This window comes from Zootermopsis nevadensis, unplaced genomic scaffold (genome assembly GCF_977971745.1).
Source record: "Zootermopsis nevadensis isolate Lab colony 2312 unplaced genomic scaffold, Znev_1.0 Znev_ptg000043l, whole genome shotgun sequence".
Taxonomy (NCBI): Eukaryota; Metazoa; Arthropoda; class Insecta; order Blattodea; family Termopsidae; genus Zootermopsis; species Zootermopsis nevadensis.
Genome location: NW_028259175.1, coordinates 27,416 through 153,118, shown reverse-complemented (window position 1 = coordinate 153,118; position 125,703 = coordinate 27,416). Strand labels below are relative to the sequence as shown.

General features: G+C 38.7%; 4 protein-coding genes, 1 long non-coding RNA gene and 1 pseudogene across 28 annotated transcripts; 1 reads left to right on the top strand and 5 right to left on the bottom strand.

Annotated features, from left to right (window-relative positions):
• Window positions 1–5,703: 5,703 nt before the first annotated feature.
• Window positions 5,704–24,096, bottom strand: LOC147871710 (uncharacterized). Of its 4 annotated transcripts, none has more exons than XM_087360357.1 (4): window positions 23,717–24,096; window positions 21,289–21,394; window positions 19,816–19,886; window positions 5,704–18,246 (listed from the first exon to the last, which is right to left on the bottom strand). In XM_087360357.1, the coding sequence occupies exons 2-4, from the start codon at window positions 21,390–21,392 to the stop codon at window positions 18,134–18,136; spliced, it is 288 nt and encodes a 95-aa protein (XP_087216483.1). In that variant the 5' UTR covers window positions 21,393–21,394; window positions 23,717–24,096; the 3' UTR covers window positions 5,704–18,133. The 4 variants fall into 4 exon arrangements, 2 of the variants coding, with proteins under 2 accessions (XP_087216483.1, XP_087216482.1); XM_087360356.1 differs by lacking the exon at window positions 23,717–24,096 and adding an exon at window positions 22,113–23,710; XR_015538387.1 differs by lacking the exons at window positions 5,704–18,246; window positions 23,717–24,096 and having other exon boundaries at window positions 19,037–19,886; window positions 20,433–21,391.
• On the bottom strand, window positions 21,585–21,697 carry LOC147871711 (U5 spliceosomal RNA; annotated as a pseudogene).
• A 4,169-nt stretch (window positions 24,097–28,265) lies between the features above and the next one.
• LOC147871709 (calcineurin-binding protein cabin-1-like) lies at window positions 28,266–37,698 on the bottom strand. The gene is made up of 10 exons (XM_087360334.1): window positions 37,687–37,698; window positions 37,083–37,262; window positions 35,530–35,667; window positions 33,567–33,756; window positions 32,868–33,013; window positions 32,278–32,391; window positions 31,784–31,948; window positions 30,211–30,309; window positions 29,538–29,644; window positions 28,266–28,762 (listed from the first exon to the last, which is right to left on the bottom strand). The coding sequence occupies exons 1-10, from the start codon at window positions 37,696–37,698 to the stop codon at window positions 28,714–28,716; spliced, it is 1,200 nt and encodes a 399-aa protein (XP_087216460.1). The 3' UTR covers window positions 28,266–28,713.
• A 3,561-nt stretch (window positions 37,699–41,259) lies between these two features.
• LOC147871708 (fatty acid synthase-like) lies at window positions 41,260–56,115 on the bottom strand. Of its 12 annotated transcripts, none has more exons than XM_087360341.1 (10): window positions 55,930–56,098; window positions 55,078–55,782; window positions 54,664–54,780; window positions 52,084–52,312; window positions 49,183–49,429; window positions 48,977–49,088; window positions 47,328–47,621; window positions 45,350–45,646; window positions 44,438–44,628; window positions 41,260–41,691 (listed from the first exon to the last, which is right to left on the bottom strand). In XM_087360341.1, the coding sequence occupies exons 7-10, from the start codon at window positions 47,340–47,342 to the stop codon at window positions 41,622–41,624; spliced, it is 573 nt and encodes a 190-aa protein (XP_087216467.1). In that variant the 5' UTR covers window positions 47,343–47,621; window positions 48,977–49,088; window positions 49,183–49,429; window positions 52,084–52,312; window positions 54,664–54,780; window positions 55,078–55,782; window positions 55,930–56,098; the 3' UTR covers window positions 41,260–41,621. The 12 variants fall into 12 exon arrangements, with proteins under 12 accessions (XP_087216467.1, XP_087216463.1, XP_087216464.1 ...); XM_087360337.1 differs by having other exon boundaries at window positions 48,977–49,429; window positions 55,078–55,202; window positions 55,341–55,782; XM_087360338.1 differs by having other exon boundaries at window positions 48,977–49,429; window positions 55,078–55,202; window positions 55,557–55,782.
• A 328-nt stretch (window positions 56,116–56,443) lies between these two features.
• Window positions 56,444–64,735, top strand: LOC147871707 (uncharacterized). The gene is made up of 2 exons (XR_015538389.1): window positions 56,444–56,688; window positions 64,410–64,735. It is a non-coding gene; the product is annotated as an uncharacterized LOC147871707 (long non-coding RNA).
• On the bottom strand, window positions 62,783–85,142 carry LOC147871706 (uncharacterized). 10 transcript variants are annotated; one of them, XR_015538384.1, is made up of 9 exons: window positions 81,758–85,123; window positions 77,793–77,953; window positions 74,431–74,572; window positions 73,249–73,309; window positions 71,133–71,278; window positions 69,700–69,885; window positions 65,394–65,457; window positions 64,338–64,764; window positions 62,783–63,394 (listed from the first exon to the last, which is right to left on the bottom strand). XR_015538384.1 is itself a non-coding variant. In XM_087360349.1 (8 exons), the coding sequence occupies exons 6-8, from the start codon at window positions 69,882–69,884 to the stop codon at window positions 64,666–64,668; spliced, it is 348 nt and encodes a 115-aa protein (XP_087216475.1). In that variant the 5' UTR covers window position 69,885; window positions 71,133–71,278; window positions 73,249–73,309; window positions 74,431–74,572; window positions 77,793–77,953; window positions 81,758–85,123; the 3' UTR covers window positions 63,506–64,665. The 10 variants fall into 10 exon arrangements, 6 of the variants coding, with proteins under 6 accessions (XP_087216475.1, XP_087216480.1, XP_087216476.1 ...); XR_015538383.1 differs by lacking the exon at window positions 62,783–63,394 and adding an exon at window positions 63,506–63,860; XR_015538386.1 differs by lacking the exon at window positions 62,783–63,394 and having other exon boundaries at window positions 63,506–64,764; window positions 65,560–69,885; window positions 81,758–85,142.
• Window positions 85,143–125,703: the final 40,561 nt, after the last annotated feature.

The following is a 125,703-nucleotide window of genomic DNA, read 5'->3' as shown; positions in this document are numbered from 1 at the left end:
CTAAGCATCCACAAACTAAATGACCTCTGGCAAATACTTTTTACCTTGAATCTTGTTTATCTCTAAAGTATTGACATAATTCTTAACAACACCCTTCTGCTCTTCATTACTTGCACTGCTTACATTTTCTGTATGATTAGTTTTATTTTCTCCAGCTGCAACTTCTCCTGATCCCAAAAATTTATCCCACTTCTGTAATCGCTGCTGGACTTCAACATCTGTTTCAGCAATCCTAAAATAAACAATAAGTGGACAATGACGCAGATACTGTAATAATTGAGACATATTATTTCAATGGTCCAACAGGCATCTGAATACTGTCCATAATAAATATTTTGGCTCTTATGTATTACTAGAGTGAAGTTCTGTTATATCACTGCTGAATGCGTTAACTTTTAACTCCACATTCTTGGAACTACACACATTTAAATGTAATCCAAGTCTCATTTAGACTCATTTTATTTATTTCTGTCAAGATCTCCCTATTACAATTTTCACAACTGCTGTGTAATTCTATTTTACTGTTCATGTTTTGTAATGGATCACACTTTCTGAATTTGTGGTTCATGTACTCATATTATCCTATTCTTTATTACATGCCAGTAACCATATTCTATTCCCACGCTCAATTTCTCCTTCCTACAGTCAAGAATGCTGAAGAACCATGTGTCGCCTCTTCAGTCAATTGCCTCTATGTAATATCACACAGTCAAAACCCAATGTTCACTTCACGCTCCTTCTGGCCTTAAAATGTTACTTTAGTATTCACTTGTTACTGTCCACTTGAGGATGCAATTTAGCATACTTGTGTGGATAGCAGTATAGCTCCTACTCATTACTGACCTCAGCACTGACCTGGTCACCATCACCCCCTGGCTGCACTTTATGTCCCCCTTTTCAGAGAAAGAAATACCAGTACCCACTGGATATGAGACTGGGTGAATACAAGAGCTGAACTGAAAACATATGCTAAATGGACCCTGCTGAGGATCGAACCCATTATTCAGTCGATAGTCAGACAGTACTTTCAATAGGCTACCCCAGCTCACTAATTCAGCATGTTCTCAGAATCCTATTATAAAGCAAAATAGAAAATACTAAAAATGCTTGTGTACTGTTACTAGTCTATAAAATTAAATGCAAATGTTGACAAATCCTCTTTAAAGGAGGTTCAAAATCACCATAAATCAGACATAATTAAACAAAAAATTAACTTAATTAACTAAATTAAATTCTGCAATGCAGAAAAAATGTACCCACACATCATGTAAATGTCAGACTGTAGAGCTAGGGAAGAAGAAGAAGTCAGACATTAAAAGGAAAACAAAACTAATGTAAATAATACACATATTACATTCATCTTTGTTCCAAACTGTTGGCAAGCTTCTCTGCAAAATCCACTGCAGTTTTTATATTCTGTGAACCAAGCTTGTTATTCAAATCGTCCTTTTCCTTCTGATATTCATATGATTTCTGAATCACGGTCACCACAATGAGATATAACACGTAATGAATGTAACTCAATTCCTGATCACCAGAACGCCTACATTATTTTTCTGTGTCAAGCAACTTTTTGGCTGAATTACAAAGCCTACAAAATGAAGAGTTAAAATCATTTCACATACTAATCCTTCTATTTCTAACGTTAAAACCCATAATGTATATAACATAAAATTACTGACATCATTGCTTTTTTCCCTTTGATAAATTCATCAAATTTTTTATATCTTAATTGCGTCATGCTTGTGTTCTTCAATACAATAATTTATTCACCGTCTTTACACAAGCTTAAAAATTGTTAAAATCACTTAAAATTATAACATTTCTTCATTTGATACTGTTATACTGTTATAATTTTAAGTGATTTTAACAATTTTTAAGCTTGTGTAAAGACGGTGAATAAATTATTGTAAATTCATCAAAGTTGTGCAAAACTTCCAAATCTGAAATTGTTTTGCCAATGTATAAAGGTTGCAGCTTTGTTTTTGAAATGTTCAATTTTTTATAATTAAGGAACTATTTATTCTTTTGAGTTTCTCTTTTGTAAGTTTGCAAACACAATTGGCACCAAACTTGTTACGGTAACATGTATAAATTACATCAGAATTGTCTAAAAAAACATTAAATTGTTAGTATTATATAACGAAGTCACTCGTGCACACCACTCAACTATCCATTTAACACGGAAATAGCCTTTTCTTCGACTTCTCACATCCGACATCTTGAATAACTCTCTCTTCCACTTAGTTACCAACATCCTTACATGAAATATTACTAATCTGCAATTCCACTTCTGCCAACTATCAGTTATTAGTGTCACGGTTGGTTGCTACATTAGCTCAGCTGATTAAAAGACCTGCTATTTCTTACACACACACACACACACACACAATTTTGAATAATCCACAATATAAACTGAAATTTATGAGAACTGCAGTTTGAATACTACTTAGGCCACAAACGAAATTACATTTTATTACTAATCCAGTTATCAAATTTAAAGCAGAATCAACGAACTATGGAAAGGACATGCAAAAAGAATGGACAAAATGGAAAAATAATTGGAGATGGTATCATTAGTTAAACTATGTAGGAAATAAAGGAATGTTTACTTAACGAGTGATTAATTAGATGAGAATGAGTTGTCACAATTTTATTTGTTATTTCGTCGCATGCTGATGATTTTTTTAAGGAATTATATTTCCATTTAACTTCAGATTCAGTTGTTGGAATCATTTTTAAACCAAGGAATTCATTGGAAATAAATGTTAAAAATGAAATCACATCTTCTTTTCCTAATTCATGTTAACTTATCTTTCTGCTATTGTTAGAAAGAAACTACTGAAGGCATCAGCATCTTTTCTGGACCCTTATAACATTTTATTGTTTATAAAAAGAGGGCATCTGTTCAGTTAAATGTATTTGTTGTTTCCTACTTTACCAAGTTACATGCTGTTTTTATTTTATGATTATATCTTGCTCGAAGTTTACTATAAAACTTTTCCCCCTTTTTGTAACTTTATTAAGGATTTTACAATGGTTATTATTGGATCATTAGTGTTCCTGTTGTAGATATAAAAGCCTCATTTTACATTTGTAAGATATTTCTATTATGTAATCCAGTTCATTATCTTGTGCGTACTTTAATATTTAACCAGAAAACTGGCTACAAATACTGCAGAAAAGTATACGTAGATCAGTGAGATTTCAGGTTCTCATGGTGGTAACATGAAATGGCCATCTCTAGGTTGTTGTACCATTCTACCAGACTACACAGTGCAATAACCCAGAATACAGCCCTCTTTACAACAAAATGAATTAAACTTATTCTTGCTATAACTGTCTTTTTTGAACAGTTTTCCAAGTTTAGTTTTTTAGTAGAATTTGAAACTGAATGGCTGTCATTATTTTTACAGTTCTCTGTTCCAAATGTACTATAGTAGTTGATGAATTTATTAAGGTAAATGTAGATGAGCTTAGTTTTATATTATCCACAAAAATATTGTCACCTTGAATTCTTGACAATTATTCAATCAAGAAATTTACAATGGACTGCCTATTTCTTCATCATCAATTTTAATGTTTATATGTATTCCAAATGGTCTTCCAGGGAGGATTTCAAAACAGAATGTATTCATTTACTGTTTCCACCATGCATACTCAAAGTGAATATAAAGTATGTTGTATCATTATTACTGCTGATTCCAAATGAAAGAATTACATTTCAGCATATTTAATCATTTAATTTTTGCCTCATATAATAAATGAGAAACCATCACACTAAATCTGAGATTACTTGACAAGACAGTGTGTGAATATTCAATTACTTCCACCAAACATTTTGTTAGATGACAGGTACATACAGTTTGGATCTTGATCATTGCAATGATAAAAAACAAAAAAACTGTTTTGACTTCACTCAGTCCCTCCAAGTACTCTTGAATTACAACTTCCTCCCCTCCAGCCCTCACATGATTTGGGAATTAGCCGAAACAAGAGGGGCAGAAACTTTCTGCTGCTTAGGAACACTCATGCATACACACATAGAAAAACTATATATAAACATTTTGTATATGCAGGCCTATAATGTTAAATCACATTACTGTGCGAAGGTATGCTGTTCCATCATTCAAACCATACACAATTTAACAAAACAACAAAAACATTACTGTGGTTGTAATAACTTTAGTTTTATAAAATTAAAATGACATGAAATCAAAACTGTTTGAAAGCTTGTAAAATAAACTCAGCTGTATGGAGAAATACTGCAATTATCTGTTTTTAAGTGAAAGGTGTTGATGGCAAGAATACAATCTACCTTACTGGAAAGGGGCAAATTCTCCCAAACCAAGGACTCAAATCTAGAAGGAATTTCCTTGCCAGAACCTCGCCACTCCAGGGGAACTAGAAAGATGAAAGAACCAAGCTATGGAAAATAAGAAGTGAAATAGACTGGCCCACCTGGAAAACTTTGAACAGACTCCGTACCTATACTGGCAGATGTGCGGCAAACCTAATGAGGTGGGGTTATCCTTGTGTGAGGGACCAGTGTTCCTGTGGTCACCTCCTGGCTTCCTCCATCTTAGATTCTCCCTGCACAAGCGAAGATTTGGCTACATGTACAGACACTGCCATTCTTCATGCCTGATATTGGATTCAAATATAGTTTTGTATATGTTGTAAATTTACTTTCATATTTATTCTACATTAAATTTTATCCCACCTCCTCTTTTTATCTCAATGGTATTAATATTATTCTATTTAATGATTTCTACTTTGAACGGTGTATTCGGATACAAAATAAATAAATAAAACTGGAAATTGAATCTGTGAGTACAGGGAACATCCAATCATTTTTAAGTAATTACTATCACAAACACAGTATAGCATCCACACTGAGGAACAGAGGGTAAAAAGACATTAGAATAGCTAAATCCAATCTTTCCTAACAGTTTCCATAATACATGTAATTTTCTGTATCTCTAAAAGTGTTTGAGAATATTATCTATGTCAGGCACTGCCTAAACTGATCAAATAATTTAATCCCTGAAGTCATATTCTCTATGAAATAGTAATGTATCTTCTCACTCTAACAACAATATGTCAGTGTGTAGGTCTGGTGGTGTAACTTGTTCATAGGTGCACGCACAGCCAACTTTATGCTCTGAGGGGAAAGACCTCCGAGCACCACTTGCATAAAAATTAATCTAATCGACATGACGACGAGGTAAGGCATCATGGCTTCCTTCTGTCCATAGCCTGTCCTAATTCAGAGCTCAAATAGCTCTCTCTACTCATTCGCTGGACCACACCAGACCAATATACGACAGCTTCGGATGATTAAAATTGTATGACTGCACTGTAAGTCTTACCTCCAGGACCTGTGGTGGCCAGGAAGTTTTAACTTTCTTACCATTAGCATGTTTTATGTTCTTATGAACATCATTCTGACTTCCTGTTTCAAAGAAATCTTTGTTTGAATGATTCAGATCAATGTACTATACCTCTTCTGACATTATGGTACTAGAACAAAGAAATGATTTATTTCAAGTGCTCTGATCAACCAACAAAATTATCAAACCTGTGAATCTATGAGAGTCCTTAAAGAGCCTCTAAAGCTTGAAATGTTGAATAAAAAATATGGGAAACCTAATATACCTTAGGAGCTTTGACAGTAAGGATCAGAGAAAGTGTACAAGCCCATACATAGGAACTGGTTTATTGTACAATACAAACTTCTATAACCACTTACAATTTATGGCTACTGATCGTTTCCTTCTGTAGACTGAATGTGCTGATTGACTCCCATTAATGTTTTCCCAAAATTAACACAAAACAGATCTATCATGTATTTTACAACTTTCGAGGAGTAGCAATTCAAACATGAAGAGCAACAACCTAATTGTCAGCCAATCAGGTATAAGACAAACTGAAATGGGGTTCTTTAGCACAAATTTTGGTGTTAGGATTCTGCTGCAAGTGCAGTTCCCACATCACCTCACACAAAGGAAAGAATTGAGTAAACCTTAGCCAAACGTGACAACAGTTTGGTCAGGGTGTGAGAATGCTGAGCATGTAAGCACTGCCTGGGGTGTGGCTTCTACATCCTGTTCTGAAATAAATGTGACTCCTTGGGGCAAAAAACAAATGCCTAACATGTGACTAACAGGAATGTGTCTTCCCCCTAATTCCTAATTTTTCAACCAAATGAAACTATACAATATCTGGATAGCATTTACCATACAAAATCATGATACATCTTAGTACTACAAAGTCAGACAGTCTGATTTTTGTATCACACTCTTTTTCACACAACCAAGATACAACACTGTGTTGTAAGTTGATACATCACAGTCTTTTCTATTTATCTCTTGTTGGCTTACGGGTTTTCACACCACGCCAGAGGCCATGTAACATCTTCTTGGCTTACGGGGATTTACACCACGCCAGAGGCCATGCACACTCATTCAGAAGCATTCTCTTGGGTTTCAGTAGCGAAATAGTAAACCAATGGAATAATTTCAGATTTAGATAAAGTTACAATGTTAATACATCTCCAAAACTCTAATTATGGCCAACATTCTGCTTGCCCTGACAGCTCCTGGTCAACATTCTCACTAATGTGAACACACTTTTCCTTTGTCATAAACAACTTCCTACATTAGCACACTTTTTTAAATGGCATTGATTTAAATGTGTGGCTAAGTGACAAATGAAATTAGTATAAGCAGAGTGATCAAAAAGTCAAGCAACCTGTTCCTGACATATGGTCTAAAAATAAAAATAAAATTACATTGAAATCAGAAAACAAAAACACTTATATTGTGTGTCAGAAATGTCCACTGTGCTCAGCAATTCACGCATTCATTCTTTAAAACATGTCTGAAAAAGCCAGTGAGGTGCAACTTTGCTATAGAATCGGTTCATGAGACAACATTCTCGATTTGTTTGGCACAGGAGAATCAGAAAATGTATCATTCTGGAGAGTTAAGTTCAAGCGAGATGCCATATGGTGTTTGATGACAAACACTCGTTACACTTATGAAAAAGATATCTTTGCACCTACACAACAGACCAGCTTACATGATGTGACCTCAGTGGGTTTTCTTGCGTGAATTTTTGATCACGTGGCATAAGAAGTAAAAAACTGAACTGAACATAAAATTACACATGAATTACTCTTTACATCTCACTCTCAGTTTCTGCTGAAACACAAAGTTCAAACACACCAGGTAATAGTTTCGTCACCAAAGAAACACTCAATCTTAGTGTGACTTAAAGAGTCTCCTTTGTTCCAAACAGTTTTGTTCTGCAAGGCTGAGGCAAGAAATATGAATGACCCACAAAAAGCTGGTTCTGTTCCATCTTGGCTTACAGCAGTTCCTGCTTCTTCATCTCAGGTGAGTGCTTGGCTCGTCGAAGCTGACTTCCGCTGATGCCGTTACCTCTCCATCTAGTCTGCTTAAACACTGATTCCCTTTACACTTATACACTCAATTGTAACACAGTTCGGTAACTGGTACAGTACACATTAAAACGAAGGCCAATCAGCAATGGAAACTTTTATCCAGAACTTGATGGTTTAAGGCTTTCAGTTTCATTTGTAAATCCTCAACACCGACATCTTTAAATTGAAATTCACTAAAATTCATAAAGCTTTCACCAAATTAATTAGTGATAATGAACTGCTTAGTGTATAAAATTCCTCTTTTGAAAGTGACCGATGCCTGATACTGACTGTAGGGTAAATTTGTGATAATTTTGCCCTCACTAGATGGCAAAGTACTCATTGTGATAACAGTTGTGCAGTGAGTTTGTCAAGGCAAATACATTAATTTCTACAGTCAATATTCTGCCAGTGTTCTGGTAGACTATGTGGGATTTGAGGTTTTCAGGGCAGTGAGTCTGAAGATTGCTGCCTTCTGGGTTGTCTGGTAGATGTCCACCAACGTTTCAGAGGTCCATGCTGCCTTCATCATCAGGGCAATGAATGAGCCATGTGAGAGGAAAGCGCTAGATTTATAGGAACAGGACATTAAAAGGAATAGCTAAATCCTAACCAGTGTCAGAATCAGGCAGGGGGTGGCAACCAATAGGAGGGCTTGGGCAAGTTGTAGAGTGCGCGAGAGATGGAGAGAGAGGTCCGAAGGACAACCCTTTTGAGGGCCTCAAGGAGTCCATCTTGTGGTACACACGGGAGTTGGGTGGTCAAGATGCGGAGGGAAGCAGGAGAGTGGAAGGGAGTACTGGCCGGGGACGGATTTCGCCGGAAAAGGGCAGAGTATTGGTGGGTGGGATAAGCAATGCTCTCTGGGATGCTTCCAGAGCCTTAGGAGGGAGTGAATGAGGGGCTTCCATCACCGGCTCAGGCAAAGTTCATCCTCCCTGTTGAAGTTGTTGGGATGCAATTCAATTTTGACGGCCTCCCTGACCAGCCAATCCATGTATCCAGATCTTGAAGACAGGATACAGATGTCCTGGAGTTGGATGCAGTGGCATGGACTGTCTCTTTTTCTGTGTCAGTTGAAGGTGTTTTGTACACACGACAGAAGCCTTAGATTTAAAAGCAGTTTTCTTAGCTTCCACAAGATTATGATCCGTTGTTTTTTGGACTATGGCATATAAAGACCCATACACTGCTCATAGTATGTAGGAAGCAGTATGACTGATGAAAAATGAAGGCTGGCCACCTTACAAAAGAAAGTCATATGATACACCATGTTGCACTCTAAAAGACTACTTACAAAAAGCATCCGGACGATCCTGCAAGTTTGAACCTGGAAAAGACTGAAAAACCATTTCTAATCTTTCGAAAGTATGAAGTGGAAGCATAAGGCTGTCGGACTAACCATCAATCAAGTCAGATGGGCAGCCTACAATGTTATTGAAGCTGAAGGGATAAACTATCCATTTATTTATGAAAGTCAATGGCTGGTTGGTATTGGTGGTTGAAGAGTTGAATAAAACCCCAGTCAACACTGAACATGTGCTGCCTGTGAGTAAAAAACAGTGCGAACTGTCTGCAAACAATCCATCTGCAGAAATATTTTCTCGAACCAGGCCCACACCAGCAACAATCAATCTCACCCCCCCACCCCCCCAAGGTTCATGTGGTGGATTGTATTTGGACAACAATAAGAAGAAGAATGCTGTCAAATGGATTCAGTGATAGTGGTGGATCAATTTCACTTCATGTGTGATGGGTGCGAGGACTCAGGAGACTGAATAATTACGGCACGTCCACAAATGTGGTGGCAAAGTCGATTTTGAAATTGCGCTAAACTAAACGACAATACGGGGTTACAGGCCAATCTCTTTTTGTACACCAGGCCACGTTTCTTCACAAGTTTTGCATTCACTACCAAGACTCCTCAAGAATGCAATTGAAACTTGTACCAAAGAATTTACGTAATGACACAGACGTACACAAACATCACCAGGTTTCTTGATTTTAAATTTTAAAACTTGTTTTAATTTTATTAATTAAAACAACTAAATTCTGCTATCAGTATAAATAAGTTGATGTAAAATTATCACTCTTTATCTGACTCTAAAGCCAAAAGAATATTAATAAATTTGAGGAGATTGTCGATAAGTATTATCATAAAAAGTAACCTGAACTTATATTTAAGGTTCTTCCAGCAGTGAGTCCAATGATGGCTGTCTTCTGAGTTGCAGCACCGTGTAGTCTGGTAGAAGTTTCCTAGTGTTTCAGAGGTCCTTGCTGCCTCCATCACCACGGTGACGAGTTACATGGTGCTAAACTCAGAAGACAGCCATCTTATAACTTGAAATTACCCAATGATTCCTCAGGCCTCCGTAACAGGCCATAGTGCAGCGAATAAGACTTTCAACTGCAACTAACTTTTCAGAATGCCTGTACTTGAAACTGTTGCTATAGCAGTCTGTACTCTCAAGACACTTCCTCAGCAACTCTTTGCAAGTTTCTTTATTCCTCTGAAACAGAAAACATCCAGAAATGTTGGCTGGTGACCGCTGCGCCCCCAGACCTTCACGATCGCAAAGTTCCATGGCTACTCAACTTCTTCTCAGAAACAGCGCTGCTGGGAGGCTGAAACAAGAACAAAACCTGCGGGACACGAGGCTTATGCCTCACCGCTGCATTTGCTTATGTTAGTGTGATCTAAGAAAATTTAATGTCTGTTTGTGGTAACTACAAAATAAGGAACCAGTGCGATTAACAATATCGACAAAGTAGGAATCAGTCCTATGGTTTTGGTGAGTTGCACGCGAACGTGCATCAACAGCCTCTGAAGAATGCACTAAACGCATTAAACCGAACCCTCAACGACGAACCTCGCAATGAACACATGCCTGCAAGGGGAGTGTCAGCGATAGGCAAAGGGACAATTCATTAAACGCAGTTCAAGGAAATACATCAAAGTCAATCAAGACAGGCGAAGATACCTTAACAGCCTCGGCCGGCTTTACCCCACGGAAAAAACCCCGGTACCCATTGTAGACATTACTGCAAGGGGAGAGTCAGAGATAGAAAATACATCAAAGTCAATCAAGACACGCGAACATGCATTAACAGCCTCGGCCGGCTTTACCCCCGGGAAAGGAACCCGGTACCCATTGTAGACATTCCTGCAAGGGGAGAGTCAGAGATAGGAAATACATCAAAGTCAATCAAGACACGCGAACATGCATTAACAGCCTCAGCCGGCTTTACCCCCGGGAAAGGACCCCGGTACCCATTGTAGACATTCCTGCAAGGGGACAGTCAGAGATAGGAAATACATCAAAGTCAATCAAGACACGCGAACATGCATTAACAGCCTCGGCCGGCTTTACCCCTGGGAAAGGAACCCGGTACCCTATGTAGACATTCCTGCAAGGGGAGAGTCAGAGACAGGAAATACATCAAAGTCAATCAAGACACGCGAACATGCATTAACAGCCTCGGCCGGCTTTACCCCCGGGAAAGGACCCCGGTACCCATTGTAGACATTCCTGCAAGGGGAGAGTCAGAGATAGGAAATACATCAAAGTCAATCAAGACACGCGAACATGCATTAACAGCGTCGGCAGGCTTTACCCCTGGGAAAGGAACCCGGTACTCATTGTAGACATTCCTGCAAGGGGAGAGTCAGAGACAGGAAATACATCAAAGTCAATCAAGACACGCGAACATGCATTAACAGCCTCGGCCGGCTTTACCCCCGGGAAAGGACCCCGGTACCCATTGTAGACATTCCTGCAAGGGGAGAGTCAGAGATAGGAAATACATCAGAGTCAATCAAGACACGCGAACATGCATTAACAGCCTCGGCCATCTCCATCTTACGAAGGAGGACTTGCTGACCAAGTCCCATACACCTACACCTGTGTTGTAATAAAACAACAAGAGGCAGAATATTTGAAGCTTCAAGAAACAATTAACACATTCCTGCAAGGGGAGTGTCAGAGATAGGAAATACCTCAAAGTCAATCAAGACACGCGAACATGCATTAACAGCCTCGGCCATCTCCATCTTACGAAGGAGGACTTGCTGACCAAGTCCCATACACCTACACCTGTGTTGTAATAAAACAACAAGAGGCAGAATATTTGAAGCTTCAAGAAACAATTAACACATTCCTCCAAGGGGGGAGTCAGAGACAGGAAATACATCAAAGTGAATCAAGACACGCGAACATGCATTAACAGCCTCGGCCATCTCCATCTTACGAAGGAGGACTTGCTGACCAAGTCCCATACACCTACACCTGTGTTGTAATAAAACAACAAGAGGCAGAATATTTGAAGCTTCAAGAAACAATTAACACATTCCTCCAAGGGGGGAGTCAGAGACAGGAAATACATCAAAGTGAATCAAGACACGCGAACATGCATTAACAGCCTCGGCCGGCTTTACCCCCGGGAAAGGAACCCGGTACCCATTGTAGACATTCCTGCAAGGGGAGAGTCAGAGATAGGAAATACATCAAAGTCAATCAACACACGCGAACATGCATTAACAGCCTCGGCAGGCTTTACCCCCGGGAAAGGAACCCGGTACCCATTGTAGACATTCCTGCAAGGGGAGAGTCAGAGATAGGAAATACATCAAAGTCAATCAAGACACGCGAACATGCATTAACAGCCTCGGCAGGCTTTACCACCGGGAAAGGAACCCGGTACCCATTGTAGACATTCCTGCAAGGGGAGAGTCAGAGATAGGAAATACACCAAAGTCAATCAAGACACGCGAACATGCATTAAGAGCCTCGGCCGGCTTTACCACCGGGAAAGGAACCCGGTACCCATTGTAGACATTCCTGCCAGGGGAGAGTCAGAGATAGGAAATACATCAAAGTCAATCAAGACACGCGAACATGCATTAAGAGCCTCGGCCGGCTTTATCCCCGGGAAAGGAACCCGGTACCCATTGCAGACATTCCTGCAAGGGGAGAGTCAGAGACAGGAAATACATCAAAGTCAATCAAGACACGCGAACATGCATTAAGAGCCTCGGTCGGCTTTATCCCCGGGAAAGGAACCCGGTACCCATTGCAGACATTCCTGCAAGGGGAGAGTCAGAGACAGGAAATACATCAAAGTCAATCAAGACACGCGAACATGCATTAAGAGCCTCTGAAAAACGCACTGCACGCGCATAGAGGAATATTACAGCCACAATTAATTTCACCAGTACAATTATCTGAACCTGATTAACCAATAAACAACTTGTCAATAATAACTTTCAGTTTTGGCTTCTTGTTCTGAAGATCCATACCTCACGCACCTGCAGTTGTAGTCCGATTTTCGCGATTGTTCTGTCTTCGTACCATCCGAGTCGACCTTCTCTCGTTTTTTCTGCGACAGTCTTCGTTTGCGAGGCGGTCAGCTTGTCTTTGACCGGGGTTCGATCCCCGACTGGGGCAGAGGATTTTTCCTGTAGGCTCTGCGTCCAGACCTGCTCTGGGGCCCACCCAGCCTCTTATTCAATGGGTACCGGGTTCCTTTCTCGGGGGCAAAGCCGGCCGGGGGTGATGCTGACCACTCACCCCCATCTAGTGCCGAGGTCAAGGAAGGGAGGAGCTAGACCTCCTCTCACCCCAAGCGCCTACCTTTCGCATAGCGGGACAAACTTAACTTTACTTTACTTGTGCTGAAAGAAATATTCTCTATAAATCATTGAGTAGTAATGATGAACACAACTTTGGACATCTTGGAGATACAATTACCTGAACCTTATTAACGAATAAACAACTTGTGAAAAAGCAATCTAGCTGATACATCTTTTGCTTCTTGAGATGACCGTCCATACCCCACAGCTGTGAACATACAGCATCACCTAACGGTATTCCTAACCACACATTCACACACATAGCACTCATCGTATACCCAGTGGGTGCTAAGCCTCATCTAACCTGTTTCCTGATGGTTCAAGTGCTCGTCCTCATCCTGTTTTCTCACAACAAAGTATTGCTTGAACTTGCGTTCGAGGGCGAGTTTTCCTTCAATAGTTGGTGGCGGCCAACCTTGAGAGTAATCAAGCGATGTTCGCAAATCATGTGCACCCTTTCCCCAATAGGACAAACGGGTCGACTGCTAAGGTCACATTCACTCGACCTGAGGAGGAATTTGTACTGACAGACAAAAGGAGACAATATTATACCCGTCATTGCAACCTCGAGTGAGTAAGCAAGATCTTCCATTCAGTTGCAGACTGTGAAGTAAGACTTTCCTTCAATTCAACGATTCTGGAATACCAGAACTGAATTGCAAGACATTGAGGACGTTTGGGTGTATGTAGCACCTCCATACGCCGAACGCATCACAGTTACTTGTCCAGAGCCCGATCCTGCAGACGTAACCACTAACGGGTTAGGCAAAGTTACATTCCTGAAACCTTGTTCAGGGTACGGACATCAAGTTTTAATTCAGGCACATTCCATCCGAGAAGTAAATCGCACTAATAAAGACGTAATACTTGGAATATGTCTCTTGTGTGAGGAAACTGGATAACATTAAGCTAGATACACCGATCAAAACTATTATAACACATTCCGTGCCCCAGGCTTGTCGGTTCTACATCTAAGTGTGCCGCCACTGGCCTGCCTGGTGTTGCTCTTTCGTGAAAATTGGAACGTCTGCTGCTACCATGGCAACAGGCACAATTGGCACGTGCTGATGCAGTCCACCACGACTTCTTCCCCGGTACAATCGAGTCTTAAGCCATACACGGCTCAACAGTGCGATGACTAAGCTACGTCTTCAGCGCCGTCAGAACCTCAAATGTCACCAATAAATCTGATTTCTTTATTCACTGTCTACATGGAATTGTACACAAGAGTGACCCCAAAACGCACATTTCAACGGAGCCTCGCTACCCGGTCCGCGACTTAAATACAGCGTCACAGGCTTTTTATATTCCAATACGTTTTAATTAGGAATTTATTTGGCGAGTTCGAGGGAGTGTGTTGTTTCCACGCAAATATGAAGAATATTATGCTCCAGGAATAAATGCTTTTATAGAAAGTGGGAACCTAGAATGACTATTCATCGACACGTAACGTATGAGAAGCTGAAATATTAGTAACAATTGACACCACTTTCCGATTCAGGGGCAAAGACCATTGGTCGTTGCGCAACCGAGAAACACACCGGACGTTGTAACATTTCTCAACAAAGTGCTTCAGCGCCATCGAACCCAGGACCTAGTTTCGACAACCGAAGCCACCGCTCCAATCAAGAGACAGGACACGCTCAGCAACCAAAGGCGTACAGAGGCACCACAGCCTCGGTCGACTGGTCACTCCCAACGATAAAATGAAATCAAGAGAGAGACAATGAATGCAATTCTTATGGTCCTTCAATTGAACTCACATCTGCATTCATGGATGATACAACGCGCAGACAAGTTTCGTGGGCTCACTTCTTCATAAGTCTATACGCCCACTTTGAAGAAACAATAATACATAAATAAACTCATCGCCATGCAAACTTTTGCCTGTGACGCGGACTAGATCATGCTCGCTCGTGATAATCTTGAATTTCGTAATTTTGCTTTTGTGTCGGCTTCGGGTTGTAATGGCGACTGAGAACATTACTCATGCGCCACAAGTGGTCCAGGTGATTTTTGCCAGAGAAATTACTTCATATCGAAGAATGTGCCTGAAACTCTGGTAGAGGTGGGAGAGTCGTATTTATGCAGAAGGTTAGTTCATTTCTTCTAAAAGCCAAGAAATTCTGTGGAAGCATAAATAAAGCAAACATTCACGTAAATAACTCCAAAGGCATTTCCGTTACAAGCGAGAATGAGGCATGCAGGCATTCGACTGCGTATGTGCCCTTAAAAAACATACACGGAGAGAAATTTTAGCAAATCAAAATGACTCCGGTCTGAATGTCGGCAGAAACTCGTCTAGAAAACCGGATTTTCCTTCGGGCTATTTCCCGTTGTAAGCTGAAAGAGCATTTCCTATCAACTCGATAATTAAAGAACTTATTATGGTCAGATCTAATTATTATTCCAAGGTAAATATCCCACGCAGGGAGCTACAGTGTCCCTAAGTGACGCATAAATCATGAAACGCAAGTGCAGATCTTGATCACAGCGATTAAAATATTTGCACTTTCACATTACAGCACAAATGGCTCAAGTGGTTAAGAGGGGACCCACCCCGCCTTCTACTGCGTTTTGGCAGTAGTAGACTTAGCCGCCTTTCTCCACGTAAGTGACACGTAGTCTTAGGGTTCTGGGTTCATTGCCGGATTTACCCCCGGGAAAGGACCCCGGTACCAATTGTAGACATTCCTGCAAGGGGAGTGTCAGAGATAGGAAATACATCAAAGTCAATCAAGACACGCGAACATGCATTAAGAGCCTCGGCCGGCTTTACCTCTGAGAAAGGACCCCGGTAGCCATTGTAGACATTCCTGCAAGGGGAGAGTCAGAGATAGGAAATACATCAAAGTCAATCAAGACACGCGAACATGCATTAAGAGCCTCGGCAGGCTTTACCCCCGGGAAAGGAACCCGGCACACATAGGTTTATGTGTGACTGTTTCTCACGTGTGAATACGAAACTTTACAGGTAGTAATGTTGATTAAAGGGATGTAACGTAACTCTTCATTGTGGGAAAGGATACATGTAAAACCGAAATGTGCTAATTGTTTCCTGTTATCTGTAGTTAGCAAAATTAGTACTTCAAAAATTATGTACCTGAATAAATTGTATAAACATGTGTCTTTTTTTGAAAATAATAAAAAAAAGACTGGTTTGTGGGGAATCTACAAAATTTGTTTTTCCTTTCTTTAAAACTTGACTTTAAACACTTTTACCACTTAACCCACCACCCGTTTATTCGTATCTTAAAATTTTTTATAATTCTGGAATAACGGATAGATCCCTGCTTTATCGACGTAGCTGTACAAAGTTCAGTAATTGTCCAGTATGACAGTTGTAGTTCATGATATTTCCAGTAGATAGTGGTTTATATGTTGCCAGTAGATGTCGCACGCGAACGTCTTGGTTATGATTACAGGTAAATGAAAGACTTGTGTGTAAGAGTACACTCGTATGATAGATTCTAGGCAATGATAAGTGATATAATCTGAAGGAACGAATATTGATTTTGATATGACGATATCTGAATTAACATTTATAATCTCCTCTGAGATTACTAGATCGTATTTGACAGCTTTTATGCGTGTTTTCGAAGTTCACGAGCTATAGCAGAACATTTTGTGGGTATTTTTATACGACGGCGTGTTGTTTGCTGTCAGCCGTGGTTAAGCTTAATTAATGTGCTTCGTGTGAATCAGTCTGTGTTGTGGATTACGGATTGCAAGCAGAAAGGTGGCCAGTTGTCAACTGATGTTTCGGTGTGATGCACACATGTGTGAAGTAAGTGGTTTACATTTTAAGTCTGTATACGTCATTGACATGTGTTTGCAGTAAGCAGGACGGCTTGGTGGCACTAGGACTGAAACTCATTGAATGCTTTCGTGGGACTAATGAATTATAAATCGAATGGACTAGTGTTGACCCTGTAAGGTATAACTGGATGAAAATGTTACCGTGTAATAGCAATTACAGGAAACAAGCTCTGACCAGTAAATTGACGGTAAGTCGTATTTGTGAATGAAGATGGCTTCATCACTTCTGTATTTTAAAGGTGCAAATTCGTACTTTTCAAAATGTTACCAAAGAGCTCCCTTCTTTCCATGAAATGAATGAGTGGGATGTGGAGTGTCAGAGATAGGAAATACATCAAAGTCAATCAAGACACGCGAACATGCATTAAGAGCCTCGGCCGGCTTTACCTCTGAGAAAGGACCCCGGTAGCCATTGTAGACATTCCTGCAAGGGGAGAGTCAGAGATAGGAAATACATCAAAGTCAATCAAGACACGCTAACATGCATTAAGAGCCTCGGCAGGCTTTACCCCCGGGAAAGGAACCCGGCACACATTGCAGACATTCCTGCAAGGGGAGAGTCAGAGATAGGAAATACATCAAAGTCAATCAAGACACGCAAACATGCATTAACAGCCTCGGCAGGCTTTACCCCCGGGAAAGGAACCCGGTACCCATTGTAGACATTCCTGCAAGGGGAGAGTCAGAGATAGGAAATACATCAAAGTCAATCAAGACACGCGAACATGCATTAAGAGCCTCGGCCGGCTTTACCCCCGGGAAAGGAACCCGGTATCCATTGTAGACATTCCTGCAAGGGGAGAGTCAGAGATAGGAAATATATCAAAGTCAATCAAGACACGCGAACATGCATTCAGAGCCTCGGCCGGCTTTACCCCCTGGTAAGGAACCCGGTACCCATTGTAGACATTCGTGCAAGGGGAGAGTCAGAGATAGGAAATACATCAAAGTCAATCAAGACACGCGAACATGCATTAACAGCCTCGGCAGGCTTTACCCCCGGGAAAGGAACCCGGTACCCATTGTAGACATTCCTGCAAGGGGAGAGTCAGAGATAGGAAATACATCAAAGTCAATCAAGACACGGGGACATGCATTAACAGCCTCTGCTTCTTGAGATGACTGTCCATTCCCTATTGCTGCTAACAAGCAGCTATTCAAAAATTAAAGTAGGTGCTAGACGCTTCGCTTTCATACTTTTAGAGGTTCCCTGCGCTGAAAGAAATATTCTCTGTACATCAGAGAGACGTAATGATGTTCACTTTCTCTTCGGAAGCGACTAACAGTTTGTCCACAATAATTTTGGCCGCTGCTTCTTTAGCTTTCTCCGATGACCCTCCATACCCCACACCTGCAAACAAGCAGCTTGTATAAAGGAAAATCATGCAGTTTTCATCTAGGATTTAAGATGAGCAATGGCATTTGTAATAGGCTGTAATATTCCTCTATGCGCGTGCAGTGCATTCTTCAGACTGGACAGTCATCTCAAGAAGCAAAGCGTCTAGCAGCCACTTTAATTTTTGACTAGCTGCTTGTTTGCAGCAATGGGGAATGGATCAACGACTGAGGAAGACAAGCGTGGCCAGTGGACATTAAGCTAAATAAATTCACATAATCCTCAAACATTCAGTGTGGTATTCAAAAAGTGCGACCTTATTATGCTGAGCGCATTATTACAAGCAATCGTCTAATGAATTGTATGATTTTAATAGACAGACGAAAGAATTAATGTTTTTGCCACTGATGATAACCTCATGAGGTCGAAACACATTTGGCACAAAATGCTTTTCAGAACGTAAACTGTTCTGTTTGTATGCATCATTTTATATAATTTAGATAAATATAAGTTTCTAAATTTATGCTCCTGAACAGCCCTTTCAGGTTGCATCTCAGCCGCAGCATCCGATAAATGACGTCTGAATATCTGCTTTGTTGGCGCAGTCACATTTCAACAACCGCAAACCTAATCACGTCCAGTCGATGTGATTAAAAGATGAATTTAATAACTTTCATGATAAGACTTAAAAGGCAGTAGACCTAAAATTGCTCAGCACAGAAAGAGACTGTTTTCAAACTCACCAATTCAATAAATCATTTCCAGCATTTGTGTCACAAATATTCAAATCAAAATTTCGGAGAAATAACTGCACTGAAATGTCTTCAGCATAACACAGACTATATTTTTGAATTTATATCTCAATGTTCTTTGTTTTATATTTTCATTATGCACCTGTTCCACAGACCAACTCAATTCAATTCAATTCCATTCACTCACTCACTCAAGTGAGGCGTGGCATGACATAAGAAGCCGGGAGACTTTTATTCCAGTTATGGCACCTGTGGTATCTGGTGCTGAAGACCAGAACTAAATCCTGAGACATGAATTCATTTGATTCTGCTACATAAATGGCACTAAACCAGAGTCATCACAGCAAAGACAGTAAAATAGTGGAAGCATGTGTGCGCATGAAACAAAATGGCTCTTTCCATTATCTTACACTACTTTTCTTATGCAATAGTTGGCCACCCTGATTCCAGAGTTAATATACACCCTATACATTTTTAAAACCAACAGTAACACCCACGCATCAAGGTCACAGGCACAGGTGATGCAACTACGGCAAACAGACCGGTGGACAAAACAGCCAAGTGCTCAATATAATGCACCAACATCCAGTGAGGTGTTACACAAATATGATTTTGTAAAGAACACGCCTTTTATGCTCAGTTAAAAACCATAATCTTTTTGACACTGATGACCTCTAGAGGTCAAAACCCATTTCGCATTAGCGTCCTTCAAAGTGGAGACAGTTTTGTTTGTATGCAAGGTTTTAAGATTACCTTTCAACCACACGACATGGCTGGCAACCTAAGAAGAATCTTACTTGCAAGGAAAGCTCCAGGTCATACTGGCACTTACTTGTTACACTCCAGCTGCTACGACTACTTCTGCGCTCACCTTGAAGGCCCCAGGCTGCAACTGTTCCAGTCCTGAAAACAAAAATGTACAAAGTCCTTTGAAGACTAGTTGACTGGATTCCTGACATCACCATCACATTTTCTTCCTATTCCAGACACCAAATTCACCCTGAGCAACTTCTGTGGTAACCACTTTCATCTCTTAATTATTGTTATACACATTTTGGTTAATGTGTTTTTTCAGAAATACAATTATGTGAAAACTGAGCTCCAGAAAATGTTACTAGGAAGTGGAAAATGGCTGAGTGTTAATTGAAAGCACATTATCTTGGACCAACTAAACTCCCACATACAGTATGCACACGCACATAAAGAGGGGGCGAGTGACATGGGGTTTCTTAAGAACACAGGTCAAGTTTATGGTTGAATTTGGGTTGTGATATCATGTGGGCCCGCAAAGTGATGCTGCACTGCTCTTCAGACAAGCACAAACACAGGTGACACACAATTTGCCACTCAGCAGACTCTGAAGAATTAAGTAAGCCTCTAGTACAGTGTTCCTAGAATGACAAAAAACATTCACATCCAAAATATCCAGTTTCCTGAATGCATACATACACAAACAATAACAGTAGAGATTCTTGGGCAATGACATTCCAGGCTTTTTACAAAAATAAAGTATGTTACAAACATATTTCCAACTCAGTCCTCAGTTATGAAGATGGCGATATGCGTTCAACCCACGAACAAAGGACAAGTAGCGGCTTTGTCATTACGCGTGAATCGAGTGAAGTTATTTACTTCTCAGAATGGCACGTGTAAAATACCCACAATATTAATGGATAAACGTACTCAATTTCCCTTGCCCAAGTCACATACATTCGAATATGCAGTCAATTTCTAGCGTTCTTCTTCCAATCACCGCCCGCACAACATTCGCAAACAACTCAACACAACACAACCTCAAATTGCAAAAAACGAATATGAACGTACGTTGCAGCGTCTTAAAGGATAACCGAATGACAACAGGAAAACCATAACGATCCACACTGCAATGAATATTCTGATTTAATACCTGGGTCCAAGAGTTACGAAGGGAACTGACCCTCAAAACACAACGAAACTAAAACAAGGCGGGGTCCTGCGCAAGCGCAAGACATCGTCACTTGCCACCAGTCACAAGTTTCGTGCAAGCAAGCCGCTCTCTCTCTCTCTCTCTAACCGAATTGCTCATGACTGAGCATCCTGACCCCACATGCGTTGCTTCAATAGGCCGTGTTCAATACACTCTCAATAAAGTATCACCACGGTACATAACACAGGAAAGCCGATTTCACTGCACTACACATCACTAGAAAATTATCAGGTCAAGACTTCCGATACACCTGGTGGTTTACTTTCATAATTTTACAGGTTCCCTGTGCTGAAAGAAATATTCTCTGTACATCAGAGAGAAGTAATGATGAACACTTACCCTTTAGACGGGCCGCTGGCACACGCAGCTGGATCTTCCTGCAAGCCAGACAGCTGATCCTGAACAACATGCTTTACTCTCTTTCTTGATGGACCAGGTTCCATTGCTGTGAACATACAGCATGTATAAAGAAAATACAAGCAGTTTTCATCTAGGATTTGACATGGGCAATGGAATTTGTAATAGTGAATTGATAAGGACACGGTAGTGTTTGAGAATAATATTACGTTAGATCCCAAAACTGCACAGAAGTCTTCTTTTTTCTGACATTCTCAATACAACAAAGTTAAAAAAATAAATCAGTAATCTAAATGTAGGAATGAAACTGTATGAACCATATGTTCCCCTCAACAGAAATCTTCAGTAAAAGGCAAAAGATTTATGCGAATATCAAGGGAAACCTGAGTTTTTAAATAAGCTAAATAATGTAGAATAAAAAATTAGATAAAACCCCAAGCATTTGGGAAATGTGTGATTATTGACGTTGAAAGAAATAAGAGTATAATGAAATAACAGTATGTAACGACGCCATGCTGCAGAATTCCGCCCCAAAACATGTAATGACACACACCCTACCACTTACAATCTGGTACCTTGAAACAGTGGGGTGCTTCCTCAAGTATAAACTTTAACCTTTTGCAGCTGAAACTCGTGCAAATAATATTTAAAAATCAACTTTCTTTTTCTAACAAAAAACAGCCTAATCAACTGGTGAATGCTCTTTAGCAAAATTATCAATGCTGATCAGCCTGCAAACTAGTATACCAATTCATCAATGAAGATGAACATGACAAAAATTTAAACCAATGGCAATGGTATATCACCTACGATAGATGTGACAGACATTAAGAGTGTCCCAAGTTACATCTGTCATTTCCATACGGTTATCTCTGCACGAATATCATAAAATGTAAATGTTGTGCATTGAGGGAATTTCTATAAAAGCCCATATTATATTGGACCAAATTGTATCCTTGTATTTAAATACGTGCTCAAAAGCTGTCATTACAATAAAAAAGTCATTCAAATTCTGAATGAAAGTTCTGTAACAAGTGAATAATATGGGCATGTGAATTCTTGCAAAGCAGAAGCAATCTCCTGACCAGCACATCAACATCCAGTCACAATCCCTGCAAGATTTCAACACTGGTATAGTGAAGATAGTTTCAACAAATGTTCTCAAACAAAATGAACAACAGCAAGACCAGCAACGAACATTCACATAAAAGACACACTGCACCTTAAATTCATGGGCAAGGTCTGTGTTGGAAAAGCTGGCAAACAAATCAAAAGAAAACACAAGATACACACACAGATTTCAAACTCGACGTAACATTTGGGTTGTGGGGCTTCCATAAAAATAAATCTGTAACAGGCACAGTATCTTCACTCTCAGTCTGAAGCCATTTTTCAGTTCACTGTCAATCTTTTCAAAACTTCTCATAGCACGCACCATGACATGAACTTTTGATTTCCTCATTTCTTACTAACTCTGGAGAAAGTTTCCCCATAATCAAACCAGTGTTACTGGACTCCCAGAAAACTATGCCCAAAATACGCCATCAGTAGGTCAGCCTGGTATATGGTGTTCTTTCAAGGATGGAATCACTCAATCCCTATCACATACTTTTATTATAAATTCTGTTGCCCATTTTCTGTTCTCAAATTTCCTAAGTACACGAAGCCTTTGTTTTACTGTCAGTAGAATTTTATTATGATTTTCATCCACCTTCTTTAGAACCCCCACCCCCACCCCACAAGTAAGTTGAAGGCCTATTTCACCTGTGCTTATTTAAAAAATTAGTAATGCATGAATATTCCAAACACTCATAATCAGGAGCTTACTGAACAAGTAAGAACCCATAAATTTCTCTTTCATGACATTATGCAATCATAATGTACAAAGTCAACAGATTTCTAGTACTTTCCTTTTGCAACCATGACAGGCCCAATATAGACAAGTTGGTGGGGAGTGGAAATATTCTACTTGAGTGTGCGCTTTGGAATGCAGACAAATCACATATTGGATTAACTGACAATTCATCCTTAAATAGGAATGATCATACCAGACACGGATTACAACTTAATTCAGAAGGCAAGTAGAAGCTTGTGCAACTCACTGCTAATTAGATTAGGTGCAAACTGGATACCTGTAATCACTGATGTAAGATCTAACCCTTCTTTTAGGCTTAAGCCCAAATCTGTCACCAAATACCTGAAAGATGTCTACATCAATGCTAATAAACCAGTTCTAAATTCAGAATACAATCAAGATAACAATTCTGTGGTGCACCATCATAACATAAGAGGACTTTCAAACAAAACTGATCAACTATCAGTGTCCATTAATAATAAACACACACCCTAATCTGTGTTTAACCCAACACCAGAGGTAAAACTTGAAAATGTTACTTTTGGAAGTACTTACTCTAGATGAAATATGGTAAAAGAAGGTGCAAGTATTATTGCCAAAAAGAACCTAAAATTTAATTAGATAAATGTATTGTGTCACTAAAATAACAAGAAATAGACGCTGCATTGTGCAATTGGAATCTAAACATTCCAACATATATGTCCTAGCTATATATAGAGCCCCCACTGGCAATGCTGACTTTCCTAAACAAGTTACAAAGCATTATAAATTATCTTTTTAAACCTACAGCACAACATCGTCAACTGTGGTCCCATTATCATCAATACAAATTATCTTATTGAAAGTCACCATAAAAATGTGTAAAATGATCGACTAGCATCTTCCAATGTCATAGCAATAGTTAATTTCCCCATAAGAATCCAAAATTACTCCATCTGATCACGATGTATGACTTCTAGTTATATTAATAATAAAAAAGTCGATCTCCAGTTATCATAAGTACAGAATATCAATCAGACTCAGAAATGAAGACACTATTAAAGAATGTATAACACATCGAATGAAAATTGGCACTCAGTATTAAACAGCCTTGATGTAGATTCAAAATTCAACACATTCCTAAATAATCTCTTAAAAATGTATAAGCAAGTTTCACCACCAAAACAGTGATAAAATATCTGAAAAGAATGACTGGATCACAAAGATAAAAAAAGATTACCTAATTTGTCAATAGTGGAACAACCAAGTAATGAAAATTCACTGCACGAAATATTACAAGATACTTACTTTCTCGAGGTCTAAATCAGATTAAATGTGACAACCAGACTAAACAGCCTCGAGCAAAAAAACAAAATAAAAGCAGTCTGGAAAACATGAAAGAAATAAATCAGGGAAACATTCTACAGAAATATTGACCTCATTAATAAAGATAAATGATAATGTAATAAAAAATATTAAGCTCTTAGCAAATTATTTCAATATTTCTTAACAAATACAGAAAAGATTAATAATCACGCTACAAAACAGAAGCAGAAGTCACAACAAAATATCTTAGTCAAACAATCCCAAACACACGAAGTAGAATGATGGCGCCATCGTCGTCGCGACCAGAGATGACATTATCAGAAACGCAGAGAGAAAACCTACTCTTGTCAGCACTCCATTTCCACATCTACGAGCACACTTACAACGTATACCATTATTCGCGAGACTGTATTCAAACGTTCAACAGTCGACATACAAAGTACATCTCCACGATGCATTACCTTGATTTTCGCTTCTACGTTCTTTGGTCACCATACTCGAATACGTCACAAGATTTCGTAAAAGCATTCATAGCACGGACACATCATCAACAACACGAAGCTAAGAGTGCACGTGGTTTACGATAGCAATGAAAGCGACGTCGTTCGTTTAATCGGCCAGAATAAATTGTCAGTGACCTTGAAAGTGGTCGAAAATCAGGTTAAAGTTCTGATACTGTTACTATATAGTACGCGGGTTTACGGAACAATGAAACAACAATAACAAATCAAAATTTATTCACGACGGAATTAGGGGGAGGCTAAATTCCGAAAATGCCTGCTACTGCTCAGTTCAAAATATTTTGTCTTCACGACTGATTTCTAAGAACCTGAAGATTATAATATACGAAACAATAATTCTGCCAGTTGTCTTGCATCGGTTCAAAACGTGGTCTCTCACTCTAAGGGAGGATATTTGGGCCTAGGAGAGCAGACGATGGGGTCTGGAGAAAACTGCATAATGAACTTCAAAATTTATATTCCTCCCCCAATATTGTCAGGGTGATTAAGTCGAGAAGAATGAGATGGGCGGGGCATGTAGCGCACATGGATGAGACAAGAGGTGTGCACCGGGTACTGGTTGGGATACCCGAAGGGAAGAGACCGCTGGGTAGACCTAGACGTAGATGGGAGGATAATGTCAGGCGGGATCTATGGGAGACAGAAGTTGAAGGAGCCTGGATTTTGTTGGCCCAGGACAGGGCTTTGGTTAATTCGGTGATGAACCTTCGGGTTCGGTAAGCCATATAGTCAATTAGTTGGCTTCATAAGATATCATTTGCAAATAATATGTCGTGTAATTTGAAAGATGCAGTGTTGACAACCTTCTCTGACCCTTCAAAGTCCGGGCGTGCTGACCTCAGCGGGCCATTTGCAGCTGTGCATGTAATTGAAGACGAAACAATAAACTTGTCTTCAGTGGACAAGATAAAGACTTCCTGTCGCCCATATCAAAACAGTTGGTGATGGAAATCTTGAAAATGTATAAAAAGGTTTGCAATAACTACAAAATGCTTACCAAACCCCTTTCATCTTCTTATAGCTAATTACGTCTGTGTTACATTTGGTTAGTATCAGCCCTATAATTAGATGCGCGTACATAGGTATTCAACAATTAGTGAGATGCCAAGGTAACCCGCTCTAAAAAATGTCGAGCAAATGTGTGGAAACAAGCGCCGAAGTTGAGGCTTGAGTCATTAAATTGGTAATATTTGTCTCCTTGGCAACCTTAGATTTGTGCTGATGAGGAAATATCTTGATCACGTCCTGCTTGCAAAATGGCGAATTAAACACGTCCATGACGCAAAACCTTCTCTGAATACTTTGATATTCAGCTAGTCAAGAAATTTGTTTTTACAAAGGCTCATTTCCACGCTCACAGAAGATTAGGAGAGAAATGCATCTGCCAGAACATCATGCAGAAGTGATGGAATGATGACTGTAGGTGCTAAGGAGCTAGTTACTATGAGAAACTGGCAGAGTGCTGAGGCCACCAACCTGGTCACAAATACTTAGACACTCTGTACTGTGGACGTGGGGATTCCCCACTAAGTAAAGGAGAGCGCACCAAAATGCCTTACCTTGAGGAAACATCTCTCCATGACACACCAGCAGCAATCTCTATGAAACAACTTTAACAAGCAGAAACAGAACAGAATAAAGAATGCAACTTACCACAGAGGCCATTCCACAAAACAATACCTTTATATCTGACATTACGTCAATAAACAGTTTTACGATATGCGTTTTAGTGCACGCTGATTACTGAATTGACAGCGTGTCTACACAACAATTTCGGATTGTGGTCACAATGTTTATTAAGATCCCGGGACCCCTTCAACATGATAATCATATGCTGATTGACTACCCAATATCAAGATCAATAAGGTACCTTCTACCTCCAAGATTCATACGGAAAGGAATCTTCACTCACAGATGGCTCGAACACAAACATCCTGCAAAAGAGCTACACCACTTAAATTCCTCTCCCTTCCATTTCAGCATGTGCTTCTAAACCTGGTGAAAAAACTGTGTTTCTACTCTAGCTCAGACATCCCATGCTTCCTGGTAAATAACTCATATGAATAATCGTAAAGCATTTGCAATGGGTCCATGCGAAAGTTATCTGCTTCAAACATGTACACGACTTAGCAGTCTTGTCTCTTACATTCAAGCACTTAAAGAGACAATAGTGAAGATTAAAAATTAAGGTTTAAGCATGTAGTGGTCCTCAATAAACCATTCAACTTAAAAAAAATTTGTGCTGATGCAGTGTCAACCTCAATATATGTCAATAAATGTTTACCAGTCTGATAGCTTTTCTGATAAAGATTCATATGCAAAGGAATCTTTACTAACAGACAGCTCGAACACTCTAATATTTTAACAAACATCTTGCAAAAGAGCTATACCACAAGAAATACAACAACCAAGTTACAAAGGGCATTGTAATGATAAACAGTGCCACATATTCTTGGACAGACTTAACTCTATCACATGACAAGCACATCTAATACATCATATTGCTAGTGTACTTACACAATGCACGTCAAATTGAGACAGATACATCTGTAGAAGACAGGAGTGCCCTTCATGATCTCAGCCAATTTTCTGTTGAGATATGAAGTGAGCCTGCCAAGTGTACTGAACATAATCCACTGATTTCCTGGCAAGCAGTAGGCTGGTCAGGTGGCAGACAGCTTTCCCCCGAGTAAAATCCCAAGGATCAATTAATCTTCTTCTCCTCAGCTATTCCCATATTCTGTTTATTCCTGTGTCCCACTGCCTCAATTCCTACACTTGACCACCAATAAGAACACACGTAACTGTTGTTGTCAGTAACTTGCAAACGTTGTATTAAGAAGTAAAATATTACAACCTTTTGCGCTGCAGTGGCGTAACGCCGTCACGTCAATTGCCAGCTGACACTGGGTTACAAATTGTTAAAGAAGTTGCAATGAGGCATTCTTAAATATGTGCTCACAGTTGTTACTATATATAGTGCTTTATATTTAATAATAATCTAACCAGAGGCAAATCCAGACGTGCTTTCTTTGTAAATGGGACCTCTTCGAAAATATCCAAAGACACGGGCGGTCGTTTCTTCGTCACTCTCGGCTTTCCTAAAGCAAGTAAATACGGAATACGAAAGAAAATTATAAACCTGTTGAAACAACAGAGACATTTTAAGAGAATACTTACAAATATGGAACTAAAGAAAATTCTCAGTTTATTACAAACAACTTCCTAGTTCCACAAACATTTAAAAAGCCCCCACATAGTATTACAACAAAAATAAAAAAATTTGAAAATCATGTTTATTTCAGATAAAGACATGTTAAAATTAGCAGCTACAATCAATAAACACAAGCAAATTTCCACAAATGAATCACTCTTTCGCTCACTCACTTTCTGTTGGAATCTATAATTTAAAAGACTTGACAACAGTTTCGGGTACTCTAACAAAACTAATTCACAAGGCTGTCATACAACACACCTGCTGCAAGTTACTTTAATAAGCAATACGGTAGCTTATGACACAGAAACACGCTTACCCTTCTATTTCTCTCAAATTAGAAGCCATGAATGGTCCTGCGGCAGCATCCTTGAGCATTTTTTCAAACAGCGTCTTCAAATTGTCATCGAGCTTTCTGCCTTCATTCTGCTCCAAATATTTAAGTATGCAAGCGTGGATCCTATAGTAGACTTCTAAGGCTTCAACTGCCAAGTTCTGTGGATTACTGTAGCTTATCCTACGGGCATAACTAGCCTGCGTCTGATGAAGGTGTTCGCAAGCCTGCAATAAACGTCGCGTCTATATTCAACAGGCATACTCTTGTTCAGTTCATAGTTTGTTAATAAACCATTTTCTTATCAAGGGTTCTGGGCCTTTGTGCATATCAAGTGGTAGCACAGAGCGTGGTTTTGTGATTCTATCTAACTCAAGGTCTTCTGTTATTGCACTCACATTTTTTTCTTTTGTACTGATTATTGTGAATTGTTGTTAATCTGTCAGCTGTTTATCATCTTTACAATGGATCGTGCACTTCCGAATTTGGACTACCTCAGGAAGGATGAGCTGGAATATGAGATCAACATACGGAAGGTCACCGGCCTCCAAGAATATTTAGGTGATTAGCAGGCAGCGAGATTCACGCGTCCGCCTCGGACTCCATCAAACCTCTGGTGAGTTGTTAACCTTGTGCAATAAATTTAATCAGATCCAGGAAATAGAAACTTACATTTGGGCTGACAACATTTTTCCTAATCAGTACACCAGGATTATGATGCGCCTATGCCAGCTGACCTACGGGACTCGTGACCTTGCCGACAGGAAAGTTTCAGACCAGTCCAATCCTGCCTCCCTAGACAAATTGCCTGAGGGCATTTCCCACTTCGCGTCGTCTGTGGAGGAGTTTCAAAGCCATCTCTGCCAGCCCTCCCAGGATCCCACTCACAAACCCCATTCTCTTGATCATTTTACCTCTGACTCTAACCGGGCTCTTATTTCACAACACCAAGAATAATTATAATCCATTTATAAAAACACCAAGGAAGCCTACTGCTCTTACCTTTGCAAAATGGCTAAGGAAAACTCTTGGATTGTGGTCTCTCTTCTCTGCCACTTTACCCAGCGCTCATCTTGTATTCCACAATCCTCTCCTGCAGCATACCATATCTGTCAACATACACCAGTCCTGATATTTTAGCCACAAAAATTATAGCTGAAGTATAATCTATCATAGGACATATGACCGTCTAACAAAACAGCACGCCATTTCCGATGGACATGCGATTTCTCCTATTAAAGACAGGGCGAAGCATACCTAGTCTTTGAGCTGCCTTTCTGTATTTTGATGACAAATCAAAGGGAATTATCAAATGGGTAAACACGTGGAGAGATAAGAAATAGATACAAAATTTTAGTCAGAAAACTTGAAAGGAACAGACCACATGGAAGACAAAGGCTTGGATAAGGGATAATATTAAAATAGATTTTTAATAGTTCCTTAGGAATGGACTGGTCAGGGGCCAGTCGTACATACTTGGTCATCACGATAATGAACCTTCCGATCGCACGCAAGATGGGGAATTTCTTCATTACCCGAGAGACTACGAGCTTCTTACGATAAACTCTGCTCCATGGAGTTAGTCATATGAGATAAATGGCCTACATCTGCAATTTTAAAAATAAAAACACTCAGAACAGCGAAACAACAAACAAAGATTCACTTGACCGCTGACCTTGCTGGCAGTGGTGAAACACTTCTCTGCCGTGTCCAACATCTTCTCCTTTCGATTCTCCAATATCTCAAACATCTCCAGGCTGAGGCTGTCTGTTTCCTGCAGACACACAGTGTTCAATGGTTTACAAAAATTACAATGCAATAATGAGAATGTTTTGTTAATTAAATGGCTTCCCTGATGATGTGAAATTGTAGGTGCAGATAATGGCTATGTCTTCTGTTCTGTCTGTCAAAGATGACGCAGTGTTTCATCTCTGTGGAGAGTTTTGTTACAGCCAATCTCCAGTCTGGAGTCTCTAATGTGTTCCCAACTCCTGGTGGAGATATGAAGACCCAATTGGTCAAGTAAACCTTACTGCATTAGCAGAGGATCTTGTGCACGCCAATCTTTGAGTCTGGAGTCGTCTGCTTCGGTTCCACAGAGGACAGACAACTCCAAAATCAAGAACTGGGCATGTACAACAGGATCAGTCACACCTGCACCATCAGGGAAACCACTGAAATAAGAGAGCACCTTCAAAACTTCAACTGTAAAGATGTGTACAGACCGAGTAAAGACTCTTATCACCTTTCTAACCAGACCTACCACTCAGACACCTTCATCAAGCAACTGCTAAGCCTCACCAGCAGTGACTGACTCAGCAGAACTAACGCACTTTCAACCACTGGGTCACTAAAACTCTTCCACCTACTTTCCTACTCACATGGTTCCTAAAATGTTTCTCATTGACTCTTCTCCTACTTCACTCTGAATTGCCTTTCTGTACTGTGTTCTGCTACAGCAAATGCGTCTGGGCCAAGTCTGAATGGTAAATAAAACATCGATGGAAATCATTCCAACAAGATGGCTATAGCACATCACAGATAAACCAGAGAGAGAGAGAGAAGCAAAAGACTGGCATGGTCACAATATCTCATACGCATTCCTCCTCTGGAGATATCAGCAAGTTTCTCACCACAAATAACATCAAGACAATGCAGTGGCTGAACAAGAAGAGTATTAACATACTGGGACAACTGAAAGATGATCTGGGAGGTGCAAGGACTGACTTTGAAGAGCTCACCAACATACTCCAAGAAACCACAGCAGGGTTAGGTTAGGTTCACAAGAATGTTGAATAACATTCAGAAAGGCCATCTTGCTTCTGAAGAAAAAACTATGCATGTCAGAAGGTCAGAAAAATATCATATAAGTGCGTCACTCTAACTTGTTTTTGCAAGTTTTGAATCAGTGAGCTTAATGGTGACGACATGAGTTTATACTTTACTCTGCATAAGTAACCTAACCTTCAAAGGTCAATGGTTGTCACAAATGTAGGCCCCAGTGAATCTGTAAATGTGTGTGTGTGTGTGTGTGTGTCAATAAACACCATTCCCTGATGGTGGAGATTATAAATCGTACCTCTGCTTCAAACTGATAGACCAATCACCTGAGAATATTCTATTGTGTACATCCTCCGTCATCAGCATCAAACAGTGGACAGCATTTTCAGTTACTTGTTATACGACTCTTGCTCTCAGTGAAGCTCAAAAGCGAGTTTACAGCTACAAGAAACGCTCTTTTATCTTACCTGTTTAAGCAGGCGGGAACAGAAGGAATGCACCATATAGACAAAGGAGCCGTACTCGATCCACATCAATGAATGATTCGCCTCAATATCCAGAGCACGCTGAAAGCAACGCTGAGCAGCAGACGCTTGACGCAAAAAGTCCATCTCGCTCTTCAATGGTTCACACTGCGACATAAAATTGTGTTGAACCTTACCTATTTACAAAATACTGATTGCTACTAGCAAAATTATACACATAGGAGTCTGCTCCCAGTGGCGGATCCGCTTTTCCCATGTGGCACTCCACTGGTCTCAGGACTCTGCCCCATGCAGTTGGCAAGTCAGAGTACACTCCAATGGCATAAGTCCATACCAAATTTCATCAAAATCCATCCAGTGGGTCTCAAGTTCAATCACGCAGACAGATATGACCAGCCACACACATGCATTCACTTCATGCACATCCTGCAAAAGTGATTACATTAAGTGGAACGCACTGTAAATATTTTACTTACAGAATTAAGTTTAGTTTCCAGTTGACTCCCACGAGCAAGCGCCATTCCTGCCCAGGAGTCGATGCGTACAGGATTGACACAAACATCCAGCAGGTAGTGCCTAATTGCCTTCCCCTGCAACAGACACTCCGCACTTTAACCTTGTGTTCACTGTTTCCACACTGCACGGCAATAATCGGTGTCAAAATCATTCAGATAACACTAAGGACTCTTCCACAAACACTTATGTATGTCCATTAATAATTCTGGAGAGGAACTTCAAAGGTTCGTGTTCGAGTCGAACATTTCATGTGCATGGCACAATTTTAAAATTTCAGTACAGAAAAGTAAGATATGGGTTTTACAGGAATTACCCCACACGACCTGAAGCAGTTACTGACAGGACTAAATTACTAGCTTCATACTTACAAGGACACTGAAGACAAAATCAAGGAAGAAATGCTAACAAAGTTTTGTAATGAAATGTCTGTCTTGGTGTTACAGTACAGAAGTGAAGCGAGGGCATTAAGGAAGGTAGAATATTCAAAAAGAGAATCCAAAGAAATTAAGATTAAAGGAAGCACAATTCACATATCTTATCAACTACTTACCCATTCATTAACTTTGAAATAATAGTCAGCCAAGAGGTAGAAGATCGCTGACATGGAGCGAGGCAACTGACTACGAGCATCTCCCAACACGGGAAAAGACGGGCTCGTCCCATCGATATATGCCATCACTTTTTCCACCAGATGTGCTGAAAGCAACACAAATTCATATCAGTTCTGTACGTGCTCGCAGTAGCCGATATAGATGGGGCAGAAGCAGGTACGTCAACATTGTGGAGCCCCTTGCGTGTGGTCGCTGTTACGACTAACAGCTGTTACCGGTACCGAAGTGTCAGAATGGAATACCATGCACGGTGGGCTAGCCAGCTCTTGGCAGATGTGGGCACAGAATTCTGCAGATGCTGCGATATTGTATGGCGAACAGACGGCATCCCGATCAGAGACACTTTGAGTGTCGCCGCGGGGTCGGGACCATTTGTGAAATATTTAAACACACAGCAGGGGGCTGCGCACGCTGATCGTTCTCAGATGGTGAAGACGGCCGGAGGCAAACTGGAGTTCCGTTTACAGTTTGCCTTACAATCCTTCGTATATGGCCTTACAGTACGACCCAACATGAAGATATTCCTTCTGCATTTCACGAAGTCAACCACGTCATTAAAGTGGCTATCACAGACAGCAGATATTGTCCTACAAAATTGCTTTTCTTTTTAAAAATCAGAGTAATAGTAAATATATCACCTGGATTATAATGAGGAGGTATCAGAGAGGCAATCCTTTTCAGCAGACATTCAACATCAGCGGTGATGCTAGTGACACGGTAGGAATCAAATTCTGGCAGTTCATCAGGCAGGTAGAACTGATATAACTGCATGCCCCGCACCCAAGTCAAGGGGACTTGAGGGACTCTGTGGTCCTGAAGGTAGCGCGCCTGTTGGGAGAAGAATGCCTTAGGACCTCAGGTTTGAAAAAAACATTTATGATGAAGTTAAGTATGATACAGCTTGTATTTTTGATTCCCTAAACGTCTGTGATAATAATGGATTCTTTATAAGAACGTTACTTCCGACAGTCATGTTTCACATTTACTGCGAATGCTGTTGTTGTTGTTGTTTCCCCCCCCCCTTACTTCTGTCTTTCGTTTGCTGGTCTAGTCTTTGAGAGTACAAACTTTTTCATGATTCAAACACAGTTCATACATTTCAAACTTTCTAATATCTGTCGTATCCTAATTACGTTAGGTTAGTAGGTACCTTTCCCTGGTGACTTGTAACCGTCCCTTTCCGTCCACCACACGTCACACTGCTTGTTTAGTATACTCGTAGTCGTAGCCTGGTTTGCTCATATGATTACAGCTTCTTGACGTGGGATATGTAAAGATACAGAAAGGGATTGTTGATGATGGTGAGAGGTTGTCGGTGAGCACGAGTTTCCGACTCCCTGGGAATATACGGGAATTAGAAGGTGGAGCAGGTTTCTACACAAATGGACAACAAAGTCTTTCTGTGTTGCACTGATCGACGACACTTTATTTTTCCTTAATACGCGCAGGAACATATATATCTTTTAAGCACTATTCACGGAGGCAGCTGGATGGCTCGGCTGTTCCTTTGTTCTGTCGTACGTTTGTTAAGAAAAACACCCCCGCTCAACCGAAGGACCAAAACTTTAGAGAGCGCCCCGCAACCACGATCGCGCTTAAATACCCCTGCATTACGTAATTTGTCATTGAATTTGGCTTAAAAGCTGCGACCTGATTCGTTCCCCCACAACGGCGGGAACGCGCCTTAAGCTGAGCTCAAAGTCAATTGGTCCATCGCAATGATGCGATGGTCGTAATGCAGTCATCACCCCGCATCTGGAAGGGATGCACACTATTGGTTGGTTGGTGATCATTTCCTGTTAAGAGATTTTGGGCTCTATGAGATAATATTATAGCCATGGATATGTTGTTAAGGGCGTCCTACTATGTGCATGTACACAGTGTAGCACAGTTGTTACAACTTAGATATAAAATCATGTTTAAGACTGTACTACATTAAATCATACTACAATCTTAGTTAAGCAAAGATACATAGTGATTTTTTTGTTAAAAAAACATTAAATTTAAATTTTCATACAGTGATTTGTAAAAGAATAAAGAGAATGTGTTTTTAAGTATGACTTTAAATTTTTTTGCCATTCTTGATGGGAAATTTCCTAGTATTTGTAATCAACTATAATTCATCTTCAGAATTAACAAATTTAAACCTACACGCCCTTTTTTTTTGCTATCCAACTGGATCAGAATACGTGAAAGTGGGTGGTTCTTATGAACACAATAACCAACCTTAAGGTTCCTTATATACAGGGTAAATTCTTGGCCACATTAGCAGTTTTCAAATTCTTAAGATAGCTTATATGCTATGAAGTTAGTTAATTCGACAACCTAACTTTCATTTACTCTCTGATATACTTCTTGTTCATGAAGTTGAACAATCACCAAAGCAAAGATAACAATAGGTGCATACTGCTCCAAACAAAGTACACCAGTGTGTGAAGGGCACGGCACTGTGTAACGAATAGAGAACAACTATTTTAAGCATTTTTATATCAGTAGCTTCAAGTACAGTAAAGAGTAAATCATTATCAATTGTTTTAGAGTACTTAACAAATGCATAAGCTATAATGAATCCATGTGAAATCAGTAAAATTTTTACAATACCAATAGTGTTGTTCTTCTAAAGATTAAATGTTCCAATCTCAAGGAACCGTCCTCGATGGGCAAGACAGCGTACAGAGGCCAGCAGCATTTCCTCAGTGAGGGAGTTGAAAACAAGGTCCACACCTCTACCATTTGTCTCTGACATGATGAGATGCTCAAAAGAGGTTTCTCGAGAGCTGCCAATATTGCGGTCCGTCAACTGGGAAAGAAGATTATATGCACACATGTTTGACAATTTGTATGCATTAAAAGCAAGAGAACTACCTTCAAATTACAAAACATTCTCAAAACGGAGCATAAGATGACTTTACACATCCATTGTGAAAACACTCTAGGAATCTTACCTTCAAGGCCAAGTCCTTTCAATACCTGTTATGGTTGCATGTCTTAAAAGCATATTATTTTACTTTTCATTTTCTGTCACTGTAGTCTAACCAGTGTTATAAATAGGGAAACCTGGAGGAAGAAAAATTTCCATTTCTGAATTTACATTCTGGACAGTAACGAATATTATGTATTCTATAAGGAACATACATCCATTTATAACTTGCAGGTCTAGAGAAAAAGTTCTGCACTTTCTTTAACAGTGATGTAACAGATTCTCCTTGCTGAACAGTCTCAACATCATACCAATGCAAATCCCTATAACATATGTGGTAAGTTAAAAACATTCCAGAATATTTCAAACAGTGTACTGTGCCTGGGTCAAAGGCACGGATCCTGTACTATCTCAATGCATGAATGAGAATATTAATTATGGTAAAAACAGAATTTATGATTCTAGCCACAGAACCAGTACTCAGTTCCTTGGTCCTAGACATTCTTGATCATCTCTCATATGTACAAAGAAAAACAGTATTTTGCCCAACACAGAGAAAACCAAAATGTCCCACAATCTTCTCATGTTGAGGCCCAAATTTCCCCCCATACTAAACACCAAAAATTCAGATTAGATATTTGGAACTTATGACAGCTGCTGCCACGTCATGCATCACTGAGAACCCCCAGAGTCCATCCAGGCCAAAAACAAAAATTTACAACCAAGAAACCAGACAAAAATTATGAATGTTCCTGGTGGAGGTATGGGAACATAATCTAACAGGACAAGCTGACAGCTGCCCCACAATCAGAAAGAATAAAATAAAGAATATAAATAGGAAAATAGCACACACGTTCAGTCCTCCAGCAGATGGCTGAGACAGTAACGCTGTCATGTGAGAAATTCCATAACAGAGCACATACTTCATTATTTGAAAGGGAACTCATTTGTTGCATTGTGACTAGAAATGTTTTGGCACTGACAGGCTTTCGTAGAAGGTGATTATGTGTATGCCCAACTGTTTGGTCATGATGTTGCCACAAGCAGGCAATGCAGAAAGCTGAGCGGGGATGGGGAGCAGTATTTGAGTTCTGTGACAGTATGTTTCACATCGAAACTTCGATTTTTAATGAAATTCACACATAACACTCAGAATCTGTAAAATAATTCAATTTATCATGGCGGAAAATCTCCCCTATGTGTGCATGAGATAGGAAATAGGCTGTTGAAATACCTGTGGAAACTGTTTCTTCATGAATGCCCGTTTCTCCTGCGTGCCAACAGTAGTGAACACTGTACAACCTGCGTGCAGACAGATGTTGATGGCTGCCTGGCCTACACCCCCGCTCTCTAAGTGGACCAGCACAGACTCACCCTTTCTCATGTGACCGATCATCTCAAGTGCATAGTAAGCCTGTTCACAATAAAGCAAAGCAATAAGTTTTTCTTTTTATGTTAAATTCTCTTTAGGTATAAAGGTGGCTCTGTTCTGGGTTGTTGCACTGTGTAGTTTGGTAGAGGTCTGCTGGTGTTTCGGAGGTGCATGTTTCCTGATGGTGGTGGCACCAGCCACCTCTGAAAGATCACAACTTTTATGAGCCTATACAGTAAAAGAACTCAGAAGATGAAGATTGCTGTCTTTTGGGTTGTTGCTCCCTGTAGTCTGATAGATTTCCACCAACATTTCAGAGGTCATACTGCCTGTCATCAGGGCAATAAATGTTAATCGCCCTTTTGACGGAGACAGTATGACTTCTGAACCGTTGGCGGAAATCTACCAGAGTACATAGCGTAACAACCCTGAAGATAGCCACCTCCATACTCACTGCCATTTATACCTGAAATCTCATTTTCTTTAGGGGACTGGCCCTTGCCCAAGTACCATGTCATAAAGATAAATACAAGGTGTGAATGTTAAGATTCACAGTTTCTTGATCTCAAGATCACTAGTAGACCTGGGGGCATGATGAATCTCTTTTAAACTTACATGGGCTGGAAAACTTTACAAAAAAAAAACATCTGTTTTTTCAAACTTGTTAAATAGTTATACATACATCATACAGCTTTAATATGTTCCATTGATCCATAAGTTAGTGAGATGACAGTAGACATAATAAACCATGGATATTAAAAAAACACAATTCACAATTTATACATTGTTAAATAATTATCAATTATTTGCACTGACTGGAAATTCTTTTTAGATAACAAAATACATAATAATTCTGTTAATAACAATTGGAAAGTGTGTGTTGATTCAGACATTAAACTGAATTTTGAGTGGATTCCATCTGACTTCACCATATCCAGTTATACATATTAATATATGAAAGTATTCAATATTATGTATTCGAAACCAAAGAACTTCAATTTATGTCAATAACTTGATCTATTATTTAGTTTAGATTTATTTCGGTGCAAATAAACCCTTGGTATTTTATTTTGTCGTCTGTTACAAGAAAGACATTCAAAAGTAAGCATGTTGCTTTGACAACAAAATAGTAATGCAGAAGCTAGTAGAAGCAATTTCCACCAAAAATACAGCAGTTACATATGGCACGGGAGAAACAAATTTCTGCGAATAAAGAAATGAAACAATAACTGTTCCACCTATCATTATTCAAACAACTTTTTTAATTTGTTATAAATGAAACCACAGAAAGATAATGTGGATAGTTTTCTTTTGTCTAGATCTCGAATATATTATTTAAGCTACCTGAACATATTCACGCTGTAAGACACGAGGCCACGTGTTAGGAATAAGGTAACAAAGATGGAATTGACAAAATATGTAGTATATGCAGGAACTAATAAAAAATACATACAGACGTTTAGTTGGAAATAATAGTCACAACAGATATGCAGGCACAGAACTGACTATAACATTACAACAGAAATCAGAGACATAAATTTCAAATGGAGAGCCCAGAGGTGTCCTGTAACTCGTTGCCCATTCTGGTCATGTCCAGAGAACTCTAGCCCTTCAACACAAAAATTCTTTAGTAACAAATTCCAAGTTTTCCTGAAATACAAAAAAATTTGATGTAATATATAAAACAAACTATTACATTATGTGACATGGAGACATATATACGTGTGTGTGTGTGTGTGTGTGTGTCCCTCAGAATTTCATGTTGATTGTGCAATTTCTCACAAGGGCACAGGACGTTCTTTAATAGTGAATGGAGAAACCAGCATATAGACACAGAGGACAGCGTAGATTTTGAAAGCTGACAAGAGAATTGATGAGCAGTAGACTATTATTTAACTACATAATAATTACTATTGGTTGGTTGGTGATCATTTCCTGTTAAGAGATTTTGGGCTCTATGAGATAATATTATAGCCATGGATATGTTGTTAAGGTCGTCCTACTATGTGCATGTACACAGTGAGGCACAGTTGTTACAACTTAGATATAAAATCATGTTTAAGACTGTACTACATTAAATCATACTACAATCTTAGTTACGCAAAGATACATAGTGATTTTTTTTTGTTAAAAAACATTAAATTTAAATTTTCATACATTGATTTGTAAAAGAATAAAGAAAATGTGTTTTTAAGTATGACTTTAGATTTTTTCGCCATTCTTGATGGGAAATTTCCTAGTATTTGTAATCAACTATAATTCATCTTCAGAATTAACAAATTTAAACCTACATGCCCTTTTTTTTTTTTTTTTTTTTTTTGCTATCCAACTGGATCAGAATACGTGAAAGTGGGTGGTTCTTATGAACACAATAACCAACCTTAAGGTTCCTTATATACAGGGTAAATTCTTGGCCACATTAGCAGTTTTCAAATTCTTAAGATAGCTTATACGCTATGAAGTTAGTTAATTCGACAACCTAACTTTCATTTACTCTCTGATATACTTCTTGTTCATGAAGTTGAACAATCAAGCAAGCTCACTTGGCATTAAATTTTAAGTACATTTATTCTGGTCCCTCATCACTATAATGGAACTTTAAAGTAATCACATTACTGTGTACAAGAGTTGATCAGCACCTGTCAGGGTCCAGATTTCCCTCCAGCCACCTGAAGCTGGAGAAATCTCCTCGGGTCATTATGCTGACATAGGCATGTGGCACAGTAACAGTGGCACAGCTGTCTAGTGGCAGGTGTCGGTATGACCCCCACTTTCCATCACTGTATACATTCATAACAAGATCTTTAATGGGCGTGCTGATGTATCCAGAATAAAATAACACCTGAAAATATATACAAAATGTTTCAGAGATCTCATACTGAAATATACCTTCTGCTTGTTCACTTATATATTTAAGTTTCCTTGGCTTACGAGTTCACAATACCTCAGATTGGAAGAAACACATTGAGTATATTATTATTCCCAAATTAAGCTCTGCGTGCCTTGCCATGAGAACAGTCATACCACCCATGACAATAGATACTTTAAAGCTAGTTTACTTTGCTTATTTCCACTCTGTGGTGTCTTATGGATTAATCTTTTGGGGGAATTCAACAGACAGTAATAAAGTTTTTTACATGCAAAAGAAAATAATTAGAATAATGGCCGGTGTCAAAAGCAGGATATCCTGTAGAAAATTATTTCGTAAATTTAATATACTTCCACTTGCAAGTGAATTCATACTCTGCTTGCTATAATTTGTGGTGGAAAAATTGGATAATCTTAAAAGAAATACAGATGTACATAATTTAAATACAAGACGTAAACATGACCTATGTGTGCCAAATGCTAACTTTACTAAATATCAGAAAGGGGTGTACTATACAGGTATCAAGTTGTTTAATAATCTTCCACCAACAATTAAAAATCTAAATTATGATATAAAGGTATTCAAGCCTGCATTGAAAGGTTACCTCTTCACTCACTCTTACTATTCTGTAGACGCTTTCATCTCTGCTGAAAATCCGTAAGCTTTATGTATATCTATAATCTATATGTAAAGTCACTTTTGTATTTTTATTTAAAATTCTCAGTATATGTACATTGATATGTGAAACACGTACTTGTTATTGTGTCGAAAATACAGAAGTTTATGTATATTGAATGAAGTCCTGAGGTTTATGTATATTGCAGAAAATGACTTGTTCTCCATCCTTTGATTGAGTCCTAAGAAGGATCTATGGAATGTAAATAAACTCTACGCTCTAACATACCTGAATACTGCACTTTCCTATCCAAGTCACAAACACTCCAGGTGCCTCATTCTGTCTGGTTCTTCACATCTCCAACTCCAAATAAGCTGCTTCCCCATCACGCACACAACTGATCTTCTGAAACACTGACATTCAGATAACTTTGTCTGCCATCTCTTGGTAATATTACTCCACACACTACAGATACAGTTCACGAGAAAGTTGCCACTAAGCACATCCCCTGATCTCAAACTCCTCTTTCAGACAGACAAGGCACTCACACTGAATCTATAACCGTACACCTCCTCCGAAAGCAAGGAGATCACACGAGGGCCTGAGGTCTTCCTTGTGGCATTGTGAGGCATGCTACTAACTCGTGATACTTGGTCACTAGGAATCTAAAGTGTGCGACCGTGGTGTGGTGGCCACATAACCAACATTACAACCTGTAACCCTAGCTGATTACTTCTACCTTGTCCACTGCGATAGGCTCTTACACAAACTTAAATAAACAGCTACTGAATTTCCACAAGCAAGTCACTAAAACTGAGGCTGCCAACACGTGTCTGTGGATCATCCCAACCGCATCGCCTGATGAATTGTGTCCATCATGCACAATGATCATGTCAGCTCCCGGTGCAAAGTCTTGCTACCTCTGTAGTAATGATGGACTCGTAAATGCGTAACGTCTATAGTATCCCATATGCTTGCAGGCACGCCTACCTGAAACAAAACCATGTACCGAAATAAACATCCGCATTGAGAGACCAGTATTAATTCTTACTACGAAGGCACTCTACACCACATTAATGATCAACTGGCCAACTAAACCGACCTTCCATGCAACCAAAATATTTCTCACTTTACGTCCTTCACACAAAGATGACACACATCAATTCTAATAAAATCAAATTAACTTCCACGCCATGGCAATATATATATATATATATATATATATAAATATATGACAGTGAATCTGCACTAGACTCGTAATGCAGCCCACGATCACGCCGACCTCAGAATTCGCCATTCTCCTCATACGCAGGGACGGCAACGTCGAAAAAAACAGCGAACACATCCCGCCACCGCTGAACTAGCGATATTCGATGATCGTTATATGCCCACCCTGACGAACTCCTCTGCCATCTAACGACAAAAGGGCTGAAGTAGATGTCCTACCTAGCACACTCCACTGCACTGCCGAACGAAATGCTGCCTGAAATACCACTCCACAAATTGTAAAATCATAAGCAGAAACGGGGTTGCTGGAAAGTACTTCCGTAACCGCCATTAGTTACATCTTAGCCCTTAAAAATGACAGGAACTACAAACAAATGAAGGCGAAACACGCCTACCGTCACCTATAAGAAACCAACTACCAAACATAATCATAACCTAAAATCATTTATGAAACCAACCACACGGAACAACACCTAGGATCGTAAAATACAGCTCAATCAACTTAGCACGAAGCACTATGAAACAAATAACACACATTTCGTAACTAGATCGCCTACATTCTGGCACACATTGCCTCTCGGTCACCCGAATTGTTACTGAACCCAGCGACGTTTCACACCCTGCTTAGATCAAAACCAGACACAAATCTTTAATACCTACACGACTATCTATAACACAAGACACCGAGTGAAAGCGTCCACTGCTAACCGTAGTCTCGGACACGAACTTCCACTCGTCAGACTTCATGTTGGCATGTAGACACTCAACACCTCACGCGGATTCAGCAGCGACATCTTCCCTGTTTATTCAATTCTTGGAAATTTGCAGAAACTAATAAGATGAAACGCGGGCTGCGTCAATTAATCAGGCCAACCAACATCACATATAGAAAACCAACTACCAAACATTTCCATAACCTAAAAATCTTCCATCATTTATGAAAACAGGTAGGATTTCGTAAAATACTGCACAATGAACTTAGCGCGAAGCATTCTTAAACGATTATTCTATATGTCGCCACGGGATTGTACTGCACGACTCTCTTTAGCACACCGACTGACTAAGCCCACTGGTAACCGTACTTACGAACACGAACTTCCCTTCGTCAGACTTCATTATGGCACTTGCAGCACTCAACACCTAATACGGATATTCCCTGCTCGATAATTTCTCACAACTAAATTTGCAGGAGGGCGTAGACCTTCTGCTTGTTCACTTATATATTTAAATTATATCCTTTTATTGAGACATGAATAATGCAGTCATTCGAACTGATGAATCTAATATGAATTATTCTAAGGCTCCTTATTATCATCATAATGTTACTCAATAAGTTTAATAAACATTAATGTTCATTGTCTTCACACAAAAGGCACATGTATTTAATTCAACCTTTTGAAACTCCATGAAACAGAGTCTTTCTTCCAAGCTGATGGTCACTCAGCTAGTAAAGTAAGTCCCGCCTTTCAAGGAAACCAAAGGTTTGTTGCCAACTGGTCCTTATTGTGAGCCACAAGAATACAGTTCACAGCTTCCTATCCTATTCCAATAAGATGAACTTTAATATTATCATTTCAACTAAGCTTCCATCTCCCATGTGGTCTGACTGATTAAATTTTTTTATCTGGATAAGTTTAAATGAATAACAATGAAGTGCCTGTTTCCATTTGTGATCCTTACAATTACTGATTCAGGATGCTAATCTACAGGTCATCCTCTCAACCACAATGCTGTAAAAGCTGGACCACATAGTATGTAACCACTAAACTCACTTCCAAACAAACATTTATTTTGACCTATCTAAAGAATTAAACAAAATTAAACTAACCAATTATAACTTTAAATTCATTACATAATTTCAGTGCCAATTCACAAAGTCTCTTGTTTTAATTTCATGCCAGAAAATCAGCTATCACTCCCAGAAAAGCAAGTAAGCTCTTATGCAACTGGGGAACGACAAAAATCAGCACATATTAAAAATTCTCTCTTTTTGATTCAGACAAAACTAAGTTACATTCATCTACAGAAAAGTTATGAATGGAAAATCCACACTTTAGGTTCTACAGCAAGAACAGAGTCATAGCTCTATACCCTTAACATGACAAACAATCAAACATGCAATATTTGAAAATGAATAAGAAAAGAGTGAACCAACTCAAATCAGCTAATCTTCAAGACAAAAATGTACATTATAACATTTTATCTAAACATGAACAATTATGCAAATTTAAGACAGGTTTTATTTCAACAAAAATTCTGATTGTGGACTTTATTGTAATAGTGAAACTGGCATATGTTCCAAGAATTTATAAATAAGTAAGAACAATAAATTAAATAAATCACCATCTCAGATGGAAATTTTATTTTAAAACATAAAATAATATTTATAAGTCAAAGAGATTAAATATTACACAAATGTTCAAATCTTAGAAATCAGGTGAAAACTTGTTAACATGTGGTACTTTCTTCACTGGCAGTAAAAAGGTTCAAGTAGGAGTCTCTAACCTTACAAAGTTGGTCTCTGGCTCCTTGCGGATACAGTTCATGAGACCCAAAATGCCATTGAGTGGTGTATCCTGAGCTACAAGGATAATGCGATGCTTAGTGTTGCTTTGGATGACAGTCTGCATTTGTGGCAGCCAATCATAGTTCTGGGCTGCAATGTAGATCACAACTGGATTTTCCACCATCAATCCCTGAAACAGATTCCACATACACTTTCTACCAAATATTATAACAAAAAAATCATTTCGTTTACCCAAAGTTTCTTGATGAGCTGATGATCATACTGCCACCTCTGGCTTAACTGGGATTACTTTTTATTAATCATTTTGCTCTTGTCAACCCGAGGCGGTAGATTTCCTCTTATATTATGAAATGGAATTACATAACTTGTAAAATTTACTGTAAAGACATTATCCTTATTTATACAAACTGAAAATCTCAGAATGCCTTTTCAGTAATTTCACTCACATCCATACTTATGTCTTTTATTGGAGTTTTACTTTTAATCAGTTATTATATTTTACACTATGCTGTACTGACTAAGAAGCTATATCACAAATGGATGATGTTACTTTTAGCAAACATGGAAACAATAATCTAAAGAAAGAAATATTTCATTATTAACATTATTAAAGCACATCTGTACTGTCAAGAAAGTATTATTATGGTGAGCACATGCTTGAGAATGAGATGAGTGGGGCATGTAGCATGCATGAGATAGATGATAAACATTCAAATCTTAGGCATGAAAACCTGAAGGTAGGAGGCCACTCTGAAGATTGATACATAGATGGAAGGATAATATTAAAAGAGATAAAAACAGAGTGGATGGATGGGGATTGGATTCATGCGGCTCAGTAAAAGGAAATGTCATAGGCTTTTGTGATCAACATTATAAACGTTCTGCCTTACCTTCCTGAGCAAAAGTAACTTTTCATCCTTTAGGGTTTTCTCAAACACAATTTCAAGCCTAAAGCCATAGATGAACAGACTGTTTGTTTCAGGTTTCTCACGAGTCAGGATGCACGCCCCATCAGCCAGAGCACTTAAAGCAGTCTGCAGAAATTCTCTATACAGCAGGATGTTTGAAGCAATAACCAGGGTACAGTTGCGCTCATTTTCTAATTTGTGTTCCTCAACCATTATCCCTGTCTCGTTTAAGTTTCTGTGTGACAGGTTACAACCATTCGACAGGACTGTTATATTTGCCTGCAATATACAACAACCAAAAAACATGTTCAATTATTGTCGTTCTCTTTGCCTTTTTGTGTTTTTTTAAACATAAGCTTAAACAATATTAGTAAAACATTTCAACAAGAGCCTAGAAGCATCTTAATGCTATTCACAAATCTTTAACCTTCATTAGCCATGCATTATGGCTCAAGTGTGGAACAGTTTGCCAAGGGCCACAGTAACATACTACAAAAACTATTAACCAGCAGACAGCCCCATAGTACACAGGCTTAAATCCCATATTCTCACACAATAAAAGTTAATTTGGTTACATGCACATTTTGCTTTCAGTTATAAAAATTTGGTGCTTTTGGCAGTGAACATGAATATCTTCTGCTTACTCTTTTCCAAATTGGTTACTCTAACACTCAAGTTATTTTCTTGGCACAAATTCTGTGCCTTCCCATGACTCCATCAAGTGCAAACATTACTTCTTGAAGCTTAAGCTAATTAGACATATTAATAATGAACAACGATGGAAACACAGACTATGAACTAGTAGAGATTATAAGTAGGAGAGCTGGTGTAAAACCATAACAAACTCGGTTTGGTTTCAATATTAAGAAACCCAGAAGAAGAAAACACAGAGGTATGCAGAATTATATATAGCTCAGAAGATAAATCTCATAATCTCATGAAGTGGCCCAGAAACTAGGTCATATGGAGAGTCAGACAGCCAAATGATAACAGAAACTAGCTGACACCATCAAACTGCAGAACAGTCCTCTTGATGACACAAAAGCACAGTCAAGAAGGCATGAGCCAGGAGGGAAAACTTGCTGATGGATAGATCAGGCCAAAAGGGAAGGAGCCATAAGCTATGGAATGCCACATACTAATGTTCCAACCAGCCAGGATATGGACTGGTCTGGTAACCACCATAGGAATCCTTGGATCTGTAAGTAAATGAGCCAGCCATGTTATTGGGAAATCAAGAGCTGTTAGGTACAGGAACATCTAAGGAGTGAACAGACTTTAAGATGGACGGAGAATGCATCATTAATGATATATATCATATATAGTGAACTGGATGTATTCTTTGATCTACCTAACTAACCTTACCTGTACATACAAAGAGACTGTGGAAAGGGTTAGATACCAGGAGTAAAAACATTCAGAAAGGGGTTCTGCTCCCAATGGAAAACAGGGATAGTGGCAGTATACCACCAAGACAGAGCATAGCAGCAGGCAGTAGGGTTCAAATCCTGCTTGCCCACCTCACGCCTCAAAGTGGTGCCAGTGTTAAGATAGAGGATTAGTCATGTATTCTAATAGGCCATGGTACTGCACAGGGTGGTCAGTGGTAGTACAGAGGCCACCCAAGTGAACCTATATTGCTATATCTAAGAAGAAGAATTGTTGTGTTTCACAGACAGATGTGGAAATTCTGGTACGAGAACGATACTGCAGCTGTGAGGATGATGTGGTAGGAGTTCAGCATGCAAAGTTACTAGTAAAGAAGACAAGAGAGATAATTACAGAAATGGTACAGACAACATAAAAATGTCAGGAGGTGAGACAATAGAAAGGAAAAGCTGAAATCCCACTTTGTTTCCTCCTATCAAGACATGGACCAATCAACCTCAAGTGAAATAAAAATAATAAATAATGCTGACTATAAATTAAGTAACTCTGTGTCACACATTGTTACACTTGCTTTTATAAGTGGCATGTCCGCAATGATGAGATTCACAGCTGGTGACAGAAGTGTGGTGCCTTGACTGTGCAGCTCCACCACCTTCACATGGGTGACACTCGTGTTCTCCAGAGCTATGTGTGTGCAAACCCTCAGTGCAGTGTGCAGGTTCTACATTAGGTGTGAACACGTATTTCTCGAGCACAGGCTTGGTCGGGCACTTGTATTGAGTTATGGCATTAGTTTGGAGTCCTCGTACTTCCACGCCTGCTGACTGGATGATATCCAACTCCTTATACACATGTACTGACAGCACTGTCACAAGAAACAGTAAAAATATTTACTTAAACTCTCTAGTACAAGTGAATTGGTATGTAATAGGCACAGAAATTAATGAAGAGAAGGGAGTGTGGATGATACAAACAATTTTAGAGGAACTGCATTGCTTTCAATTACAGGGAAAATGTATTCTAGTATTTTGGGTAAATGAATAAAAATATGGCTGGAGATATATTATCAAAGTTACAGAATGGCTTTAGAAAAGTAGCCAGACCAATAGATAACACTCAACAGTTGTAGATTATTCATATAACCCACCTTTGTAGTTTGAAAATGTACTTTCACCGATTTTAATTTGTCTGAAAGCATATCTGATTGTAATTAAACATTGTAAATATGTGCTAATGGTTTTTTGATATGATTATACATCAATCAACTACATAGTCTGGTACACCATCAACACCTTCTGAACATTTGCCCTTACGCTTTTTGTTACCTTTTTCAACTTTAAACTCAGTTACTTGGAATACAACCATGGTTTTATTACAACTGTGGTAACATGCAACTTGAGAATTTAACAAAATTTTGGTTCAAAAATTTATGGCTATTTCTGTGAAGTAGGAATTGAATATAATGAATTCTTCTTGGGCTACCAGCCATGTCAGGTGGTTAAATGGAGAAAAAACTAGCATTTTTAAAACCGTCTTCATCCTCGTCCTCAACAACCTGACACGTCTGGTAGCCCAAGAAGAATTCATTACACTTAGTCACCATGAATGCTTCAGATAATATACAAATAGAATAATTCTGCTGTCTTCTGTGGATTTCTTATGTTTCCTGTCCCACATTTCATTTTGATTTTTTGATCATCTTGTCCTATAGCGAATAAGAACTGCAATGCTCTGAGATGATGAGAATGTAAACATTTATTATAATTCTCAAGTATGTGATAATAAAAATAATATAAAATGGTCTGCACTATTAAAGCCTGAGTTAGATAGCACTGGCGTGAAGTATATTTGAATTCGAAAACGCAAGGAATGAGACAAGCGTAATGAAAGTCGTAAAGACAGAAACAATGATACAGAAGTGCAAAATATTTTTAACAGTGTGAATTGGAAGAGTACAATTCACTTTTACGAACTAACGAAAACTGAGTACAGACGGAATTATACTATTATATGCGACTAAACCTTAGGAAAAGCTGTACACGCTTACATTAATGTATATGGAGATCAAAGGGTCTGAAAGGTAAAACATGAAAAAAGGAGAATGCCCTATGTGTGGCATGAAAATGTTCTGAAACCAAGTTGTAGAACGAAGTTTATATTAGGAATGAAAGAGGACGTTTTGGTAATGAGATACACACACACACAGAGAAATGCACATACCTGTCAGTTGATTGTCCACTGCCCATCAGGATGATAAGTGCTCTGATGATGAAGGCAGCAAGAACCTCTATAATGTTGGTAAATTTCTTCCAGACTACGTGGTGCTACAACCCTGAAGACAGCCACGTACAAGGCAATGTTTTTGAAAGGAACAGAAATATTGTGGAGGTGTGCATGCAGTTCTCCACTCCATGCTAAGAACTCACAAGCAATCTCGTCCCATCAGTACACACATGCACGCGTACAGATGAAGTCTCGTTCAAACTGAAACGGACCAACTCGCCAACATCATGGCTCTTGGTGTTCAGTTCACGGACATCAGCTTCGTCTATTGTGATCTTCTGGATATAGGTTGGAACGAGGAGACGTCGCGATTCTTCCTCAAGTATTTTCATCTGCAGTTGTCCAGGAATGCTACCCAGTCGTCTTTCCACGAAATCTTTCCCGTTTGACCTAAGGGAGAACAAGAAATCATCTACATTAGACAGTACCGTATATTAGGGAGACTTCTACTCATCTCATACCACGAGGCCCACTGGAGTTTGGATAAGGGCATATTCTAATTTGCAGTCTATAAGAGTTTCATGATGTAAAGCCATTAAATTCTCTGTAAATGTGGCAAAGTTCAAACCAGTATGGAGAATTGAGAGCTGATTAAATGTTTGCTCTAGTTCAATTTAGAACTTCAAATGGTCAAAGACTCATTTTTCCTGTCATTAACTCATCACCTTCAACTGACTTAGAAATTTTACAATTCTTCCTTGTTGTTAAAGAAACTCCTTTAGCATGTCTGTGATTGGCAGCTTATAAGTCATTACTCGCAGTTAACATTACTGATTGGCCCTCGATAACGTCATACTACATTTAACGGAATTATATGTCATTTACGAGAGTCAAAAAACAAGCTACGTGTGGCAGTCATCACACGATGACAGCCGGAAGATGTTCGTTGTCCCAACACCACTCACTCCTAGCCAGTAAGCATTGTTACTCAACATTCCAAGTAATATTCCAAATTCATAAGCTTTACTTCTATACTAAATCAAAAAGTGAAATAAGACAGAAATTCAGTGTTTAATTACGTCTCAGAAATGTGGCGTCGTCTCACTGGTCAGTTTCAGTCAATACCCGGTAAAACGAGAGTTCTAACTACGTTCATGTGTCTCAGTCTTCATTATTTTAAATACTGCAAATAAATTGGAACATAGGAAAACCTCCATACAGTACTTATGGGCCATGCGCTAACCAAATTGGTTAATAATTATTAACCAATCTGAAGGTGAATTATAATTAGTGTTACCCAAAGTGAAGTCAAATTTCGGAAGCGTATTACCCACAATAATTAACTAATGTGCCACTGTTAAATTTAAAAATGGGGTCATTAAAATACCTGATGATTAAATGATCTTTAAAATATAATCTGTCCATTATTTATTAAAAAAAGTAAATTAAGAGTGCAAAACTTTCTCTCTCACTCTAAGGGAAAAATTAAGATTGAGGATATCTTCGAACAAAGAATTAAGAATATATTTGGATCTAAGAAAAATACATGATGAGCTTCATAATTTGTACACTTTATTAAATATTATTAGACTGATTAAATAAAGGATGATGAGGTAGAATAGACACGTACATACATGGTCATTAAACCTGAAGAGAATTCTGTGTGGGTTACATTAGTAATGGAGGGAGGTTTATATTAAAATGAACCTTTTTAAAATAGGGCTCAACTAATTCAGGACAGAACACGACAACAAATATTCATATTCCACAAAAGCGAGGAATTTCTTTACCAGTTTAGCAGCTATCAACTTTCAAGACCTAGAATCATGACTTGGCCATCATTACATCCTATTTGCACATTCATCTGATTTTATAAGAAAGAATTTACACATTTTTGGGTTGAACTTTGATAAATGTATACAAGATGAAGTCATGCTGAAACTAGTCTGTAGTTAAGAGGTGATATCAAAATACAAGCAAAGAAGGAAGAGAACACGTGACTTACGATAAGTGATGTGCATAAACAGATGCCTTTGTAATCCAGGGAGAGAAGAGAAAGAAGAAAAAGTATTGGTTTCATCTGACATATGAATGAGTGACAAAATATTTGAACATGCCAAAGACGAAACTTTAGTCAGCAAATTAAACATAAAATCAACTGAAAATAGGTGAGATTTGAGCTTTGCATAGTGATGAGAATTAAGAGGGACATCTTTTGGGATATATCACGATGTAATCCGGTAGACACTAACCATACATTTCAGAGGATCCGACTGATTACGTCGAAAGGGTAAGAACCACCTTCAAAGTTGAAAATTTGTTTATAGATCATCAAAAAATGAAACAAAGAAAATTTGCTCCATCCATCTTTATAGCTCTAAATGACAGAAATGTTTCAAGTCTCATAATGTCATGATAAAACTCTCTGAGTTCTAAGTACAACCCAGAAATTAAACGTCACAGCCACTGATGGAAATCTACCGAAATACTGGAGAAGTGAAAGTTGTGCATGTCAAGATATTTTTTTTCTGCTTCCAAAGAAATGTTCGTTGAGAATTTGTTCCTTAGTAACACACTGCGAACCAAACATTTTATCTGAATGTTTATTGACACATGAGATATGCAGTTCATAGGACGAGGCCACGTACTTGTCTAATTAACTGGACTACACATGTACACCAAAGACAATGAGGTTTATACCAATTTTGAAACCATTGAGCTATATCAACCCTGACTTAAAATCTGACTTCTTTCTACATGCAAAACACAAGAACTGTAAGAAAGGATATTGTTTTATGTGGGCTGAAAACATTAAATGGAATACATGAAATATAAAGAAAAAACTCATATGATTTCAGAAGCTGCATAACTAGCAAATGTGGAATGTAGATTCAGATGAAAACAACATTGAACGATGTAATAAATATCTGAGACCCATAATATTTTTTTGTAAAATTAAAACAAAATTGTACATTATATATCCATTACATAGGGTCACAACAGTTAGCTCATTTGCAAAAACAATGTCTACTAATAAACACCATCACATATTACAGCCTATAAGGTACATTAAAACTACTCCTTTAGATTGTAGCGCTACCTACCATGGTTGTCAGCCCCGAAAGAGTCCTTGGTAGTCACAGCCACGTAGTCGTAACTCTTTATATATGTCCTGTGATGAAAGTTCAAGCAACTCATCATTAATGTGTGGGATCGAGGGCTCCAGCAACACCGTTTCATAGGACATGTTTGCAGGTACTCGCACCAAACCACTTGCCGTTACCTCAAACCTCCCACTTGCTTGCTAAACCATGACCGTAAACTGAATGCTTCCTATAACAAAACAACTGAATATTAATGTTATGGGCTGTAGGTTAACCCTTTAAAGATAAAGAGAGTACCGAAGTGTACTAATTTTAAATGTCCACAAGCAGTTACCTTGATGAAATTAAGTGTCTAGTGTTTTGTTTCTTTGTTTTCCTTATTAAATATAGTCAGCACTGCAAACAAAAGCATTATTAAGATTTTAAAACACATTATTTATTAGCATAAATCCAACATTTCCAGCAGTGGCGTGCAGTGTTATTTTCAGTAAGGGAAGCAGAGCTTTCTTCTGATTGGCAAGTTGACAGTCAATTCGAGACTTGTCAAACATCACAATTTGCACTGTTGAAACAATGGGGGTTTGAGAGTTCTCATGTCGTTTCAGTGCTTTATGAATGTCGTTGGTATCACCGAATCCAGTCTTGTTCCATTTGTTTTCCATTCAGAAACAATAGGCACGACCAACAAAACAATTTTCCTATGTTACGGCAACCGGATGGCCACTCTGTTTTCAAATACTGTTCCAAATAAAATTTCTTCACACACGATTTGGTCTGTCAAAGTTCTGGCAACTTGCATGCCTGTCGTCCTCTTTCGATGATTATTTTCTTTTCAGAAAAGCCCCCACTATTAAACCCCCATTTTAAAAGGTGTTCGACTGCAGTCACATGAAGGTTCTCTACCAACATAACACTTTAGCTATGCATGTAGTCTAATCACTCCTCTGCCACTTGTACCACGAGATTGGAAATACTTCCCTTGCACGCAGATCGTTTACTTTCTGGAGTTTAACGCGCTTCAAAATACGATTGCAGGAGAGGGACATATCGTTGAAAGGATAGGAAACATAAGCACGTACCACTTAAGACACACATATAGACTACGAATGATAAACTGTGTCATTATTCTGTAGTCCTGTGGAACTAAACATCCTCAAATACAACAGGTACATTGGTGTGAATTTTCCCAGACATCAGACTAACTGATTCCCACACTAGTTCCTGTGCAAGATATAACGAGAATGATAAACAAGTTTTAACCTATCTTTGGAAGAACTGTATACATGAGCGTACGATGAACAGGTCTCATATCATGTATAATCTATGAACAAATCAATAATTTTTCAACAGAAATCAGCATCGGAGGTGAACACACAAGTTTTCTAGGTAATAACTTTTGTTTGAAAAGGTACAACATAACCTCTATTATCTACAGAGCCTAAAACTGAATTTAATATGGTTTCTGAAACTGAGCTGTCACGATTATTGCGTGACAAAATACAGATCTTATTAAGATTTATAACATTTACTTGTCGCACTTTTGATAACATATATAATTATATATAACAGAGAATAATTTATGCCTTACTGAAAAATATATTTCTCTCACTGATCAATGCTGCCAACAATATATCGTATCTGTATATCAAACAGATTAACATGAAGATAATGTAAAATTGTAGAAGTATCCGAAGCTTAACTACAATAAATCCTTCTTGGGCTACCGGCTGTGTAAGGTGGCTCAATAAGGAAAAGAACCTTTTTTAAGAATGTGCATTTTTTCAGTGGCTAACCATTAAATTCTAAATTTAAAAATTCAAACTGCTCCAGAACTATTACTTTTAAGACAACGACCCTGATTACAAGAGAACAGAAGCATGACACAATTACATTTCTCATCGCGTAAAAGTAAAAACCAAGTTTAGTTTTCTAAAAAGTCGTACCTAAAGATCAGAAAATATTCGACAATATAAGCTGATACTGGATTAATGTTTGTGAAATTACCATCCTTACGTAACTACAGTGATGAAAGCTATCAAATAAAAACAATCATCGGCAAGCACGCTACAGAGGACCAGTTTGTTACGCAGCTGCCCTGAAGATGAGAGCAGAGATGGCTCTCAAAACGTTGGCAGAGGATATGGTTCATTCACCATTCAGCCACCTGATGTGGCTCGTAGCCCTAAGAATCTTTCATTATATTTCTACACAAAATTGTAAATGAACACTGATTACTAGAATAATGTGATAAGAACATTTTACATAATAAAAAACCTGCATTTATATTAGATTCAAAAGTAAGTCAGATCAGCCAAACTCCTCTTTCTTACTGTGCAAGTACAAAAATCATTTCAAAACACGTTTATTATTTCTATTCGTTTTCTACGTTGAGTATCCCTTCTGGTCATATTTGTAATTTTGGTTCCGAGCCCTCTATTAAAACAACATGGATCAACTTCTGTTATACAGTGAATTTAAAAGACAAATAAGGAGCAAATTTAATCTAACCATGAGGTTGCAAGAGGGAATTTAAATTATCTTATCTCAAAGGTTAATAAAATTAATTACATTACAACTCACAAGGTAGCCAGTGGCAGGAAAGAGATTTATTCCATTAATGATATATCCAGATAAATATTTCGCTGATCCATCCTCTAAGCTGATAATCACAGATCGTTCGCCAGATTTGGCACTCGGCTGTAACAGAATCACAGTACGGACATGCATAAAGAGCAGCGGAAGAACATATCTCAGTAGAGTGGAAATAATGATTAGATGTGACTGGAAGTACACATATCTGGAACAACGAGCAAATAGAAGACACAGATTCCACAGCCACAACCACAACCCTTTGGATATTGCAGCATCATTTTTGCAGCTGACCATAAGATACAGAAGTTTACGTTTATTGTATGAAAGGACTTGTTCTCCATCCTTTGGTTTAGTCGTAATAAGGATCTATGGAATGTAAATAAACTCTACTCTCTAACATACCTGAATACTGCACTTCCTTATCCAAGTCACAAACGCTCCAGGTGCTTCGTTCTGTCTGGTTCTTCACATCTCCAACTCCAAATAAGCTGCTTCCCCATCACGCACACAACTGATCTTCTGAAACACTGATATTCAGACAAATTGGTCTGCCGTGTCTTCGTAGATACCAGTCCACACACACTACAGCTACAGTTCACATGAAAGTTGCTACTCAGCACATCCCCTGATCTCAAACTCCTCTTTCAGACAGACAAGGCACTCACACTGAATCTATAACCGTACACCTCCTCCGAAAGCAAGGAGATCACACGAGGGCCTGAGGTCTTCCTTGTGGCATTGTGAGGCATGCTACGAACACCCCATATTTGGTCACTAGGAATCAAAAGTGTGCAACTGTGTTGCGGTGGCCACATAACCAACATTACAACCTGTAACCCTAGCTGCTTACTTCTAGCTTCTTCACTGTGATAAGCTCTTACACAAATTTAAATCAACAGCTACTGAATTTCCACATGCAAGTCACAAAAAAAGAGGCTGCCAACACGTGTCTGTGGATCATCCCAACCGCATCGCCTGATGAATTGTGTCCATCATGCACAATGATCATGTCAGCTCCCGGTGCAAAGTCTTGCTACCTCTGTAGTAATGATGGACTCGTAAATGCGTAACGTCTATAGTATCCCATATGCTTGCATTCACGCCTGCCTGAAACAAAACCATGTACAGAAATAAACATCAGCATTGAGAGACCAGTATTAATTCTTACTACGAAGGCACTCTACACCACATTAATAACCTACTGGCAACTAATCCGGCCTTTCGTGCAACCAAAATATTTCCTACTTTACGTACTTCACACAGGAGAAAGATGACAAACATCAGTTCAAATAAAATTACAAGCCCTGGCAATATAAGAGTAAAGCTGCACTCGACCGGGCATGCATCCTACCATCACGCCGTCCGAAGTAAACAATACCAGCAGAGGAACTGCGCCATCTTCTCGCACGCAGGGACGCCAACGTCTGAAAAACAGCTAAAGAAATGAGGTTCTGACGGCGGGAAGTACGAAGATGACGGTCTTCGGGGGATTTATAGCTGTGTTGGTAAATTTCTAGCAGACTACAAGGCGCTGCAACTCAGAACAAAGCCATCTCCAATTCGCTTCAGAAGTTGTCACTGCCAATTATTTGGAAGTAAATATTTAAATTCTACTATTAAGAAGGCATGTTTATGTTGCATTATAAATAGCTATTTTTAACCCTTTAAAGCCTAATGGTAAGTATAAATACCCTAAGCTTCAACAATTAATTTCCCTGCATGTCTCGGCACCGAAGATAAATGCATTCTACTCTCGCATTTCCCTCGTCCTCAACCATCCACACAGGGTCGCCAGTCTATTTTCATTTGCTATTTTGGGCAAACTGTATCAAACAAACACACAATAAAGACACAAAATTTATCTAATTATCCGTCGGCAGGTTTCATTTCGACATGGGTTCGTATTCTTTGATTAGTTAAGCAATGAAGGCCACCACTAAAAGTATTATAGTTCTAAACACTTAAGCACTGGAGGTGGAGACAGATGAGATATTACTTTCTTCTGGCTATTACGTGAGTATATACAATTTCATATAATAATTCACGGCACTCATTGGAACCACGGTTCCGGAGAATTTGACTTAAATACGTCTATACGGAAAGGAAGTTTATATATTGACTTTATTCTAAATATTTCCTTTATAGATCCTTTACAATTGAGATAAGTTTGATTAAGACATTGATTATTTAACTTGAATTAGTTACGTTTAAGATGGATCTGTGGTAGATGAATGGCGGTTGCTTCTAACCTTTCGTCCCCCCTTCCTCAACGGCGGTCTTGGCTTCGTTTCCATAGAAACGGGAAGATGCTGTCATCACTCTGGTTACATTCTGAGACACACGACAGGTGCAGGGATGCCATAAAAAGATACATAGATTTTTAACTCCAATACTTCATGAATTTCAAGGAATTTTTGATGGAGATAGAAATTTTGTATACAGACGTAAACATGTCCACGAATTTCGTGGCATCAGGGTGAAAATTAACATAGGTTGTATCTGTTGACCTAATGATGGAAATTTTGCTTAGACAGTTATAATTAAATGTAATGATTATTAATATTATACGCCACTATCACCGTAATTATAAAATGAAAGGAAGGGATGGTATGAGGACTATAATCACATCAATGATCCTGATGGAGAAAGATGACACCTGAAATGTCGCCGTAAAAGTTTTAGGTCGTACATTCTACTTGATGTTAGGATAATGAACGACGCCATTTCACTTAAAGCCAAGCTAATAATTCCCTAGAAGAGTTTTCAACTACACGCTTCTAGAAAAGCGAAATCTAGAAAGACCAAAGACAGCTCGTGTAAACAAGAAACAGATCTAATGGACCTAAACACATTAGAAAGAAAGTTGGTGTCACAAATTCTTCCCAGGTCGAGAATTCAGGTTCTCACGGCAGCGAGTACGAAGAAGACTGTCTTCTGAGAAGTTTCGGGGGTCATACTGCCTCCATCTTCAGGGCACACACAACGCAACATCGCAGAAGACAGAAATCTTCATTCTCGCCGCTGAGAAAACTTCAAATTTCGCCCTGAAGATGGAGGCAGTATGACCACCGAAACGTTAGTAGAGATCTACCTGACTACAGAGCTCAACATCCCAAAAGACAGAAATATTCATACTCACCGCTTTGAAAACTTCAAATATCGCCCTGAAGATGGAGGCAGTATGACCACCGAAACGTTAGTAGAGATCTACCTGACTACAGAGCTCAACATCCCAAAAGACAGAAATATTCATACTCACCGCTTTGAAAACTTCAAATATCGCCCTGAAGATGGAGGCAGTATGACCACCGAAACGTTAGTAGAGATCTACCTGACTACAGAGCTCAACATCCCAGAAGACAGAAATATTCATACTCACCGCTGAGAAAACTTCAAATATCGCCCTGAAGACGGAGGCAGTAAGACCCCCGAAACGTTAGTAAAGATCTACCTGACTACACAGCTCAACATCCCAGAATGTAGGAACCTTCTTACTCGCAAATGAAAGAAACTCAAAACTCGTCCTGATGATGGAGGCAGTATGACCTCCGAACTTTACTTTTATACCCTTTAAATGGAATGGTAAGTATACGTACCACCTACTCCAACAATCAGTAACACTTTGTGTGGTTCTCGCCGTAATCAGCGGTCAATTCCTTAAACAGCGTTAACCAGTTGATCTCTGTAATGGTGAAGAGTTGTGTTTTCTTCGCGGTCGGACTGGATTCTTAAATATCATTCAAGGATTCATTCGTTAACAGCATTCTGACATTCCTTTCAATCCATGAACGTACTTCAAATTCGCTACTTTTATAGAATTCAAGTATTCAAGACTATCATCATTTCCCTTCAACTGTTTACTGAGCCTGAGTTCAGTGTTTTTCATGGAACAGGGCGCCATACCCTAAGCCAGATCAGTCCACTCCACACCATGTACGTTTAACGATGTCAGAATTGCGTGGAGTTCTACTCTCACGCCTTTATGGAGTGCGCTTTAGGCTGAGAGCTAAGTTTTTAATATTATCATTAATCAGTGCGTGGCTTGCGTTACGCAGTGGTGTTAAGACATCGCGAAGAATGACGTATTCTCCTTCAGAACCCTCGAGCGTCTGCTCTGGCTAAAATTTGTTTCCTTCTCTCTGGGCTTGAGGAGATATGAAACTATGACAACTGAGAAATGTAAAGGGGAGAATAAAATTAAAATTAACCCTGAAGAAGTAGGATGTAAGCATGTGGCCCCATGGAGAGATCTCATGAACCTCTAAATTCCATAAAAGACTGGGAATTTCTTGACCTGGTCTCAAGGACTCCACTTGTCTCATTCAAAGAACATATGAACCCTGACATCTTACAGGAACATAAATTAGATTTATTGAAATCCATGGAATAATGTAGTTTACAGTATAGCTCCTACTACAGTGTACAAATGAAAGGGACATCAAAGTAATAGATACAAAATAAATGTTCCCCAGTGAATTTCAAACCTCTCTGGCAAATAGAAGTCTCTTCGGGAAATCAAAGATCAATACCTCAAATCACTGTTTTGATTAAAGGTACAGTAAATATAGCCTCCAGCTCATTTTATGATTTGAAACATTTTATATATTTTATATCCTCACTTAAATAATAACAGAGTTGGGATCAAAAGTAATTCATTAAGAACAATAATAAAGACGAATTTGCCAGACTTTAAATAGCAAAGCGTGATAACTCGCCTAGTCAAAAGCAGCAACATTTAAATAAATATTATAAAACCCACGTGATAACTGGCAGCAAAGGTCTTTAAGAATTGTTTTCCAATCCATATGAAATGGTTCTTTAACCATGCTCAAATTCGCACGAGTTACTTATCAGCAGTGGGTAAAACAATTTCGAGATGATGGAACCACCACCCTAGCAAAGAAAACAAATTCTGCGAACACAACAACTCTCTGAAAGCGACAACAGATGAGCAGAAACGTCAGATACTCGGCCGCCATCTTTCGCGTCGGTCTACTTGATCGTTGATTACATGTAGCAAAAAAAATTGTAGGCAGTCACTGCAATATGTCGTTGCCATGGCCGTGTCCAGTTAGGTTATGTATGGCCAGGTCATTATAATTATCTTTATTTCTCTTTATTATTCGTATGTTCACTCAATTTTTTTGGATTAGCTGCTTTGTGATTCATATTTTCATTCTGTGTCTGTGTGTGTTGTAATTTCAAAGTCTTAAGATAGTATAATTGCGTCATATTGTGAATCAAATATTAAATTAATTATTCGGTTTTGTCCGTCTAATCATTTTACAAATAAGATAATTAAATTATCATTTTATGTCCCACATCAAATAATCGATTTACATTTGGAACATTTTTACAACGTGTTTCGGTTTCATCGAACCATCTTCTGGTGTAAAATTATATCGACAAACTTAAAACTCAATTACAATTTCGATATAATTTTACACCTGAAGATGGTTCGGTGAAACTGAAACATGTTGTAAAAATGTTCCAAATGTAAATCGATTATTCGATGTGGAACATAAAATGATATTTTAATTATCTTATTTACAACATGTTTCGGTTTCATCGAACCATCTTCAGGTGTAAAATTATATCGACAAACTTAAAACTCAATTACAATTTCGATATAATTTTACACCTGAAGATGGTTCGATGAAACCGAAACATGTTGTAAAAATGTTCCAAATGTAAATCGATTATTCGATGTGGAACATAAGATGATATTTTAATTATCTTATTTGTAAATTTTAAATATAATTGTGATTAGACGGACAAAACCGAATAATTAATTCAAAGTCTTAAATTTAGACAGCTATGTTTCAAACAGTTGTGTGGTTAGTGCACATTCCCAGTTTCACTGTAAATTTATTCAAGATCAAACATTTGATGTCTTCTTCAGTGTTTCAACTTCTTGTGCGTAATGTGTAGATCTATTTGTAGCTTATCATTTCTCTAGGTCAATACTTTGTTTTGTATTATGTGGAATTTATATAATAGTACGAATTTTACTTTATAATATATATTGTATTATTATTTTTATTATGACTTTTTCCACATCTATCGTCATCTGACTGTCTTATGGATCCATGAAATGTAAATAAATTATTATTATTATAGGAATTACTGTGCTTAATCTAAGTCCCTATAACTTGCATGTCACTTTGATGATGTTCACATGGCTTAAGTACACTTCTGCCATTAGAATAATTTCATACAAATAGAATAGCATTAAGGTACGCCACAATATAGTCAATAAAAATATACTCTGCCACATTTATTGATTGTGCGTTACGGAACGGACATAATTAATTTAAACTGTGTCCAGTCTGAATTAATTAGTATCTTATACAAAGTGTTCAAACGTAGAGCTTGGATGAAAATGTAATGATTTAAAGAAAAAGGTCCATATATGGGGATTAAATGTAAGATGCTGGTATATGAGGCTGTGTACCTTGGCATTAGTGCAGTTGAGCAATGGAAGGTTAATGAGTTTCATAAAGGTGCACAACATGATAACAGTTTATGTTCTGGAAATTAAGTGAAGAATTATCATGAGATACCATTTTGTCCTGAAAATAATTAGTATAAATTTTCAGGCATGCAGTGTTCTAATTCTGAAGTCCTGAAATTATGATATCAGAAGTCTGCAAGTTTCAGTCTGGAATCTGCCAGTGTAAAGACTCTCTCCTGTTTTGTGTGTTTGGTGCACAAGAAATGTGCTATCTAACAGAATTATGTTTAATTCATAATTTTACAGCAAGAAATTGATATTATCAAAGTAGAAAATAGAGTGAAGAAGATCCCATTGGTATCAACACTGACGAGGTTTACATACCATCGACATTTTCTGTAAAGAATTTTGAACCGGAAGTAAGCATTGCTGTTAGCTTTCATTTGCATGAAATGGTTACAATGAAACAACTTTTCTTCAGCTTAATAATGTTGCAGTTTTGTGCTCTGAACTGGATCACAGGTTCGAAGTGAATAGTCTATTGATTATCTTCACCTACTAAGTGATAACAATCGGACATAGTCGTAAAGAATGTCTGTTCCATTTCATGTAATGGGAGGGAATAGCATTGACTGATACATGTGTGGTGGTTCTACAGAACTGCACAGATTCACCGAAAGATGTACCTGGTTCAGATAGTGAGACGTGTTACGATGGAAATCAGGTCGTCGGTATAAACACAGAGGATGTCACAGATATAGAAGTTGAGGAACACTCTGTGCCAGTAACACAGGTTATCTTATTTTCACTGCCGAGAACATTTTTTACAAGTACACAAAGTCACTTTTGTAGGATCTGAGTTTTTCACAGCGGTGACTCTGATGATGACTGTCTTCTGGGTTGTAGCAACGTGTAGTCTGGTAGAAGTTTACCAGCGTTTCAGAGTTCCTTGCTGCCTCCGTCGTCAGGGCGATGAGTTGGTAACCTGTCAGATTACACGGTGCTACAACCCAGAAGACGGCCATCTTCAAACACACTATTGAGTTTTTCATCTGTTGTTCTATCTGTCCATCCAGAGGAAATGACCCACTTCTGGTGAATGGATTTTGAAGAGTGCTTTCCAAAATGTGTTCAGTGGATTATGTTTTGTTGCACATTGCTTATAGAGTACTAGTTTTAATCAGTCCTTAATTTAGGAAAGTAATTAAATATTGAGTAGATTATGAAATGTTTTAAACAGTGTTATAACCACAGGAACATTGTGTTTCTTCATCCCCTCCATTAACCCTTTGAAACCAAAGCTCATCTGAATAATTTTGAAGAATTCATTCCGTATCACTAAGAAAGCACAACTCTTCAACATTACAAAGATAGCTGGTTATGTTAGGTTATGTTAGGTTGGTTAGGTTAGGTTAGGGTAAGGAAATAATTGCTGTTTGTTAAAGTAGGTGGCGCATGTAGTTACAACTGGGCTTTAAATTGTTAAGCATTGTTTTGATAGTACATCCTGCCACTGAACATAGTTTTCAGGACAGTAGAATGATCGACACCCATTTCTTCAATACCTGTTGGAAATCTTGGGTCTGCAGAAGACTAACATCTGTAAGTATAATAATGACAACCGGAAGATGGGAACAGAACCAATATTCAAAACACTGTTTATATCAAATATAATTCAGACAACACACAATGTCCAGATTGTATCATCAGTCTGCTACTGTCATCATTGCTTAGAGAATCATCAGTTGTCCTGTTATAGACCCAGAACAGTAATGATAACTCTATCCTGCTGTGTAGGAACAGAGTGTAACAAAGTTATGAAGGAAATGAAGTTCGATCTGCTAACATTCATAGATTCTGAAAATGGTTCTGCAGTAAGTGACACTGATATTAGGGTAAGCTGAGTTACCAGACTGCACTTACAGTGAATCTTGCCTAGGATGATGAACCGTGTGGTTTAGTCTTTCCACTGGAATGAGGACTGTCTGTCTGTATGCGGTAGCCCTCTAGTGGCCTTTCCATCAACTTTGAGTTACAACTGACCAGATGGTCAATCCTTTACTGTTCTGTAATTTCCTCTTCTCATGTTCCTTTTATCTTCTCTCTTTCGATGGCTTGACATTCCTTTGCCTGGTCCTGGTGGACCATCTTACAGGATGGGGTTGTTAATAGTTGTGTTGTCTGTGCCTGTGAACTTTAACGGTGCGTGGGCTAAATACTCGATGATGATCTCTTGAGGTTGAGGCACGTTTGGGATTAGTGTCCCTTCAAGTGTAAACAGTTTTGTTTGTATGTATTATTTTATATTTCAATACAATACAAGGTTTTAAGACTGTGAAATGCTGGTAAACTTCTACCAGATTACACAGCAAAACATCTGAAAAGGCAGTTATGTTTATTTAAGCTGATTTTGTGAAAATATATTAACAAGAGTAGCAACACTATATGCTGTTAGTCAAAATCCATCAAGACAACTGCATAACCTCACTTCCTGATACTTAAGTTCCCACACACAAATTAATTTAACTTCTTGTGTGCCAGTTTTTCTAACAAAATCTGACTGGGTCAAGAGAACTTCAGTTTGGACATTACGGCATGGAATGAGAATCTGGGAAGATGTGGCATAAGTGACATTTGCAAGTCTTCCATGCACTGGAGACACGATGCCCCTGAACCTTGTTCCTACCAGGCTGTCATTCAGGAGTCCAACCGATGCATATTGAACTCAGACCTGACAAACTAAATGCATTAGCACATTTACAATATCTCGATAATTTTATAACCTAGCATTCATGTTATGTAAATTCTTCATGTACCACACAGAATTAACAGTTTAAACTAATATGGAGGCCCATAATTCTTGCAATATTTATAAAACACACCTTCCACTAAATTCTGGTCATGTGATGGGGTTTGGTAAGTAAAGTAAAGTTTGTCCCACTATACGCCATGTAGGCGCTTGGGTGGAGAGACGGTATAGCTCCTCTCTTCCTTGACCTCGGCACTAGATGGGGGGTGTGGTCAGCATCACGCTCCGGTCGGCTTTACCTCCGGGAAAGGACCCCCGGTACCCATCGTAGAGGAGGCTGGGTGGGCCCCAGAGGCTAGAGGAAAAATCCTCTGCCCCCGTCGGGGATCGAACCCCGGTCGTCCAGCCCGTAGCTAGTCACTATACTGACTGAGCTATCCAAAAAAACATAATTATCACCTTGGTTTCAGACTCATTCTTTCTCCTCTTCATGTTATGTTCATCCAGAAATTTTTCTCATTTCTTTAACAGAGTCCTTTGAGTGAACATCAACCTTTACACAGTGGAGAGAGTCCATATGCATGTAATGTGTGCAAAAAATCATTTCGTCAAAATGGTGGTCTCAGGACACATCAAGTCACGCACAGTGGAGAGAGTCCATATGCATGTAATGTGTGCAGTAAATCATTTCACTCAGAGGGGTCATATGAAGAGACATCAAAGTATATATCATTGAGACTGTTCTTATGTGTGATGAATGATCAGTGCATACGTAGTACATAGTATCCTAAATCCTATGACATGTAAGATATTTTCCTGCCCTGAGATTCTGAATAAATGTCAACTCGTGCAGAGAATATGTTCCGATACTGGAGTAACGTCTTACCTGTTCACACAAAACAGAAGATATATTTGAAAAAAAAAAGATTGGCAAAAATAAACAGCTTTAAGGGTTTCAGTGAAAGTTCTGTAAGTTCTTTAGAACTATGAAACTAATATATTCGTCTCAGCTTATTTGGCCTGCTCTTCCAATCCTCTTTGCCTACTAAATATGATGCAACACTAATTCATTCAGAACATAACAGAAAAATCTTAATAACAGACTCCATGCAGCAGAGTTCTTGAGTCATCAAGGAATTCCCAGTCTTTCATTGAACCCTAAGTTTCACAGCTTGAGACACTCGAATCAAATACACACACTTTAGAAATCTCGAAAAAAGACTTTTAAAACAAATGCTAGGTCGGAGAAAACATAACATTAATCTATTTTAAGGGATATATTTTGTTTCATTTACGATTCATTAAGGTTACAAGAACAAGAAATAAAATTCTAGCTGGAATATTGCATGGAAGCGAGCACGAGGAAAATTTCCACTTAAAGCCGTTGTGCACAGTTAATCTACGAAAAATTTTTATAAACAAGGTTATACGAGAAATTCAGATTACACATCACGATATAAACTTAAATATTGCTCACAAATCAAACTGTGCGAAACACGAAGTATTTAAACATACCATAATCTTCTTTCCTTTATACTCCAACATAATACACGATCGCCCAACCTCCTGACCGGCTCCCCTGAAAAAGAAGTGAGGTTAGGATCGAATATTTCCGAAAAACCAATATTATTCTAACCTATAGCTAGTGTAAGATAACAGCATTAACATACAAAGGACATACTTGGGACTCGGGCTTTCTTTTAGTCGACATATTTCGCCTTACGTTTCAAACCAACAACGTAGAACACACAATTTACAAACTCAATTGCTCAATGCAAAATGGGCATAGAGTACAGAGTATAGAAGTTCGTAAACAATCACAAGGTACTGTAACCTGTACGAAAGACTTTCTAATGGAACGTCTGAAGAAAATCTACTCCCTCCCAAACCTGCTCCACGGTCCAGGTATTTCTTCATTCAATTGTATGCTTTTCTCGACTGTTACGAAATGTATATGTTAATCTCTGTGTACAGAAAACCACGCGTCAGTTTCTTATATTATGAGAAGAACACCAGATTCATAAGGAACCACTAAAGTAGACTCATGATGTAATTTATGTTCTTGACAACCAAATACGGTGCTTATGCGATTACAATCGCGGTGCCCGAATTTATAACTTGTGTTGGGCAAGGCCGTGGTTTAGGCAACACGGAGTTTTCCTCCGTGGCATCCCAACAATTACTCCATTCACACACAGAAGAAGGCAATGGCAAACCACTTCTGGATCATCTGCCAAGAACGTATATGAACAGGTCCCAGTCCGAGAAAAGGAAGGAAGGATCCTGTTCATATGGACCTGTCGTCAGACAGAACACTAAATAATAATAAGATGAGGTGGTCTAGCGGTTAGAACTCTGGCCTTGTAATCCTGGGGTCTCGGGTTCGAATTTATAACTTGTGTTGGGCAAGGCCGTGGTTTAGGCAACACGGAGTTTTCCTCCGTGGCATCCCAACAATTACTCCATTCACACACAGAAGAAGGCAATGGCAAACCACTTCTGGATCATCTGCCAAGAACGTATATGAACAGGTCCCAGTCCGAGAAGAGAAAAGGATGGAAGGATCCTGTTCATATGGACCTGTCGTCAGACAGAACACTACAAATAAAATACAGACGGATTAAAACAAATAATTAATATAATATTCACAATATGACGCAATTACACTATCTTATCAGACGTACGCCGCTTTCGCACTACGAAAACTCTTTTATAGAAGCTTAGCAGCAAAGAGACGTGAAAACTAAGCGAAAGGATTCATAATTCATATGACAGCCTAACAGAGGATGCGTGATATTAAAATATGACGAGAATCGAACTCGAGCCGGAGAGAACGAAAATACGTCCCCGTGACAAAATCTAAAAATGTGAAAATCGGCGCTTCTTGTGTCTACGTGCTCTTTCGGTCGACTCTCAAGAGTCCATGTGCGTTGTTTGATCTTAGTTTACGAAAAAGATCAAGATGGCTGCCTCCATCATCAAGGCGATGAGATTCAAGGTCAACATAATTTAACCTCGCCCTGGATATCTATATTAACGTCTATACTTGAGCTTAACACACGCGGTTCAATTTGTTTGTACGAATGATTTATCATTTATTGGTTTCATTGACATAGAAATGTTAATTTTCACCGGAATTAATTTCATCCTGACTAGAGTAATTTTGTTGCTACTCTGTGCTGTGTAATCTGAGCACTTACGTGAATTAAGAATAAGCAACGAATCCGATTAGTTTAATTTCATGTTAATATTTTTGCTGTTTCTAAATGATTACAATAAACTTTCAGCCCTTCTCAACTCTTTAAATCCCAGTGGTAAATGTATATACCATCTGCTTTAATAATAACTATCTTAATTTTGTATTTATGGATATCATATGATTCTCACTTTAACCCTTTGAAGCCGAAGATCGTCTGAATATTATTTACGAATCCAGTCCGTACCGCGAAGAAAACACTACACCTCACCATTACGAAAATCAGCTGGTTAACCCTTTGAAGCCGAAGATCGTCTGAATATTATTTATGGATTCAGACCGTACCGCGAAGAAAACACTTCACCTCACCATTACGAAAATCAGCTGGTTAACCCTTTGAAGCCGAAGATCGTCTGAATATTATTTACGAATCCAGACCGTACCGCGAAGAAAACACTTCACTTAACCATTAGAAGTCGAATCAGGCGGTACCACATAAGATTTAACAAAAGAACATCCCGGTCAAAGCCTTAAACATAAAAATAAACTTTGTGGGATTTGAGGTTCTGACGGAGTTGGGTTGTCAAGCCTCTGGGGCTTGTTGGTAGATACCAATGTTTCGGAGGATCTGTTGCTTCTATCCGCAGGTCTGAAGAACTGTGAGCCCAAGCCCACATGGTGTCCAAACTCTTCTGTTATTTACCTGTACTCCGATCTTAATCTGTATGTGACAGGATTTAATCTTGTACGATGGACAGATACATCTTTCAGCTCTGTGTATGTGGACGATACTTTTTGGCTTCATCCACACACGTGCTTAATTCTCTAGCTAAGATTACAGATGCTTACAAATAAGAGAAATTCAGACCTCGGTTTATTTTATTTAATTATTTTATTTTTTATATTCGACTTTAATGACTTTGACTGCAAGATAAACCAGTTACGCGGGAGCAGCGTGTTCGAGATTCAATAATACGTGAGGATGATGTTCATGCCCTGATCCGGGTAGAGAATCTGCCGTGTCAGATGGTTCTTGAACACAGGAATTATTATTTTCTGCTCGATGGAAACCCCGAACAGTTTGAAGCCCAAAATTTGTCGAAATAATATTCAAGAACGCAGTCTGTACCAGGAATGAAAGACAACACTTCACAGTTAAAAAGAGATCGGTAGTTAATGACAGTTTGTTACGAGAATCGAAGCAGTTTGAATTGCTAGTCCTCCTAAGAGAGGGGGCCTATATATTTAAAGTTTTAAAATACATGATAGATCTGTTTTGTGTGAATTTTGGGGAAAATATTAATGGGAGTCTATCAGAACATTCAGTCTACAGAAGGAAACGATCAGTAGCCATAAACTGTAAGTGATTGTAGAAGTTTGTATTGTTCAATAAACCAGTTTCTATGTATGGGCTTGTACACTTTTCTCTGATCCTTACTGTCAAAGCTCCTAAGGTATATTAGGTTTCCCATATTTTTCATTCAACATTTCAAGCTTTCGAGGCTCTTTAAGGTTTGATAATTGTGTTGGTTAATCAGAGCACTTGAAATACATTGTTTCTGTGTTCTAGTACCATAATGTCAGAAGAGATATTGTACATTGATCTGAATCATTCAAACAGAGATTCCTTTGAAACACAGGGAGTCAGAATGATGTTCATAAGAACATAAAACATGCTGATGATAGGAAACTTAAAACTGTTTGTCCACTTGGGTGCGAGCAGTGGTTGTCAGCTGACGTGCCACTGAGAGAAATGGACTCGTCTCCGGGAGAGCTGCGCCTAGATGCTACGTGCGTCGAGGGAGCGGGTCCCGGCTGGGAACCGGGGCCCTTGGCTAAAGGTTTCAGCGCGGTGGGGTGATCTTTAGTGGGGAGCGGTGTCGAGGAATCCAAACTTCTAACTCCCCAGCGCCTGGCCCAGAAGAGGAATGCCTTCTCGACACCAGGACATGATCAATCTGATTGACCACATCCATACTTGGTACCTTCCAAACAAAGGACAAGTTTCTGAAGTGTCCTTCGAGCCTTATCTTGCACATTCTGTCTCCTAAAGGCTCGAAACCTAAATAGCTTCGTTTTTATCCACCCTGCCACGTCCATCCCATACTTCAGCACCTCCGTCATCATGTGGCCACGGTCAGTGTCGCGGTTCGCTTCCGAGTCCGTGAACGTTTGCCAGGGTCCATTACCAAAATGATCCATCCGAGGCTCTTTTGAGAGTATCCTAACAGTACTCGTTTTCCGGGGTGGGGTTGTTATAACCCCAAGCCCCAACCTGGAGGACCAGGGTATCGCTCTTAGTCTGGCGCATCGCCTTAGACCTGTCCGGCTTGGGTGACCCTACCATGAGCCGAAGCTCCGGCCGGCATAGCCCTTTCACACGTGAGCTGAAGTGACTGCTAGAGATAGAAATCCCAGCGAAACGCATTGGACCCTTTCAGACGAGAGCCGCGGTGAACCTGTGCGAGCGGCTCATCAGCCACTATGCAGCTCTCCCCGCTAGAAGCGGCTTATGGCGGGGAGAGTCTTGCCTGCTTCGACATGGAACCCTTTCACACACGCAAAGAAACTTGAATTTGTAGGAAAAAGAGGTGGTTAGAGCAAAAATTTTAATATCAAACGTACCTACGGAACAAGTCAGCGATTTTAAATACTAAATTAGTCCGTTCCTTAGCTATCTTCAATGCTTTCTTGTAAACGTGACTATTTCTATGTTCCTGCAATCCACACTGAACAATATCTGTATGTTGGTACTCGTGTAAATCTAAGCCGCTGTTCAAAGTCTTGTAGCACCGATGTGAGATGTTCATCCTGGAAAGATAACATCTTTTTATCTATTAAATTTGTTACCAGCTACCAAATATGACACTGTCTCATCCAGTTCTATTGATTTGTAACTTAAAATACAAATGAAAAGGGAAAAATACAAGAGCTGAGAGGGTTTACAATGATCCGAGCTGTGCAATAAACAAATCATACTGTCGTCTACATAGGGATTTTAATTCTGTTATTATAATCATCGCTTTTCCAATTTCCATTAAGGAGTGTTGACAACTTAATATATTTCACTAAAATAATTAACACTTTAAAATAAGCACGGTACGCTTCCGTGATAAGAGAAATAATCTAAAATACTTCATCCAAGTATAAAAAGTAATCAAGTATATCAAACTGCTTACATGAATATGAAATATATCTTAGTGCGAAACAATTTATATTTCACAGAATTTATTACAAACTTTTCTCGACTTACTGCGAGCAGGCAACAATTTTTTTAATAGTGGCCAGGCTCATCACTGCGTAATATCAGTCGGACTACATTTTTTCAGTCCCAAACTTTAGGGACAAACATAAGCTAACCTTAGATACCCACAAATGCTCAGGTAGAATAGAAGAAATTTAATGAACAAATCAAAATTATTGTTCTCTGGCCAGAATACATTCTGTAATTAATTAGTCTTTATGGAAATATTATCTAAAAATTATACCGCTTCGACTGATTTAATTGAATGAGTTATGAAAATAATTATCGATAGTAAAAAGAAAATTTGGAGAAAAAGCATGACAGTCCATGTTTAAATAAGCAACTTTTATTTTTGTATTATTATCATTCTTATGTCCCACTACACGCCATGTAGGCACTTGGCCTTAACCTCGACACTAGATAGGGGCAGGCAGCCCTCGGAGGAGGAAAAACCCTTTGTCCATGTTGGGGATCAAGTCTATAATCACTCAGCTACCCCAGATCCCCTTTCTATCAATGAAGATTATTAATTATAAACAAGTCTGTAGCGTATCGTCCCAGCGAATTATGTTCATTCTGTGTGTGAAAGTGATGGGTAGGAATAAACAAATGTGTCTGTAGTCTTAAGTAAATGCCTGGAATTATAGGGTAGCATGCAGAATTTAAATCCAGTTATATTTTTTTTTCCTTAAAATCCATCTGCTACATGTGGAGCTGAATCCTACCTTCAATGTGTCTATTCCTCATATTCACGGCGATTCAAATTCAGTAGATTTAAGAATACGCATGTAAAATTGCCTGTGTAATTACAAACCTTCGTTTTCTTCATCTGACAGCTCACGTTTTACGTAGTATAAAAGTAAGTCACGGATCCCATACTCATTCCGCTTGGACACTGCAAGCGATTTCTTAATAAACTCACTCGTCATATTTATTTCGTGACCAAAGAGTTCCCAGCACCTGCGACAAGTATAAATTTATAAAATGAACAAACACGATTAAATCCACGTTTACGGATCACTAATTTGTGTCTGTAAGCGTATACTGTATTCAAATCAACCAAAATTCAAATTGATTTAATTATTATAATGCAATTTAAATTTTAGTTAATAAATAAACTACAATACTGTAACAAGACGCAGCAGCAATTATTCATATATATATATATTTTAACTCTTAATGACAAGACATGCAGTAGAATCTTATGATCTGTCACACCTGATATACTTAAATATAAAACAGCTTTAAATCACTGGGAGAAAAAGTTCAAAATTCAGTCCTGCAAGCAAAGTCTGAAAATTACATGTTAATGACAATAAACAAAGAATAATGACTTAACCTCAATTTTGATATTCACGTCCTCGACAAAGAGAGCAAAGTCCTGATGGTAGCATTTCATTTCATCTGGAAAGTTCTCTATAACAAAGTCCAATTGCACCTGCTATGCCATTCTCTTGAGAAATACTAATTTTATTTAAATTTCTGGAACATGAAAATTTGAAATTGTTCCCATACGTGGGCACCTCTAGTGACAGGATACATATTCAAATGTCTGCACAAATATTACATATCCGTTCCTTCATTTCAGTAAATTCTGATGACAACTGTGAAATTGTAGACACATTTCTTGGAATACCCCCCAAAAGAATATAATTAATATAATAAGCCTGGAGTAACAAAGGAACTGACCCAATGGCACATGGCAGAAGGGGTAGAGATCTGACTTGTTGAAACCTTTCAAATTTCATTCTGTATCATCTTCAAACAACTACCAGAAATAACACATCATATTTTCTTGTGGGGTAACGTTCTGTAACTTCGATATAATTGTCGATGGTGAAACAAATGAAATATATCGTAACAAATGTATACTTTCACTGGTCTTATTAAAAGAGAAATGGTTTTCAGATCACGTCATACAGTATTTATAAGGAACATATTCAAAATGTAAACAAACTGATATTAAAGTGATAATTAGATATGTGCACAGGTCCAATTTGTTTTAACTCAAACCCAAATACTTAAGTAAGATGACAAACTTAAAATTCGTCAGTCAAAATAAGAATCAAGCTTGTTTCGTATAACAGGTTGTAACCGTCCCACTCCCGTCTGCTGTTGGAGTTGCCCGGCTCGGTTGCAGTCTTGTCGATCCTTGTCGTATGTGATGTAATTCGGGATTTCTGCTCATGTAGGCATGGAACTTTTCTCAGGGAATATTACATGGAGGGGTATAAGCTGAAGGTTTCGGTAATGGCTTCGAGACTGAAGTGCATAGTTTTTTGCAAGCACAATTTATTTCTTTTACGATTCACATCCACTGGCCGAATCGAGCTACAAAACAATTTAGGATGTTGCTTCCTCTGAATTCCAGAAAAGAGTGTCCTCACAAGAAAAATTTCCTGTCCTTTAGTCATAGGACTTCCCCCTTAACTTTCACAAAAAATGATGTATTTGGGCAGTAATGATGCCCTAGCTCACGTGGACCATTAAAAAAACCCTTTAGCCGGCGGGTGCCCCCTGCAAGAATTTTGGGGGTCACACGGTGCGATAATTCTTTCCTTTACAGTCGTAACAAGTGAAACTCGTAAATCTTTATTACTTGTTTCCAATTTATTTTTATTTGCGCCTCACCGGGACTCGAACCCAGAACGCGCGGTCACAAGGTGTAACACGCACGTTACTTTGTGATTATAAAACATATAAGCAAGTGTGACAATTATGATGCTGAAGAGCTCTGTTGACATATAAGATATACAATTTGTAGAAGTAAGGAGAACCTAAGATACTCAGGATAATAATGCAGTTGTTAATACGCAAACAATTTTTTGTTGTTGCGAAGTGTTTGGAAAGAAAATCACCCATCTACAATATTTATTTTTTCATAATTACAAAACCAAAACTAATGCAACGTGCATTTGTTTTGAACTCACCTTCAATCAAGTGCATTTTTTCCCTCTTCTGTGGCCCTTCCCTCAGCAAGGATCACTTCCTCTGAAAACACAGACCACAATCTTGCATTTTGGAAAACAAAATTGAATTTTCAAAGCGGAAATTAAGATGAGATTGACCGACATGACAGTAAATTTCTCTTCTATGCCACCATAAATGAGAAACATTTTGATTTACTTTCTCATTTATAGTAAATCTTTCAACTGATTTTTCCTAGCCCTGGTATTAGATCTGAAGATAACAAATTTGCCTCCTGTATGTACGTTAAATGAATTATTTGAAATAAGAGCAGTAAGAGGTGCAGAGGTAAAATAGTTTTACTGGTTATTAATATCTGTTACATGACGTGTATCTATGAAATTGTTTTCTTATTGTCATTCAGATTGTTCCATCAGTGGAAGTCAATTTAGAAATCCTTCAGGCATTTCTGTTGCTCAAAGAAACGAACAGAGCGGAACAACAGGGGAATCCCTAAATTGGGTAGGAGAAATAACAGACCTGCATATTTTATTGTTTTATTTTGATGTCAGAATGATAAATGAGAGGCAAAATGACACAAGATTATGTTATAGACAGTACAGGAGCATTTTCACAGTCAGTGTAAATGAAAAATATGTAAGATGTGGTTTTATCCTGCTCTTTGATTCCATTCCATTAAAAGCGTGACAAATTTTAAATATTTGGGAGCAACAATAATAAATCGGAATGATACTCATGAGGAAATCAGGAGGCGATCATATTCTGGAAATGCTCGACAATTTTCAGTTCGAAATATTTCGACTTCCCGTCTGATTTCTGAGAGACTAAAGATCAATATGTACAAAACAATAATTTTGCCCGTTGTCTCTCTCTCTGAGGGAGGAACATAGATTGCAGGTGTCTAAGAAATTGTAATTATAAAACTAATATAGTGCAAGCCATTTTTGAAAGAAGTCCTATTCCTTTACTTGTGGGACCATATCCATCAAACATTTGCTCCATGGCAGTTCACATTTTACGGTAATGTTTCATGCAGTAATCGAAACCCAAAAACTATTGCCCCCCCCCCCCAACAAAGCATTCAATCATGTGAACACTGTGACAAAAGAGTGAGAAATGCTTCTTATGCACAACTATACGAACAGCTTTCCTTAGTTTTATCTTTGGTGATTCTGTTTAAATACCTCGTTCATCTACCGGCATCTCTGCATCATTATGTTGTTTCTACATTGATCATAGATGGCAGGATGAGCACTTCGCAATTGATATACGATCTGTGGTTGGTAATCCGTCTTCTATCGTCGATCATTGACCGGTGTTTGCTTGCTGGAAAAACATTGATTCAAATATACGGCTTTTCGCTGATGATTGTATAGTATACAGGAAAATAATGGATAGTAGTGACATTGATAAGTTACAGACAGATATGAATAGATTATGGGAATGGGCGGTAGAAAATGAAATGAAGATAAATCCAGGTAAAAGTAAAGCAGTCAGCTTCAATAGAGCTAGGGTGAAGGATAAGCTGAGTTACTTTTTTGGGGATCAATTAATTCCAGAGGCAAATAGCTTTAAGTACTTAGGAATACTTATTCGCAGTGATCTGAGCTGGGCAGATCATGTGAATTATACACTAATTAAAGCATGGAAGGCTCTCCATTTCGTAATGCGTATACTAAAAAAGGGAAATAACAATACGAAACGTTTAGCTTATACGTCGCTAGTGAGACCGATACTTGAATATGGAGCTGTGTGTTGGGACCCTTACAGGGAAGGACAGGTAAGAGCACTAAATCGGGTGCAGAAGAGAGCGGCTAAATTTGCTAATTTCACGAACGAATCTGGTTGGGAAACATTGGCACAGCGTAGATTGATAGCCCGAATGTGCGCCCTTTTCAAAGCATACACGGGGGGCCGGGCTTGGAAAATGATAGAGGATAGATTATTAAAGCCATGCTACCTGGGCAGGGACGATCATACTCGGAAAATTAGGACTAGGAAACAAAGAACGGATGTAGGCAAACATTCCTTTGTAAATAGGACCATAAGAAGCTGGAACCAATTACCTCCAGGCGTGCTAGAGTCTTTCCCCTGTAAATTAGGCACCTTTAGAAAGAGGGTCAGAAAAGTAGTTACAAGCTAAGGGTTATTAAGTTGGGAATAAATGGTGATAAGTGAAGTGAAGTGTCTTAGTCTCCAAGTGATGAAGGGCTGTAGTTCTTTGGGATAAAATTTTCATGTACTGAGAGCGGACTTTATATTCTACTCTTAAGTATTGTGATTAATTAGTGGATGTGTGTTTTTTTATTGTGTGTCAGATGTTTTATTTTGAGTGTGGTATGTTGTATTGTTGTGTCTCATTGTATTGTTGTGTGAGTGCATCAGTTCATGACGTTTGTAATACATTACAGTTATTGTCTTATGTCTAGGTGGTATTAAGTTCTTTTTTTTAAGTTAAGTACTTGAGGTTGGATGGTTTTGTAATTTATGAGTTGGTTGATTTTGAGTGGGATGTGTTGTTTTTGTTGTGTCCTTTTTTATTGTTTTGTTCTGTCTCTGTGTTGATGTATCTCATTGTATGTTGTGTCTTATGGTTTTTGTTGTGTCCTTTGTTTATTATTTTGTTGTGTCTCATTGTGTTGATGTATCCCATTGTTTGTGTGTCATATTGTTTTTGTTGTGTCCTTTTGTTTATTGTTTTGTTCTGTCTCTGTGTTGATGTATCTCATTGTTTATTGTGTCTTATTGTTTTTGTTGTGTCCTTTGTTTATTGTTTTGTTGTGTCTCATTGTGTTGATGTATCCCATTGTTTGGGTGTCATATTGTTTTGTTGTGTCCTTTTGTTTATTGTTTTGTTCTGTCTCTGTGTTGATGTATCTCATTGTTTATTGTGTCTTATTGTTTTTGTTGTGTCCTTTTGTTTATTGTTTTGTTCTGTCTCATTGTGTTGATGTATCTCATTGTTCTGTTCTGTCTCATTGTTTTGTATGTTATTGTAGGACACTGCCACCGGGTATAAACCCATTTGCAGTCAATAATAAATAATAATAATAATAATAATCTGCAAAGAAGTTTTAGACGAGAGCGCCTGGCATAAATGTACGTAAGGTAAGTAATTTGTGTTTAAATGCCCTCCTCAATTGGCCTGATTCTTTTAACCTTCCTTGTTTTAGTTCATATGTGCTACAATTAATTGCTTTAAGTAAGGTTATTATAGGTTATAATTTAATTTGAATTCCTACTGCAATTTCTTGTTCATCTGATAAAGATTATTTGGCGAAGTTTGTTTGTTACTGATCGATACGTTTCTTCGGTGCATGTGGATGCCCTCTCCAATTGAACTCTGATTAATCAGAGCCAATTTATAGCAGTTATGTTGGTGCAACTTGGAATCAGAAGACTCAAAATACAAATTGCAGTATTTAACAGTGCTTTAAAAATTTTCACGTTTTTATCTGTGACGATACAAAGGGGAATTCAACCCAACATTCCTGTCCTCAGATTACATTTCAAAGTATCTGTGATAATTATGAAACATGTTCAAATTTTTAAAAACTGGGCTGGCATTTTAAAGCTTTGCTTGTGTCCGTAGAAACTTCTTTTTACGAAATGCTGCTTTATGATGAAGCAAAGGAAATACTCTTAAATCTCCCTTCAGTAAAAATTATGTCTGATAATTACATCTGTAACTATAAATAAAAATCATTATACTATATCTGGGTTCAAAATAATCTGTTTAAAAAATATACTGGAAACATATTTGTGCTGAGTCAACTTCACAGCGTTTTGAAAGTCAGCTGTATATTACAAATTATATTAAAACATAGTGAAACTATTAGAATATGTGTGGTAAACTTTTTTAAGTATGCACCTTAAATTCTGAATAAATCAAATGGGGTGTACATACTCGTATTAATATTGTTTATACTTTTTCAGGTATCTTTTAAATTTATCTTAATATTTAATCTTACATGGTGGTGGCCTGCGTACAATTGCATCAGAAGATGAGATAGTAATCGAGTCTTCTGTCGTTTCAACACGTCGTGGTACTAACTTCGTCTAGCATTAAGCAGCTCAAATTATTGCTATGAATGAAATAAAGTGAGATGGGGCGCAAACCACATCTCACTATAAAAATTAGCGAGTCACAAAACGTTAAAAAGAACTCAATGAGGATATGGAACAGCACTAATGTGTCTGTTCTTATCCGCAGTTTTCATCACAAGAAAGGAAACTGCTCTGAGTTGAGATTCTATGTTCTCGCAATACGTACATGAGTTTGCTACCTTCATCATCAGTGTAATAAGTATGATAATGAAGGCAGCATGCTCCTCTGAAACACTGGTCAATATCTACCAGTCTACACATTCGCAACATCTCCGAAGACGGTCAGCCATCTTCTTGCTCTGAATTATTACGGTACTTGAATTAATGTCCCCCTCGCTTCTCTATGAATTTCAACAAACACACTGAGTGTCTTGGATAATTATGTCCATAATAATATAGATCTGCTCGTGCTCTGTATCACAATTTTCTGTTTTCATACCGTGCAACGCTTAAGTTGTCCTTCAATCCCTTCTGGATCATCAGAAGCAAGTTCTAACAGGCAAGTTGCCTCCTCCACGACTCTCAGTTCTTTCAAAGCTCTTGCAAGCCGGGGCTCTAAGTTCGATAGGGATCGGAATCTCTGGAACTCGAGCTGGACTTCTGCAAAACATAATAATGCATGCCATTATAACAACCTATCAGGGTTCTCAAATTTGTAAACATGGTTATCCTCTCCTCATGCAGAGAAGTGGCAAAATCTCTTAGGAGCTCTGGTGAAGGGTCTGGCTGAGGGTGAGGCTAAAACAGGTATCTCGAACCTGACCATCAAGAAGAATAATCAGGCTGGCTTGCATTATAAGAGGGGCAGAAAGAGGAAAGGTTTCCTCAAGAAGGTTGAGGGCCTCGACTGAAAAACTCTGTTGCTGATTCAGCCTGGGACCAATGATGGGGGCTCTGCTGTTCAAGTCAGTAAATTGCAGAGGGAAGCCGGAGATATCCAGCTGTCAGCAGCCATGGATCCACCGGCTATGCTCAGGTATGGTGGTCATCAGGACATGGGCATCACTGTGGAAGTTCACGGTCGACGGTGTAGAGTGCGGAGAGGGAAACTGATGTGTTTCCTGAAGAGAAAGGCATGACACCTACCTATCTTGAGCAGCAGCACACTTATGTGTGTTCTTGAATGAGCTAAGGAATGGCTCTGAGGCGTAATTTCACGGATAAGTCACTGGGAGAGAGTCAGACTGAGAGTTGTGAAGACTGGATCAATTTCAGAACTCAGAAAAATTTGTGGCATAGATCCCTGGGAAACCAGTGCAGATGGCTACCATGTTTATGAGATTTTTTTTATTATTATTATTAGTGTTCTGTCTGACGACAGGTCCATATGAACAGGATCCTTCCATCCTTTTCTCGGACTGGGACCTGTTCATATACGTTCTTGGCAGATGATCCAGAAGTGGTTTGCCATTGCCTTCTTCTGTGTGTGAATAGAGTAATTGTTGGGATGCCACGGAGAAACCGGGGAAGCCCCCGGAGGAAAACTTCGTGATACCTAGACCACGGTCTTGCCCAACACAAGTTATAAATCTGAGCACCACCGGGAATTGAACCCGGGACCCCAGGATTACAAGGCTAGTGTTCTGACCACTAGACCACTGTGGCGGTCGTTTATGAGATTACGACAGCAGAATTCAAGTCTGAGGATAGGCACAGACAAGTTCCCCAAAAGGGGTCCACTTACCTAGCTTTGAGAGTGTACGATGATGGTATTTATGCTGTTCAGAGGCATGGACAAAGGGGGTCGGTGGCTCCTTCTTAGTTATCTGAGAATGGGGCTCTCCTTCCTACAGATTAACTAGCATCACAGCAAACTGGGCACTCATAAACTCAGTGAAGAATTGACTGCAGAGCATACAAGTATATCTCTGACACAGCAGCCATGATATTTACTGTACTTCTATAGGAAGATCCATTTATATACCTGACTCAACACCAATGGCAAGGGTGTTATGCATACTTGCTCTGTGACTCAATCAAACTGCTGCTGTCTATGTTGGCAGACATAATTAACTACTGCAGGGAAAGGCAAATGGCCTTATTAATCACAACAAGTAACATAGAGAAGTTTGGTCACCAATCCTAGAGCACTACTGGAATACCCAGAATACAAAAATTTACAAATATTAAATCAAGGAGAAAGGTTCACCTTCCTCAGCAATAGAATGCAGGAAATAATAGATTTTAATCCATGTGATATAAATGGATGGTGTCTCAGAACCATCTTTATCATGTCATACGCATATCATCTTTAATCTCAAGGGAGAGCACAAGGAGTAGGTGAACTACAGAAATTCACAGACCACCTGATGGGCCTCCTATTGGGAGGAACCACAGTCGGTTTCTTGGTCACTCTGGTATTCTGGAGGGTATTGCAATAGCTGTGGAGTTTCTTCAGGAAGCCATTCTCTCTTCATATGAAAATAACCATCCCTTATCAGACCACCAAAAGGCAAGACAAAGGTTTCCTGTTGCAGAGGTCTATTTGGCACTAAAAACAAAAGATCTTCTGTCGTGGTATCAATGACACTCCACAAAATGCTCACTAAGCAACGCAGAGACACATATGGGCCTTCTTTGCTTCCTTCCAGTGAAATGCTGGAGACTGATTTCCCTGTCTCTGAAGTGTTAAATGAGGAAAAGACTGCATGGTAATAACATTCCACATGCACAATAAAGGTAAAGCCATCCCATTATACGCCATGTAGGTTGTTTGTGGGAAGTGGAGGTATAGCTCCTAATTCTTGACCTCAGCACTAGATGAGGGTGAGTGGTCAGCATCACGACCCAGTCACACCACACTCCGAGGAAGGGACCCCAGTACCCATTGGATACGAGTCTGGATGCAGAGGCTAGAGGACAAAATTTCAGTTGTCCAGCCCTTAACTAGTAACAGCTCATTCCATATGAACAATGACAAAGAAAAAGCTATTTAAGGCAATGCCAATTGTGATCTTCTGGGTTGTGATCCCATACAGCAAGTTTTTACCAACATTTTGGAAATGTTCATATAGTCTCCATAATCAGGGTTGATACAAAACTAGTTGTTTGACTCTGCATAGTGTTGCCTAACTGTAGAGGTTAACAATATCAACTTTCAGGTTATCACTGTAGTAAAGACGTTGACTGTGGGTATGCAAGTTACAATGCAGGGGCTGTACTAAAATACTGGATTTGTGCCCATTGAGTTTCATCATGTATTTATTATTGACTGCAAATGGGTTTATACCCGGTGGCAGGAATATTCTACAAGACAAGACATTCTAATTGTTAATGATACTGACATATTTAAGACAAGATGTAGTCAGTGTGCAGCATACCAATTTACAGTTAATCTGAATCAAAGCACTGCTCTGAGATATATTAAGTAATTTCTTAGTAGGATTTGAGGTTCTAATGGCAGTGTGAACGAAGATAGTTATCTTCTGGGTTGTAGCACTGTGTAGTCAGGTAGGCATTTACTATTTTCAGAGGTCATACTCCATTCATGGTCCAGCTCCTATAAACAGCACCACTCACCCAACTGGCACATTCATTGCCCTGATGACCGAGGCAGTATGACCTCTGAAACGTTGGTAAACATCGACCAGACAACACAGCGCAACAACCCAGAAGACGGAAATCTTCATACTCTGATGACGGAGGCAGTATGACCTCTGAAACGTTGGTTAACATCGGCCAGACTACACAGCGCAACAACCCAGAAGACAGAAATCTTCATACTCTGATGACGGAGGCAGTATGACCTCTGAAACGTTGGTAAACATCGACCAGACTACACAGCGCAACAACCCAGAAGACAGAAATCTTCATACTCTGATGACGGAGGCAGTATGACCTCTGAAACGTTGGTAAACATCGACCAGACTACACAGCGCAACAACCCAGAAGACAGAAATCTTCAGGGGTCAAGAAGTTTATTCCCTGGTCCCAAACCAGCTATTCAGTCTCGCCAAGTGTTGGAAGGCTCATGGTTATAGAGTGGCTGCAAATGAGGCAGCCAAAGCTCCTCATTGAAATGCCTCTGGACAAACTATCTATGGACCTACTGGACGCGGAGAGAAATAATGCAGGTTCATAATGGTTGTGAAATGGTCATTAAACATTGACGTGTCACCTATATGTATATTGGCGCATGCTCAAAAAACTGTCACATGCAAAAGATGTGAACAGGAGGAATCCTCCTAAAATATACTCCATCAATGACCAGCACTGGCTCGACAAAGATTAGTGATATTCAGTTCTACACTTCTAGATCCAGCATACATTAGGAGGGTCTCAGTCAATCGGTGTGGTCGTGGTTCTTTGAAGGACCCTAACATGATCAAGAGAACGCAATGTGTCCAGTAATGATCCAAGTGCCTGGGGCAACCTAGATCAATACCAATAGTAAACACAGCTTACCTGCAGGAGGAGCATTTATTCCTGGAGTCTGGCAGCTGCTCTTTCATTTCCTTCAGTGTGCTTTCCTGGGTTTCAAATTCTTCAATAAGTCTCTGCACATATCACAGGAAATCAATATATAACTCTTATAACATATTTACACAAATACATTTCATATATATTGGTACAAATGATGGACTGAACAGTTTATACCTCTCCTTATGCAAAACTCATAAAGAAGTGTATATTTAGGAAACTAAAACTGTCTACACTGTGAAGTCTGAAGGTTTCTCATGATGGTGCATTATAATGCGTAAAATTATTTTTTTTGACTTTGTCCCTCGCCTAAATTATAAAATAATAAAATTACATTTCAGAAACTGGATTCTGCTTCCATCTTCAGGCAGAAGGGGCGAAAAGCGCAGAAGCTCTATCTGCAGGGTCCCATGGTTGACCTAGCCTAATAGATAGGGTTTCTGTCCTGAAGAAAGAAACAAAATTGAGCTTCTGAAACACTGTGATTTTATAATTTAGACAATGGCCAAATTTTCAACAACAACAACAACAAAAAATCCACACTGGAGTCAAGGTTCTCATGACAGTAATATGAATATGGCTGTCTTCTGGATTGTACCGAGAGGTCCTTCCTGCCTCCATCATCTGAGTATGCCATGAATATGAAACGCAAGACAAAGAAGGAAACAATCTCCAGACAACATTCAAACATATACTGATGTTAACCAAGTGCAAACCAAAATCAGATATCCAAGAATGGTCCAAGCTAAAACAAGAATTATATAAAAAGGAAAGTAAAGATGTCCCATTAAACACCACGTAGGTGCTTGCGGGGGAGAGGAGGTATAGCTCCTACTCATTCTTAACCTCAACACTATGTGGGGGGTGAGTGGTTAGTGTCATGCCCCAGCCACACTCCACCCCACTGTAAAGGAAGCCAGGTGAGCCCCAGAGCTGGTATAGATGCAGAGGCTAGAGGAAACATCCTCTGTCCCCATCGAGGATCAAACTGCGGTCGTCTAGTCCAGTGGCATTCAACCTTTTTTGTTCGCGTACCCCCCAGATATAATTCCTCTTCAACTTTGTACCCCCAAAGTTGTTGGTGTATAATACAAGTTATACATAGTATATAATCTACATCTAAAATAAATTAAATGAATTACATTACTGATTATTCAGTGTTTGACATAAAATAATATATTTTTTTAAATTTCACGTACCCCCTAAGATGTCTTCGTGTACCCCCAGATATAATTTCTCTTCAACTTTGTACCCCCAAAGTTGTTGGTGTATAATACAAGTTATACGTAGTATATAATCTACATCTAAAATAAATTAAATAAATTACATTACTGATTATTCAGTGTTTATCATAAAATAATATATTTTTTTTAAATTTCACGTATCCCCTGAGATGTCTTGGTGTACCCCAGGTTGAATACCACTGGTCTAGTCCATAGCCAATCACTATACTGACTGAGCTACCCCGTATCTATAAATCTAGTTTAATGTAATTTCTCTTACAAAGTTTAAAGGTTGCTGTGTTGGAGTCTGAAAGACTAAATATAATTAATTCATCAACACAAATTACAGGACAGAATTTAGCAATTAGTAAAACTCTTACTGGTGATCCACGTTGTTCACAATCTCGCAGTTTAACAGCTTCAGTAGAGGGACAAAAATGTTTGGTACTGGTGAACAGTTATAATTACAACTACTACTTTTGCTGCAATGTCACTGACAATTAAAAAAACTCGCACAAAAACAAATATAAATAAAAGCTTTCTTACTCAGACTAGTGAATACTGAGACCATTCCTTCCGATCATGAAAGAAAAAAGTAACCATATTTATTCCTCTGTTACTTTAAGAATGCTTTGTCATTTTCGAGGAACACTTATCATAAACTGGCAGGAACATTGTAAATTATAAATTGTAAATACAGCAATACCCAGAGGAACTGAGGAAAATAATGAAAACTGAAAAGTTAGGGTATCAGATTTGAATCCTGAGACTATGGCGAACTGGAAAGAGAGTAAAACAAAGCAACTGTGGCATATTTCGTTGGAATGATGAGAAAACCCGTCTTGACACCTGTAACCAATTTCAGGATGTCAGCCACATATAGCGGTATAAATTTTTCCTATTAATTACAGTTAATACATTCATTCATCAATTTTTAAAGGCAGATATTCCTTTTTTATTGCTACATATGTAAAAATTAATTTCATACTCATTTAGAGAAAAATTATTATCGATATGGTAACGTGATACATTCACATACTAAATAAAACCTACAAGTAAATATGTAGTACATACACATTTAATAAAATGAACACTGCTAATTTGATACTAATTAAAACAAATTATATAAACAACAAAATTGTTATTCTTTAACCCACTGCTCCTCAGACAGTACAAGAAGAAAAACACAGTGAAATGTCACCTGTAATTTTAAACTGGGTTTAAGGCCCCACAAACTACTGTTTAAAATGTTTTAAAAATAAATTTAAATGGTGGCATTTGACATCAATATATGACGATTCACTTGTGGGTACAAGTCGATTGCTGAGGTACCAACTGAGAAGCTACAGAATGAAATATTCTATCTTGTTATTTCTGTTTCATAGAGATCCTTGTAACAGCAAAGAGCATTCTCAGATTTTTTTGTTCAATATTTGGACCAAATACGTATGCTGCAGGACCCTTGTAAGGGGGGGGGAGACATTTAGACAGGGGTAGGGGTGATTTGACTGAAGAGTATCAATGGGATTAGCAGAGCAAGGTATTGTATCACCTGCCTGGAAAGAGTAGTAAACTATAGCACATCCCACAGTACTGCAGTATGATACAGCTTGCTTTTATGATATATAAAGAGTTCAATTTCTTCCCAATAAAAAATGACAATCTCATAAACTCGTGGGTATTTTAAGTAGAGCTGAAGTCTGAACTTCATTCCCTCAAATATATACACAGAGTCATAATGATATAAACAGGGGCATTTTAAACTGCCTTTAGACTGTTTTGTCTGATTTTGACATTCTGCAGGAAAACAAAATTCCTTTTAATTATTCCAAATTGTTTGAAAATTTCAAGTGAATCTTAGTTAGAGAATCCTTTCCTTAAAGTGGATGATTAGGTTAAAAATTAATCTTCGACGTACTGTTAAGCCTTAGAAGCATTTTGGACATACACAGTGCTATTTGTCTGAATATACAGACATTATAACAATATCACGACACAACAGGACCATATAGTCCTATTCAACCAACCACACACACACAAATTAATGGGACACTCAACCCTTAAAGCTTAGGAACATTTGTTCACACAGATCAACGCTTATATCTTCCAGTAACCGAGACCTTCAACAAAATGATGGACACCAACAGAATTCAATCAAGAAATGCTGGAAATTTTGATAGACGCTCACAAAATAAAAAAACTTTTTGGTTTTTACGCTTTTCAGACAATTTCCAGCATTTTTTTTTTAAATTTTTAAAATTTCAAAACTAAAGTTGGCACCTTCCTAATTTGACACAGGGATGATTAAAAAATCTACTGTGTGTTCAGTTACAGACAAATGCAAGAAACCGCTAGGACTCTGTGGACCACAGTTGGTGAATGGGAAAATTATGAAAAAACAACTATGCTGGCAGTTTTAACGAGACAGTAGTAGAGATGAGCAGTGATAAAGGCAATCATGTCTCTGCGGGTTTTCACACTGGTAAGTAAAGCACCTTTCTTTCTGTTTCTTATGCTCAAATGTCCATATGAAGAGGGCTTAAAATGGTAAAATTAATATTTTATGTTGTTAAATTATCTCTGTTTACAACTGATCTATCTTCTGCCTGTGAAAGACTAAACAATTAACTGCTAAACACTGAGACTATACTGGAAATTTCCAATTGCAGGCATGTAACAGAGGAAAAGTATGTCATATGTTTCAACACACGGTTGTGACTGTTTAAGCGGAAAGGAACTTAGCTCCCTTGATATAGTTGAAGCAGCTTCTCTGATCTTATTGACCCTCGTTACAAATTCTGCTGCGCGATCTCCTCCAACATCCTAACAAACGAAACAAAATTCATATTAGGCAATTGCTTGAGATCCCTAACTATCTTTAGATTGCAAAATAAAATAATGAAGATAAATATTTAACCAAGTGGATCGAGAAGATGGCAGTCACTCAACAGGTCAATAAATTATACGCCTTTTACGAGTTCAATCCAATCCAATACAACCTATTGTCTGTGATCCATTTCAAGTAATATCCCATCTATACCTGTTCTCCTAAAAAGGGTTTTTCCTTCATGTTTCATGACTAAAATTTGGGTGATTTCCCTATCTTCGTCATTTGTGCTGATGCTCAAAATTTTAAGTTTCGATTTATCTCATAGTACCCTTGAACCGTGCTCCAAGCCAGTCAATGGGTCCATATTCAACATATTTGGACTAGAGTTGATGAAAAGCCAGATGATATGGTTTATTTACGGCTTGAAACCCAGGAGCCTTTCATCAACATCAGTCGCCATGAAAGTCTCACTTTATCCATATTTGGACTACCCCACCACACCTGGTGGAATACTATGGAACTACATATATCCTATACAGCAGAATGCTTAAACCTTTCCGATCATTCGATCTATTTTTCCAAAAGACTTAACAGTCGATTAATGTCAGAAACAATCGCTTATTCAACAGCTGTAAAAACATGCGTTACACTACCCTCTAAGATGAATCTTAAGAATAATATTTGGAGTCGAAACTGGACAAAAAAACAGTCTAGTCCATGACGATAAAAATGAAGATAATAGAGTATTTAATTATGAGATACTATACACAGACATTCAGATAAATAAAAAAAAATCTCCAACAGAATTTCCACAATTAGACACTTTGCCGTCATGAACAATCTTCTCCTTAGAGTCTTTCTGGAAATGTTGAAACTGTCCACGTACATCGTTCCATCTCTCGTTTATTTTTGTAACCGTACACGCTCAGTATCACCACAACCAATTTTCAATCTCTGAAGTTCTGTACATTTCTCATTCAGTCTTGCAATCTCTTTTCTTTTCTTTTAAAACTCCTCCTGGAAAGCCTACAAAATGGCATACATTGAACAACAGTGTTGTATGTTGAACTCGGCAAACAATTACAGTGCTATAAAGAATAGGTACTACCTTCATCTGCTTGTTCCAACCTTCTTTTGGCATCCTTTAACCACATCTGTAATTCAGCCACTAACTTCTTGTACTCTTTTGATTCATTCTCACATTGCCGAGCCCCCACTTTCCTTGCCTACAGACAAAAATAAAGAAAAATTTCGTTCTAGCATACAAACAGTTTATAATGTAGGGGACTGATGATTCCTGTTTGCCCAATGTTCTCCTACTGATTCACTCCTACAAAAAACACGCCCTGAGATCAAACGTAATGTGTCCGTGTGCATGCGTGTGATTAAGTATGTATGTATATATTTATTTATGTACATACAGTACACAGAGTGTCTCACCTGACTTTGAAAAAACTTCAAATATTTATCTAATTTTAACACGTACAGGAAAAAGTATCAAATAAAATGTACACAGTGTCTAATGGGGTACACATTAAGCAATAAAATATTAATTATGGAAGTGCTCTTAAGATGTTATTAAGGTTACATTCCTTTCCTTTAAATAGGAACCTTTTAATTTTTAAGCCAGAATTACAGCCAGATTTGAGATGAATTCATGTTTGATGAACCATTACTGATGTCACCACTCAAAGTATGAGACAAATGCATCAATACATGCCTACATTGAAAGTTGGAATGTTCATACAAAATTTACAGTAATAATTATTCAAAATTGTAACTATTGTTATAAATACACTTTAGATGCATTACATTAACGAGGAATTCACAGACAGCTGAGTTTAGAGGCACAGCACACAATACAACTATTTAGAGAGTTACAACTTTAATAAATTTTATCAATTATAAAGTTAAAACAATGAAATTCCTAAATTTTTCGATACAAAATAACGACATCCTTTTCAAGAGTCCATGTGGCAGGAGAAGAGGGCAATCACCCTGATTATGTACACAGCAAGTACCTATCAAACAATGGTAAACTTCTACCAGACTACACAGTGCTACAGCCCAGAACACGGACATCTTAATTCTTTTGCATCTGTTTGACTGTACTTTAAAATGAGCTCAATTTTTTTACTTTCTATAGAGCCACAAACTACCTACATCTGCAACAAATTAATCTTGTTTGGAGGGAAAAATCAATTTCATGCATTCACATTCGTCAGTGCAAGTGAGAGATGCAAGAAAACTTTTTCGAAACCTCAAATAGGTTAATAAAATGCTGTACTTCCGAACAATTTATGTATCACATCATTGCAGGTACTGACTTCAACACCAAATCATCAATAAATTAAATTTAAATATGGGTGGAAGAGGACAAAGGAATTTGAGTGGGCATCAAATAAATATCGTATTCAGATTAGTAAAATGCGATTACAGAGAACACATCTGTAATTCCTTTCTAATGCTGCCACTCCTCTTTTTATATTTGACTGTAACTCCTGCTATTAATTTCAGCATCTTCATTCATTCTTTCATCACTTTCTGTTATTGCCCATATTTCTGATCAACATGAAATAACAACTCATGTTTACTATAAGTAACATTCTGATTTTGCCATAACTACTTTTCACAAATATATCAAAAAAGTAAGTCAGTTTACTAGGTTTTTCAATGGATATTTCAAAATGGATGGTCCAGAAGCAAGTAAGAGCGAGCCAGGATTCAGTTTGTGCATAATGTGTTTTATATTACTAAGAATATTTTATATTAACAAAAATTAAGCAAATAAAGTATTTTTGTGTTTACCTTTGACATTTACTTAACGGGGCCAAATTAATAAGAACCTGAGTTTTTTCTGTGAGTTTCATAATGATTGAGTCTGAGATGTCCATATCATTACGATATTTAAAGTAGTAATGAAACTTAGAATCCAACATCAAAGTGAGTCCGAATCACTGCCTTACCTTACGTGTAGGTCCTCGACCAAGTGGCGGCTCTCCTGTACCAGCCTGGTGAATACAACACACCATGATCTCTATGAGACTGGTTTCCTGTCAGCCATCCAATGCTTCTTCTGACGGTCCTGGTTCCTCTAGCAGCAAGTACGTCATACACTCCCAATCTTTCATCATCTCATTTGATTTCAATGAGGGAATCCACCAGATATGCACCATGCTCATGCAGCTGTAAAAAAATTGGTTACAAAACTTATTATAACAAAGATCACTGACTTCAGAAAAATGTTCATTAGTGTGAATTTGCACTAATAAGAAAAACTGAGAACATCAATACAATAAAAGTAGAGCTCTATCAAAATTTTGTGTATTAAAATGACATTACAGTCTTTAAAAACCAACCAAATACATCCACTTTCATTTAAAAGAAAGAAAAAACAACATAAAAACAGATTCTTGGTACACAGATCTGCACATACATGACAAGTAATAAATACACATGGTCAAATCTTATCACTGTACTGCTAATGTAAGAGGCTTCCTTATATCCAAGACCTTGAATCATATAACAAACCAATAAATAGCCACGTAATTAATTTGTTGTTAATGGAGGTCTTCAAGGTTATGATTTTATGAGGATTTGTAGGTGGGAACCAATGAGTCATAGGAACATCCTGTCATCACCATCAGCCTTCGAAGATGGGGGCAGTAGGTTGTTCCAAAACGTGGTACTCACCTACAAGTCCACACGGCATCATAAAGACCACCCAAGACATCTTTAATATCATAAGAACCCCAATATTATTCTGTTATTTAACAATTCTTTAAGATGCATCTCGCAAGGTCCCAGTATTTTGTTTTGTCTTATCCAGAATGGTCTTGGAACTGAAACGAAAATGAAAGAAACCTGAGGGTATCGTAAATGAACCACATGGAGGGAAGCAGCTTAATCATGCTGAAACGAATATCAAATAAAATTATTACTTCAGGTGTGATAACTCATTCACCTAACTATGGAAAGAATATTTTTTTCTCTACGTGTCAAAGACTAACAATTCCTTATAGCATTTAAGTGAGTCCCTTGTCACCACTCCATAGTGCAGTCTTTGGTTCGAAATAAAGATGGCCTCTAAATATGAAGACTAGTTGCAACTGTGTTGAATAAACAGTCATGGACAGTTAAAAATGTCTGGTCCTCCAGTCTTCAAATAAAAGGCCTGTATTAGTCGGAGCATCAATGATAGTATCTACACAGATAACCTAACCTTAAACCTCTCCAAGATCATACCTGTGGCGAGATAAGACTGAGCGAAGGAAGTATCACTACAATGAACACATTCGCACGCCTTTCCTCTTACATTACACACAAGAAACTATATTAATGTATACATATGTGAACATGTGTGGAGCAAAACAATGAAATACAGTAGGTTAGACTATTCAGCTTACTTCAAATACGACACCCACCAATGTCTTTCGTGCATTGTCATATTTTACATAAAATATATGCACACACCACGCACATCACTTTTAATTTGTATTATAAAAAGCATATGCACAAGATAATAAATAAAATATAAAACAACCCAATAAGTGCACTATTTCTCTTTCACTCTCGACAGACGCACAGAGCAACAGCGCCAACTGGCGGAAAAGATTTAAGTGAGTAGAACTATTTCGATGAACATGGTGCTGCCATCTAGAAGTGATACGGTAAACGTTTTTAAAATCTACCTTTCTTGTAAAAATATATTTTTATTAGTGACCCTCATCGTAAATGACTTGAAAATTTTTACAGTCTACCACCTACTTTTAAATTTATTTCAGATTGAAACGAGATATTTAAACTTATATCTTAATTGCATCATGCTTGTGTTTCAATACAATACTTTTATTTTCCGTCGTTTACACAAGCTTATTGTTAAAATCATATAAAATTTCACATAAAATTGTTACATTTTAAAATTGACGACATGTTTCGATATACAATCTTATCATCGTCAGGTCTATCAAAATTAATTAATTAATTTTAATTTTGATAGACCTGACGATGATAAGATTGTATATCGAAACATGTCGTCAATTTTAAAATGTAACAATTTTATGTGAAATTTTATATGATTTTAACAATAAGCTTGTGTAAACGACGGAAAATAAAAGTATTGTGAGATATTTAAAGTAGCATTAAAAATATAAATAAATACACATGTATTTTATTCTGTTGATAAATTTCTATAGTCTATTGGGGACTCGAACTTTTGATGGTTTATTGTACTTATATAGTCCACTATATACTAATGTATTTAGTGTAACCTTTTAATATTTTCATGCAAAACATTTATCTTTTGTTTAAAATAAGCAATTCTTTAAGCTGTACTCACACGGCCCCTGACGTGCAGACACCACGTAAGGCAGAGACCGAGACGGACAGAGACAGGATGTGGCATTCACCGAGGCTGGCATGCATCTCTTGGGGGAGAGTTTTGAAAAAAGTTGAAAATTTTCAAAATTTTCGAAAAATCAAAAAATGCTGGAAAATGTCTGAAAAGCTCAAAAAAACATTTTTTTTAAAAAAAATTGAAAACATTTTGAAAGTGGAATTTTTTCAAAAATTTTATGGTTTGTGCGCGTTTTGGTTAATTTCCTGCATATTTTGATTTTACTAAAATTTTCAAAAATTTTGAATTTTTTTTCTCCAAAATTATCCCCACCTGATGCCTTGCAGAACCGGACTCTGTCCCTGACGTGCAGTCTCTGAAAAGCCCAGGTGCGGCAGAGACCGAGACGGACAGAGACAGGATGTGGCATTCACCGAGGCTGGCATGCATCTCTTGGGGGAGAGTTTTGAAAAAAGTTGAAAATTTTCAAAATTTTCGAAAAATCAAAAAATGCTGGAAAATGTCTGAAAAGCTCAAAAAACAAAAAAAATTGAAAAATTTGAAAACATTTTGAAAGTGTAATTTTTCAAAAAAATTATGGTTTGTGCGCGTTTTGGTTAATTTCCTGCATATTTTGATTTTACTAAAATTTTCAATTTTTTTTTTTTTTTCCAAAATTATCCCCACCTGATGCCTTGCAGAACCGGACTCTGTCCCTGACGTGCACTCTCTGAAAAGCCCTGGTGCGGCAATTTATCGTCCTTTAGTGTAAAAAACAAGACTCCCAGTAACCGAAGGTCCTCGCACGTCTTTGTCCTAAACAGTTGGGTAGATGTCATGAAATGGAAGTATTCATCCCAGTATTACACTCCAAACACCACAAAAAGTTGAAATTTTGAAACGAATACTTAAAAGAAATTCAGATCAATAAAGTAATAAATCACCTCAGCAGAAGATGTAATTTGGACCGTTACACAGAGAGGGGGGGGGATAATGGGCATCACATAGTTAGAATGTTCCCAGACAATGCCCGCTCGTCCTTCTGGCAAGGATTAAAGCAAGGGTGAAGACGTTAGGGCGATAATTAGTGAGAGTTTGGCAGAAATTTGACGGAAATTTTCAATTGCTTATTACAAAACACTGAAGATATAATTTGGAAAGTTGGAGGGAGGGTAAATTTAGATAAATTAAGATAGGGAGGGTTGCATGAGAACCATGCAGTGTACGAAGCCGAAGAGAGAGAGAGAGAGAAGAGAGAAAGTGGGGGGGAGTAGCGATAGGCACTACTGTAATAAATGGGGGAGGGGTATAAAGTTGGTTGTGGGCTACGAAGGTTCCCAGGCAGTGCCCGCTCGTCCTTCTGGTATGAATAAGTTTAGTGAGGACAAGGGATTTAGGAGACAGGATGGGGTAAGAAATAAGGTAGGGGGGGAGTTGGTTCGGGTCTTTGCGTTAATTTTGAATTTTGATATTGGCCTTGGGGGTGGCGTTAGGAATAATTTACGTTAATTTTGGGGGGGGGGCTACTATAGAGCGGAATTTTCATATTACTCTGAGAGGGTTGCATGGGAGGCATGCAGAGCAACGTGGAATTTGGGTACCAACTCAGCATTTGCTCTAGTACCTAGGAAAACCACGGAAAACCTTGGTCGAGTTGGACGAAGCCGAAGATCACCTAAATAATATTTAAAAACCCAGTCCGTACCGCGAAGAAAACACTACACTTCACCATTACGAAGATCAACTGGTTAACGCTGTTTAAAGAAATAATCGCTGTTTATTCTGATAATTAATTAACCCTTCGAAGCCGAAGCTCGTCTAAATAGCATTTAAGAATCCAGTCCGTACCGCGAAGAAAACACAACGCCTCACCATTACAAAGATCAACTGGTTAACGCTGTTTAAGGAAATAATCGCTGTTTATTCTGATAATTAATTAACCCTTCGAAGCCGAAGCTCGTCTAAATAGCATTTAAGAATCCAGTCCGTACCGCGAAGAAAACACAACGCCTCACCATTACAAAGATCAACTGGTTAACGCTGTTTAAGGAAATAATCGCTGTTTACACTGAGAATCATACATAACCTATAAATAATGTCGAGACTTCAGGTTATCACAGAGGCGAGAGTGAAGATGTGTGTCTTCTGGGATGTCGTGCGTACATTTAAACACCTGTAAAACATCGGTCATTTCCTACGAGTGCCAGGCTACATGACGCAACATCCCACATGACATATTAGTGATTTACGGTCATCTGAAGTGCGTCTTCGTATGTAAGGAGCGATCGCTACTCAAATTACTTTGTCACTCTATTAATCACTGCCAGCCTGAGTGTGTGACTTTACATTTGTTTGAATTGTACGATTTCATGTGGACGCCTGGACGGGAGGTAAAAAAATCTACTTACATAAAACGACTTTATCTGTGACTGCAGAACGAGTACAAATTGTGAAATAGCCGTCTAACCAGTAACTCTGCGAAATAAATGTCAACTCGAAAGTTTGTCAAGAAATTCCCCGATATTTAAGGAACTAGAATGTTCATTACAGTGTCCTCAAAAGCCAACCACCGGCCATAACCTCAAACATATAAATTTGCTCCAAGTCCTAATCCTCTTCGATCTACTTTAATATTATCCTCTAATATACTGTTCTGTAATACAAGCTGTTTCTTCCATTACCGCCTTCTACCTAAAATTCTGCATACATTTATCACGAACAGAATTGCGTGCTGCATGTATTGTTTATGTTGCTCTCCTTAACCAGAACTAATAAAAGTTATAATATTTCCAGTCTCTTCATCCAACTTAGGTCCGAATATTCTCAAAAACCTTCAGTCTGTGCCCTTCCTTCACAGACAGACAAAACAACGGATAAAGTTGCAGTTTAAACTTAAATCTTCACATTTCTGGCTAGAAGGTGATGCAGATTCACTCTTAAGTGGCACTGGGACATATCCCAGTTTTATATCCGTCGTTAAAATCCAAGTTCTTCTACCCGCTGTACCTTTATCTCCTGAGCTTTGTTTTACCAGTGTTAACGTGTTTTTAAAGCAAATATAATTTGATTTAAACCGCCAGTTAAAATAACTGCATGCACATCCACCTCTCTACACCCCCTCCCCCACCCCCAACGCGGTCCCCAAGACACTCACCGACTCTGGTCTGCATTACGTTGCAAGTCACAGGAGTCTTCATGGACCCTGGTTCGTATCCATGTTGATGTTGACTCTATCCTGTCTTCAGAAATGAATTTGACCTTACAATGTCGATCAATTTTCTTTTTTCGTTTTCAATTTAAAATGAGAGCTGAATAAGCTGGAGATTTCAAGTTGCATAACAAACGTTGTGAAGGAAAATAATCAATTAGGTTAGTAGAATCATAACATTTTTAATTTAACAACCTGAATATGGTTATGATAATAAATAATTTAATCTTTGTTCTTCCAGTGCACTGGCTTTAAAATGCCAGTTGAGCACATAATTCATGAAGTTTATTATGCAGAAGATTAATATAATAATATACAAGCAATTAAATGGTTTATTAAATCTGCGTGCTAATATCTAAGCTACTTCATAATAACTATTAATTTGAAACTCTTTAAGCACGCGTTAGTTAAAAAGAAGAAACAGAACAATAATCCACAGTACATGAGGCTACATAGAGAGAATTTCGTGACTAGCTGATCAAAGTATAGATTCTTTAAGGATTCTGTTCCACGCACTTAATTTCCATAAGCACCAACATCGGGAATTAATTACATCAGTATGGTCTAATTACAAAAGCCATGGGTCCTTACAAGCCCCTCCTCGCTATCAGTGAGGGGTGCGGAGCACGAAATACCCCATCCCTTATCTGTGACCCTGTGACGTACATGTACTCGGAACCACAACGCTAAACAAAATTACCCCCTTCTTTCTATAATTTTAATAAAATACAAGTCCACTTACAGGACAACCGAATTTTTATTACTGTTATAATCACCTGCTGATAAGACCGCCAAAATTGCCCTATTGGAAACAAAAGCAGGAGAATTGATAATGGTGAGGGTTGATATAAAAATAATATAATTAATAAACCATTATTATCATTAGTATTGTTCTCGAATTTTCCAGACTTGCTAACAGAAATATAATGAAGGAGGAATCAGAGAAACTATTAAAATATGGCGACCCGTAGAATGGCAGAAATTCGGAGTACCTGTATGTTTATCAGGACCGTTTCAAATGAATTTACATGACATCCTTGGTAAAAAAAAAATCCGGATTGGAATGACAGAACAACAAATCTAAACTTTTGTTTAACCCTTTGAAGCACGAAGCTTATCTAAATAATATATAAGAATCTGGTCCGTACCGCGAAGTAAACACAACGCCTCACCATTACAAAGATAAACTGGTTAACGCTGATTAAGGAATTGATGGCTTGTTTATTATAAAAAACATACGAAATTCAATAACTCTGCAGTTTTACGAAAGAATGCATTTGTGTTTTTGAAACAGCGTTAACCAGTTGATCTTTGCAATGGTGAAGTGTATAGGAATTGGAGTTAATTACTACTGTTAGTTGTTCAGACTAACGTATCAACTAATTAATGTTGTCAATATGTTTTAACGAAGTTCTACATGAAATGTATCTTGTAAGTTGCATGTCTGTTTTATAATTTAAGACATTAAAATGCCATCACACTTTCAAAACATGCACGATATATTAAGATTCATTATGCCTAAAGATCAATCAACTGACGAAAGTCCTTTCTACGGAATTGGTACCTTCGAGAAGAGTCTGTCAACTGATTTCTATTCCTTTCATGTAAACAGTCAGTGAAAGTCTATAATACCATGTTACCATAATATAATACTCGAGTGGCTTAAAAAGCTATGTTCCCAACGTTTCGGCTAATCGAGATGTTTCTTAAACTGATTAAATATACACAGTTACGGCTATTACTATGATATAACAAAGCAACGTAAATTACGTGGACTTAACAAACGTTAAACACATGTTAAAACATAAATATGAGATTCGTGATTTATAAAACTCTCTTGAATTGTTAGAGCAAAGACATTGTGAATCGTACAAATAATGCGTACGGAGAAAATGCGGATATACAGAATTTTTGTTCAGAAGCCCCTCGGAATGACAGCAACTTCGTCATAGACGTGGTTTTTCCGAAAAAAAAAAATTATCTGCGCGAAGGTATGAACACGATTTGTCAGGACAGCTTCCAAAAATAAGATCTGATTTCAGGGACGATATAAAAATTTGAACCTTGCAGTCAAATTATCCTTAACTTTCAAGAGTTTTAGGACGTTAGATACCTGTTCCTTCTACAAAACTGCAAAAATCTTACTCTTTTAATATTGTATCTGTGGTTTGACAGTTACTTGTTATCTTTGACCACTTTGTGCGTAATCATTTCTTTAGGCACTATCTAGTCTTTCGTTATTGCCAACAAAAATCCACAGATAAATAAATGAGGTAAGATGGATGCTTACGAAGGATAGGCAGTGAGGTTTCAAGACATCGTGACGTATTACAGCCATGAGAAAACTGCTAGGATTAGCTGGTCGCTTAACCACAGTAGAGGTGAGCCAAAACATTCAGCAGAACATCCAAGAATGCGATCTGTGACAGCAGAATGTGTCCACCGTGAAGTTTCGTATTTTGTGTCTGTTTCGGAAAAAACAGGAGAGTTCTGGACCTAATAGCTTCCGTACGTGTGTGCGTGAACAGGGCAAGGGGTCTCTTCTCATGCCCCAGAGAGAGTGAGAGAGGGAGAGAGAGAGAGAAAGGAAAACTACAATGAGGCAATGAGAGATTATCTCTGCGATTCACCTGACGTGCCCTCAGAGAGTCATCTGACTCTATTCTCACAGACACACTAACGGTTTTATTTAAACTCCTACTTCTGCATTGCTGAGAAATGACTGGGAAGCGTTGCAATCGTGTGTGTGTGCTAAATTGGCTTCCTGGAATTTAAATTGAGGTCTATCAGAAGAACTGCGCTGACTACTCTGCTTATTAAATGCTGGAACCGTGAATAAGGCAGAAAATTAATTACTTCATGATGGAGTATCTGGTGAGACAATTTAGAATTTAATAAGATCCCTGTTCATTTTCATAATTTTAACTGCGAAGATAGCGTGTTTCATAGAGTCTATAAATATCCCGAATGACAATTTTTCATGATGACATATCCATGGTATATCATAGTATCAACGGATAAGAAATAGTGAAATATCAAAATTTCGGAGTAACCTGCTCACTTTGAGTAAATCAGGGCCTTGTGAATATGATAACAAAGCTGATTAGTTTTGTGTAAGAAGTCACAATCATTCCGATGCAAATAAAGTATGTGAACAGTTAACTGAATGTACAAAGACAGCAGTAAAATATTATTCATACTGCTAAATGAGATTCTGCGTTCAAATGTAGATATAAAATATTTATATATATATTTACGTACTCTCCCGTTAATTAATCATCACCGTCACAAAATTCTAACTGCTCATGATCAACCATTTCGTTGACAAAAGAGTAGTCTACTCGAAAAGCCCTCATTTTTATAATCGGGAATTTCAAATGGCAGCCCAACGCATTGAATTGTCCGTGCTATAAATAACCTAATTTATATTGCTTTAATCGAATGCAGTCGTATGTCGGACCAGCCAGTGTGGAATATTATTATCATGCTTCCAATTTCGAATATTACTCTTGGCCTTTACACAAATTAGTGCTTATTAAATGAACATCACCATTTCCAATTTTCGAAACTATTGACCGAATTTCGATTATATCTCATATTGTGTGACCACGCTAATGACGTACAAAACTGATGTTGATTTCTTTCGATTTCTGCGAAGTCAGACGTACATAAAGATGGACGGAAATAGTTTCCGAATCTATGTAATATAAAGATTATATAGTTGTCAGCTATTGAAGTTTATTCATTTTTGATCAAACTACATAATTAAAGCAAATCTTAAAATGTAAATATTGCTGAAAAAACAAACGAAATTTCATTGCACGCGCAATGTTTACTTAAGTTTTAAAAATAATATTATGTATTAATGGATAAAAAGCAAAACTCTTCCGCCACACGCCATGTAGACATTACTAATCTCGACACTCTACAGAGGTGAGTGGTCAGCGTCACGACCGGCCGCGCTGTGTTCCGGGGAAAAGACCATTGGACAGGAGGCTGGGTGGGCCCCAGAGCCAGTCTTGATGCAAAGAATAGAGAAATATCCTCTGTTTCTGTCATGGATCTAATCTCCGTAGCCAGGTACTATACTGAGTGAGCTAAAAAGGACTTACCGGTAGTAATGCAAAGGCAAATGATATAAATAGTCCACTTTGCTATTTCGATAGTTTTTTACACTGTATACGCGTAAACCTGTGCAAAATAAAGCGAAATGAATATCAAATCTAAAACTTCTTGACGATGGTGAAGAGTCAATTGAATAAAAATTTCCTCGGATATATTTATTAGACGATGGTTAATATCCAAGGAAATTTTTATTCAAAGCGAAATGAACTTATCTGTTTCAACACATTCCGCTTATCGCACCGCTAATTCTGTTCATATTGACACAAAAGGAGAAAGAATTCAACACCCATAAAAAGCACAGTTACCATTATCTGTGACGCTAGATGTGCATAACAAAAGCAATGTTCCACAGCCACATAATTTGCTATTTGAATGGATTCACATGCAAGGATATTCGAAAGGGTTAATCAGTACTGGGTCTGCACAGTTTTCAAGTACCTTATTTGCATCGCGTCATGATGAATCATGGCAAATCCAGATTTAATTTAGGCCGTAACATTTTCCAGCACACAGAATGATACGATACGAGATTGTACTAGGGCCACATGCGGTTGCGGATCACGGACTGTGGTCTAATAGAACCTGTATTACACTTTGTATTTACTCAATTGCTCCTGTTAAATTACGAGGCGCGATCGGAAAGTTTAAAGACTGTGTCAATAGAGGGCGAACCGGATGTAGTACGAGCTTCTGCCGCTAGGGGGTGCGGCCTACATTTATAGTGAATCAGTGTGCCAGCCGGAATCATCGAATTAGCATTTGTTTCTTAGTTACGGGCGTTTTGGTAGTGCATTACACCGACCCTCCTGCGATTTCGGAATGGCGTGTGCATCAAATTTTGCCAAAGACTCGCCAAAACGGCTACGGAAACCTATGAAATGCTAAAGCAAGCATTTGGGGAGTCCGTAAACTTTTGTGTGGCATTCACGTTTTAAAAATGGCCGAACCTCTGTCGATGATGACGAGCGTTCTGGACGACCATCTTCGAGCACAACGCCCGAAAATGTTACGAAGATTCGGCAGGCCATTCACGAAGATCGACGTCGTACCATCAACGACTTGTGCGACATTGTTGGTATAGGCTATGGGACCTGTCAGCTGATTCTAAAGGAAGAACTCCACATGCGACGCATCCTGTCTGAGGACCAGAAGCAGAATCGACTTCTCGTTTGTCAGGAGCTCAAAGATCTTGCAAGAACCGACCCCAACTTCCTTTCTAAGCTCCGTGTGACTTCTTCCTCTTCCCAAAGATGAAAATTCAGCTAAAGGGAAGGAGATTTGAGACGATAGAAGAGATTCAGGCAGAATCGCAGATGGTGCTTGACAGGCTGACAAAGAAAGATTTCCAGGGATGCTTCCAGGCTTGGCAGCGGCGCTGGGATCGTTGTGTTCACTCCCAGGGGAACTACTTCGAGGGTGATGGATGAATTTAATACCTGAGATAAGTGTACGGGTTTTTATAGGCGCAGTCTTGAAACTTTCCGATCGCACCTCGTAAACCAGTTAGGCTGTAGCAGGTGGAGCGGGCCGGCAGATTTGAAGGAGCAGTGAGCTTAATTGTTTCCCATCGCATTTTAACGTCACGTGGTTATAAATGTTTGTGAAGACGATCGCCGACAGTACGTCCGCGGTCATCAAGGTGCCCGCCAGAACATTTACATAAACAGAAGTTGTCAATGCGGTTTCTTGTGTCTGAGGTATGGTTAAAACTAAGGAAAATATTTCTGTAACAAATCGATGGCACCTTAAACGTACAAAGCAATGCACTTAAACTGGGGCAGTTTTGTGTAAGTGTGTAATAGCATATCCACATAATTGCCCTCAACGAAAAAGATTAGCAACCCCCTGGTATGGAGCCACTACAGCTGTCAAATGCAGCTTGGGTTCTCAAACGAATACTCCGTGTCCGATTCCTGAAACGGTGATCATGACGTATCAGTGTGGGAGGGGTCCGCGGTACCAGAGAGGTTGAGAAACATTGAATTAGACAATTACAAGTTAGTTTACAGAGCAATAGTGCAGACCGTAAAGTTCATTCGAAAAATAACTTAAATAGGAATACAATATTAATATTATAAGGGCATAACACAATGAAGTCATATAGATAAGTAGAATTAGACAAAGAAGATAAACAAGCGAAAATTAACTTAGTAGGTTGAGATTTGAGGCTAAGAAGTCGTGCCCCACAAGCAATAATAAGTATACAACACGTTTAATACAGTAATTAACGAGAAGACCATCATAAAACTCTTGTCACCAGTCGTCTTGGTCTGTTGCAACTGCTCATTCCCGTGCTTCAACCGGGAAACCAAAACAGCAATAGGGCATTTACCCATTTCCCACGCTTTCCTGACACGAGCCACGCTGGGGGGGGGGGGGGTAGCCAAGGTAAATGTTCTTCTGGTAGCGACCCTGCTTAAGGGTCAGGGTGAGGGGTAATGGAAGGGGACTGTTATTAACCTGCCTATCTGCTGGAGGAGTGATTTGTCAAGCTCACTCGACGTCAACATTGTGCTTACGGTGGGGCGGTGACAAATGGAAACTGAACGCTCTGTAAGAGATACGATCATAAACAAGACAGACATAAACCAAGTCAGCATGGCCTAGTATTCGAAGTTCCAAGGATCGAAGTATCTCTCGTTTATAAACGACCACCATTAAATGACGCTACTGACAGTGTAGTAACAATAACTGGAATAATTATGTCATTCAGTAAATGTAATCAAATATGATTTATAATAGGCATAATTGTTATAATCATAACCTTTATTTAAATATGTGCTCCTTGCGTGAAGTTCATAATCCAGAGGCCCCCCACAAACTAGTTACTTCCGTAACAGAACGGGTTAGATGAAATTCGTTATAAGAACTATATCAAAATATATTAAAGGAATTTAACTTTGGCTGGTTCGGTTCAATATAACCCCCATTTTATATAAATATCATATATAACTTAACAGTTCCCTTCATAGTACATCGTGATCATACCATGACACAAGCGTGTCTCATTCAATTCCACAATTTTTATGCGAACAATACAGTTAATTGCTCTCGAAGGCTTTTATGTTCCTTTACAACACCGTAAGATTTCAGCCAGTTAATCCTATATTTTTGCAAAACGTTCTTCAAAATTATATTTGCAACTAACGTATTTTCATCTCATAATGTGTTTCTGATCTCAGAATTGAATTAAATTAATGTGTAAACTGTTTTATTAAAAGGAATCGTTCATAAGGATCTGCGTGAGATCTGACGATCTACTACAGGAGATCAGTCAAGTTCAAACCTGATTGAGGAACCCCACCCCTCTCCGTGTTGTAACAGCGTTCTGAGAAGGCAAACATTTTGCGATGGGTCTATCTCCCGTCTTAAGAGTCCCACCAAATATCTAAATGACTCAGTAGTTCGGACTTTATTTTGAATCGGTAAAGGCCATCAACTATCGCGAACAGGTACACAAAGCAGTAACGAAGTGTGCATGCACATTTCATTTGAAACAGAAATACAATCCACACGTTGTGTCAGCTTTGTCTTTGGCGGTCAAATGGTTCGAACGCAAGTCAACTAGGACACCCTTATCCTATTGTTATTATTATTGCTTTCTTCAGTACTTCATATTAAATAAATATCAGGCGACTACAGACTGACATCCATATGCTGTCTAGAATAGGTGTTATCAAACACGGCCCTCGGATATGTTTTAAGCGGCCCACAAAAATTTTCTATCATCCCTAATACGTCACACACTCTATTATGAATAAAATATTTCCCTGATATCAGAGAACATGTTTTTTCTTTGTCGTCAGTATTTGAAAGTAACTATCGCTGTGAGCAACTATTCAAGTTAGGGGAAGCATGCAAATCTCAAAAAAATTGAACCTCAACAACAGTGGGGTCAAACATAGAATGACTTGAGTAATATGTCAGTCTGTTTGCAATAGAAATTGGTAGCATTTTTATAGTGTCACGAAGTTTCAATAAATTGTCCTCATTTATAATCTTGCGTCCCGCGAGAGGAAATGCAAGTGAGAAGATCAGCCCTGTCTGCAAAAAGTTGATAACCCCTGAACTAGAATAATTTTCATACCTGTAAAGCAAGTAATCCCGACTATTAAATTTACATACCAAGTACCACAAAACATTGCAACAAAATAAAACATCCAGAGAAGTGACAGTTAAGTACGTCTCTTTTTTATTTTGTTGCTAATGGAGCAGGCATTTTTATTGAAGTGATGTAGTTTTCGTAGAAAAATGCAAGTTTTAAAGAATAAAATCTAAATGTAATTGTTAACGTGATGCATTTTATATACCGTTAATATCAGACTGGCAATTTACTGATAACTGAAAATATCGTATGGTCTAATGTTAATTAAAAGTACGTATAATGAAGGATAACTGCATAGAACGAAACAGTAAAATATGTCTATTAGTGAATAATAGTGACTATGATGGGCAATGCATTACAGATTACTTAGTTATCGATGCAAAGTTGTCACTGACCTTCGATTATCCGAATTTGGCTTCTGGTTTAGAATAATGACAAAATGAATATTCCAATCACACAGAAACCATCATAAAATTCAACTTTCACAAACGATATTCACTACAACACGTATCACGTCTAACAAAATCAAATGCCACCACATCGTGTAACACCTAGCGAAACAAACAGATAGCAGCCAGCGGCGAGTCGTCTGCGAGAGCTCGCATGTTACGTCCGCTTCGCGCGGCTGCCACAGGCAAACTGCACCTGCCCTATCTTCTGTTCGACATCAGAGTACCTCGCGCCACGGTGATCCAACAGCCCGTTCCCGTGTTGTGTTATACAAGAACCGACGTACAACAATAGGGCCCATAATTGCCTTTTACTCAATGGACTTTTCGGAGCGTATATCTTGTGCAAAGGAAAAGCTTTTGTGTGTACCACTACTACACCACAAATCCCACCATCCTATACTTCCCTTTTACCGTGGCAAGTGATTTTGAGCCTTATGGAAAATTCCTTATAAGTTATCCTCTGCAAAGTCGGTGGTAGTTGTGTTGGTGTGTATAATAATGTCTGTTGTATAGAAAACCATTTGCTTCAATGATTTCAATTAGATTCGTAAACGAGTTTAATTACAGACGTATTAATTTTAAAATTGAGGTTTTATGTAAAGAAATGGCTTCGGAATCTGATTTTAATATTTATAACATATCGTGAACTGACTCTGGGGGAAACAAAAGATAGTATTTCACTGCCTTTATAAAAATAGGCAAAATTACAATCAGGAGCGTTATATAAATGTCTTTCACTTTACAATATCCACTTCGGAGTGAAGGGTAGGTAACTCAGCTTCCAAACATTTTTATTCAGTTAGAACCTCGAGTAATTGGAATGACGTCACAAGAAGTGAGCTGACGGCAGTCTTCGCTGTAGATACGGCTAGTAGCATAGTGAAATGCACACGCGGTGGCATTTATGTGGACTGCAGACCAAATACTCAAGTACATATTCAAAATAACACGCTTGCCAAAAGTACTGAAGTAACATTTTCTATTCAAAGTTTCCAGCCAAGTAGCACCATCATTTTACTTAAAAGTTTATATAAAAGGTTTGTATTATCTAGTAACGTGCTCACACATTGGATGAGTTGTGAACATATGTATCTCGTAAAACCTATTTCTCAATTTTGCAGACTTACATTCCCACAAATCTGTATTTGGTGCTTCTGGCTCATGTAGGTTTATAATCCAACTATAAAACCGGAAGTCGCGGCCGAGTGGTTATCAGTCTCGCTTCGGAATGTCGGGTTATCATCTCGGTTATTCTTGACCGATGCTTATCCCTTCAGTCAAACTGCGTCACAGTAGCTTAAAATAATCCACGACCGCTTCCTTTCATATTCTTTTTCATTCATTGTTCATTCAGTGCCAAACCTTTCGACGACACATAGTAATAGATACTGACAGCATTATACATAAATTATAATTTAAACTAAATAAGAAAATCCAATGAACTCTAACTTACTTCCCCTGTCAGTGTGCCACGTTCGAGCACAGATAGTCAGTCACAGGGTCGAAGCAAATCACTACAACTGCACGAAACTTCGCAGAAGTCTAGTCGGTACTTATGAATTGTGTTCGGGAGACCTCAGTTTCAAATTTCGGCCTAACCACCGACAAAACTAACAACGGTTTCTTGCGATTTTTCCTGTATACTAATCTGTTTTGAAGTAGGCCACGACTTTTTCCTCCACCTCTACTCCAATTCGGTAATAATTAAAACCTTATAATTTGAAGCTGTCTTTGGTAATCTGTGAAAACGTCGAATTGAATAGAAATAGCATCTTCCTGAACATCGAAGATATAATCTGAAACAATTGCAAAGTCACAAAACAAAAATAAATAAATAAATAAATAAGTTAAAAGCAACTGTAAAATGCACTGTTATTATCGTCATTGTGACCACCGTCGTTACGATTTCGATGGTGATGCGGCACACCAAAATAAATTATTATCGCTATTATCTTTGTAGGAATAACTAACTAGGTCTACTTCAGTATAAGTTCTGACTACGATTCGTTGATTTTAGTTTTGAATTTGAATTCGTATTATATTTTGACTGTTGCGAATGATTAGAACAGTTTAATTGACTAGGAATTAACAAATAAGTTAAAGAAACTGATTTTACGTTAAATAAATATAATTCAAACAAAAAAATATGTAACCAAATATAATTCTTATTTTAGCACTTGTTCGCAAAATTATTCCGGAAGCATCAAGAACATTCTAAAGCCAAAATGGGTCTTTTGTTCGGTAGTCTTATAACGACGAAATGGTCACGGCCGCAAGTATCTTAATATCAATACAATACACACTGTATCAGGTACTTTCGTCTACATTAGTTGTGATCCACCACCTGCGTTCTACGTGAGCGGCCGGTGAGGTCACGTGTTTCGTCTCCTCGTAGCAATGTTCAGCTTACCTGATCTTATACAGCCCGAATACATTGTCAAAATGGGCAGAGAGCGTTGATATATTTCTGTAGAAATGGGATGATTCTGACTGCTACATTTGCTTCTAAAGCAGCTCACGTTTGACCAGTAAACCTACCAGTGACAAAGCACGGGAGATTTACCATTCTCAGTAAATTTGTTTATGTATGACAACTGTTTCGCCGAAACTCGAATCGCCATGCCATGTCCGGTGCAATATTTCATAACATTTAGGTATTTATTAAAATTATAGAAAACTGCTTACGAAGTATGCCAATTTTATTAAGTTCTATGTCAATTACCGCGTTATATGTATTATCGAGACGTGGCCGAATGATTCATTTTACAACACCTTAGAACAGGATGTTCAGTTACATTTTGTTTTCCATGCGAGCAGAGGCTATTCCGACAACTCAAGCACGATTTCGCTATTTGGTTTACAAAATGGCAGTCCTTGTCAGTGTCAAAATAGTGATTATAGTCTACATTCTTTTAGGTTGCCAGGAAGTTTAAATTATGCACTTAAACCTGAACAGAACACGACTTTTTAACTTTGGAAACAGAATCATTCACCTGAAACTAAAATATCAAAGATGTGAGCAAGAATAACACAAACTCTAGCGTACAACAGGAAAAGAAAAAACATTATTGAAACTACACAGCTGGTGTTAATAAGTACATTTGAACTAAGAACTCTTAATACTGACGAACTACATTCGAATCGCGTTCTAAATCCCGAATACGAATGTTAAGAGTTACAACTACAGAATTCTGCTTGCTAACTGCGATGGTTTATAGGCGTATCAACTAACAAAGTTATTTGTGCCTTTACATTTAAGACTGCCGTACACGGAAGGAGTAAAAGGCATCTTGAAAAACTAACTAACTAACTAGATGGCTTACCGAACCCGAAGGTTCATCACCGAATTAACCAAAGCCCTCCACCGGACCCTGTCCTGGGCCAACAAAATCCAGTTTCCTTCAACTCCTATCTCCCATAGATCCCGCCTGAGATTATCCTCCCATCTACGTCTAGGTCTCCCCAGCGGTCTCTTCCCTTCAGGTTTCCCAACCAGTACCCGGTGCACACCTCTTGTCCCATCCATGCGCGCTACATGTCCCGCCCATCTCACTCTTCTCGACTTAATCACCCTCACAATACTGGGGGAGCAGTACAGATTTTTAAGCTCGTCATTGTGCAGTTTTCTCCACGCCCCATCGTCTTCCCTCTTAGGCCCAAATATCCTCCTCAACACCCGATTCTCAAACACCTGCAATCTGTGTTCCTCCCTCTGAGTGAGAGACCATGTTTCGCACCCATACAAAACAACAGGCAAGATTATTGTTTTGTATACTTTAATTTTCAGGTTCTTAGAAATCAGACGGGAAGACAAAATATTTTGGACTGAGAAGTAGCAAGCATTTCCGGAATTTAGTCTCCTCCTAACTTCCTCACAAGTATCATTTTGATTTGTTATTGTTGTTCCCAAATATTTGAACTTTGTAACCCTTTCAAAGGATTTATTAGCTACCCTAAGATAATTTTGCCCGCCTGTCTTCTGATGACGAGATACTAACATGTACTTAGTTTTTTCTGAATTTACTTCCAGCCCCACTTGTCTACCAGCCTCTAGTAAAACTTCTGCGTTCCTCTTTATTGTATTTATATCGTCCCCCAATAAATTAACATCATCAGCATATGCCAATAGCTGATGTGTCCCGTTCAATTGCAAACCCTCCTGCCTACCTTGGACCTTCCTGATGGCGTATTCTAGCGCAAAGTTAAAGAGCAAGGGAGACAAAGCATCTCCTTGTTTTAGACCGTTCTTGATGAGGAATGTCTCAGATACATATTTACCTACTCGAATTTTGCTGCAGGTTTCATTTAAGCACATTTTTATTAGACCCACTAGCTTCTTTGGTATACCAAATTCAATAAGAATATTATATAGCACTTCTCTCTTCACAGAGTCATAGGCTTTTTTGAAATCTATAAATAACTGATGTACAGTCCCACCGAACTCCCATTTTTTCTCTAGTATCTGACGAATGCAAAAGATCTGATCAATCGTTGATCTGTTTCGTCTGAACCCACACTGATGATCCCCAATAGTTTCATTCGCATATGGGGTTAATCTTGCCAAAAGAATGTTGGATAGAATTTTGTATGAGGTTGATAGCAGCGATATTCCTCGGTAATTACCACACTCAGTCTTGTCCCCCTTCTTATAAATAGGAATAATTATGGATTCCTTCCATTGATGTGGCATCTCTTCCTTATCCCAAATTAACTGAATAAGCTTATGGATCCTCATATGCAACCCTTTGCCACCTGCTTTAATTAATTCGGCCGGAATCTGATCAATTCCTGGAGATTTATAACTTTTCAACTTCCCAATGGCTAGTTCCACTTCATCTAAGCTAGGTTCTGGCACCAACAGTTCAGCTGTATGCATTTTAATCTGTCTAATATCACCAGTATTATGAACATTTAAGAGCTCGCTAAAGAAATTTTTCCACCTATTCACAATTTTTATTGGATCTGCAAGCAAATTGCCACTATCATCCTTTACCAAATTAGTCTGGGGTTGATATCCTTTCTTAAAGTTATTAATGCCTCTGTACAGGTCTCTGATGTTTTTTTCCTTATTATTTGTCTCAAGTTCAGCAATTTTGCCCTTCAGGTATTCCCTTTTCTTAGTCCTAAAGGTTCTACTAGCCTCACGTCTCACGTTACATAGATTATCCGCATTTGTTTTGTTTGGGTTCTGCAACCATTGAAATTTTGTTTGCTTCCTTCGATCTATTAATTTTGAACATTCTTCATCAAACCACGGTTTATTTTGCTTTCTCCTGTAGTATCCTAGTTTCTCTTTTGCTGAAATTTTGATGCAGTTTCTGACATTTTCCCACTCCCTGTTGATGTCCACACTTTCATTATCCTCATTTGTCTCTAAAATTTGAAACCTATTCGAAATTTCAACTTGATATTGTTCCTTTGCCTCTCCCTCACTTAATTTTTTCAAATCAAATCTTTCTGTGTCAAAATTTTGTTTAGTTCGTCTACTTACTGAAAGCCGCTCCCTCACTTTTGCTACCACCAGATAATGATCAGTGTCGCAATCTGCTCCTCTGAATGATCTCACATCAATTACATTTGTCTGCCTTCTCTTATCTACTAAAACATGATCTATTTGATTGTGTGTTCTGCCATCTGGGGAAGTCCAAGTGTATTTATGAACATCACGGTGTGGAAATTTTGTACTTTTTACAATTAAATCTTTTGACGTAGCGAAGGTCACTGCTCTGACGCCATTATCATTACTAAGTGCATGGAGACTCTCGCTGCCTATTGTGGGTTTGAAGACATCCTCCCTCCCAATTTTTGCATTGAAATCTCCTAGCAGAATTTTCATGTGATACTTGCCAAATGTATCAAATACTGATTCCAATTCTTCATAAAAGCTATCCTTGATATCATCGCTTTTGTCTTCAGTTGGGGCATGAACATTAAGGACAATGATGTCGCACCAACGTCCTTCCAAAATTACGTAAGACAACCTGTCACTAACAAATTCTACTCTCTTAACTGCTGCCCTAATTCTGCTATGAACAAAAAAACCCGTCCCTAGCTGATGATTGTCATTCCCCTTTCCATAGAAAAATGTAAAATTGTCCACTGGGATCGTGCCCTCCCCCTCCCATCGCACTTCCTGCACTGCCACTAAGTCTAACTTATAATTCCCTAATTCCCTACACACTGATTTCAGTGCCCCAGCCCTATAGAGGCTCCTAATGTTCCAGGTACCATCTTGAAAAACACGAAAGATAAATATTTCGAGAAATTTAGATTCTGTAAATAAAAAGAATAATGGGACGTAATGAAACCGTATGTACCATGGTACCTCCACGTTATGCAACACAGTTCCTAGTACACATATATGAAATCCAACAGTGACAACCCATAAAGAGTTCTACTACACCCGTCTCATTCTGAAGCCCGGACACCTTAGAAGAGTGAACAGGTTCGAAATTAACAGAATTCTCTCTTTGTTATCAGGTCTGGAGGGCACTCCACCCCTCCCGACGTCCTATAATATACGTTCCAGGGGATCTTCCCCTCGGGTAAAGTAGGCCAGAGTACGAGACAACTCACTTCCATCTCGTGTCGAGGTCTGGGATGTGTCTTCATGGTGCCTGACGACACATACAATTCTAGTTTGTGACACGTGACCGCTGCATTTAGACAACTCCAGCAAAAGAAATATGGAAATAAAGGGATGTAAGGGATGCAAAAGTGTATATATATAATAGCGTATAATTTGTGCAGTCTATTTTCAGGGTTTAAGAGGGACGAAAGAGACGCGAGGAGGTGGAAAGAATGGGTGAAGGCAAACGATCCTCGCTTGTTCGTGGTGAGAGACTGACTCCTCCCACTCCCTATTGTGATTACGTCGCATTCCCTAGGCTGAATCGAAACACACACACACACACACACACACACAAAACCCGGAACCGTCACAATAGCTATTCAGTCTTTTAATCTCCTCGTACATTGTGTCCGGTGCGAAGGGTTGCGGCGATAGTCCATGCGATGGGGCTACGTGTGTAGGTGTGAATGAGACGGCGGCAAACACAAATAAGCAGATGCTAGTGAATATACGGAGTTAGGTTAGGTTAGGTTACGTTATGTTATGTTCGGTTAGGTTAGGTTAGTTAGGTTAGGTTATGTTATGTTCGGTTAGGTTAGGTTAGTTAGGTTAGGTTATGTTATGTTCGGTTAGGTTAGGTTAGTTAGGTTAGGTTAGGTTAGGTTAGGTTATGTTATGTTCGGTTAGGTTAGGTTAGTTAGGTTAGGTTAGGTTATGTTCGGTTAGGTTAGGTTAGTTAGGTTAGGTTATGTTATGTTCGGTTAGGTTAGGTTAGTTAGGTTAGGTTATGTTATGTTCGGTTAGGTTAGTTAGGTCAGGTTATGTTATGTTCGGTTAGGTTAGGTTAGTTAGGTTAGGTTAGGTTAGGTTAGGTTATGTTATGTTCGGTTAGGTTAGGTTAGTTAGGTTAGAATAGGTTAGGTTAGGTTTGGTTAGGTTAGGTTAGGTTATGTTATGTTCGGTTAGGTTAGGTTAGGTTAGTTAGGTTAGGTTATGTTATGTTCGGTTAGGTTAGGTTAGTTAGGTTAGGTTAGGTTAGTTAGGTCAGGTTATGTTATGTTCGGTTAGGTTAGGTTAGTTAGGTTAGGTTAGGTTAGGTTAGGTTATGTTATGTTCGGTTAGGTTAGGTTAGTTAGGTTAGGTTATGTTATGTTCGGTTAGGTTAGGTTAGGTTAGTTAGGTTAGGTTAGGTTAGGTTAGGTTATGTTATGTTCGGTTAGGTTAGGTTAGTTAGGTTAGGTTATGTTATGTTCGGTTAGGTTAGGTTAGTTAGGTTAGGTTATGTTATGTTCGGTTAGGTTAGGTTAGTTAGGTTAGGTTATGTTATGTTCGGTTAGGTTAGGTTAGTTAGGTTAGGTTAGGTTAGGTTAGGTTTGGTTAGGTTAGGTTAGGTTATGTTATGTTCGGTTAGGTTAGGTTAGTTAGGTTAGGTTATGTTATGTTCGGTTAGGTTAGGTTAGTTAGGTTAGGTTATGTTATGTTCGGTTAGGTTAGGTTAGTTAGGTTAGGTTATGTTATGTTCGGTTAGGTTAGGTTAGTTAGGTTAGAATAGGTTAGGTTAGGTTTGGTTAGGTTAGGTTAGGTTATGTTATGTTCGGTTAGGTTAGGTTAGGTTAGGTTAGGTTATGTTATGTTCGGTTAGGTTAGGTTAGTTAGGTTAGAATAGGTTAGGTTAGGTTTGGTTAGGTTAGGTTAGGTTATGTTATGTTCGGTTAGGTTAGGTTAGTTAGGTTAGGTTATGTTATGTTCGGTTAGGTTAGGTTAGTTAGGTTAGGTTAGGTTAGGTTAGGTTATGTTATGTTCGGTTAGGTTAGTTAGGTTAGGTTATGTTATGTTCTGTTAGGTTAGGTTAGTTAGGTTAGAATAGGTTAGGTTAGGTTAGGTTATGTTATGTTATGTTCGGTTAGGTTAGGTTAGTTAGGTTAGGTTAGTTAGGTTAGGTTAAGTTAGGTTAGGTTATGTTATGTTCGGTTAGGTTAGTTAGGTTAGGTTAGGTTAGGTTAGGTTAGGTTATGTTCGGTTAGGTTACGTCAGTTAGGTTAGGTTAGGTTCGGTTAGGTTAGGTTAGTTAGGTTAGGTTAGTTAGGTTAAGTTAGGTTAGGTTAGGTTAGGTTAAGTTAGGTTATGTTATGTTCGGTTAGTTAGGTTAGGTTAGGTTATGTTATGTTCGGTTAGGTTAGGTTAGTTAGGCTAGGTTAGGTTATGTTATGTTCGGTTAGGTTAGGTTAGGTTAGGTTAGGTTAGGTTAGGTCAGGTCAGGTTAGTTAGGTTAGGTTAGGTTAGGTCAGGTTAGGTGAGGTTAGGTTAGGTTAGTTTAGGTCAGGTCAGGTTAGGTTAGGTTAGGTTAGGTTGTTAGGTTAGGTTAGGTTGTTAGGTTAGGTTATAAGGTTAGGTTAGGTTAGGTTAGGTTAGTTAGGTTAGGTTAGGTTAGGTCAGGTTAGGTTAGTGAGGTTAGGTTAGGTCAGGTTAGGTTAGGTTAGGTTAGGTTAGGTTGTTAGGTTAGGTTAGGTTGTTAGGTTAGGTTAGGTTGTAAGGTTAGGTTAGGTTGTTAGGTTAGGTTAGGTTAGGTTAGGTTGTTAGGTTAGGTTAGGATAGGTTAGGTTAGGTTGTTAGGTTAGGTTGTTAGGTTAGGTTGTAAGGTTAGGTTAGGTTGTTAGGTTAGGTTAGGTTGTTAGGTTTGGCTAGGTTGTAAGGTTAGGTTAGGTTAGGTTAGTTAGGTTAAGTTAGGTTAGGTTAGGTTAGGTCAGGTCAGGTTAGTTTAGTTAGGTTAGGTTAGGTTAGGTTAGGTTAGTTAGGTTAGGTTAGGTTAGGTTAGGTCAGGTCAGGTTAGGTTAGGTTAAGTTGTTAGGTTAGATTAGGTTAGGTTAGTTAGGTTAGGTTAGTTAGGTCAGGGTAGGTTAGGTTAGGTTAGGTTAGGTTAGGTTAGGTTAGTTTAGGTCAGGTTAGGTTAGGTTAGGTTAGGTTAGTTAGGTTAGGTTAGGTTAGGTTAGGTCAGGTTAGGTCAGGTTAGGTTAGGTTAGGTTAGTTAGGTTAGGTTAGGTTGTTAGGTTAGGTTAGGTTGTTAGGTTAGGTTAGGTTAGGTTAGTTAGGTTAAGTTAGGTTAGGTTAGTTAGGTTAGGTTAGGTTAGGTCAGGTTAGGTTCGGTTATCGAGAATGCATTAATACATGCAGTATTTCAACTGAACGTGGAACAAGAGTTCGTACGCCGAGCTGTAGCTGAGGATAAAGATGGTTCTCTTCTGGATTGTTTCGCCGTGTAGTGGTTTCAGAGATGCCTCCATCAAAAGGGCGATGAATGATGATGGAGACAATACGCATTTCTGAAACTTCAGTAGTCTTCTACCCAAGTGCATGGTAAAACAATCAAGAGGACAACCATCTTCATACTCGCCGCCCTGTAAACCTGAAATGCCACAAGACTGAGTGAGGTTGTGTGCTCCATTATAATTTGTGAATTAATTTTTATGATTTTGCATTCTTAATTAGGTATGATATTTATTTATATAGTCAGTGGGCTAATCACTCACTACTACATGCACGACCAAGACCAAGAAACCTGTGAAAAAAGGCGGCGAAAACCCACAACATTTATTTATATAACTTATTTATTGTAGACGGAAACCCCTTTTGCAACGCTGATTTCATATAGTGTACACAATGTAGAGCCAGCGACTACTTATACTTATAATTTTTTAAACTTTCGAAGATCGCGCAGAATGGCTAACTCTCCCGCTGTGTACACGGGCTTTCCCTTGTCTTATCATTGTTCTTAATGTTATCATCAGCCACGGGTATTCTCTAACCTCATTTATAACTTGAAAACTTCTTTCCTGATGATGAGTAACTCACAAGGAGTATTTGTCCCTAATCTTCTCTCTCAAATTCATTAAGACGTAAATATTAACAGTTGCTTTATAAATATAATGACTGATATGCCTGTTATTATTTTCGTGGTTTGTTATACGTTTTTACTAGTAAAACCAAATGAATTTGGAAAACTTGTGTTTATTTCAATAAACAGACACACACACACACACACACACACACACACACGAGTACACTGCAAATACTTTGAGTCTTTCAAAAGAGCCTGTCTGAGTACTTAAAAAGACTTGAAATTCAAGTGAATGTGGGGAAGTGGAAACAATGTCCTTACACCGATATCAGCAGCATCGATTCTCCCGTCGTCTACTGACCAACGCTGCTAAAGCCAGTACAACTCATGAATCCCCAACTCAAGTCCCGGTTGCCGACGTACGTACTGTACTAAATGCCGGTGATACAAAGCGGAAAGGTCAGTGGCACAAAGACATCGGTCTCGGAATAACTATAAAAGAAACAAAACAAAAGAACCAAATCTACCGTCTCGAACGACTTTTAACCGAAGAAGTACCAGCGAATTTTATTAATCTTATTTTAAAATTACAGTTAACCTATTCAGTATTTTTCCTACCGCTAGATGGAAAAGACCTTAACTCGAGGAATTTCAAAGTTCCATATAATTTTCATATCTAGAATAGCATTCCTGCTCCGCAATCTGGATGACGTGAGTTCGATTCTTGGCCAGAAACTGACTCAGGATTTTCGTGTTTATTTCAGCCACTCCCAGACAAATGCAAAGCCATTGCTCTAAAATAGATCACGACCAGTTCCTTTCACATCCGCCTCAACAGATTATTTATAACCGTGTTTATATACGACGCTACATAACTCATATTCTTACGAACGTTTCGTAAAATAACACAACATTTTGGCTCACTGCGTTAGTTTTACAATGACGCTTGGTCGGAAGATATATATTTTGTTGTCAAAACATTCCGTCCAATAAGTTAAAAGTATAATAAGTGCGAAATGATAATTCGTTGTAACAAATAATATAATGTAAGATTTGAGATTCTCACAGCGGTTAATATGAAGATTTCTGTCTTCTGTTATGTTGCGCTGTGTAGCCTGGTCGATGTTTACCAACGTTTCAGAGGTCATACTGCCTCCATCTTCAGGGCGATATTTGAAGTTTTCACAGCGGTGAGCATGAAGATTTCTGTCTTCTGGGTTGTTGCGCTGTGTAGTCTGGTCGATGTTAACCAACGTTTCGGAGGTCATACTGCCTCCATCATCAGGACGAGATTTGAAGTTTTCACAGCGGTGAGTCTCAAGATTTCTGCCTTCTGGGTTGTTGCGCTGTGTAGTCTGGTAGCTGTTTAACAACGTTTCGGTGATCATACAGCCTCCATCTTCAGGGCGATATTTGAAGTTTTCTCAGCGGTTAATATGAAGATTTATTTCTTCTGGGTTTGTTGCGCTGTGTACACTGGCAGATATTAACCAACGTTTCGGAGGTCCCACAGCCTCCATCTTCAGGCCGATATTTGAAGTTTTCTCAGCGGTGAGTATGAAGATTTCTGTCTTCTGGGATGTTGCGCTGTGTAGTCTGGTAGAAGTTTACTAACGTTTCAGGGGTCATACTGCCTCCATCGTCAGGGCGATATTTGAAGTTTTCTCAGCGCTGAGTATGAAGATTTCTGTCTTCTGGGATGTAGCGATGTGTAGTCTGGTAGATGTTTAACGTTTCGGAGGTCATACTGCCTCCATCTTCAGGGCGATATTTGAAGTTTTCTCAGCGGTGAGTATGAAGATTTCTGTCTTCTGGGATGTTGCGCTGTGTAGTCTGGTAGAAGTTTACTAACGTTTCAGGGGTCATACTGCCTCCATCGTCAGGGCGATATTTGAAGTTTTCTCAGCGCTGAGTATGAAGATTTCTGTCTTCTGGGTTGTTGCTCTGTGTAGTCTGGTAGATGTTTAACGTTTCGGAGGTCATACTGCCTCCATCATCAGGGCGATATTTGAAGTTTTCTCAGCGCTCAGTATGAAGATTTCTGTCTTCTGGGTTGTTGCGCTGTATAGTCTGGTAGATGTTTAACGTTTCAGAGGTCATACTGCATCCATCTTCAGGGCGATATTTGACGTTTTCTCAGCGCTGACTATGGAGATTTATGTCTTCTGGGTTGTTGCGCTGTGTATTCTGGTAGATGTTAACCAACGTTTCAGAGGTCATACTGCCTCCATCATCAGAGTATCAAGATTTCTGTCTTAGGGATGTACCGCTGTGTAGTCTGGTAGATGTTTAACAACGTTTCGGAGGTAATACTGCCTCCATCTTCAGGGCGATATGTGACGTTTTCTCAGCGGAGAGTATGAAGATTTCTGTCTTCTGATATGATGCGCTGTGTAGTCTGGTAGATGTTTAACAACGTTTCGGAGGTCATACTGCCTCCATCTTCAGGGCGATATTTGAAGTTTTCACAGCGGTGAGTATGAAGATTCCTGCGTTCTGATATGATGCGCTGTGTAGTCTGGTAGCTGGTTAACAACGTTTCGGAGGTCATACTGCCTCCATCTTCAGGGCGATATTTGAAGTTTTCACATCGGTGAGCATGAAGATTTCTGTCTTCTGAGTTGTTGCTCTGTGTAGTCTAATAGATGTTTACTAACGTTTCGGAGGTAATACTGCCTCCATCTTCAGGGCGATATGTGAAGTTTTCTCAGCGGAGAGTATGAAGATTTCTGTCTTCTGATATGATGCGCTGTGTGTCTGGTAGATGTTGACCAACGTTTCGGGGGTCATACTGCCTCCATCTTCAGGGCGATATTTGAAGTTTTCACAGCGGTGAGTTTGAAGATTTCTGTCTTCTGGGATGTAGCGCTGTGTAGTCTGGTAGATGTTTACCAACGTTTCAGAGGTCATACTGCCACCATAATCAGAGTATGAAGATTTATGTCTTCTGGGTTGTTGCGCTGTGTAGTCTGGTAGATGTTAACCAACATTTCAGAGGTCATACTGCCTCCAACATCAGAGTATGAAGATTTCTGTCTTCTGGGTTGTTGCGCTGTGTAGTCTGGTAGATGTTGACCAACGTTTCGGAGGTCATACCGCCTCCATCTACAGGGCGATATTTGAAGTTTTCACAGCGATGAGTATGAAGATTTCTGTCTTCTGGGATGTTGAGCTGTGTAGTCTGGTAACTGGTTAACAACGTTTCGGAGGTTATACTGCCTCCATCTTCAGGGTGATAATTGAAATTTTCACAACGGTGAGCATGAATATTTCTGTCTTCTGGGTTGTTGCGCTGTGTAGTCTGGTAGCTGTTTAACAACGTTTCGGGGGTCATACTGCCTCCATCTTCAGGGCGATATTTGAAGTTTTCACAGCGGTGAGTTTGAAGATTTCTGTCTTCTGGGATGTAGCGCTGTGTAGTCTGGTAGATGTTTAGCAACGTTTCGGAGGTCCCACTGCCTCCATCTTCATGGCGATATTTGAAGTTTTCACAGCGTTGAGTATGATGATTTCTGTCTTTTGGAATGTAGCGCTGTGTAGTCTGGTAGATGTTTAACAACGTTTCGGGTTTCATACTGCCTCCATCTTCAGGGCGATATTTGAAGTTTTCTCAGCGGTGAGAATGAAGATTCCTGTCTTCTGGGATGTTGCACTGTGTAGTCAAGTAGATGTTTACTAATGTTTCGAAGGTAAAACTGCCTCCATCTTCAGGGCGATATTTGAAGTTTTCTCAGCGGTGAGTATGAAGATTTCTGTCTTCTGGAATGTAGCGCTGTGTAGTCTGGTAGATGTTTAACAACGTTTCGGGTTTCATACTGCCTCCATCTTCAGGGCAATATTTGAAGTTTTCTCAGCGGTGAGAATGAAGATTCCTGTCTTCTGGGGTGTTGCACTGTGTAGTCTGGTAGTTGTTTACTAATGTTTCGAAGGTCAAACTGCCTCCATCTTCAGGGCGATATTTGAAGTTTTCTCAGCGGTGAGTATGAAGATTTCTGTCTTCTGTTATGTTGCACTGTTTTGTCTGGTAGATGTTTAACAACGTTCTGGAGGTCATACTGCCTCCATTTTCAGGGCGATATTTGAAGTTTTCACAGAGGTGAGTATGAAGATTTCTGTCTTCTGGGTTGTTGCGCTGTGTAGTTTGGTAGCTGGTTAACAACGTTTCGGGGGTAATACTGCCTCCATCATCAGGGCGATATTTGAAGTTTTCTCAGCGGTGAGTATGAAGATTTCTGTCTTCTGTTATGTTGCGCTGTTTTATCTGGTAGATGTTTAACAACGTTTCGGAGGTTATACTGCCTCCATCTTCAGGGCGATATCTGAAGTTTTTACAACGGTGAGTATGAAGATTTCTCTCTTCTGAGATGTTGCGCTGTGTAGTCTGGTCGATGTTAACCAACGTTTCAGAGGTTAACGTCAGCCAGTCTACACTTTGCAAGAACCCAGAAGACAGAAATCTTCATAACTGTTCTTACAGCGTTAAACAATTCGCCTTAAGTTCTAACATTTCCATAAGCCTTGCACATATGAGGTACAATCAAACATATTTGCTTCTTGAAAAATGACAACTCCATTTACAAGACTCGTTCTTGAAATGCTACTAGTCTCTCAGCTGGTCATGAAACCTCCTGAATTTTCACAAAACCAAAGCTTCAACAGCCGTAACTTTATCACAACAGCCCATTACAGAAACCTCTCCCGGGGCAGATAAATACAATCTATGTAATCTAAACCCATACACCACTTCATAAATGCAGTGCCATTATAATATTTACACTGGGAAATTGATTTGTTATTGCCAGCAGCAAGCTCGTGTTCGTAATTACTAATCGCCCGGGAATATATAGCACTTACAACTACTCCTATTCTTAGTGCATAAAGTATTGTACGGTGCGTAAACCACATAAAATATGGACCTTAAATTCAAAGAATCTCAAAGAAACACATTTAGATATAAATGAGGACGGAAAATGCAGTTGCTTAGATGAAACTGCTTCATGTCATTTCTGAAGTGCGACGTGCTTTAGAAAATTCTTACCTGATCAGCAGGTCAATATCAGAGCGTCCACCGAATAAAGTAAAATTCAAAACATTAACTTCACTTCCTTGATTTCTGTCTTTGTTTAATCGTCAAATTTTCTTTTTCAATTAAACTTCAAATAAAAAAATCTTCAGCGAAAACGATTTCTTGGTCTCTTTATTCATTCTCCTCCTTCTGCCTCTCTTTCCGACTTCATCCACCGCTGCTTTCCCCAGTAACAAATTACACATGACTCTCTCTCTCTTCCTCTCTTTCTGCTCTATCTATCAATTTGCTCTCATGTTCCGCCATCTTCTTCCTCCCTGAACTTCTGTTCTCCTGCGTTCGTGATTTGTGGTGGAAATTCAAGAGAACCCGACGCTACGGTTTTTCGTGAAGGGTGATTTCATGGGTTCAAACTCAAACCTTTTCCTCCAGGATTCTTTTCTTTTTTCCATTCACTCCTATTATTCGTTTCCCCCCATCTTTTCATTATCGAAAATAATCCAAAATAGGAAACAAACTTGAAATTCTCGACTGACATCTTGGAGTAGCGGGAGTCAACCCACTATAGCGACAGATAAACTGTGTTGCAAATATGGCAAAAGAAATCTGGGCTCACTTAAGGTCACCTTATATGGAAATATATATACATCCTGTATACGCACATGTAAACTCATCAATTCATCTTATTATGCAAACAATTATTTATCCACATAGAGAGATTTCCTGCTCTTACGGCTGCGGGTAAGAATATAGTTATTTTATAGATTGTAAGCCCATGTAGTCTGGTAAAAGTTCACCAACGTTTCGAAGGCGTTTGCTGTTTCCATCATCAGGGCGATGATGGAGACAGAAAGCACTTCTAGCAACCCAGAAGACAGGCGTCTTTTTCATTTACATTTAACAGATAATCGATACTTCATGATTGCTGAAGGGCTGTTATTAATTAGGTTTTGCTACTGCCAAGATTTGAAACTAATAAGACTTAAATATGACATGATAGAGGCTTGTCTAATTGACATTTTAGGTACTGTTTCAAAAACAAGTTGTTATTATACGTTATGTGACACATGAAGTCTTGGACATCAGACATTCATATCCTCTCTTATTAAAAAAAAACATCATTTAATTGTCCAGGAACGACAAAGCGTAGCCACGAAGAGTAGCGGAAAAGTCTATGGTTAGCGAAGATGGTATTTCTGAAGAGTGTCCTCTGTTTCTATAAAGGCAGCAGCCATTTCTGGTAAATCATTGTAGGTCTAAACATTCAAGTGCAAGAAATTCGTGCAATCTATAGTTTTACATATTTCTCACTCCTTCAGTAATTTCTGTTGGATAAATTATACGTCGCTTCTCGGATAAATCTTTCATCCATTGATTTTTCCTTCATTTCTTTGCACCAATAATTAAAGCCAAATTAATACCTAAACATGCCCTTCGTATTTTCATTTTCCAACCCGGTTAACGGCACAAGTCTCGGTTATAAAATGATGTTATCTGCGTAGTTAAAATTGTATGACGAAAATGGCTATCTTCCTGTTTGTAGCGCCGTTTAGCCTGGTCTCCATTATCAGACCTAATTATTGAGGCAGCAAGGAACTCTGAAACGTCGGTAAACTTCTATCAGACCACACAGCGCTACAGAACAGCACGGAGCCATCTTCGGACTCACAGCCGTCAGAAACTCAAATCCTACCTAACATCGTAGGTAAAGGCAGATTCAAATAAAACGTAGTGGCTCTTATCACAGAATGATGACTCGTTAAAAATAACATTTTAATTGCTTTAATAGTTTAGTCTTGGATTATTAATGTCTAGTTCGTCGTGCTTTAATTCATAAAGTATAACTTATTAAATTACAGCAAAAATTACATTATTTTCTTGATCCAAAAATATGGTCGTTGTAAAAATGAATATACTGGAAATTTAGTAAATGAAATTTCATTTACCATTGTTGAAGTTCTTAAGAAAGGATCATATTAAAAATAACATTACAAGAAATCAACATGAGGAAACCAGCATCGTTGAAAGTACTGATGTCGGCCATCCGAGCTGCTTATCCAATGCGATCGCAACGATCCTATTTTGAAACCGCCTTCTTCTCCCAGCGCATTGCTAACGGGAGACTCTCTGCATAATGAAAACAACAGACTAAAGGAACAGGTTATTTTGGTTGTACCAAACTACACGATCTTCAGATGGAGCTATTTCCTTTACTTTAAGATAGCAAGGGAAAAAAACAGAATAATCAAGGAGAAGAATACTAATGTAACACAATACAGGTAGCCCTCGATTTACGCCGGGGATGCGTTAATGGACAAACCGGCGTAAATTGAAACTCTTTTATAATGTAAATTAATGGGAAGTCAATGACTTGCGTTCCAAACACCCAAACATTGACGTATAATATAATGGCATTACATATATCTGAAATAACGCAAATAAAATAAAGGGAATTTAAAAAATATATTTTATACACTTACAATCGGCAATTCGTTGGTCCCCGCGATTGATGTGTACAGTCATCTCTGCTGATATGCGATAGTTGCATTCATGTAAGACGCCGACCTATAGAAAATCGCGTAGTAACAATAACCCCGTTGCCTCCGCAGAGATTAAATTAATCCTTTGAAAGTTTAAAGCGCCAGGAATGAAATTGCATAAGAGCAAACTCGCATATACAGAAGTTTGCATTTCACAAACAGCTTTTACCGATTCATCGATCTCATTGGAGAAAATTCGCGTTGACGAAACATACGTAATTGCAGAGGTGACTGTATTTATAATTTTTATTCGAAATCAGCGATGTAAGAATTACGATTTAGTATAAGAATCAGTACGAGATAGATTATAAAACGTTATAAATAATAGTAAACTATATTATTTTCACTTTTTGACTTTCTGGTTTCAAAATCGGCGTTATTCTGAATCGGCGCAAATCGAGGGCTACTGGTATATGACAGTAGATTATGAGGCATAGAATAAACATAAAACTTTGTGAAAATTAATCGACGTTTCGGATGAACTCACTGAGTCCATCAGATAGCAAGGTTAAAAATTCCAAAAGACAGCCATCTTCACATTCGTCAAAGTAGGAACGTCGGGTCCAATATACGAGGCGCGTCCCAAAAGTAAGTTTCCCTGGGGCCGTTTACAGAAACAAAACACAATTTCATGGAAATATTTATTTCAACAGATACAGCAAGTGTCCAGCTATTTTTCAACATATTCGCCACCGGAATTGAGACATTTGTCATACCGTGGGACCAACTTTTAATACCTGTGTCGTAGAAGTCTGCCGCCTGGGATTGGAACCACTGTGTGACAACCATCTCTGCCTCTCTGTCATTCTCAAAACGCTGATGCTGACCGGACAGGAATTTCTTGAGGTGTAGGAAAAGATGGAAATCACTGGGAGCTAGGTCCGGGCTGTAGGGTGGATGATTAAACACCTCCCAGCTGAACTCCTGCAGGAGACTTGCTGTCCGTCGAGCCGTGTGCGGCCTAGCGTTATCGTGCAGGAAGACAATACCGGCACTAAGCATCCCGCGCCGCTTGTTCTGAATGGCCCGTCGCTGAAAATTGTCTGCACCAGCGACGCACCATCTTCTTGCTCATAACGTTAGGCCCATAGACCCGGCAGAGCTGATGATGAATTTCGATCGGCGCTATGCTCTGTGCATTCAAAAACTTTATCACTGACCGCACTTCACAGTCGGCGGGAGCTGGAATAAGAACCTCCATCTTCAACAGCTGCAACGATGCTTAGTGCCGGTATTGTCTTCCTGCACGATAACGCTAGGCCGCACACGGCTCGACGGACAGCAAGTCTCCTGCAGGAGTTCAGCTGGGAGGTGTTTAATCATCCACCCTACAGCCCGGACCTCGCTCCCAGTGATTTCCATCTTTTCCTACACCTCAAGAAATTCCTGTCCGGTCAGCGTCAGCGTTTTGAGAATGACAGAGAGGCGGAGATGGTTGTCACACAGTGGTTCCAATCCCAGGCGGCAGACTTCTACGACACAGGTATTCAAAAGTTGGTCCCACGGTATGACCAATGTCTCAATTCCGGTGGCGAATATGTTGAAAAATAGCTGGACACTTGCTGTATCTGTTGCAATAAATATTTCCATGAAATTGTGTTTTGTTTCTGTAAACGGCCCCAGGGAAACTTACTTTTGGGACGCGCCTCGTATATACTACGTAATCATGGTTTGTATCTTTTGTTTTCTTGAATGCTGTTCTCGAGAGATTCCTGGAAATTGTAAGGCAACATGAATGTTGTGTCGGTGGTACCGCTAGAGGACTTCATTCTTCGCCATCGTAAATATAAACATAATCCTATGAAAAGGGATTCTCATACCTACAGTCTCCGCTACATAAATCCCCCATTATAGCAATACAGATTCAGGATAATCGCCATGTCATTACGTAGGTCTCCCGGCGCGACTTGATTTGTACACTCAACGCAGAGAAGCATCCAAAGATGTCGCTGTCTGCATGCACCAAAATGTCTGATAACGCGAAACATTTCCGTTAACGGTCACACAATGTGGACGGTTACTGGAATTTTGTCATCATTTTTTGACAGCCTCCGTTCTTGCCATGTGACGCCGTGATGGATGATCAACAACCATAGAATCGCTAGTAAACGGCGTTCACTTGCCACGCACTGCGTATCCCCTTCTTTCATTACATGCTTTTTTAATATCGATTTTTGCAAAGAAGGGTTAATCAGCTTTTAGAACCTATCCCTGGATTTATGCAAACGAATGTGATTTCCAGTCCTTTACTTGTAAATTTGAAAATAAATTCATTGAACACTGCACTATCCGTAAATTTATTCATTTCTAAACAAACTTCATACTTTGTCGGTTTACAGAGAAGACCCACAGGTGTCACGGCAAATCCAAAAATACAGCCGAGAGTCGCATTGCGCTGCTCCATTGTTTAACACTAATAAAAAAAGAGGACGTGCTGCCTATATTTCAAGCGGACCTCGTGTTCGGAGCAGTGTCTGTTTAAAGCAGGGTTCACACCAAGACGGTCAACGCCATCGAAAAATGTTTGTGAACAAAACTGACTGAACGCTGTTCGCGAGCGATGATAATGAACAGTGTGAGAAACGCTTAAAGTCCAGACGAGAACTTGTTTTAAGAAAACATTAAATCTGTGAAATATTCATGCATTAGACTTATATTTATAACCTATGATGTAACATCACACAAACAAGCCTGCAATTAGTATTGATAAATTAAATTTAACATTTATTAATTCAACCACTTTCCACCAATTCTTAAACAAAGATATGAATAAGCTAACTAAAACTAACTAAGAAGAGATCTGTCTTCTGGGTTGTTGCACTACACAGCTGAACATCCCAGAACACAAATCTTCATACTCATCGCTGTGAAAACTTCAAATATCGGCCTGAAGACGGAGGCTGTATAACAACCGAAACGTTAGTAAACAATTACCAGGCTACACAGCGCAACAACCCAGAAGACATAAATCTTCATACTCACCGCTGTAAAAACTTCAAATATCGCCCTGAAGATGGAGGCAGTATGACCTCCGAAACGTTGTTAAACAGCTACCAGAATACACAGCGCAACAACCCAGAAGACAGAAATCTTCATACTCACCGCTGTGAAAACTTCAAATATCGCCCTGAAGATGGAGGCAGAATGACCTCTGAAACGTTGGTTAACATCGACCAGCCTACACAGCGCAACAACCCAGAAGACAGAAATCTTCATACTCACCGTTGTGAAAACTTCAAATATCGCCCTGAAGATGGAGACAGTATGCCCCCCGAAACTTTGGTTAACATCTACCAGACTACACAACGCAACATATCAGAAGACAGAAATCTTCATACTCACTGCTGTGAAAACTTCAAATATCGCCCTGAAGATGGAGGCAGAATGACCTCTGAAACGTTGGTTAACATCTACCAGACTACACAGCGCAACAACCCAGAAGACAGAAATCTTCATACTCACCGCTGTGAAAACTTCAAATATCGCCCTAAAGATGGAGGCTGTATGACCCCCGAAACGTTGGTTAACATCTACCAGACTACACAGCGCAACAACCCAGAAGACAGAAATCTTCATACTCATCGCCCTGATGAAGGAGGCAGTATAACCCCCGATACGTTGGTTAACATCGACCAGACTACACAGCGCAACAACCCAGAAGACATAAATCTTCATACTCACCGCTGTGAAAACTTCAAATATCGCCCTGAAGATGGAGGCAGTATGACCCCCGAAACTTTGGTTAACATCTACCAGACTACACAGCGCAACATATCAGAAGACAGAAATCTTCATACTCACCGCTGTGAAAACTTCAAATATCGCCCTGAAGATGGAGGCAGAATGACCTCTGAAACGTTGGTTAACATCGACCAGCCTACACAGAGCAACAACCCAGAAGACAGAAATCTTCATACTCACCGTTGTGAAAACTTCAAATATAGCCCTGAAGATGGAGACAGTATGCCCCCCGAAACTTTGGTTAACATCTACCAGACTACACAGCGCAACATATCAGAAGACAGAAATCTTCATACTCACCGCTGTGAAAACTTCAAATATCGCCCTGAAGATGGAGGCAGAATGACCTCTGAAACGTTGGTTAACATCGACCAGCCTACACAGAGCAACAACCCAGAAGACATAAATCTTCATACTCACCGTTGTGAAAACTTCAAATATAGCCCTGAAGATGGAGACAGTATGCCCCCCGAAACTTTGGTTAACATCTACCAGACTACACAGCGCAACATATCAGAAGACAGAAATCTTCATACTCACTGCTGTGAAAACTTCAAATATCGCCCTGAAGATGGAGGCAGAATGACCTCTGAAACGTTGGTTAACATCTACCAGACTACACAGCGCAACAACCCAGAAGACAGAAATCTTCATACTCACCGCTGTGAAAACTTCAAATATCGCCCTGAAGATGGAGGCTGTATGACCCCCGAAACGTTGGTTAACATCTACCAGACTACACAGCGCAACAACCCAGAAGACAGAAATCTTCATACTCATCGCCCTGATGAAGGAGGCAGTATAACCCCCGATACGTTGGTTAACATCGACCAGACTACACAGCGCAACAACCCAGAAGACATAAATCTTCATACTCACCGCTGTGAAAACTTCAAATATCGCCCTGAAGATGGAGGCAGTATGACCCCCGAAACTTTGG

Excerpts from the sequence above, each read along its gene's own strand:
- LOC147871710 (XM_087360356.1), bottom strand. The coding sequence starts at position 22,134 with ATGTCTGTCACATCTATCGTAG. Across the intron at positions 21,395-22,112 it reads GTCTGTCACATCTATCGTAG|CAATGGAACCTGGTCCATCA; the intron begins GTGATATACCAT and ends GTATGTTCACAG. Across the intron at positions 18,247-19,815 it reads TAGCAGCTGGAGTGTAACAA|GTGTGGGGTATGGAGGGTCA; the intron begins GTAAGTGCCAGT and ends GCTTGTTTGCAG.
- LOC147871709 (XM_087360334.1), bottom strand. Across the intron at positions 33,757-35,529 it reads TTAGAAGAACAACACTATTG|GCGCGCTACCTTCAGGACCA; the intron begins GTATTGTAAAAA and ends TTCTCCCAACAG. Across the intron at positions 28,763-29,537 it reads TCCTTAGCCATTTTGCAAAG|GCTTGCGAACACCTTCATCA; the intron begins GTAAGAGCAGTA and ends CGTTTATTGCAG.
- LOC147871708 (XM_087360342.1), bottom strand. Across the intron at positions 44,629-45,349 it reads AGTTACTTTTGCTCAGGAAG|GGATTGATGGTGGAAAATCC; the intron begins GTAAGGCAGAAC and ends AATCTGTTTCAG. Across the intron at positions 41,692-44,437 it reads CCAGAGACCAACTTTGTAAG|GCGTGCCTGCAAGCATATGG; the intron begins GTTAGAGACTCC and ends TGTTTCAGGTAG.
- LOC147871706 (XM_087360349.1), bottom strand. The coding sequence starts at position 69,884 with ATGAACATCTCACATCGGTGCTACAAGACTTTGAACAGCGGCTTAGAT. Across the intron at positions 65,458-69,699 it reads ATCGCTGACTTGTTCCGTAG|GGGAGCCGGTCAGGAGGTTG; the intron begins GTACGTTTGATA and ends CTTCTTTTTCAG. Across the intron at positions 64,765-65,393 it reads ATAAAGGAAAGAAGATTATG|GTAAGACGTTACTCCAGTAT; the intron begins GTATGTTTAAAT and ends TTGTGTGAACAG.